Genomic DNA, 134,379 nt, shown 5'->3' with positions numbered 1-134,379 from the left:
CCCTGTCAACCTTTTTATTCCCTTGTTGACTTTCTCTAAATCTGTATTATTGATATTTTGCTTTGTTCTGTTTTTTTTTAATGAATTTCACAATCTCTTGAAGTTCTGTGTTTGGTCACTTAGCCCTACAGTTCACACATGTTTTAGCATGAACTTCTTGCATTACTTTTTCAAGCAACTACAAAGGAGAAGTTAATTTCAAGAAAGGTTATTTCACAATTATCATTCTCAAAAGAGGTGTTGTGTGGAAAAGTACAGATCATGACCTGCACTGGTGACAGCCCTGAGAAATGACTCATTTTAATTACTCAAGTAAGCTGCCTCTAGCATCTGCACGTAGCTAAAAGAAACATGTTTGGGGTAAACTGCTCTGTAGCTGGAGACTTGCAAGGTAAGGCTGGATTAGGCCCTGGGCGACCTGATCTAGCTGTAGTGTCCCTATTCATTGTAGGGGAATTGAACTAGATGGCCTTCAGAGGTACCTTCCAACTCTAAGGATTCTATGATTCTATGATTCTAAGTCTCCTTGTTTTCTGTGAATGACCTTGCTTATCCTGATACAAGATACTTTATTGACTTCCACTGCTATATATATACGGCCACTGTGCTAATGGGTGCAGCGGAAGTCTTGCTGGGCTGCCACCTCCAGTATCTGCTGGAGATACTTCCAGGGCAGACACTCTACTGGCCCACCACCACCTGTACCAAGGTCTTGACAGAGACTGTATCAGCTGGCCGCTCCCAGTAACATGACTACCTCTGTACTAAACTGATGTTAACTTGCCCCCATGTATGTACTTTCTGCAGAAGCTCTGCACTTTTGCATTATGGATGTTAATTAAATGTTAAGCTAAAAATGTTTCTTAATCTGCAATCGCACTAATGTACAGTTGTTTATACACGTGACATTTGTGTATTTTGAAGTGACACATGAAAAAAGGAGATATTCTGAAGAACAGAGAAAGCGTTCATTCAAAAACAAAATCAAACAACAGTAACAACAAAAAATGAAATGTGGACTTTCACCAATGCCAGAAGAAATTTGGCTCTGATTTTAATAAAAGAAGTAGAAATTTCTTTAACTTCACTAAGTCAGGAATTTTCAGAGGGCAAAAATAACTTATGTCTCAAAAATGAGGATTCTGGGATTGTTGAAGGTGGGAAAAAGAGTCAAATTCTCAAAATAACTTTCTGCAAAACAGTTTTGCACTCTATCTTCAGATGTCCAAAAACTTAAATACATCAGCAGTCAAAACACACATTTATGGCAGAATGCAGAATGGAGCTCTGTATTTCTACATACATATATAAAAGATGTAAATTGCTTTCTGTTTCATTGCAATTTCCTGTGATAATATGAAACCTCTGAAAAGACACACTTTTTCATGACAACCAGAAAAGCTTTTATAAACACATTTTGAGGACAGAAATGACATAGCTAAAGAACCTTATAGTGGCAATTACACTTTACAAGTAATTTAGACAGTGTAGAGAAAAAGCAACCAACCAGATAACTAAAAAGCCCAATGAGTGTTACAGATTACAGTGGATACGCATGGAATACCAGGGTGCAAAAAAATACCTGTTCAGGATTGGTACCTCCCCTAATTTTAGCAAAAGCGTAATATAAAAACACCGCAAAGTATCTCTAAAACCCCTAGTGAAAGTGGAAGTCTAGGACAAGCACAGAAAAGGGAAAAAGGAGCTCTGAATTGGAAAAATTGTTGCAAAAAGATTCAATTCATGTGGATATACACAGTCTTATATTCCGAAGAAAGAATAACTCTTTGTGAACTCCTATGCTCAGTTGTACAGATATTTTGAATGAACATGTACCATATTGTATCTTTACTCATTCATACTGTTTTCGTTACTGACAAAAAGTTGTGCTGATGTATTCAGGACAGTGTACGCCTCTCTGTCTGTGCTTCACATCAAAGCAATACATTCATTTTCCCGATTATTTGGAGAAGAGTGGTGTTCTGGTGTTCAAAATTGCCTAGAATTAAGTAACTTGAAACTAACTGTTCATAATTCAGGCATACATACAGTCCTAAATTCCTAGTCAAGGTACTTAATTCTTGGGCTTGTTTTTGTTCTTGTTTTGTGTTTTTTTAGCACTGAAAACTGTAGAGTCTCTGCTAAGTCAGAGTTTCTAATAGTAGAGGTGTTATTGGCAATGGCAGAACATTTTTTTTCTCAGTATACCTCTAGATATACCAAAGTTTCAATGTAATTGATAAATGATTTGAAATTAGACACAGTCAGATGTCCCAGGAAATTTTCATTCAGGTCAACAATTAGTATGAATCTGGAAAAGCTGTAGAATTTTGCTGAATTCCTTACATAGACCAATTACTAAAATGTTTCCCACTGACCTTTTCAGTTATTTCTAGTAATAGAAAAGTATATTTTTCCTGATCTACAGAGTATGTTCTAAATATTAAGTCCTATGTTTAAAAGCCAGGATTACTGTAGACATTACTTAGTCATAGAAAGGTTTGTAGTTCCCCTGAAAATTAATTTGTGAGGATATTTCCCTATCTCTCTAACACTGAATTTTATATTCTTCTACTGAAATGTTTCCTTCTTATCTATCAGAATATCGATTAGCGTATACATTTCTCAGGTTTCCACTATGATACATATTCTCCAGGTTTACACTCTCAGCCCATCCAGAGCTTTTGCATTTCCTCCAAGTCTTTTTTGATGGCATGTTCCCAGTCATGACAGTCCATTGCATGTGTAATCAGATCTGTAAGGAACTGAAAAGAACTTCACCTCAAGCAGCAGGAAGACATGCAAATCATTGGCACTTATGTTCAGTTGACAAAGATTTCATGCAGACCTGTTTATGTTCTGACTTTGTGCTGAAATGCAGGAATTCTTCTCTCAAATTTCCCAAGATTTTTTCAATCATACTTAACAGAATAACCTGTAAAATTGTCAGTGCTCAGTCTAGTTAGAGAGCTCTCATAGTTTCTTGTAGCGTCAGAATAGTTCTCCGAATAGTTCTCCAAACAGTTCTGCTTTATTGTGTTCAACATACATCTTATATTCCATTCACTTACAAGCCAAGAATTCATGTCCCTCTAATCAGTTAATTGGCCTAGCTTCTCCCAAAACACAGTGAAAAAGGATGAAAGGTTTCTTAAAAGTGATAAGGTTAACAATGCATACAAATAGAACCTCCTGTTTACCCTGAGACGCAAACAGATACCATTTGCTCTCTGTCTTACGCTCCAAACTCCCAAGGTTTCACAGTGATAGGGTCTATCAGGGAGTCTGATAAACTCTTTGCTGTCTTGCTCACAGTTACATCTTCCCCCACATAAAATAGAAAAAACACTGGCTTCCAGACTTAAGCAAGAGTAACTTGCTACACAAGCAGAGATGGGAGAACCATATCCTGTATAAGAAGTTTGCAGGAAAGGATCTATAAGATATGTAGCATCACAAACCTGGTACTACTTTGAAATGTGCTGGTATCACAGAGAAAAACAGTGTGGATCATAAAAACTGGAACATTAAATAACATATCCTTACTGTTCCCTAGACAACTAGGAAAAACTCAACTGAAATGTAGAATTTTTGTAACAGAAATCGCTGGAGAAAGTCCTGAAGAAGGAAAGGAAGGAAAGAATATAATTCTGGAGGATAAGAACTTGGGGAAGATTTTAAATTTGGGCTTGCTCAAATAAAGAGAGTAAGGAAAAAAACAATTAAAATTTTTGGTTACATATAAGGTAGCTGCATTTTAAAAAAAAGTGGGGAATAGTGATCTGATCTCCTGTTTGAGAGATTAGAAGGTAATGGGATACAAGTGTAGCAGTATATATTCAGAACAAACATAGAAACTACAGTGGAACAGAAGGTGGTACCTTGCATAAAATAGCTGAGACAGTCTGCCGAGCTTAAATCACCAGAGGACTCTCAAGAAAGTCAGGCCATATCAGGATGTTGTGGGTGGCAACCCTGCCCATGTTAGAGGGTTTGATCTAGATGATCTTTAAGATCCTTTCCAACACAAGCAATTTGGTGGTATTGCGATGTTAGGAGATAGCCCATTCTGCTTAGGCACAGCAACATAAAATAGTGAGTCCCTTGCACTCACAAATCTAACACTGAGCAAAATTCCACCCACAAAGTAAAATGCAGTGGTCTGCAGAAATCCTAGCTCAAAGCTCTTGAAAATAAAACTGCAAACACTTAGAAAACTAACACAAACTTGCTGGTGTTGTGCTGTGCCAGCATCAATGCAGTTTACATTCAGCCAGGCCACTTAGTTTCAGCACGGTGTTGCTATGTATGTCTAGATGGCTCCAACTAACAGGTCTAGGTATGTCACCAATGACAGAAGTGCATATGCATTGTGCTCCATTACGTAGTTCTATAGTTCCATATAGAACTATTCCATATTCCTCCAAGGTCAGATCTCTGAAAGAGAGTAATGTTAGATCGTCAGCTTTGCAAAGAACTGATCCTGGAGTTAGCAACATCACAAACGTTACTAACCAGGTATTGCATAGAGTTAGCCAAACAAGTTTCCAATCCATAAAAAACAACAACAACAACTCTTCTTAAAGTATAATCTTCCCCAAATTAACACTGACTAAAAAAATAAAATAAAGAAAAAGAAAAAAGAACAACCCAAGAATAAACAAACAAAAATCAAAAAGGCTGTTCTCATTTTTCATGTTTGTTAAAATTTCAAGCTATTTTCTGCTGTTTTCACTTGTTGCCATTTTCTAAATACATTTAATTCATTTGCATAGTAATTACAAGGTTTTACAAATAGCAGTAATGCCTGAAAGAAAGATGTGTACTACATTTCAACTACTTTGAAAACTGTTCAATCCAAATATGCCATGTAGTCTCCAAAAGCTCGGTAATACTTGTGTATTACAAAGGTAAAACCTCTTCCCTAGTCTACTGTGAAAGTTCTGCTCTTTAGCAACACCCAAAACCATATTCATAAATACTGATTAGGCACTATTTCACTGTAGAGTGCAGCATAACTAGCACAGCTCCATACCCAGGGCCAAACTGGAAATGTTAGTATAGTAAATCAGGCCAAATGCCCCTGCAATACTAAAGATTACTAACCAGGGATTCAGCTCATTTTGTTTTTATTTTGTAGTGTCAAATGCCAGAGACTGACTTAAGGCAAAAAAGCTATGAGCAAGGAAGGTGTAAAATGATTGTGCTACTTAAAGGAGAAAGAGATTGAAGTTTCAGATCATTTGCAGTGTGTTTGGCTGGCAAGACGTAAAGTAAGTGGATCTAAGAGATGCTTAATTCTGCAAAATGATGAAACACATGTTGTCTGCTACCTTCTCAAAAGTGCTGTACGTTAACCACTTTTAGTGCTTGTTATGAAAGTCTTTTGTACACCTGAAGAATTCTGTGGCCTTTGGACTAGTGCCTCATGGCACCCTCTTAAGCACAAAAACATATGAAATACGTTATAACTTTTGGTGTAATAGTAGAATAAAGAAAACACATAGAAATTGGAGAGCCCACTGACCATCAGTCATACTTTATTTGTGAAAGTTATGATCACTAAATATGTAATTAACAGTTCTCTCCTTTTTTTTTTTTTTTTTTTCCTTGTGAAATAGAGCACTTGATGAGGAAGAGACATATTTTATCCCAGGACTTTTGAGAACAATTGTAGTCTCAGAACTGTTTTGCTGCCTTTGTGATAGCCTTATCTTTAGGAAAGCATTGGCAGTCACTTTTGCTTAAAAGATGAAGAATTTTTGAATGTTTGCCCACAATAAAGATTATAGTATCCTTAGAGGCCACGTGAAGTTAAATGTCCTATCTCTACAACAGCTTTCCTTTTGATTGGAGCAGGTAAGACAATTATTGCACACTTTTCCTTTCTGATAAGCTTCTTCCAAAAACATACCACTTTCAAAAAGGTCATCAAAGGTGCTGATAAACAGCAATTTCCAGAAATGTCTGTTAGACCTACAGGAGACATGACAAATTGATTTTTTTTTTTCAGCTGGAGGTTTCTGTCACCTGACATAAAATCATCCATTTACCTCACCATTATTTGAGGAATTCACCCTAGATTTTGGTCTAGCATTAGGTGGGAAGGTTGGTGGCCCTGCATGTGGCAGGGGGGTTGGAGATTCATGATCCTTGAGGTCCCTTCCAACCCTGGCAATTCTGTGATTCTGTGATTCTGTGGTTTGCAGAGGGAAAATACTGCAAGACTCCAGACTGGCTATTTCACTCTTTGACTTCAGAAAAGCTATCTGCCATGTTTGGAAGCATTATCTCCAGTGAAGGATAATTAACAGTGTGAGTTCATGTTGACCGCTATGAGAGCACTCTCATTTGGCTGAAGGAATCTCTCTCATGGCAAGAGGTGAAGATTCCAGAGAAGATATTCTGCCTGTACATCACTATGTTCAAGTTCCCAGACTCTACTGTAGGCTTACAAATTGTCCTAACAGAAATTGGCAAAGTCAAACTGTCTTATTCTAGTGAGACTCATGCATGATCCTGAAAGAGTCTTTGGCTCTTGGAGTACTATGACGACTTGCTTCTCGTGTCAAGCTGCTTTAGTAACAATAATGGTCGTGATGGAGTGAAAATAACATAGAAGAGATTCTTGTCAAAGATTTGTTCTTAGAACGGTACATTGCTTTTGCAACTCATGGCGTCTCTGACATTCTGACAGGTCTCTTACTACAACTCTCTAGAGAAACAGAAGAACAAAGAAGCCTTCAAAAGAGTCAGGAAAACAGAGTGATGCAGTAAAGATGAGTAAATATAACCAATCACGACAGGTCATTCAGTTTCATGTGGGAGTTTCATAGCACTGTAATGTGCAGAGAATCAAATACATTGCATTTCACTGTGCCAGACTTCCAGTGCAGAATGATGAAATTTCCGCAATGTGGTAAGCGCAAGCATGTTGTCTTATATATAGAAAATACGTTTTCCTTTCAATCCTTCCTCACCTCAGGAGTCTCAGTCTAGCAGAATAAAACTGCTTTCGTAGAATCATAAAATAATTGAATCACAGAATCATAGAATCATAGAGTCACAGAATAATATATTTTTTTGTTTCCTTTCTAAATAATGGTGAAGCTGAAAGGACTTTTCAGCTCCATGTATGACAATTTTTGTGTAATCTTCTGAAAATCAGTGTTAATGCGAAAACAAAACAAACAAACAAAAAAAGAAACCTATCCATATGTAGCACGTTGACTGTGAAAAGAAAGACAGCTAATTTTTGGCAACCTGCAGTTGTTCATATGAACTCAGTGCAACTGTCTTAAATTTCTTCATGGGTCAAAATAGACTGTGGCAATGGTGAATGGAAAACTGTCATCATTGCTACCTTCTATCCAGTGTCCATATTAGAGTACATAACTCCATTTTTTTATTTGTACTCTTTCTCTTCAAGCAGAATTATCCTCCATATTCTACAGACAAAGATTTCACATAAATCAGGAAAGCAGACCATGGTGAGAAAGAGTATAAATACTGAATATTAAGAAAGCACTGAAATTCTTTGACTCTGTTTACCAGCATATAACTCAAAATATGTTGTTTATCACTGGAAGTGCTTTTTTCATCAATTTGAGAAATCTCAGCTAAGGGATAATCTAACTTAGTGATTCTGAGATGCTATTACTATGTTACAAAATAGATAAAAACCTCTGCAAAGCAGTATTCAGAGCACAAAAGGTATTGGACATAACCAAAGTTGACTAATTCCTGTCCCTTCATGAATTTGTATTGAAATCTCATTCTTTTTTCTACACATGGGGGAAGCAGTGACAAAATCGCTGATTAGTGCTTTTGGAACGGCTCCCAGCTGTGTGTCTGTTGTTCCTCACTTCCACTATCATCACCAGCTTAATGGAAGCTTCTGAAGTTTTTATGCCTGTGAAAACCACTTGAAAATCACAGGTTACGGATACACATAATGAGTGCACATATATCATGCACTCATACATGAGAGAGGAAATCACTAGCTGCTGCTACTGCTGCAGTAAGTTTTGTTACTGCTAATTATGTATACATAATAACTTAGAAAGTCTATAGAAGACAATCCAGCCTCCTACCATAGCTTATGTGAACAAATATATCTTCAGTGGAATTGAACTAGTGTTTGTTCTATTTTAGTAAAATGTTATTTTCCTCAATGTTACTTGCACTGCAACAAAATAAGCATTTACAAAAAAAAATATATTTTTAAGATAACTTTTTACCAGGCTTGATAATAAAAGATAAATTCTGTTATGTTTGATACTATTTCAAATTTCAAAGGACAAACAGTAACAGCCTTTGCATTGCTTTTGTTGGCATTTGGGTAAATTCATTGTATAATGAGTCCTTGGTTGTCCCTAACCTAAACCTTTTTGTATAGTTCATTTACAATGCTCAAACAAAATGACCTTCCAATCTGGCTTACAAGCCCCTTGATTGCTATAAATGTGACCTGACATTTCCTTATGGACAAAATATTAGATTGTAGCACGGAATACAATAACGTAATTTTATTTCAGACTCTAAGTGAAAGTGATGGTCAAACAGATTAAAATGTAAAATTACGTTATAAAATTAAGTTATGATCTGATGCAAACCCCTTGTTTTATCTGCCAGATAATGTGATTATTTTATATGAGGTAGTAGATGTATTCGCTGGTGATTCTGACAAAACTGAAATACTATCATTGCCAAGGGAGTGTCAAGGACTTCTGATGACAGTCTAAGCTTCAAAAGATTTAACTTCTACAGTCTAGACTTCTAAAGATTTATCTTTAAATAATAATTGTGGTTTTCTTTTTTCTTCTGCTTTTAAAATGTTATGTTAAGATAATTTCTTTTTCATGTTCAACACTATTCAGAATCCCCATGTTTCTGGTGGTCTTTTTACAATCTCACCTTTTAAAATGACTAAATGGTTTCTTATTTTCTTTATTTCACTAGAAGTGTCAGCTGTCTTCTAAGTGCTTGCAGTTTTGTGCATGCAGTTAACTGGATTTCCTGGAAAGCCCAGGTACAGTATTTAGACACCTAGGCAATTTGTAACTAACTCTCACTTGGTAATTAAATACCCAAGTGCTGTAATTTCTAGCAAATGAAACTGCAGGGTCAAAATTAGAAGTAGTCTTTAAAATTGGGTCCAAGGTATGTGATGCACTTTTGAAATTCTTGCTTATTTTCTGTATCTTGTAGGAGTATTACCATATTAAAATTTATAAGAAACTCTTTCAGCTGCTTGATTCTCCTGTAAATTTGGTCCAGCCAATGCTTGAGAAGTTTGCTGAGCTTAAAACAACTGTTTCCCCAAAGCAAATAATATTTATGATGAAATCTTTCCAGTTCTAACTTTTTAATTTATATTGTTTGTTTGTTCCACTTTTTCTTTGTGATGCGTGAGCAAAACTTTATAAGAAAGCAGAAGACAAGGAAGTTAATCACTTCAAAAATTGTGGTTTTGCAGAAACTCCAGAAACTTTATTCTGCCATTTCAATACTAACACTGAGAGAAGTCTGGAGACTTTTCTTCTACTAATGAAACCAATACACACAAATAACAAGAAAAACAAAACAGAACAAAACAAAGCAAACAAGAAGAAACCTCAAATCCTTACCACTAAGATTGGGTCATTTTTTGTCAGTTGCCCTTTTTTCACATTGTTTTAATGACGTGGACAAATATTTTCCAATATTAAATGCTGTAAAAAATAGAACAAAAGTCAGGCCAACATAATTGTTTATTTCAGCCAGGCACAGAAAATTCTCGCTTCTTCTCTAAACTGTTACCTCTGTGTTTGAGTAACTCTTCTGTCAAGACCCTGTAGGTCACCAAATATATTACCTGTCTCTTCTTAATGATTATACAAAAAAAAAAAAAAAAAAAAAAACCCTCTTGATTTCTAGCAGCGCAGTAGGTTTCATGTCCTCCTAAATAGGATTGCTTATATTACCACATCAGTCTTTGGTTCTGACAAATCCACTATTTTGCTAGGATTTTGCTTAATAAAATAACAAGAGTTGCAGGAGTCCTAATTAAGTTCTTATGAAGTTCTTATGAAAGGCTTCAATATTTGAAATTTGTTAGAATATGCTTCTATCTGTATCATGAAGAACTGATGATTTTCTTACTCTCAAATTCATATTTTGCAAATTCTACATGAAACATAAGATCGTGAAAGCTCTGTATTTTACAGGACGCTGCCAGAAAAGGTTGCCATAAGATACCAGAGATTCCCAAAGTCAGTTCTGAAGTATGCTGTTATAGGCAAAATATCACAGGGACCATCTGAGAAAGGGGAAATGCAATTCTATACCAGCATGACTCAGAACCTTAAGCATTTGATATGTGGTTGTTATTCTACCTGTACAAGTTGTAGGTTACCTGTGTACATAAACTGATTTGCAATACCACAGAGCTCTAAACATTTTTCTTCTCTTTTACTATGGTTGTAAAACACTGCCTTCAAAGTAGCTGCAGTGTCACATTGCTTGGAAAGGTGAAAGAACCAGCTAAACATTTTTTCCTTTACTTCTGAGAAAACAAAACAAAACAAAACAAAATGAAAAAACCATGCAAAAATATGCTGAAGTTCCTAGGACAAGAGTGACGTTGCCATTTCATGGTCAGTGAGCTGTGCATCTCAGGGGGCATATCTGACAAAATCGTCTGTCACCTTGGGTTCAAACTGAAATTCCCTGTGTTGATATCAGACCTCATTTCCTGTGTAGCAGCAACTTGACCTCAGTTTGTACTAATATGATTTTGGGAAGTACTTTAGGGATAATGTTAAGTATATACAAGTCATTCTGTTCATTAAAGGAATTTTTCATGTAAATCTCCATCATCTGTCCAAATACCAGCATTTAGCCATTTACATATTCAGATGGCTTCTTAATTACAATATTTCAGAACACAGATTCCCCTTTTGTATTGAAGGTATCAAGCTAAGAAAAAATTCCGTTGATGACTACAATAATTATAATAATTAAGAGAAAAAACCTCAGCCACAATTCTATTATTTTTCACTATGTTCTCCCCATGGCAAATATTTGGCCACCTGAAAAAAAAAAAGGGGACAAAGGAATATCTTTGGCTTCAATTTCAGTATTTTCAAGTTTAAATGAAGTTTCAGTCATTTTATTACAACTTAATTGCTTCATTATATTTTCAGAGAGCACATAAGTTAATTGAAAGCAACCTAATTAAAGCAGTGATATTTTACATTGAACAGAAATGAAATAAGTGCATCTCATGAAGTACATCTATCACATCACCCTATCTGCATTTCAACTGCACATTCAGAGAGAGGCCAGCAAATTATTACAGCTATTGAGTATCTGAGGGGGGCTGGCAGAACACATTCTGGATTAGATTTGCTTATCTTTCTGCTGCGATCATGCAACACTCCTCCCTCCCCACAGCAGAATGAGGGGCAGGGGGATAGGGAAAAAAAAAAAACTTGATTGAGATAAGAGAACTAAATTATTAAAAGGAATGTAGGAAAATAAGAATACTTAGGAACGATAAATCAAATAAGCCAAAAAGTGGGAGGACAGCGAGTCTAAGTTCTTATTGGCTGGCACATACACAATACCATTTGAAGATTGCTGTCACCATTAGAGAGAAAGTTAAACATGTTATGAATCAAATGTATAAACACTATAGAATCTACAGAATGGCTTAAGTTGGAGGGGACCTTAAAGATCTTCTAGATGAGTTAGGTTAATTCTGACTAAAAATGAATGTGAATGAGCAAAATATTCGTGCCATGCTTCATGAGCTGTTTAGCCATATCTACTATAAGAGCAATAGTTTGCAAAAGCAATCCCAGGCCCTGATCACTGCTACTGCCCCACTTGCCCAGCATCTGCAGGGCAAGATGGCAGGGATGAGAAACTGTTGCTCCAGAAAGCAAAGCTCCTGGTCTGTGCTGCTTCCAGCCCTCGGCTTTGCTTCTCTCTTTCCAACACCACCATTCTTCCTAAGGAAACATGTTTGTGTCCGCAACCTTGTAAAAATGGGAACCATGGAGATTTGGCGTGTCCATGTGTGGTCTCTCCTACACATGTAGATGAAAATATTTGTAATGTGAATGTATTATCTGTATTGGTTGGGGTCCTGCTGCAACAATTCAGTGCTTTAGCAGAAATTAATTTATGTCTTTGAGATGGAATACAGTGTAGGTAGACTTTGTGACTCAGCTTTCTATTTTCAAAACCATATTCTAAATATTTCTGTTTAAATCATTAGCAGAAACCTCTTCATTCTCAAAAATATTCAATTTCTATGATGTAGTGCATAAAACTTCAAAGATTTTTACATACAACTGTAATCAGTCTAAGTAATAACATTACACACAATTTTCCATTCTGATTGAAATTACCACAAGATAAAAATGGTGTTAGTATTAAGAGCATGGGTCAGCTTCCTGTTTTATTGTAGACTGTCATTTGTAATTGCTATGTAGTCATTAGCACAGTGACAGAGTAATAATTAAATTAGATTGCTTTTTAATGCTGTGACACAAAAAATAGCCATAGTATCAGTTTTATTTCCTCTCTTTGCATTAGTAAAGGCTATTCTCAACTTATTTTTTATTTTGTTTTGTTTTGTCTCTTAACAAAAGGCCAGCAGACTCAGAGATATAAAACAAGACCAGGACAGCTAATTAACATTTCCTAAATGAAGAAACGGTTATAATGAAAAACATGATTGGTAGTATTTTTTTTTTTTTTTTTGCAGAATTTGGACTTCAGTGTGTGTAATTCACATTAAGCAAATAAGAAGCTCTGTTGATAAAATAGAAATATAAGAATTTTAGAAACTATATTGGTAAACAACAAAAAAAGAAATTTTAAGTTTAAATGACAAGATTTTGTTCCAAACAGGAAGGAGACTTTAAAAAGAATTAAGAGTCAGTCTCTCAGATGCAGTATGAGAACATGCCTGGGGCAAATATTTGAGGCTGCACGTGGGTAGTTCAACTCATAAGTGAGATAATAAATACAGATTAAGAATAAATTCTATCAATACCTGAATGAAAAGTTCATATAAATTAGTAAGAACAGTTACTTTGTTATAAAAATGTGTTTGGCAAAATAGTGATGTTTTTAAAAGATAAGCTAAAAGATTGATGAATTATTTTTAGTACAAAAGAACTATTGTGTGAGTAAGTATAAACCTACAAGCTGGTGTCATATAGTTTTATATGCTTCTGAATATAAAATATATTCAATTCAAAATATAGTCAATTGCTTCTGAAATATTTCTTTTTATTAAAAGACCAAAATACCTTGACCAACATTATAAAAAATTTCAACAGAATATGATTAATATTTATAGGAAAGGAGTGTAATTTTTAAATAAATTACCACTCATGGAAACTTATTTATAGCTTTTGTCTAGTCCCATTCATTCATTCATTCATTCACTCTTCAGCTCTGACTGGGTGCCATTGCTTAGATGTCAGTACTAAAGATAAAAGAAGATTTACTTCTTTAAATAAATTTCTCCTGTTGTCTCCTTAACAACACTGATGTGTAGGTTTTCTCTAGCTCTATTTTTTTTAATACACTCATCCTATGGAAGTTTACTGGTGCTGGGATAAACTGAGATTGAAAATTTGTCTTCAGAAATAAAGTCACTGAGTCATTGCACATAACTACTATAATCCCTCTTCTTATTTAAGTCGGTTTTATGCCAGGAGAAGCTGAATTGAAACTTTATTGCAAAACAGTGAAAGAACACTCTTTAAATATTCTGCTAAATTCCTATGGCATCTTAAATGTTATGCTTCTTTCTTGTGATACATGTTACATACCTATCAAAAGCAAACTATTTTACTGTGACTGAAACTACTTTCAAGTTGATTGGCAGTGGCATTAGTATTGCAAGGAGGGAAAGGATGTAAAGTCAAACCGAGTCACTGCTGTAATAGATTTCTAAATGAAAAAAAAAAAGAAAAAAAAAAAAAGAAGAAAAAAAAAAAGAAAAAAATAAATGAATTGAAAAAAATTACAGCAACAAAAAAAAAAAAATGAGTATATTAAATAAGTATATATAGATATACAAATGCTCCCCTCCTAAAATAATCTATGTAGGAACATTAAGAAGAAAGTCATTTGTCTCTTTGGAATTGGCCAAGTTGTGTAATAAACAGGAAAAAATATTGTGTGAAGTCTGTTTAAGAATGTGAGTAAAACAAGTTGCATGTGAACAAAGCCTTCCTTAGGAAAACAGAGAAATGTAGATTGCAGTTACATAGGAGAGCTCATGAATTTGACTGAAGGTTCACACACATGACTCCTCCACCAGCCCAACTTTCACTTCTGCAAAGGCAACCTTTCCCAAGTCCAGTCCATTTACCAGTAGTTCCTTTTCAGGCATCCTTCCACCCCTTCTTACCACCCCCCCTTGCTGTTTGGTTGCTTTCACCGACTGCAGCGCAAGCTACACAGAATGCACTCTAGGCATTTTTTACACTCTTCCAATATGTTAGGTCATTAATAAAAGTCTTTGTGGACAAACAGTTTATAACAAGTGCTTAGGCAGCATATTTACAAGACAGTCACATTCATAGAGCCTTAACTGTCTCCTCTGCTCTCTCTTGCCTCAGAGGAACCATCAGTCACACAAGAGTTCATCTTTTGCATACAAATTATTGATGAGATGTAGGGGCATTAAGCAGGCTCTTCGCCAATAAATTATATATGTTACCTTAGAAATATGGGGAAAAAATAAAGCAAGATTTTCCAGATGGTACAAACTTTTTCTTTAGTCATTAAAATTAAAAGGCAAATGAAGAATATGTGTGCAAGTGATTTTAGTATATTAATTTAAATGACTAGAGAGCTGTAATTTGGCCAAGACATATGGACTTGTATTTCTGAGAAGAGATGTTTCTGAAGAGTCTCCTTTGGCAAAGACATTTGGAAAAACCTGTGACTAGACAATAGAAAGTCTGAGCACTCTCTGAAAACCAAACCACTTTTATGGCTTTCAAATCAGGTACATCATATATGGCAGAGAAAATCACTAGAGGTCTTGATCACAATTTTATTATGGTTTACTGAAGCTGTCTTTCCCTCTGAGTCTTCTGTGAAGTTGAGAAGGCAGGGGGTAGTTTTCCCATGTCTTAACTGAATTCTTAGCTTAATGGATGAACCTTGAAAGAATGGGAAGTTATGTTTAGATTAAGGTGCCATGTAGGCACTAAATACAGAGGCCAGATTTTCAAAAGCATTCACTTTTATTCTGTGTGTAGGGACTGTTTTTCTAGAGCAGTCATGGTGCCAGAACTGAATTTGCTTCCAACTGTTTAGTTCCTGCTGGGTGACAGAAACCCCATGCAGTGATAAAGGCCTATAGGAAAATGGCTGGAAGGCTGCCTGGCAGAAAATGATCTAGGAGTGTTGTCTGACAGATGGCTAAACATGAGCCAGTAGTGTAACCAGCCAAGAAGACCAGTGGTATCCTGGCCTACATCACAAATAGCATGCCCAGAAGGAGCAAGGAGGTGATTGTCCCCCTGTACACAGCTCTAGTGAGGCCACTCCAGAGTTCTGTGTTCAGTTTTAGGCTCCTTGATACAAGAAAGGCAATGAGTAGCTCAAATGCAGAACACAAAACTGGTCAAGAAAACAAGATTTCTGAGGAGTGGCTGAGAGAACTGGGGCAGTTTAATCTGAAACAAAAGGAGGCTGAAGGAGGACTCATAACCACCTGAAAGAAGGCTGCAGAGGAGAGGTATTGGTCCCTTTTCTCAGGTAACAAGTGACAGAGTGAAAGGAAATTCCCTCAAGTTGTGCTTAGGGAGGTTTAGGTTGGACATTAGGAAGAATTTCTTCACAGAGAAGCTGGTCATGCATTGGAACAGGCTGCCCATGGAGGTGGTAGGGTCCCCCCTTGCCAGGGGGTATGGAAGAGACATAAGTATATGGCACTTCATACATGTGGTGGTGAATGGAGTTAAATCCAGATGGCAACTGATGACGAATGGTGTTCCCCAGGGGTCAATATTGAGGCAAGTCCTAATTAATACTATCTTTACTGATAACCTGGATGAGGGTATTGAGTGCACCCTAAGTAAGTCCAGATGACACCGAGTTGGCAGAAAGTGTTGATCTGCCTGAGGATAGGAAGGCCCTACAGAGGAATCTGTGCATGCGTGATATCTGGGCTGAGGCCGGTGGGATGAAATTCAACAAGACCAAGTGCTGGGTCCTGCACTTTGGTCATAGCAATCCCAGGCAACACTATGGGCTTGTATCAGAGTGGCTGGAAAACTGTGTGGAAGAAAGGGACCTGGCGTTGTTGGTCGATACTCAGCTGAACATGAGCCAGCAGTGTGCCCAGGTGGCCAAAAAGGTCAGTGGCGTCCTGGCTTATATCAGAAATACTGCTGCCAGCAGGAACAGTGAGGTGATCATCCCCCTGTATCCAGCACTGGTGAGGTTGTATGTTTAGTACTGTATTCAGTTTTGGGCTCCTCACTGCAAGTAAAGCATTGAGGCTTTCAAGGGTGTTCTGAAAAGGGCAATGGTCTGGAGCACAAGTCTTATGAGGAGTGGCTGAGGGAAATGGTATTATTTAGTCTGGAGAAGAAGAGGCATGGGGAGGCCTTATTGCTCTCTACAGCTACTGTTCGGGAGACTGTGGAGGGATCGGCCTCTTCTCCCATTTAACTAGTGATAGGATGAGAGATAATGGCCTCAATTTGAGCAAGGGGAGATTCAGGCTGGAAGTTAGGAAAAACTTCTCTGAAAATGTGGTCAGGTGCTGGAATGGTCTACCCAGGGATGTGGTAAAGTCACTGTCCCTAGGTGTTCAAAAAATGTTTAGATGCTTTACTGAGGTATATGGTTTAGTGGGAAATACTAGTGATAAGCGGATGGTTGGACTGGATGAAAGGTCTTTTCCAACCTTTGTGATTCAATGATTCTGTGATTAGTGGCATGGTTTAGTGGTGGACTTGATAGTGTTAGGCTGAGATTTGGACCTGATGATCTTAAAAGTCTTTTCCAATCAAAATGATTCTATTTAACAATGGGAATACCTTAGAAGCAGATCCAAAGCAACCTTTCTTTCTACCTAGTGGAAGAAATCTTGAGTACTGTTAGCTTAAGTGTTTTCGTGGAAGGAGGAAGGCCCTGTGCCACAAGTGTGAGCAGATATTGCAGGCATACTGTCCGGAAACTGAGTCTGTTTCTTAAAGACAATATGCCCTGAATTGCCAGGTGTAACAAGCACAGTAAGATTCCTGCTGTCCCTAAAGAGACAAACGTAAACAAAAGCAAACCTTGTGTGAAATTGAGAGACTTTGTCTTTTTCCCTGCTAAGCAAAACCAGTGTTCTGCTCTGCATAAAGTATTCTGTGTATTTCATTTTCTAATCTCCAAATCTGTCATCACTGCAGTCACTGACTCTAGACATAAGCATTTGTTATGAAAAGTGTATTACTGCTGTTGTTTGTTTATTGGTGTTTAGAACTGCAAAATACAACAAAGGCCTTTCCAAATCCCCATTACAGCTTTTGCATCTGCAAGTACTGACGGAAGAGAATACTAATGGAAGAGAATACATTGTGAAGTTCCTGCCATAGAGTGTAGCCTGCATTAGCAACAGGAGTATTTTCAGTAAGTCTTCAGTGCTCATGGATCTGAAAACCTCTTGTAAGGATTTACACTAGTGATTCCTTTCAAAAATCCTGTTTGTGTAGATTAAAGTACTCTTAGGATTTATTTATTGTGACTAAATGAGGCAGAAACACCAAAATGTTTAGCAGGAGTCCACAATGTATTATATGCAGCATATTCAATAACTGAGATTACCAAGTCATAACTACAGAATCCAGGTTTTATCCTTGCTCTGCCATGATTTACTTTGAGATTCTTGGACAATCCTTTCAAATTCCCAAACTTCCGTTTCCTTCTTCATGTTGTAGTTATTAAGAATATAGTCTCTCCTAAGACATATGTGCTTTCTTCCTGTCTTTGTACAGCACTTAGAATAAGCAGCTATGAAATGAGACACACAAGTTTGGACTGCTTAACCTGCACTGATGCTGCAGTATACAAAAAGCAGTAACAGAAATATTTCTCTGCAATCTGTGCTGCAATAGTTCTCTGCAATCACAGGCAGCATTTCTTGGTTATTTTCTTAATGTTAACTATTGCTGAATGCAGTTAGAAGTGCAAGGAGGATATTTTTATACTTTCGCATTTGATGCAAAGCAGTTCTTTGTATCTGAGATGTGATTCCCCAGAGCAGATCATCCCAATTTAAATAACAATACCTCTATATCAACATCAGCTGAAGCTTCAACAAATGAAGGCCAATGAGCTTGCACTGACCTGCAGGTTGACTAGCTCAACTGTATCCACAGTACCATCCAGGTACTTCACTGTATTACTTATAATACATCAGTGTTTCCACTGAATGTTTTACTTTTGCTTTAAATATATTTTTTAAATTGAATTCATTATTTCAGGCTTTGATTGTTACAGAAAACTGATGTGCTTTAATGATGCTGACAGTTGCTGCACTACAGATGCTTTATACCACGAGAGATGTCCTTTACCTGCCTTAGCAAAAAGGAGAATAAAATATGAAGATATAAATCAGTTTTGAATAGCTATAAATACCCTTAGATTAAGGATTGAAGCTGTGACAACTTTATGGTTTTAGAAAATTTAATATATTTTTAAATCTGTAATAAAAACACCATATTCGGTGACTTTATTTTAGCTAAATCAAAAACTACAACCAAAACAAAACAACAACAAAAAGACAACAACAAAACAAACAAACAAACAAACAACCCTGACATTTTAAAGTAAGATTTACTGTTAAGATTTGCACTACTTATATTCAATGTATTTTTTACAAGATTGAAGATAAACTACAATAAAATTTCTCCAAAATACAAAGGTTTACTTGCTGGCCTAAAAAGTTCATTCCTCTTTTACCCTATTTTTAGAAAAGTAAGATGTAAAACAGAATAGTAATAAGTATCTTTTACTCTCCTGAAATATTTGAGAAATATACATAAATGAGAATATTGTCTGTAAGTCTGTGTTTCTTCCAGTACCTTTAGCTCATGGATCATCTTAGTTTTGTATGAATGCAAGAAGAATGATTATGATCAGGAATACATGAACTCAAAAGTCACATTCTTGGTGGTTTTCTCTTTGGCCTTAATGTCAATGACAGTGCATTGCAACCTCATATACATGGATACACACCTACTGTAGAGAACCTACTTTAGCAGGAGATTGGACTACATGATCTCCAGAGGCCATAGATCATAAAATCATAGAATCATCAAGGTTGGAAAAGCCCTTCAACATTATTTAGTCCCAATGTTCACTTAACAGTATTTCTTCACTAAATTATATCCTTTGTACAACACCTAAATTCTTCTTGAACACGTCCAGGGATGGTGACACCATCACCTCCCTGGGCAGCCTGTTTCAGTATGACTGCTCTTTTAGAGAAGAAATTTTTCCTAACATCAAACCTGAATCTGCCCATGAGACCAAAAAAAAAGAGGTCCCTTCCAACTCCAACAATTCTGTGATTCAGTGGCATTTGAGAAAACTGTGATTAGGTAAGTTTAAACCTATCATTTGGATTGAACAAGTGAAAGGGAATACCAGCCCTAATGCTTCTTATAACTCTTGCTGAGATCTTCTCTGGCAACCCATCAAAACCCTGTCCCTTGCCCTCATGTTGAATGGCTTGAATAAGCTGTACTGCAAAAAGCACAAGTTGATTAGCACATGGCAAAATCTCTCCAGCAATACTAAGGGTATACAAAAGCCCAAAGCTGAGGAAATCGGCACAGTATCAGTTTTCAGGCTCATACTCTACTTCCCCACATTCTGACCTTTGAATTCCCAGATAAACAGATTTCAGTCAGCCTGGGCAGCTCTCATCTACCTGCATCTCTGCAGGGCTAACTCACGTTACTCCAGCCTCTTTCAAGCATCTCTACATGCCTCATTAATGGTGATGGATAAAGCTTCTGATTGTGTCCCTGCATATCCTCCACTTTGCATGCCTGAGAGGCATGTGAACAGCAGCACCAAAGCTTCACACATCTAGGCTTCACCAGCTCTTCACTCCTGATTTTTTCCCATATTGGCCCTATCTAAAGCTTTGCTTAAATGCTAGTTCTTATATAATGTGCTGCCTCTGCTGCTGAACTGTGAAAGAAATGCAGGTTGCTGCACTTCATCTGGCACTGGCTGAGTCATTGACCCCAGTGCACTAGATGCACTAGGCTGGCATCTACCCTTGGCAAAGCCATTTGTGTCATTAGCCTCATACAAGGTTTTAAAATGTAAAAATAACTACAGCCGTGTGACTTAAAGGTTCTGCAATTTAAAAAGAAAGACATAAGGAAATATCAGGGCTTTGAACTTAAAATAGCTGTCTCACAGAACACAATATCAAACAGTGATATTGATGATCTTGTCATCAATCTTTATAAAGCAAATCAGGTTCAGAAATTCTTCTGTTTGTTGTTGTTTAGCACTGGAGGGGTAAAGAAGGAACAGATTTTATCAGGTATAAACTGTATGGATTTCTTCAGATTCCAGAAAGGAAATTTGAATTCTTCTTTTCTCTCATAAACTTTTGCACTCTGATTTACATTATTAAACAATAGTTTGATACTTTACCTCTATATACTATATAATAAAGATACATAATGTACCAGTTTTGACATTTTCCTTTCTTGGACCATTATTTTCAGAGAGTGTTCATCTAATATTGAATATAAATTACAGTTTTGTATTTATACCCAGTCTATGCTATTCAAGGGGAAAATTACATATCACAGCACATGGCAGAATCACAACATCACAGAATCATATGGGTTCCAGATAAATCTGTTTTGAATGTAACACAGACTGATGTCTGAGGCAGTGATTCCAGATCACTTATTTCCCCTGAAATCTTGGAATATTTAATGATTTCATAAGATCTAGAAATAGCGTGATCTGGGATACTAAAATTTTTTAAATAAAAGATACCATTGATTCCCTGTTAGCATGGAGAAGAACTCACAATAAAAGCCACTTTTATAAAAAATCCAATAGACAGATGAGAGAAAAAAATATGCCTCATGCCTTTTGAGTCTTATTTTTGTAGGTTCTGAATGCCCTAAATGACAGATCTGAAGAAATGTTGAGTGTGACTTTAAGTATAGGTCTCTTACATGTATGCAGTGCAGACAGAGGTTACTTTTCCTCTGTTTTCCACCCTTCTTATAAACATACAGAGCACAAAGAACATCTCCCTGCTGTCATCCTCAGCTTGGTTCTAATGCTGTGCTCCCTCAGGCCTGGAGAGATGCAAGCTGGAGATGACTCTGGGTGCTGCAGCTGATGTCTTTGAGAACTCCTGTGCACACTGACCATATTAGAGCTATACAGAGGCCAGCAGGTCCCCATGAAGGTGGTGCAGGAATAACATTCCGCTCTGCCCCAGGCAGACAGAGCCTCAGCATTGATGCTGTTGTTACTTGGGACAACTTTGGAGCAAAGGGTTCCAGTAATTTCAAAAGGACTTGTGCTGTGCCTAGATCAATAAGCAAATACTCTTCAATTCTAAGAATATTTCTGGATATCTAATTTTACCCTTAAAAACTTTAATATAACTGAAAGGTGGAAAATGTGTATATTCAACTCATTAAGTTTTCCTTTCTGGAAAATATTTACTAAAGTGTTTTATAGCTAAATTAAATATGGTGAATGGATCTATCCTGAGGGGATAGATTAAATTAAACCAGGAAGAAACCAAATCTAATTATATTGCATTCTGTATAATTAAGCAGCAGGAATTCTTTGTTCTGATTCAGTACTTCAGGTTTGGTAAGACTTACATTTAATCAATCAAATTACTTCATTTTTTCCCTTTAAATCAAAAAGGCAGGTACAAAGAACAATAGAATACAAAATATCTGTCATATATAAAAGATATGTGTCAATTTAACAAAATAGTCTGACATTTCTGACAGTAGATTATACCATGCTTTATACACATTCTGCATCTATCTTAGTAAATTATAGCAAAAAAATATATACAAACAAATTAACAACGTTACATTTTAGCTCCAACACTCTATTAAGCTTTAAAACCTGCCTCCATACCTGGATGGATAACACAGGATATATGGAGAGACAGAAAAAAACAGTGAACAAGAAAAGCTAAGCTCAACATCTTACTGGAAAAGTGTGTGATGTAACAAGGTTAACTATTAAAAGAAATGGACAGAAAAGGAAGAATCAAATTGCACCATTTGCAGATTAAAACTCGCACATCAAGTAGATCCTTAAAAATGTGAATGATTTTGATTCTTTTTTATCACTGTGGGTTTTTTTGGAGGGTTCACTGGAGTGATGTAAGACAGTCTGCACATTGGTCTGAGATGGTCAGAGCTCACCCTATTTCTACTACTCCGAACTACTGCAGGAGTGGGCAGTGTTACACCCCAATGGGTCCACACACCATCCTATCTGTGTCCTATCTTAAACATCAACATTCATTTCACCATCATAGATGGCAGGGTATAAAATTTCGGTGTTTGTGAATTCATCTATTTGTGCTTTCATTTCCCAGGGTATGTCCTTCTTCCTTGCTCTGAAAAAAAGACAAGACCATTTCATCCACTGAAAGGCTTTGTGAGGTTCCATAGCAGATGAAGGTAGTGTAGTTGTTTCCTCAACCATTTGTTACTGATATTGCCAACATTTCCAACATCCTCTGCTGGTGTATATCAGCAAAGGAAGGGTTATTTTTCATGACACTTTAAGCAGCAGGGACACTAAATTGAACAGTAACCAATAGTGGGAATTTATTAAACATAACAACAATCAAATATTCTCACGCTAGCATACTGACAGATAATGCCATTCCATAAATATCTGTCTCCATTGTTCTCCAGCTATGAACAAAACTCCACTTGAATAGATCTGGGCTTAGAAATTGTGCACAAAGATTGACAGAATATAAAACTTTCCAGGAAAATATCTAATATGTGATTGAACTTGAAGTACTCTTGAGAATGCACAGTGCATGAAGTCAAGCTAAATGAGACAGATTGGTGAGGAAAAAAACATGTAATAACACTAAAAAAAAAAATATTGTACACATTGCCAGAGCTCATAAGTATGAACAGGTCTATGGCTCCCAATTTTCTGGTTTACAAACTAGAAAACAGATGTTATTCTGGTTTCCCTTACAGATCCCCATTTATGTTTCTTTACAGGATGACCAGGATCAGCTTACAGGCAGCTAAAGAAATTGAACATGCTGTGGTCAGTGGGAGCAGTATTATGCCTGTGTCTCAGGCTTAGATCATTAATTGAAAGCATATAGAAAAGAGTGAGGTAAGTTTGTTTAATCGTGTGGACACTGGTAGTGGACTGCTTATATGTATTTGCAGAACATATGGATAATAGAAACCTTTGGTATCGCTTAAAAAGCATTTTGCCTAATGCTTTCATGGTATCAGTGTTAAATAATGTCCTTAATCTGATTAAACAGATAAATGAAATCACTGAAATACTTTCCAGTTGTAAAAGTACTTTGAGTATTAAGAGAGTGGGTAGGTGGTGGGTTTTGTTGTTTTTTTTTTTTTTTTTTTTTATTGGTAAACTAATGGTACCATCTGCTCAGAAGCAGGCTAAGAGAAGTAGCTCTAACACTGTACACAGATATTAAATCCTTACTACAGCATCTTCTATAAAGATCTGACACACCAGAATATTTGTTGAAGGACATCTCCCTCCTCTCATAACTGAGTAACCAAAGCTTCTGCTACTGTCTACAGTACCAAGATAATAGTATAGCATAATTATGTCACTGGCCACCTTCAGCTGCTTTGCCACAAGGAGTAGAGGAGCCACAAAGTCACTTATCAGATTGTTGCATTTTCCACAAGTATTTATTTCTCTGATTAAGATTTTCAGTACTGGAAACTGTACATAAGATTTGCATTTCATGGTAACACATAGTTCAAATTGTTAGCACTAGCAATACTGCACAGAATGCAGGGTATGTGTTTGGGCTCTAAACCCACGACAGACCCTAGTGTGGGAATGGAATGTTGTTTCTGCATTTGATATTAAAACGTAGCAATTGGTTTGAAGAAGTAGAACATAATGCATTTGTATTTTGTAACTTATCCTTAGAAATAGTTGATCTAAGAAGTAAAATACTGTATATGTTAGCGGCATGTTTTAGAAACATTATTACTGAATTATGTGATTAATTCTTTCTTGCAAAACTGTAATAGTTGTTAAATGTTCCAAACAATGCGAGTATAGTGTGCTAGGGATTAGAAAACATATTGTAGAGCTGTTCTCTTAGGGTAAGAAACTCTCAGCAAAAGAAAGACAGATTTAGCAAACATCAAAGAAGTTAGGGCCTCTACACAAAGCTGAAATGTCTCAGTCCGTGAGAAGGTTGGGGTGTGAAGGCAGACACCAGGATACTCCCCTGCCTCTCTCCCAAGCTTATCTTTGTAGAAAGAAGGACAAGCAGATATCTGCAAAATAATGATCAGATGTGGAATAAGTTAATTAACTACAGATTTACACTTATGCAGCAAAAAGTTATGCTTGTCCAGTGTTTCCATGTTTAGTGAAGCGTTGAGAAGATTGTGAACCTGAAGTACTCAGCCAATGAGGAACCAGGGGAGTAAGAGATAAGCGTCAGGGAATAGGGAATAAAAGATGTAACTCTGTTTTCTGTGTGCTCTCCTGCTTGCAGGAGGCCCGCCATTGCAATTGCGAATAAAATCTGCTTTATCAGAGATACCATCCTAGAAAATTATTTGGATATTTCCTACACTAGTGTGCAGCAGTGAGCCCTGGGGAAGGGGATGGACTATGGGATGTAGTTGGGGAATGGAGAGTTCTGAGTTGGTTCAATGTGGGGAATGAGAGACTTCAGTGCAGTCTACCTTGCAGAATGAAACAGAGAAGATGAAAACAGACCCTTCCTGAAGACAGGGAGACAGGAGGCCATAAGCACAAGTCTGAACACAGGAAATTCTGCTTTGGCATTAGAAAAAGTTTTTCATCATGACAGTGGATAAAAATTGGTGTGGAGCTGTAAGAGATTATTATTTTGCATCATCATCTCAAAGCTTGCTGAGGACACAGACGAACAAGTTGAGGCAAGTCCTGGTCAGGGGTTGAGAGATTTTGTCTGGAGAAGTTTGATGGACAAGTCTTGGGCAAGGATTGTGAAATCTTTTGTCCGAGGGTGACAGATGGACTGGGCCCGGGGGCAACGAGAGAGAGATAAGCTGCAGCTTAATAGCTGTGAAGTGGTCTTTTGTGTGGGCTTATCTCAAGGAAGATGGCCATCTCAGGAAGTACTCGCAGGACTCCTGCTCAAGCGCCCAGGGATGTCACATAGGCAGGAGAAGAAGTAGGATAAAAAGAGGAATCGAAAACCATGAAGAGGGGTTTCTGCCATCAGATTCCTCGCCACGGAATTCCTGCATGCTGACGGACTCTCCTGGGCCTGCTACCTGAATCCTGTTGCTTCTCCTCCTGGATTGGCTCTGCGACTTCTTCCTGCTACCTGTTGCTGCCCCAGGCCTTCCACGCTGCTGCTCCCCCCCCCTGCTGCTTCTGCCTCGGACCTTCGAAGCGGCGTGCAATGGGACCACCGCTGGATCCTGGTGGTGACTAGCCCTGCTTCACGGCATTCTTGCTTTTTCCTAGCTTTTCTATCACCCTCCTTCCCTTCCCCATCTCCCTAATTAGGACTTATAATAAACTGGTTGGACTAACATATGAACCGTTGTTTCTTAATCTCACACCAGGTATACAGATATTAAAAGAACCTCAGCTCCCTCCTATAAATTGGAGCGAGACAGGAGCTCAGAAAGGGCATGGGATCTCCATCCAAAATCCATAATGTTCATGTGTAGTAGGCGTGGCGAGGAGACGGTGTGTGATGGGGTCAGGTTCCCTATGCTCAGGGCTTGCCAGGTGCTGTCCTGCATAATAGGACAGCGTGTATGCAAGGGGTGTAGACAAAGCAGGACAAGAATATTTAAGTGCCTGCTACATTTTAATAAACGCCATTTTGCTTCACCTATACTTGGGGTCTGTGTGAGCATTTGGCCCCGACCTGGTTAGGGGTCGGTTTCGCTGGCAATGCAGCATCTTATGGGGTAGAAAACGAATGATGCAGAGAGAGCGGCAACAAGTGGTGACCCCGACGTGATCTACCCTGTGAGTAGTAGCTGCCCAGCGTGCCCGTAAGGCGGTGGAACCTGTGGGGTAGCGGCAGGTCGCCTACGGAAGACACACTGCGGTGGAACCTGTGGGGTGTTGGCAGGTCGCGTGTGTAACTATGGATCAAGTAATTAAGGTATTTTTACATTTCTGTAAAAGTTATTGCGGTAGGACCGTTCCTTCTAAGAAGGAGATCGCGGCCGTGTTATCGCGGCTAGAAAAGGAGGGTGAGCTGGACTCCCCTCAACAGGTGCTCGATTCAAATAAGTGGGACTCACTTACTTCGGCGCTGTGCCAGCGCGCCATGTCCGAACCAAAAAGCCTCAGAGCTTAAAACGTGGGGCTTGATACTTGGGGCTCTTAAAGCGGCAAAGGCAGAAGGAGGGTTCGGGGAGGATCGCAGCGTGACGGGGGCTGCCGGGAGCGGGTCTTTGCTTTCTCATAGATCCGACGAGGCCAAGATGGCGGCGACGGCAGAGAGCGGAGGCGGAGAGACGGAGAAGAAGGAGTCGCCGAGTCAGTCATGTGAGCCGACAGCTCCGCCCCCGCCTTACCCTGCCCCGTCTTTATGCCCTTCTTTGGACAAAACGTCTCAGCCAGAACCGCCCCTTGAAGAACGCGATAGGGCGGTGGGCGGAGCGGGGCGGGGGAGCCCGCGGCCGGGAGGGAGCCCGCGGCCGGGAGGGAGCCCGCGGCCGGGAGGGAGCCCGCGGCCGGGAGGGAGCCCGCGGCCGGGAGGGAGCCCGCGGCCGGGAGGGAGCCCGCGGCCGGGAGGGAGCCCGCGGCCGGGAGGGAGCCCGGTTACTGACTGGGCTAAAGTTAAAGAGGAAGCGAAAGAAAAGGGCCTAGCGAATCCAGCTGCGTTTATAGTTAGCCCTACAAACACGGGCGCTTTCTCTATCGCATCGGGTTATTGCGGAATCCGATTGGCCCTCTACATGGCCTACAGGGGCGGCACAGATGATAGCGGGAGTGGGAGGAACAACGCCCACCCGGAGGTCCGCCCAGATGGTTGAGATTATCGTAATCAGCAGGGATGGTTCCCTGGAAAGGCCTGTTCTGCTTACCCCGTTAGTGGCGCAGGTGCCGGGAACCCTCTTGGGGAGGGACTTTCTGCGGGGTGTGGCAGCACGCATAACAAATTTATAGTGGGGGCCACGATCTGTCAATTGTCAGCGCAGTATGCGATCCCACTGCGCTGGGGACAGGAAGTGCGACCTGTCTGGGTGGATCAGTGGTCCTTACCGACGGAAAAGCTTGTAGCGCTTCACGCATTAGTACAGCAAGAGCTTCGCTTAGGTCATATAGAACCCTCTCTTAGTCAATGGAACACTCCTGTATTTGTGATAAAGAAGCGGTCAGGATCCTATCGCTTGCTGCACGACTTGCGCACAGTTAACGCTCAGTTAGTGCCTTTTGGTGTAGTTCAGCAGGGTGCGCCCGTACTATCCGCCGTGCCTGCAGGCTGGGGGGTTGTTGTTATCGATTTGAAGGATTGCTTTTTCTCCATACCCCTGGCTGAGCAAGACAGGGAGGCTTTTGCCTTTACGGTTCCTGTCCGTAATAACCAAGGCCCGGCTCGTCGGTATCACTGGCGAGTGCTCCCACAAGGGATGGCGTGCTCTCCCACGATCTGTCAGATAGTGATTGACAGAGTTCTGAGTCCGGTCCGGCAGTCCCCTAGGCAGTTCCTCCTGCTGCACTATATGGATGATCTACTGCTATCATCCCCGACCCCATCGGGGCTCCAGTCATTAGAAGCCCAAGTGGTGACGCTCCTGACATCAGCCGGCTTCACTATTTCTGCTGAAAAGATCCAGAGAGGATCGGGGGTCCAGTTTTTAGGATATCGGCTGGGAGACAAAACTGTCCACCCAGTCGGGGTTGACATCAAACCCCGGATACGCACGCTATGGGATGTGCAGAAGCTAGTAGGAGCCCTACAATGGGTTCGAGGGGCACTGGGGATCCCTCCTCGCCTCATGCAGCCATTTTATGAGCAGCTTAAGGGCTCGGATCCGAACGAGGCGCGTTCCATCACGCCCGAAATGGCAGAGGCATGGAAGGAAATAACAGAATTCTGTTGTCATTCGGCTCTGTCTCGATATGATCCTGGAAGGGAGCTGGAAGTGGCTGCCTGTAAATGCGAGAGTGGGGCGGCTGCTGTTATAGGCCATGACTTGGGAGCCAAACCGCAACCATTGTGGTGGCATTTTTCCGTTCAGCCCACGCGTGCGTACTCCTCCTGGCTGGAAATATTGGCTAGGCTTCTTCGTAAGTGCCGTCATACGGCTGTCAGAGCCTTTGGACAAGAACCTTCCATTATCTATCTCCCTACATCATTTCGTGATTCTTTACTGCTCCCAGAGCCCATCTTGCTTGCTTTGGAAGGGACGTCAGCTTCCCTCACATTTGCGGACTCGCCCCCTATTTTCGAACTGGCGAGACCATTGCAGCTGTCGTTACGGTGCAGGGTGCAAGACTCGCCCGTGGAAGGGCCTACCCTGTTTACTGATGCATCATCATCAACGGGGCAAGGGGCAGTAGTGTGGGAAACAAATGGTCGCTGGGATTCCATAATCTTCACAGATCCGGGCGCCAGCGTTCAGATGCTCGAGTTCAGGGCTGTTGCGATGGCGATTGTTTATTGGCCCTCCCTTCCCTGCAACATAGTCACAGATTCTGCTTTTGCAGCTAAGCTCGCTTTGAAAATGGGCCAAGAAGGCATCCCTAGTACGGAAGCAGCGCTTATCTTAGAAGATGCTCTGTGCACCCGAATAGAGCCTATAGCAATTTTACATGTAAGAAGTCGTTCGGATGTACCAGGATTCTTTTCAGAGGGCAACGCAGCCGCAGATGCGGCTGCAGGGTCCCGTGTCCTGACGATCCGAAAGGCCAGAGACCTCCACTCCACGCTTCACATAGGCGCCCGGGCACTCGCTCGAGCCTGTGGTATTTCCATTACAGCTGCAAGGGATGTGGTGCAGGCCTGCCCTCACTGTAATTCAGCTCCTGCTATTGGGGCGGGGGTCAACCCCCGCGGCTTAGGGCCGCTGCAGATATGGCAGACGGACTTTACGTGGGAGCCGCGAATGCGAGGAGACGGTGTGTGATGGGGTCAGGTTCCCTATGCTCAGGGCTTGCCAGGTGCTGTCCCATAATAGGACAGCGTGTATGCAAGGGGTGTAGACAAAGCAGGACAAGAATATTTAAGTGCCTGCTACATTTTAATAAACGCCATTTTGCTTCACCTATACTTGGGGTCTGTGTGAGCATTTGGCCCCGACCTGGTTAGGGGTCGGTTTCGCTGGCAAAGCAGCATCTTATGGGGTAGAAAACGAATGATGCAGTAACTCTTCTGGACTAGATTTGTATTTTGGTACTTAGAAAATAAAAGAAAGCAGAATCCAATGAGCAGCACACTCGGTATGCGTGAGAAGATGGGTTTGATGCCTTGATTAATTTTTGGTCATCTGGCCTTTAAATTCTCAGCTGTGAATTTAAAACAACAGAATGCTTTTAGGAATGATGATATCCATCTTAGGTTTCTGCGAGAGATGGCTGATGTAGTTGCTGAGCCACTCTCCATCATATTTGAAAAATAGTGGATGTCCAGTGAAGTCCCTGGTGACTGGGAAAATGGAAACATTACTCCCATTTTTAAGAAAGGAGAAAGGATGACCCAGAGGACTACAGGCTGGTGAGCCTCACCTCTGTGCCTGGGAAGATCATGGAGCAAATCATACTAGAAGCTATGTTAAGGCACATAAAAGATAAAGAGGTGATTTGAGATAGCCAGCATGGCTTCACCAAGGGCAGATCTTGCCTGACCAATCTGGTGGCCTTCTATGAGAGAGTGATGGCATTGGTGGACAGGGGAAGGACGACGGATGTCATCTACCTGGACTTTTGCAAAGCCTTTGACATGGTCCCTCACCACATCCTTCTCTCTAAATTGGAGAGGTGTGGATTTGAAGGATTTGAAGGATGGACTGTTGGGTGGATTAGGAATTGGCTGGCTGGATGCAGTCAAAGGGTTGTGATCAATGGTTCTGTGTCAGGGTGAAGGCTGGTCACAAGCGGTGTCCCTCAGGGGTCAGTCTTGGGATTAGTGCTCTTCAACATCTTCATCAATGCCATAGATAATGACACTGAGTGCACCCTCAGAAAGTTTGCAGATGACACCACACTGAGCAGTATAGTCGATACTAGAAGGAAGGAAGGGAAGCCATCCAGATTGACTTGGACAGGCTGGAGAAGTGGTCCCATGGGAACCTAATGAGGTTCAATAAGGTCAAGTGCAGGGTGCTTAACTTAGGTTGGAGCTCTTCCAGGTATTTATAGAAACTAGTGGAAGATCTTGAGAGCAGCCCTATGGAGAAGGAACTGGGGGTCCTGGTGAATGAGAAGCTGGATATGAGCCAGCAGTGTGCGACTGCAGCCCAGAAGGCCAACTGTGTTCTGGGCTGCATTAAAAAAGGGGTGGCCAGCAGGGAGAAGGAGGTGATTGTCCCCCTCTACTCGACTCCTGTGGGGCCTCATCTGCAGTACTGTGTCCAGACCTGGGGCCCCCAGTACAGGAAGGACATGGAGATCTTGGAGTGAATCCAGAGTAGGGCACTAAGATGATCAGAGGGCTGGAGCATCTCTTCTGTGAGGAAAGGTTGAGGGAACTGGGCTTGTTTAGATTGGAGAAGGAAGGCTCTGGGCAGACCTCAGTGTAGCCTTTCAGCACTTTAAGGGTGCATATGAACAGGAGGGGGAACAGCTGTTTACATGGGCTGATAGTGATAGGACAAAGGGCAATGGTGTTAAACAGACCCGCAGGGGAGGTATAGATTAGATATTAGGAGGAGGTTTTTCACCCAGAGGGTGGTGACACACTGGAACAGGTTGCCCAAGGAGGTTATGGATGCCCCATCCCTGGAGGCATTCAAGGCCAGGCTGGATGTGGCTCTGGACTGCCTGGTCTGCTGGTTGCCGACTCTGCCCATTGCAGGGGATTTGAAACTAGGGAGGGATCTTTAAGATCCCTTTCAACACAGGCCATTCTGTGATTCTATCATACTGTGTCAATGGCCTTACTGAAGTTGAAATAGATGACATCAGTAGCTCTTCTCTTGTCCATTGATGCACTGACATCATCACAATAAGCAAACTAGCTTGCACAAGCAGGATTTGCCCATGGTGAAGCTACATCTCCTGTACCAGCTCCCTGCCTTCCATGTGCCTTTAGCATAACTTCCAGGAGAATGTTTCATGATGTTTGTCGGCATAGAGGTCAGACTGACAGGTTGATAATTCCCAGGATTATCTTTTTACCCTTCTTAAAAATGGGTCTGATGTTGTCATTTTCCCAGTCACCTTGAGCTTCACCCGATTGTCACTTTTCCAATCTCATAGAGAGAGGCTTGGCAACTACATCAGCCAGTTCCCTCAGGACTCATCGGAACCCATGGAGTTCAGGATGTTCAGGTTCTTCAGGTGGTCATGAATCTGATTGCTGCTTACAGTGGAAGGGATATTCCTTTCTCAAACCCCTCCTATCAAAACATACATTTGAAGGCTCTGTGATGAGCAGTAATCAGAGAAGACTGAGGTAAAAATGATGTTATGTACCCCAGCCTTCTCCTTGTCAGTTCTTAGCAGCTTCCCTGTGTCACACACTAGGGAGTCACAACCTCCTGGGCTTTCCTTTTCTGGTTCTCTCAGCCCAAGTTTCCCCATTCCTGCCTTGGAGCTCACAAGCCTGTGAGCAAAACAGCTGCTGAGGTGACAGCGAAACTTTGTCTTCCTCCTCTGCTCTGCTGCGGCCACCTCTGGCCTCACAGCAGAAACAGGAAAGCCTGGGCAGTCCAGCTGCTCTCAGGCCCACTTCCAAAGCTTTCTGGATAAGCAGGCGCACACATCCCCTCCCCCTGGGGAGTCTGGTCTACGCCATTGCAACCGGGGGCCCGGAACCAGCCCCGCCCGGGCGGGGCAGCGGGTCACAGTGGGGCCCTTTGTGACCCGTCCCTGTGACACCCAGGCATAGCCGGCACCGACACGGCGGCCCCGCAGTGTCCGGCAGGACAGCGAGGCGACAGGGCAGGAGTGTGCGGGTCTGGCGAGGAGCCCCCGAGCGCAGCCCACGTCGTTTCACTCTACCCTTGGCAGTCCCACGGCTGCCCCCTCCCCACCCTCAGCCCTCATCCCACAGGATGGTGTGGAGACTTCCTAGACGCCCCAGGGTGGCCTGGGCCAAGAGTGGAGCTCCCAAGGAGAGCAGACCTCCATCGGAGCCCTACGAATTGACTGAGGTGCAGTCATTCCATGGTGGTGAGTGAGGGTCCCCAGCGGGGTGGGCACGGCTGGGGCAACGAGTGCCCCCTTGTCCTGACAGGCACGGGCAGGCTGCGCCAGGGGAGCGGGCCCAGGGCTGGAGAGGGCAGAGCTCCTTCCTCTGCTCGCGCCTGCCTTTGGCCCCTCTACAGCACTGCTCACTCTCTTCCTTGGTTAGATGCTGACAGCCTGTCTCTCTCTGAAGAGCAGAATGAGGAGATAGGGGAGAATGAGAAGGAGGCCATGGAGAAAATAGAGTACTACCTCCAGAATACAAAAAAGGTAAACTCTCAGCTGTGCCTGCATCCCCTGATGGTCCCTCTGGCTGTGCCTTCAGGCTGCAGGAGGGATGCTGGCTGGACAGAACTGCTGCCCTCCAGGCGTCCCTCACTGCTCCAAACCCAGCGATGCTCTGGGCCTCCTGGACACGGCTCTCCCAGCTCACACTCCCTCCTTGTCTCTGTGGTCCCCAGAACAACGTGCTAAAGATGGTGTTCCTGGAGAGCATCTGCGCCATTTGCAAAGTCGACAATAACAAGGCTTTGTGTAAGAAACTGGCTGTTTTCTGCCGTGAAAATAAGTTGGCAAAGAAAGTCAAGGTGAGGGGATGATACAAGGGAGGTGTCAAAGCCACCCAGGGACTGGCACCCTGAGAGGCAGGGCTGGGCAGGGGGACTGTGGGTATCACTGAGATCTCAACAGCGGGACGCAGGGTGCCTCTGCGTTCTGGTGCTTGGTGGGGGGCACTGGGGCTCCTGTGGCCCTGCTGGCCAGCGTGAGGTCCTATCCCATTTCTGCTCTGCAGGAGCTGCTGGAGAATGAGTCAACGTACCAGCTGCGCACAGCAGTGCGGTACCAAGCCATGCTTGCGATTGCCGCCATGAGGTACCAGCCCCGCCCCTGGTTTTGCCACCACATCCCCAGGGCACGATCCTGGCAGCCCTGACCCGAGCCAGGAGGCATCCCCCATGTGGGCAGGGAGGCCCTCAGCTCTCCCCTGCCCTGCGCTTCCCCAGACGTTGGAGGAAGCCCTGAAGCTCCCTGCACAGTCTCAGCTCTTGCCCCAAAGCAGGAGGCGTCAGGACTGTCCTCCGGCCAGGGCCAGCCCCGTGGAGGAGGTGCCTCCCAGCAGGGCTCCACATTCCTCCCAGGAAGCCCTGCCCAGGGGAGGACCTGTTCCACCCCTGTCTCGGCATCCAGGCACTGCTCCCAACACACAGTCTCTCTGTTTGCAGCAGAGTGAAGGCGATTGCACAGGATGAAATAAGATCTCTTTTAAATGCGTGCTTCAAAGCCATCTTCTACCTTCCACCGAAACAGGCCTTGAACATTCACCTCTACAATCATGTATGTATACCCGGTGAACTACTGGAGATCCCACGCCTCTGGGATTATTCATATACAGAGATTACTAATGAACCTTGCAGCCAGCCTCTTGGCTCTACTCCCCCAGAACCTCCCACCCTCTCCCCCTTCCCTCTCACTCTTGCCATGGGCCTGGCAACACCCAATGCTCACAGCCCGGTCTGCTCACAGCAGCTTTGCGGCCACGGGGCCTCTCTCTCCCAGGCCTTTCTGTGTAGACAGAGAGGTTCACAGCACTTTCCTTGAGGTGACAGGGAGGTCTGAAAGACTTTCACAATCTGTTGTTCTCCTTGCAGACCATACATGCTATGGACAACATGCTGCAGATCTTGCTGGTCACCAATCGTACCTCCAGCAGTGAGGAGCTGCGGAATACCTTGGAGGTCTGTCTCTTGCACATCTCTGCCCCCAGAGTCCTCTTTGATAGAGTAACCGCCCCCTGCATAGGAACAACATGGGCAGTAGCAGAAGCCTGCAAGGGACCTCAGCGGCAGTAGTCCCAGGAATGGCTTGGCTTCAGCCCATGGGAAGCCTGGATGGATGCTATGATTCCAGGCAGGAGTTCAGCAATACTGCTTCTGCTGGAGTGGGCATCAGTAGTTTCTCTCTTCACAGCTGCTGCTACACTTTGCCAGTAGCCAAAACAAAACTATGCAGGCAAGGGCCATGGAACGACTCTGGAAGCTCAGCAGTTTCATCGCCAGCAATTCCTGGCAGGAGGTAAGGAGCCAGGAACTTTCCAGCCAGGCTGTCTCCCCTTCCCTCCGTCCCAGTGCAGCCTACGGCTCAGGAGTACCTGTAACACAAGCTTGGGCACAGCTGGGAGACGAGTCTTTGGCATGCATTTACCCTGAAGCAAGGGTCTTCATCTTTCCTTTTCCTCTGGTCCTCCCACTCCACACCCTGTTCTCTCACTCAGTTTGACACGTCTCCTCCTCCCCATTCCTTCCTTCTCGCCATAGCCATTCGCAAAATCCCTAGAGCCTTCTCAGAGGACAGACATCGTCTGCATGACCCTTGAGAGCATTGGAGAGTGCTGCACTGAGGACACAGAGTGGGCCAACTTGATGCTGAATGTGATTCTACAAGACCCTGCCACCTGGATGATGGATGTAAGGAGCCTCAGGCTGCATTGCTGTGCCCTGCCCTGCCCTCCACAGCTCTTGGGCATCCAAAGCCATTTTAAAGCAGCAAAGAGCTGTGGGAATGGCGGTAATAGTGGCAGGGGGACAAATGGCTGCAGTACAGCAGCAGCAGCAGCAGCATTCTCCTTATGCCCTCCCACCAGGTGCCAAAGATTCTGGAATTCATCCAGAGAAGCCTGGGAAGGAAGAGCGCATCCCTTCAGCAGACCCTCTTCTCAGTGCTGGATGTGCTGACCATCCAATTTCCCAGGGATGTGCTGAGGAGCATACTGACCGACCTTCCCCAGTGTGACAGGTACCAGCCCTGACAGCCCCGCATGTTTGTTCCCTGAGAAGAGCAGGGCTCAGAGACGCTCCTGCTGCCAGAGCCAAGGAGGGCTGCAGGACACCCCTGAGGAGCAGGCGCTCCATCCCACTGTGCTTTCCAGTGCTGGTGGGCCGCTCAGGGTGCAGCAGCCAACGCTGACCATGGCAGCCCAGAGCCCCCATCAAGCTCCTGCCCTGCCCCTCGGGGAAGGCCACCTCAACCCCTCCTGCTTGCCCAGGCTGGGTCCCCCGGCCTCCTCAAGCAAACGGAGCGGCAGACCAGGGCTGCAGCACAGCCTGGGGCCTGCCGGGCCTGCCTGAGCCATGGCGCTGTGGCTGAGTGTAATGTTCTAATGGGATGGAAAACACAGCAATGACAGTGGGTTACCAGAGTCCCAGATTGCAGCAAGTGAGCATAAGCTCATGTGCAGTAGCCATGGTTGCAGACACAAAGGAAAAAGGCTGCTTAGCTTTGGAAAACCTGAGCTTTACAGGGAGATACCCTTGCTTCCACTGCTAACCATTCACGGAGGTCTGGGAGAAGATGGATCCTGGCTCCACCCCCTCAGGTGACTCAGGTGCATTTCTTGCACCTGAGCTGCCCTGGGTTGGCCCTGCCTTCCACCAAATGCTCAGTCACCATTTCAGGCAATGACTTAGCATTTCTGCTACACTGAGGCAGCCCTGCTGACATAGCATTGCTCTTTCTTTGTAGCACCACCCTGGACATCTGGAAAAGAATGCTTTCCTTGACAGCAACTTCAGAGGGGATCTTGGAAGAACTGTGCAGCATTCTCCAAGACAGCGAGCTGTGTGGGACCTTTAACGTCGCCACATGGGTGTTGGGCCTCCTTCGCTTCACTGTGAGTTACCAGAGGTGGCACCGTGCTCTTCTTCAGGGCTCTCTTTGCCCAGATCCCTGCCTCGCCCTGCCTTGCTCCCAGACTGGAAAACTGGGGCAGGGCAGTAGCAAAGTTGGGGCCATGCCTGGGGTCAGCGACAGGCAGGGACTCCGCACAGGCTGAGCAGGCTGCAGGCCAGGGAGAGGAAGAGCTCATGGCCACCCACGTCTGGTGCCATTTTTGTGCCAGCTCCTGCTGGTCAGTCGCTCCTCAAAGGTGTGAGAGCAAGAAGGGGGTCAGAGGGCAGGAGGAGAAGGCCCAAAAGCCATCCTGTGTTGTGCTGGGTCTGTGGCAAAGAGGGACCGTGGGGCCCTCCAAAACCACTGCTGTCCCCAGACCAGCCAGCGCAGCCCCAGTGCCTTGCCCTGAGCTGCCAGAGGAGCCAGGGGCTGCAGGGTGCAGGGAGTCCTGCTGCCTTTGCCTGGCTCTCACTGCTGCCTTTGTTTCAGGTCATGCATCCCACTGAAGAGAACCTGCGAGAGCTGTGTAACCCAGTGCTGCTCCAGTGGCTTCTCAAGATTCAAAGCCTGCCGCTACTCTGGCTGGTGCTCAGAGGCCTTGTCCTGCTGTCCGAGAGACCTGAGACGGTGAGCAGGACCTAGTCAAATGAAGCCCTCCTGCTGGCAGCCTGGCGCTGGGGTGGTGGGCAACATTGTGCCTTGGCCTTGCCTGAGACTCAGGAGTTGGGGTGATGGCCGTGGTGGGGCCTGGTGCTGCCTGGGGAGCTTTCCAGGAGCTTTCCAGATGGGTTACCTGGGGGCCTGTTGGAAAAGGGGGTGGCTGAGCAGAGGAAACGGATTCCTTGCTCTCCTGCCCTCCGTTCAGTGGCAGCTGCCAGCAAGCAAGGCATGTGTGTGGTGCCCTGTTATCAGAGCCATTGCCCTCTTGATTCAAAAGAAACTATGTGTTTTGTACAGGCAAGAAGAATAAGGGACCTGCTGCCAGGTGTCATGAAGACCCTGCAGTTTGGCAACACGCCCATTGCTCTGAAGGTGCTGACTATCTTCAGAAATGTGATGACTCATCTGGGCAAGAGTGAGGCCACTGCCATTGCTGTAAATCTGGCTGAGAAGCTCCTGCCTCTTTTCAATCATGTAAGTCAGCTGCGAGAGGCTGAGCTCTGCGCATGCATGCTCAGCCTTCTGTCTTTGTTCCTCTGGACCCTTGTGGGATATCTGCCGGGGTCTGCAGCCCAGCCAGCCTTCTCCCTGTCAACTTGGTTGTTGGAAGTGGTTTGAGGCCCCTGTGCTGGGGCCCAGCCTAGCTCCTGTGCAAAGCATCTTCTGCCAAGGGTGACTTGGAGACTGCTGAGTGCTTCCTTTGCTACCAGTGCCATCCCCAGGTCCTGTAGCAGGGAGACGGAAACCAAACAGGCAGCGTGTGCCCCGGGGGCATTGCCGAGGGCCAGCCCTGAGTCCCCCTTGTCCTGGTGCCCAGGGAGCTCTGCTTTGAGCTGGTGGGGTGGCTGGGGGAGCGCTCTCAGGCACAGGCACCCTGTGCTGGAAACTTGTTGCACTGCTTTGTACAGCCACGAGGTGCCTTTGTGTAGTATGTGATTCCAAAGCTGCTCCCTACAGATCAGCCACACCTATGCTCATGGTCACCACAGGCAGTGAGAGTGTTGCTGAGGTCCTCCTTCTCCCTCAGGTGGCAAGTGAAGTGCGAGAAGGCTCCATCTGGTGCCCAGGGAGCTCTGCTTTGAGCTGGTGGGGTGGCTGGGGGAGCGCTCTCAGGCACAGGCACCCTGTGCTGGAAACTTGTTGCACTGCTTTGTACAGCCACGAGGTGCCTTTGTGTAGTATGTGATTCCAAAGCTGCTCCCTACAGATCAGCCACGCCTATGCTCATGGTCACCACAGGCAGTGAGAGTGTTGCTGAGGTCCTCCTTCTCCCTCAGGTGGCAAGTGAAGTGCGAGAAGGCTCCATCTGCCTCTTCAAAGATTTGATGGACACTGTAGAGTCGTGTCAAAAGAGAAAAATGAAGGAGACTGTGCGCAGCGCCCTGCTCCCTCTGGTCTTTCGGATGAGTGATGAGACCCCGAGCATTGCCAAGGTATGAATTTCAGACCTGACCAATATGCAGGCAAGGGTGTGCTGACAGTCCACGAGTGGCCTAGGAATTGAGGGCAAGTTTGGCAAGCATTCGAGCTCTTGGGATTTGTGTCTGTGGTACCATTTCCCAATGCCAATTGCTTTGTAGGCCTCTGGGGAAACCCTCGTAGCGTGTGCAAAGTTCCTGAAGTGGAAGAACCTCAAGCGCCTGGCCAAAAGAAAGAATAAAATGGAGATCAAGAAGTGTTTGGTAAGGACAGCCACATAGCCCCCATACCAGTGCTGCGGAAGGAGATGCTGGCAGAAGGAGCTGCACCAGCAGCTGCAGAGAGTCTGCAAGCCCTATGTTTGTTTGTGTTCTTCTCCAGCTGCAGCAGAACAGGCAGATGGCGGATAAATATCTTTGGCAGAATCTGTCATACCTGAAGGATTATTCTCAGGTGTCTTTGCGATATGAGGCTGTGGAATTCATTGGTGAGCCCAACCCTGGGTCCCTCTTTGGGCCCTGCCCTGACAGCCAGGTGCAGCCCTGCAGCCCCCAGATACACCTTGCCCACGCTAGTAGCCCCGATGGGGGCCTTGCTCAGGTCCGCTCTTGGGCACCGTCCCTGCCTGCGGGAAGGGAGGGGAAGAAGCAGGGCTGGCGGGGCTGCAGTCTGTGCTCCTGGCGGCGTGTTGGGGAGTGGGGGTCTGATGAGAGCTCTTTCCCTAGGGTTGGCTATGCAGCACTCCGGGGAACAAAGTCAGGAGAAACTGAATGCAATCTGCCGTGGTGAGTGAGGGCAGTGCTGCGTGTGCTGGGGCTGGGTGCAGGGGGCAGAGCCTGGGCAGCGTGCAGCTGTGCTTTGGCCAACTGCAAAGAAATGCTGCAGAGGCAGAGGAACATTCCTGGCGCAGGTGGGGCGCTCCTGAGCAGTGGCTTCCAGCTCAGTCTCAGGTGTTCCTCCTGGCCAGGAAAAACAGTGGTTGGGGCTGGCATGGTCTGGAGGGGATGCTGGTGGCCCTCTGCAGCTTGCGGGGTTTCATATCTGCTCTCTTCCGTTGCAGCCCTCTGGCCTGTTCTACATGACGCCCACCCGCCAGTCCGTTCTGTGGCAACTGAAATAATCCAGAGATGTCAAAGGCAGCAGGCAAAACCACGACGGAGCTGGCTCGCAGCACTGTGCTGCTGGCCCTGCTGAGCCATCTGTCCTTGTCAACATGACTCTGATTAAGACTCGGATTACAAAGCCATTCCCTTGCATGGGGATACAGATCCATTGGTTGACTGGACAGTCAGCAACAGCATGTAGTTCCACTGACGGCCATACCAGATCGTTAAGCATCGCTCCTAAGGACCATGGCTTTTCTTCAAGGTCTTTCCAGGCCACCACTCCATCTGTGTGCAAAACAAGACTGTACTTCATGGCGGACATGGAAGAGCAACAGGTAGGGCTGGCATGGTCTGGAGGGGATGCTGGCGGGTCTCTGCAGGTCGGTCGATTCCATCTCAGCTCTGTTTCCTTCTGCCGCAACCCTCTAGCCTTTGGAAGATGATGCCCACCTGGCAGTCCACTCTCTGGCAGCTGGGACAGTTCTGGTGCCGAGAATTCAAAGGCAGCAGTCAACATCACCATTGGACTAGCTTGCAGCCCTTTCTCTCTGCCCCTGCAAAGCCATCCATCGTCAGCAAGATGACTCGCATTAAAACTTGGATCCTTGCAAAACTTGGAGGCTTGCAAGCTGTCCTACAGACCAAGTCTTCACTTTCCTGCTCAAGCAGGAAGTAAGGAGAAGTACTTACAACCAGAGGATGAAGAGAAGAGAGTGTAGCAGAAAGCAATCCAGATGGCCAGGGGGCTGAGAAGGGATCCTTGTAATCATGGCAGCTACCAAATAAGAATCAATCAATCTATCAATAAATTTTAAAAAATTTCCTCCCCACAGCGAAGTCTTTGGATTTCATTTGCCCAGCAGTCCCAAACTGTCCTCGTCTTTCACACAGAAAGCAGCTACCGAGGTGAGAGGAGGATTTGTTGGCTCCTGGTAGCAAGTATGAGCGTACCTTGAGGCTGCGCTGTTCATGCTGATGTGTCAGCTGGTTTCACTGCCACGTCTTACAGGTGCCAGGTAATCACACTCCACTGCTCCAAAAGTGACGCCGCCTATGTATTTCCATGGAAACGACAGCCAATATCAGGAGCACAGTAACACTGTTTCACTGAGCAGTTCTCAGCTACAAAATGCTACTTTTCAACACAGCCACCACCATTAGCTCAGTATTTTTGCCTGCGATGAACAAGAGCCTGCATGCCGCTCCTGTAAATCTCTTCACCAGTGGAGTTGCCTCGCTGTCTCTCTTGCCACTGCTAAAACGCACCACCCACCACCTCACTGTGCTCTCACATATGGGCTGGTCTCCATAAGCGTTCCGCAAGCATCGATGACCGTCAGTGGGTGCCATTTTTCTGCACGGAGGAGTTCAGTTCCATACTTTTGCTTCATCCGCACTTCCATGTCAGATACCGTGCCGTCCGATTGCCCCTCTGCTGCCACGCGTCACACAGCAACAAAACATAATGGGGTATTGGTGGCAAGGTTCAACCTCTACTGCCACACCACCAACATCCGCCTCTGGTGTTGTGGGCCAACAGCATAAAATAGGAGGCATTACTTTCAGAGCAGCCCTCATTAAATACACAATAACATAAGGCATTTGAAGTAACAAATCTCACTTCAATTTTTAATGTGGTGTATTAAAACATATAAAAAAGAGAGAAACAAAACCACAAAACCAGTGGGATACGTGACCTTGTTTTTGGGAAACTAGCAGATCAGTCTGGTCTGATGGCAGTGGTTGCCATTCTCAGTGAGCTCTCAAGGTGTTTGTCACAGATTTGTGATGGAATTTTTCTCTTCCGGTGCTTCATCCTTGAAAACAGTAGTTCACAAACGTACTGCCAAAAAGAGGTGACACGAGCAAGGAGTGTCTGCGAAGTGAGGGATGTTTCTCTGGTAAGAGAGGACTTGTAAGAGTCTGGTAAAGAAGCACGGTCAGTCTTTTAATTACAACTCTAGATATTCCAGTTCCAAATTTGCAAGTAATGTATTTACATCAGTGGAATCATAGCACTGCAGAATGTCAGAATCACAACATCATAGAATGATCTGGGTTGAAAAGGACCACAGTGATCATCTAGTTTCAACCCCGCTGCTATATGCAGGGTCGCCAACCACCAGATCAGGCTGCCCAGAACCACATCCCGCCCTGAATGCCTCCAGGACTGGGGCATCCAAGCTCCTCTGGGCAATCTCTTCCAGTGCAGCACCACCCTCTGGGTGAAAAGCTTCCTCCTAGTATTTAGCCTAAATCTCCCCTTTAAAAAGTCTCAGTTTAAAACCACCCCTCTTTGTCCTATCACCATCCACCCATGTAAACAGTCCTTCCCCTTCCTGTTTATGCACACCCTTCAAATAGTGGAAGGCCACAGTGAAGTCTCTCCAGTGCTAAACAAGCCCAGTTCACTCCTTAAAGAGCTGCCAGCTCTATTCTGTCCCTAAGCCCTTATGGACAGTTACCCAGGAGATCCAATCCAGCAATTCCTTGACCTTGAGCTGGACTTTTGCTCTCCTGAAGTTCAGGGTCCTGGCTCTACTTTTTGCCTGCATTCTTCAAAATCACAAACTCCACCAGGGCTCGACCATTACAGCCCTGGCTGCCTCCAATCTTAACCTCTCTAATGCTCTCCTCTACGTTGGTGAGCACCAGGTCCAGTAAGGCTTCACTTTAGGTTGGTGTGTCTAGTGCCTGGACCAGGAAGTTATCCTCAGTCGCAGTATGGTTTGCGTGGTAAGGAACCTTTAAGATCACTTAGTTCCAACCCTTTGCAACAGGCAGGGACACCTCCCTCCAGACCAGGTTGCTCACAGCCCCATCCAGCCCGGCCTTGAATGCTTCCAGTGAGGGGGCATCCACAGCATTGCTGGGCAACCTGTTCCGGTGTCTCACCTCCCTCACAGTAAAGAATTGATTCCTAATATCTATTCTAAATCGCCTCTCTTTAACTTTAAGGCCATTTTTCCTCATCCCATCACTACCTGCTCTTCTAAACAGTCCCTCCCCGGCTTTCCTGTAGGTCTCCTTCTGGCACTGGGAGGAAAACGGGGGCACAAAGAAACCCAAATGTGGGATTTTTTCCACAATCCTGAAACCTATTCTCAGATTCCTTTGTCAAAACAGAAAGCACAGCTGTGTATTTTCTGCACTTTGCAGGACTGTGTTCAGCAGACCTTTCCAGATCCATAAGCAGATTTGCCATAAATCGAGCTGGCCCTACGCCGCACCCGCACAGAATCACAGAATCACAGAATCACTAAGGTTGGAAAAGACCTATAAGATCATCCAGTCCAACCATCCACCTATCACCAATGGTTCTCGCTAAACCATATCCCTCAACACAACATCCAAACGTTCCTTGAACACCTCCAGGGAAGGGGATTCCACCACCTCCCTGGGCAGCCCATTCCAGCGCCTGACCACCCTTTCAGAGAAGTAGTATTTCCTAATATCCAGCCTGAATCTTCCCTGGCGCAGCTTGAAACCATTCCCTCTAGTCCTATCACCGGTTATACGGGAGAAGAGGCCGACCCCCAGCTCGCTACAACCTCCCTTCAGGTAGTTATAGAGAGCAACAAGGTCTCCCCTGAGCCTCCTCTTCTCCAGACTGAACAATCCCAGCTCCCTCAGCCGCTCCTCATAAGGCCTGTGCTCCAGACCCCTCACCAGCTTTGTTGCCCTTCTTTGGACACGCTCCAGGGCCTCAACGTCTTTCTTGCAGCGAGGGGCCCAGAACTGGACACTGTACTCAAGGTGCGGCCTCACCAGAGCTGAGTACAGGGGAACAATTACTTCCCTACTCCTGCTGGTCACACTACTTCTGATACAAGCCAGGATGCCATTGGCCTTCTTGGCCACCCAGGCACACTGCTGGCTCATGCACGCCTTGCTTTCAGCCCACACTGCGTTAACAGCGGACCGACGTCGGGTCGGTACTGAGGGGCCAGGCCGGGCTGCCCCGCGCCGCTCAGCGGACAGGAGCCGCCGCCACGATGGCTTGGCGGCAGGGGGCGGGCTGTGCGCTGACGGCTGAGCGGCGAAGCGCGACGGAGGCCGCGGCACGCAGTGCTTTCTACAAGCGAGTTGTGTCACTACCACTGAAAAAAGAAACTGCAGCAGGAGAATTGTTACCTTCAGGAAACTTATCTTAAAGTGTCCCTGGGTTACTTGTGGGCTCGTTCAGCTTTTGCTCGTGCCTTTTTCTGATGTGCCTGAAGCCACAAGCTGGTCCTGCAGAAATTCCCAAAACACTGTAATGGTGTATAATTATTCTGAAATCTCAGCAAAACTCGGATAGCTCTGGGAGTGCTGATCGTTTGCCTCCAGGAACTACGAGCTTCTTTCAATGAAAGCCTTGCAAGCTGTCCTACAGACCAAGTCTTCGCTTTCCTGCTCAAGCGTAAGGAGAAGTACTTACAACCAGAGGATGAAAATGGTGTAGCAGAAAGCCATCCAGATGCCCGGGGGGCTGAGAAGGGATCCTTGTAGTCATGGCAGCTACCAAATAAGAATCAGTCAGTCCATCAGTAAGATTTGTGGGTTCCCAGTGGCAAATATGAGCGTACCTTGAGGCTGCATTAAGCATGAAAATAAAATTCATTTGCTGCTACTTTAAAAACATTTTCAACATAAAACTAACTTTATTTTCAAAATCACATGTCAATAGTCAGAGCATTAACACATGTCTGCATAGAAACTGAATTCTCATTCACATATTTTCAACTTAATATTCTATATTAAGACATATTTGTCACAAAGATGATTTTATGTAGAAGAAGACATTGGAACCCTAGGGTATTTATTAGGCATGCTATAGCCTTGTCCACTATATACTTTACCCAAATTTTCTCGACCAGTGTAAGCAATTTTATACTTTCTCCTTGATAAATAAAAGTATCGTTTTTCAATAATTTCAAGATAATTAACGCAGTTGTTTTGATTGCATGTGACTATCTGAAAGAAAACTGTATCCATTTTCACACACAACAAGCTATTACAGCACCCAGGTAAGTAAATATTTACTTTAATGTATTTGCTGTGTACCTGTCTTGCCAGTAATTTGAAACAAACTGATAAGGCTTTTTTTATCACTAAAGCATACAATTTTGTATCAGTGGGCTTCCTTCAAACGTCTGTAATATATTGGTAACTCTTCTGGATTAGATCTGTACTCCGGTACTTAGAAACTAAAACAAGACAGGATCCAATGAGCAGCACACTCAGTGTGCGTGAGAAGATGGGTTCGATGCCTTGACTACTTTTTGGTCATCTGGTCTTAGAATTCTCAACTTTGAGTTAGCACCAACAGAATGGTTTTAGGAAATGTAGATGGCTCTTTTTCTCCTCCTCGTCATCAATAGAGAGCAAACCTTGAGAATAGTCAGTTCTTGGGTATCACTTGAAACAATGACAATGGCCTTCTTCTCATGAAGCCTACCAGCACCTCAATGATATGTCAAACGCAGAAACCAGTTGATAAAAACTTGGTTATTATCCTAGTAAATTGAAAGGCTAGCAAAGCTTTCAGGAGATGGTAAGAGCAGACCACATAATTATCACAGTAGGAAAATGTTTGTGCCCGTGATTTCATAGAATCATTAAGATTGGAAAAGACCTCTGAGATGCCCCATCTCTCCACACACAGCACAGATATCTCCCTACACTTTGATCCAGACATTGAATCTTGGAGGCTCGTGCTGCCTCCTTGTTGGTGAAATATTGCTCAGATTGTGAGCACGTGACATAAAAGATCCCATAATAACTGCGGAGAAGCTGAATGCATCCTTCTGCCCATTAGTGCTGTACAGAAGCTTCTGTTTCCATTAGTGACAGCCCTGCACCTTGAATCAGCCTCCTGAAAGGTGTAGAATGCCCTTTATGATGAATCGGGCGTGATGGTCGGCATCCAGTTCACTGGAAAATTAATTAAAAAGGCAAGAGGGTTAAAATGAAGGTTGCGGATAAGTCTCAGTTTTTCTAAGTTTCTTTTGATGTAATGGGGCTAAGCAGTAGCTGTCACTGCAAGGGGAATTTTGTGCAACTGCAAAGGCAGTTGTGTAACTTCAGAGGAGGTATGGTATCTGCCTGGCATGTGATAAACCAGCAAGATGAGGCCTACAAAACAAAATAAATGTAGAGTTTGAGGCTTGTTGTGCTAAACAAGCAACCAGCACAGAGTCACTGCCTGTGTCAATACATAGCACCCTCAGGTGCTGAGGGAGCTGGTGGGGGTGACTGCTGAGCCGCTCTCGGCCATCTATCAGTGCTCTTGGTTAACTGGAAAGGTCCCAGACGATTGGAGGCTTGCTGATGTGACTCCCGTCTTCAAGAAGGGCAGTAAGGAGGATCCAGGGAACTATAGGCCTGTTGGCCTGACCTCGGTACCGGGGAAAGTAATGGAGCAAATCATCTTGGGTGAGATCACACGGCATGAGTGTGGTGTCCGCGGGATCAGGCACAGCCAGCACGGGTTCATGAAAGGCAGGTCGTGCTCGACCAACCTCATCTCCTTCTATGACTGGGTGACCAGACTGGTAGATGAAGGAAAGGCTGTTGATGTAGTCTAGCTAGACTTCAGCAAAGCCTTTGACACTGTCTCTCGCAGGCTTCTTCTGGGGAAACTAGCTGCCTGTGGCCTGGACAGGTACACTCTTCTTTGGGTAATAAACTGGCTAGGGGGCCATGCCCTTATGGGTAGTGGTGAATGGAGTTAAGTCAGCTGGCGACCTGTTTCAAGCGGTGTCCCCACTGGGGCCTATCTTGTTTAATATCTTTATTGATGACCTAGACGAGGGGATTGAGTGTACCCTCAGTAAGTTTGCAGATGACACCAAGCTGGGAGGTGGTGTGGATCTGCCTGAGGGTAGGGAGGCCCTTCAGAGGGACTTAGATAAGCTGGATTGCTGGGCTGAGGTGAACGGGATGAGGTTCAACAAGGCCAAGTGCCGGGTCCTGCGCTCTGGCCACAACAACCCCATGCAGAGCGTTACAGGCTTGGGGACGAGTGGCTGGACGGTTGTGAAGAGGAAAGGGACCTGGGAGTGTTGGTTGATGCTCGGCTGAACGTGAGCTGACTGTGTGCCCAGGTGGCCAAGAGGGCCAACGGCATCCTGGCCTGCATTAGAAGTAGTGTGGCCAGCAGGAGCAGGGAGGTGATCATCCCCCTGTACTCAGCACTGGTGAGGCCATACCTCGAGTACTGTGTTCAGTTTTGGGCCCCTCACTACAGGAAAGACATTGAGGCCCTGGAACGTGTCCAGAGAAGGGCAAGAAAACTGGTGAGGGGTCTGGAGCACAAATCTTATGAGGAGCTTTTTCTCTCAGAGAGTGGTCAGGCACTGGGATGGCCTGCCAAGGGAGGTGGTGGAGTCGCCATCCCTGGCAGTGTTCAAGAGGCGTCTGGATGAGGAGCTGCGAGATACGGGTTAGTGCTTGTGGTAGCAGTGGTAATGTGAAGACGTTGAACTAGGTGATCTTATAGGTCGTTTCCAACCTTGTGATTCTATGATTCTATGATAAATAGAGCATTTCAAAATAACATTTCAACATCGTCTTCTCTTAATAATGAGTCTACACATACAACACTGAGCTGAAAAGGTTCAGAGCCCCAGTTCCTCTCCAGTTCTTCCTATTAGCCAATGCATAAAACTACCATAAGCGTCAGTACCAGTAGCACTTTTTTTCAGTTCAGCAGCTTCTTTAATCAGGCTTTTTCCTAAGTCTCAGAGTGATTAGAAGCCACTCACTAGAACCTAAGGCTTTGCCAGCCTTGTGTTTTTGAGGATAAAGTTTTGTGGAGATATGACCCTGGTACCAGGAAGCTTTGCTAGTTGAGGCTGTGACTTGGTCTAGCTTAGGCCAGTGTAAGATAGGGAGAGTTGTAGATGGCAGTTACTGTTCAACAGAACAACCAGTTTTTGTTTAGAAGAACTGAAATGAATGGCATTCAGTCCACACAGACCACCAGGAGAAAGCAGCACGTGCTTTGCTCGAGCATCCTGGTTACTTATGGGAACACGGCACGTCGTCATGGGCTGAACCTCAGGGTAGGATGGCCTGCACTCCTGCCCCTGCTTCTGGTGTTGATTTACTGGGGGATCTTCATCAGTTAATTTTGCTCCGGATGATGAGCACTGTCAAGAGCTAGGGATCCGAGGGTATCAAACAGAATTGGATGGCTAGAACGTCACTGAGGATTTGGGGTCCATCTCTGCCTTTGTGGTGTTCCACCTGTAAAACAGAGATCACGTTTTTTGACGAGCGAAGACAGCGAGTCTTCATCTTCCTTCTCTGTCCTGCTGCAGCCATCTCTGGCCTCAGTAGAAACAGGAAAGCCTGGGCAGTCCAGCTGCTCTCAGGCCCACTTCCAAAGCTTTCTGGATAAGCAGGCGCACACATCCCCTCCCCCTGGGGAGTCTGGTCTACGCCATTGCAACCGGGGGCCCGGAACCAGCCCCGCCCGGGCGGGGCAGCGGGTCACAGTGGGGCCCTTTGTGACCCGTCCCTGTGACACCCAGGCATAGCCGGCACCGACACGGCGGCCCCGCAGTGTCCGGCAGGACAGCGAGGCGACAGGGCAGGAGTGTGCGGGTCTGGCGAGGAGCCCCCGAGCGCAGCCCACGTCGTTTCACTCTACCCTTGGCAGTCCCACGGCTGCCCCCTCCCCACCCTCAGCCCTCATCCCACAGGATGGTGCGGAGACTTCCTAGACGCCCCAGGGTGGCCTGGGCCAAGAGTGGAGCTCCCAAGGAGAGCAGACCTCCATCGGAGCCCTACGAATTGACTGAGGTGCAGTCATTCCATGGTGGTGAGTGAGGGTCCCCAGCGGGGTGGGCACGGCTGGGGCAACGAGTGCCCCCTTGTCCTGACAGGCACGGGCAGGCTGCGCCAGGGGAGCGGGCCCAGGGCTGGAGAGGGCAGAGCTCCTTCCCCTGCTCGCGCCTGCCTTTGGCCCCTCTACAGCACTGCTCACTCTCTTCCTTGGTTAGATGCTGACAGCCTGTCTCTCTCTGAAGAGCAGAATGAGGAGATAGGGGAGAATGAGAAGGAGGCCATGGAGAAAATAGAGTACTACCTCCAGAATACAAAAAAGGTAAACTCTCAGCTGTGCCTGCATCCCCTGATGGTCCCTCTGGCTGTGCCTTCAGGCTGCAGGAGGGATGCTGGCTGGACAGAACTGCTGCCCTCCAGGCGTCCCTCACTGCTCCAAACCCAGCGATGCTCTGGGCCTCCTGGACACGGCTCTCCCAGCTCACACTCCCTCCTTGTCTCTGTGGTCCCCAGAACAACGTGCTAAAGATGGTGTTCCTGGAGAGCATCTGCGCCATTTGCAAAGTCGACAATAACAAGGCTTTGTGTAAGAAACTGGCTGTTTTCTGCCGTGAAAATAAGTTGGCAAAGAAAGTCAAGGTGAGGGGATGATACAAGGGAGGTGTCAAAGCCACCCAGGGACTGGCACCCTGAGAGGCAGGGCTGGGCAGGGGGACTGTGGGTATCACTGAGATCTCAACAGCGGGACGCAGGGTGCCTCTGCGTTCTGGTGCTTGGTGGGGGGCACTGGGGCTCCTGTGGCCCTGCTGGCCAGCGTGAGGTCCTATCCCATTTCTGCTCTGCAGGAGCTGCTGGAGAATGAGTCAACGTACCAGCTGCGCACAGCAGTGCGGTACCAAGCCATGCTTGCGATTGCCGCCATGAGGTACCAGCCCCGCCCCTGGTTTTGCCACCACATCCCCAGGGCACGATCCTGGCAGCCCTGACCCGAGCCAGGAGGCATCCCCCATGTGGGCAGGGAGGCCCTCAGCTCTCCCCTGCCCTGCGCTTCCCCAGACGTTGGAGGAAGCCCTGAAGCTCCCTGCACAGTCTCAGCTCTTGCCCCAAAGCAGGAGGCGTCAGGACTGTCCTCCGGCCAGGGCCAGCCCCGTGGAGGAGGTGCCTCCCAGCAGGGCTCCACATTCCTCCCAGGAAGCCCTGCCCAGGGGAGGACCTGTTCCACCCCTGTCTCGGCATCCAGGCACTGCTCCCAACACACAGTCTCTCTGTTTGCAGCAGAGTGAAGGCGATTGCACAGGATGAAATAAGATCTCTTTTAAATGCGTGCTTCAAAGCCATCTTCTACCTTCCACCGAAACAGGCCTTGAACATTCACCTCTACAATCATGTATGTATACCCGGTGAACTACTGGAGATCCCACGCCTCTGGGATTATTCATATACAGAGATTACTAATGAACCTTGCAGCCAGCCTCTTGGCTCTACTCCCCCAGAACCTCCCACCCTCTCCCCCTTCCCTCTCACTCTTGCCATGGGCCTGGCAACACCCAATGCTCACAGCCCGGTCTGCTCACAGCAGCTTTGCGGCCACGGGGCCTCTCTCTCCCAGGCCTTTCTGTGTAGACAGAGAGGTTCACAGCACTTTCCTTGAGGTGACAGGGAGGTCTGAAAGACTTTCACAATCTGTTGTTCTCCTTGCAGACCATACATGCTATGGACAACATGCTGCAGATCTTGCTGGTCACCAATCGTACCTCCAGCAGTGAGGAGCTGCGGAATACCTTGGAGGTCTGTCTCTTGCACATCTCTGCCCCCAGAGTCCTCTTTGATAGAGTAACCGCCCCCTGCATAGGAACAACATGGGCAGTAGCAGAAGCCTGCAAGGGACCTCAGCGGCAGTAGTCCCAGGAATGGCTTGGCTTCAGCCCATGGGAAGCCTGGATGGATGCTATGATTCCAGGCAGGAGTTCAGCAATACTGCTTCTGCTGGAGTGGGCATCAGTAGTTTCTCTCTTCACAGCTGCTGCTACACTTTGCCAGTAGCCAAAACAAAACTATGCAGGCAAGGGCCATGGAACGACTCTGGAAGCTCAGCAGTTTCATCGCCAGCAATTCCTGGCAGGAGGTAAGGAGCCAGGAACTTTCCAGCCAGGCTGTCTCCCCTTCCCTCCGTCCCAGTGCAGCCTACGGCTCAGGAGTACCTGTAACACAAGCTTGGGCACAGCTGGGAGACGAGTCTTTGGCATGCATTTACCCTGAAGCAAGGGTCTTCATCTTTCCTTTTCCTCTGGTCCTCCCACTCCACACCCTGTTCTCTCACTCAGTTTGACACGTCTCCTCCTCCCCATTCCTTCCTTCTCGCCATAGCCATTCGCAAAATCCCTAGAGCCTTCTCAGAGGACAGACATCGTCTGCATGACCCTTGAGAGCATTGGAGAGTGCTGCACTGAGGACACAGAGTGGGCCAACTTGATGCTGAATGTGATTCTACAAGACCCTGCCACCTGGATGATGGATGTAAGGAGCCTCAGGCTGCATTGCTGTGCCCTGCCCTGCCCTCCACAGCTCTTGGGCATCCAAAGCCATTTTAAAGCAGCAAAGAGCTGTGGGAATGGCGGTAATAGTGGCAGGGGGACAAATGGCTGCAGTACAGCAGCAGCAGCAGCAGCATTCTCCTTATGCCCTCCCACCAGGTGCCAAAGATTCTGGAATTCATCCAGAGAAGCCTGGGAAGGAAGAGCGCATCCCTTCAGCAGACCCTCTTCTCAGTGCTGGATGTGCTGACCATCCAATTTCCCAGGGATGTGCTGAGGAGCATACTGACCGACCTTCCCCAGTGTGACAGGTACCAGCCCTGACAGCCCCGCATGTTTGTTCCCTGAGAAGAGCAGGGCTCAGAGACGCTCCTGCTGCCAGAGCCAAGGAGGGCTGCAGGACACCCCTGAGGAGCAGGCGCTCCATCCCACTGTGCTTTCCAGTGCTGGTGGGCCGCTCAGGGTGCAGCAGCCAACGCTGACCATGGCAGCCCAGAGCCCCCATCAAGCTCCTGCCCTGCCCCTCGGGGAAGGCCACCTCAACCCCTCCTGCTTGCCCAGGCTGGGTCCCCCGGCCTCCTCAAGCAAACGGAGCGGCAGACCAGGGCTGCAGCACAGCCTGGGGCCTGCCGGGCCTGCCTGAGCCATGGCGCTGTGGCTGAGTGTAATGTTCTAATGGGATGGAAAACACAGCAATGACAGTGGGTTACCAGAGTCCCAGATTGCAGCAAGTGAGCATAAGCTCATGTGCAGTAGCCATGGTTGCAGACACAAAGGAAAAAGGCTGCTTAGCTTTGGAAAACCTGAGCTTTACAGGGAGATACCCTTGCTTCCACTGCTAACCATTCACGGAGGTCTGGGAGAAGATGGATCCTGGCTCCACCCCCTCAGGTGACTCAGGTGCATTTCTTGCACCTGAGCTGCCCTGGGTTGGCCCTGCCTTCCACCAAATGCTCAGTCACCATTTCAGGCAATGACTTAGCATTTCTGCTACACTGAGGCAGCCCTGCTGACATAGCATTGCTCTTTCTTTGTAGCACCACCCTGGACATCTGGAAAAGAATGCTTTCCCTGACAGCAACTTCAGAGGGGATCTTGGAAGAACTGTGCAGCATTCTCCAAGACAGCGAGCTGTGTGGGACCTTTAACGTCGCCACATGGGTGTTGGGCCTCCTTCGCTTCACTGTGAGTTACCAGAGGTGGCACCGTGCTCTTCTTCAGGGCTCTCTTTGCCCAGATCCCTGCCTCGCCCTGCCTTGCTCCCAGACTGGAAAACTGGGGCAGGGCAGTAGCAAAGTTGGGGCCATGCCTGGGGTCAGCGACAGGCAGGGACTCCGCACAGGCTGAGCAGGCTGCAGGCCAGGGAGAGGAAGAGCTCATGGCCACCCACGTCTGGTGCCATTTTTGTGCCAGCTCCTGCTGGTCAGTCGCTCCTCAAAGGTGTGAGAGCAAGAAGGGGGTCAGAGGGCAGGAGGAGAAGGCCCAAAAGCCATCCTGTGTTGTGCTGGGTCTGTGGCAAAGAGGGACCGTGGGGCCCTCCAAAACCACTGCTGTCCCCAGACCAGCCAGCGCAGCCCCAGTGCCTTGCCCTGAGCTGCCAGAGGAGCCAGGGGCTGCAGGGTGCAGGGAGTCCTGCTGCCTTTGCCTGGCTCTCACTGCTGCCTTTGTTTCAGGTCATGCATCCCACTGAAGAGAACCTGCGAGAGCTGTGTAACCCAGTGCTGCTCCAGTGGCTTCTCAAGATTCAAAGCCTGCCGCTACTCTGGCTGGTGCTCAGAGGCCTTGTCCTGCTGTCCGAGAGACCTGAGACGGTGAGCAGGACCTAGTCAAATGAAGCCCTCCTGCTGGCAGCCTGGCGCTGGGGTGGTGGGCAACATTGTGCCTTGGCCTTGCCTGAGACTCAGGAGTTGGGGTGATGGCCGTGGTGGGGCCTGGTGCTGCCTGGGGAGCTTTCCAGGAGCTTTCCAGATGGGTTACCTGGGGGCCTGTTGGAAAAGGGGGTGGCTGAGCAGAGGAAACGGATTCCTTGCTCTCCTGCCCTCCGTTCAGTGGCAGCTGCCAGCAAGCAAGGCATGTGTGTGGTGCCCTGTTATCAGAGCCATTGCCCTCTTGATTCAAAAGAAACTATGTGTTTTGTACAGGCAAGAAGAATAAGGGACCTGCTGCCAGGTGTCATGAAGACCCTGCAGTTTGGCAACACGCCCATTGCTCTGAAGGTGCTGACTATCTTCAGAAATGTGATGACTCATCTGGGCAAGAGTGAGGCCACTGCCATTGCTGTAAATCTGGCTGAGAAGCTCCTGCCTCTTTTCAATCATGTAAGTCAGCTGCGAGAGGCTGAGCTCTGCGCATGCATGCTCAGCCTTCTGTCTTTGTTCCTCTGGACCCTTGTGGGATATCTGCCGGGGTCTGCAGCCCAGCCAGCCTTCTCCCTGTCAACTTGGTTGTTGGAAGTGGTTTGAGGCCCCTGTGCTGGGGCCCAGCCTAGCTCCTGTGCAAAGCATCTTCTGCCAAGGGTGACTTGGAGACTGCTGAGTGCTTCCTTTGCTACCAGTGCCATCCCCAGGTCCTGTAGCAGGGAGACGGAAACCAAACAGGCAGCGTGTGCCCCGGGGGCATTGCCGAGGGCCAGCCCTGAGTCCCCCTTGTCCTGGTGCCCAGGGAGCTCTGCTTTGAGCTGGTGGGGTGGCTGGGGGAGCGCTCTCAGGCACAGGCACCCTGTGCTGGAAACTTGTTGCACTGCTTTGTACAGCCACGAGGTGCCTTTGTGTAGTATGTGATTCCAAAGCTGCTCCCTACAGATCAGCCACACCTATGCTCATGGTCACCACAGGCAGTGAGAGTGTTGCTGAGGTCCTCCTTCTCCCTCAGGTGGCAAGTGAAGTGCGAGAAGGCTCCATCTGGTGCCCAGGGAGCTCTGCTTTGAGCTGGTGGGGTGGCTGGGGGAGCGCTCTCAGGCACAGGCACCCTGTGCTGGAAACTTGTTGCACTGCTTTGTACAGCCACGAGGTGCCTTTGTGTAGTATGTGATTCCAAAGCTGCTCCCTACAGATCAGCCACGCCTATGCTCATGGTCACCACAGGCAGTGAGAGTGTTGCTGAGGTCCTCCTTCTCCCTCAGGTGGCAAGTGAAGTGCGAGAAGGCTCCATCTGCCTCTTCAAAGATTTGATGGACACTGTAGAGTCGTGTCAAAAGAGAAAAATGAAGGAGACTGTGCGCAGCGCCCTGCTCCCTCTGGTCTTTCGGATGAGTGATGAGACCCCGAGCATTGCCAAGGTATGAATTTCAGACCTGACCAATATGCAGGCAAGGGTGTGCTGACAGTCCACGAGTGGCCTAGGAATTGAGGGCAAGTTTGGCAAGCATTCGAGCTCTTGGGATTTGTGTCTGTGGTACCATTTCCCAATGCCAATTGCTTTGTAGGCCTCTGGGGAAACCCTCGTAGCGTGTGCAAAGTTCCTGAAGTGGAAGAACCTCAAGCGCCTGGCCAAAAGAAAGAATAAAATGGAGATCAAGAAGTGTTTGGTAAGGACAGCCACATAGCCCCCATACCAGTGCTGCGGAAGGAGATGCTGGCAGAAGGAGCTGCACCAGCAGCTGCAGAGAGTCTGCAAGCCCTATGTTTGTTTGTGTTCTTCTCCAGCTGCAGCAGAACAGGCAGATGGCGGATAAATATCTTTGGCAGAATCTGTCATACCTGAAGGATTATTCTCAGGTGTCTTTGCGATATGAGGCTGTGGAATTCATTGGTGAGCCCAACCCTGGGTCCCTCTTTGGGCCCTGCCCTGACAGCCAGGTGCAGCCCTGCAGCCCCCAGATACACCTTGCCCACGCTAGTAGCCCCGATGGGGGCCTTGCTCAGGTCCGCTCTTGGGCACCGTCCCTGCCTGCGGGAAGGGAGGGGAAGAAGCAGGGCTGGCGGGGCTGCAGTCTGTGCTCCTGGCGGCGTGTTGGGGAGTGGGGGTCTGATGAGAGCTCTTTCCCTAGGGTTGGCTATGCAGCACTCCGGGGAACAAAGTCAGGAGAAACTGAATGCAATCTGCCGTGGTGAGTGAGGGCAGTGCTGCGTGTGCTGGGGCTGGGTGCAGGGGGCAGAGCCTGGGCAGCGTGCAGCTGTGCTTTGGCCAACTGCAAAGAAATGCTGCAGAGGCAGAGGAACATTCCTGGCGCAGGTGGGGCGCTCCTGAGCAGTGGCTTCCAGCTCAGTCTCAGGTGTTCCTCCTGGCCAGGAAAAACAGTGGTTGGGGCTGGCATGGTCTGGAGGGGATGCTGGTGGCCCTCTGCAGCTTGCGGGGTTTCATATCTGCTCTCTTCCGTTGCAGCCCTCTGGCCTGTTCTACATGACGCCCACCCGCCAGTCCGTTCTGTGGCAACTGAAATAATCCAGAGATGTCAAAGGCAGCAGGCAAAACCACGACGGAGCTGGCTCGCAGCACTGTGCTGCTGGCCCTGCTGAGCCATCTGTCCTTGTCAACATGACTCTGATTAAGACTCGGATTACAAAGCCATTCCCTTGCATGGGGATACAGATCCATTGGTTGACTGGACAGTCAGCAACAGCATGCAGTTCCACTGACGGCCATACCAGATCGTTAAGCATCGCTCCTAAGGACCATGGCTTTTCTTCAAGGTCTTTCCAGGCCACCACTCCATCTGTGTGCAAAACAAGACTGTACTTCATGGCGGACATGGAAGAGCAACAGGTAGGGCTGGCATGGTCTGGAGGGGATGCTGGCGGGTCTCTGCAGGTCGGTCGATTCCATCTCAGCTCTGTTTCCTTCTGCCGCAACCCTCTAGCCTTTGGAAGATGATGCCCACCTGGCAGTCCACTCTCTGGCAGCTGGGACAGTTCTGGTGCCGAGAATTCAAAGGCAGCAGTCAACATCACCATTGGACTAGCTTGCAGCCCTTTCTCTCTGCCCCTGCAAAGCCATCCATCGTCAGCAAGATGACTCGCATTAAAACTTGGATCCTTGCAAAACTTGGAGGCTTGCAAGCTGTCCTACAGACCAAGTCTTCACTTTCCTGCTCAAGCAGGAAGTAAGGAGAAGTACTTACAACCAGAGGATGAAGAGAAGAGAGTGTAGCAGAAAGCAATCCAGATGGCCAGGGGGCTGAGAAGGGATCCTTGTAATCATGGCAGCTACCAAATAAGAATCAATCAATCTATCAATAAATTTTAAAAAATTTCCTCCCCACAGCGAAGTCTTTGGATTTCATTTGCCCAGCAGTCCCAAACTGTCCTCGTCTTTCACACAGAAAGCAGCTACCGAGGTGAGAGGAGGATTTGTTGGCTCCTGGTAGCAAGTATGAGCGTACCTTGAGGCTGCGCTGTTCATGCTGATGTGTCAGCTGGTTTCACTGCCACGTCTTACAGGTGCCAGGTAATCACACTCCACTGCTCCAAAAGTGACGCCGCCTATGTATTTCCATGGAAACGACAGCCAATATCAGGAGCACAGTAACACTGTTTCACTGAGCAGTTCTCAGCTACAAAATGCTACTTTTCAACACAGCCACCACCATTAGCTCAGTATTTTTGCCTGCGATGAACAAGAGCCTGCATGCCGCTCCTGTAAATCTCTTCACCAGTGGAGTTGCCTCGCTGTCTCTCTTGCCACTGCTAAAACGCACCACCCACCACCTCACTGTGCTCTCACATATGGGCTGGTCTCCATAAGCGTTCCGCAAGCATCGATGACCGTCAGTGGGTGCCATTTTTCTGCACGGAGGAGTTCAGTTCCATACTTTTGCTTCATCCGCACTTCCATGTCAGATACCGTGCCGTCCGATTGCCCCTCTGCTGCCACGCGTCACACAGCAACAAAACATAATGGGGTATTGGTGGCAAGGTTCAACCTCTACTGCCACACCACCAACATCCGCCTCTGGTGTTGTGGGCCAACAGCATAAAATAGGAGGCATTACTTTCAGAGCAGCCCTCATTAAATACACAATAACATAAGGCATTTGAAGTAACAAATCTCACTTCAATTTTTAATGTGGTGTATTAAAACATATAAAAAAGAGAGAAACAAAACCACAAAACCAGTGGGATACGTGACCTTGTTTTTGGGAAACTAGCAGATCAGTCTGGTCTGATGGCAGTGGTTGCCATTCTCAGTGAGCTCTCAAGGTGTTTGTCACAGATTTGTGATGGAATTTTTCTCTTCCGGTGCTTCATCCTTGAAAACAGTAGTTCACAAACGTACTGCCAAAAAGAGGTGACACGAGCAAGGAGTGTCTGCGAAGTGAGGGATGTTTCTCTGGTAAGAGAGGACTTGTAAGAGTCTGGTAAAGAAGCACGGTCAGTCTTTTAATTACAACTCTAGATATTCCAGTTCCAAATTTGCAAGTAATGTATTTACATCAGTGGAATCATAGCACTGCAGAATGTCAGAATCACAACATCATAGAATGATCTGGGTTGAAAAGGACCACAGTGATCATCTAGTTTCAACCCCGCTGCTATATGCAGGGTCGCCAACCACCAGATCAGGCTGCCCAGAACCACATCCCGCCCTGAATGCCTCCAGGACTGGGGCATCCAAGCTCCTCTGGGCAATCTCTTCCAGTGCAGCACCACCCTCTGGGTGAAAAGCTTCCTCCTAGTATTTAGCCTAAATCTCCCCTTTAAAAAGTCTCAGTTTAAAACCACTCCTCTTTGTCCTATCACCATCCACCCATGTAAACAGTCCTTCCCCTTCCTGTTTATGCACACCCTTCAAATAGTGGAAGGCCACAGTGAAGTCTCTCCAGTGCTAAACAAGCCCAGTTCACTCCTTAAAGAGCTGCCAGCTCTATTCTGTCCCTAAGCCCTTATGGACAGTTACCCAGGAGATCCAATCCAGCAATTCCTTGACCTTGAGCTGGACTTTTGCTCTCCTGAAGTTCAGGGTCCTGGCTCTACTTTTTGCCTGCATTCTTCAAAATCACAAACTCCACCAGGGCTCGACCATTACAGCCCTGGCTGCCTCCAATCTTAACCTCTCTAATGCTCTCCTCTACGTTGGTGAGCACCAGGTCCAGTAAGGCTTCACTTTAGGTTGGTGTGTCTAGTGCCTGGACCAGGAAGTTATCCTCAGTCGCAGTATGGTTTGCGTGGTAAGGAACCTTTAAGATCACTTAGTTCCAACCCTTTGCAACAGGCAGGGACACCTCCCTCCAGACCAGGTTGCTCACAGCCCCATCCAGCCCGGCCTTGAATGCTTCCAGTGAGGGGGCATCCACAGCATTGCTGGGCAACCTGTTCCGGTGTCTCACCTCCCTCACAGTAAAGAATTGATTCCTAATATCTATTCTAAATCGCCTCTCTTTAACTTTAAGGCCATTTTTCCTCATCCCATCACTACCTGCTCTTCTAAACAGTCCCTCCCCGGCTTTCCTGTAGGTCTCCTTCTGGCACTGGGAGGAAAACGGGGGCACAAAGAAACCCAAATGTGGGATTTTTTCCACAATCCTGAAACCTATTCTCAGATTCCTTTGTCAAAACAGAAAGCACAGCTGTGTATTTTCTGCACTTTGCAGGACTGTGTTCAGCAGACCTTTCCAGATCCATAAGCAGATTTGCCATAAATCGAGCTGGCCCTACGCCGCACCCGCACAGAATCACAGAATCACAGAATCACTAAGGTTGGAAAAGACCTATAAGATCATCCAGTCCAACCATCCACCTATCACCAATGGTTCTCGCTAAACCATATCCCTCAACACAACATCCAAACGTTCCTTGAACACCTCCAGGGAAGGGGATTCCACCACCTCCCTGGGCAGCCCATTCCAGCGCCTGACCACCCTTTCAGAGAAGTAGTATTTCCTAATATCCAGCCTGAATCTTCCCTGGCGCAGCTTGAAACCATTCCCTCTAGTCCTATCACCGGTTATACGGGAGAAGAGGCCGACCCCCAGCTCGCTACAACCTCCCTTCAGGTAGTTATAGAGAGCAACAAGGTCTCCCCTGAGCCTCCTCTTCTCCAGACTGAACAATCCCAGCTCCCTCAGCCGCTCCTCATAAGGCCTGTGCTCCAGACCCCTCACCAGCTTTGTTGCCCTTCTTTGGACACGCTCCAGGGCCTCAACGTCTTTCTTGCAGCGAGGGGCCCAGAACTGGACACTGTACTCAAGGTGCGGCCTCACCAGAGCTGAGTACAGGGGAACAATTACTTCCCTACTCCTGCTGGTCACACTACTTCTGATACAAGCCAGGATGCCATTGGCCTTCTTGGCCACCCAGGCACACTGCTGGCTCATGCACGCCTTGCTTTCAGCCCACACTGCGTTAACAGCGGACCGACGTCGGGTCGGTACTGAGGGGCCAGGCCGGGCTGCCCCGCGCCGCTCAGCGGACAGGAGCCGCCGCCACGATGGCTTGGCGGCAGGGGGCGGGCTGTGCGCTGACGGCTGAGCGGCGAAGCGCGACGGAGGCCGCGGCACGCAGTGCTTTCTACAAGCGAGTTGTGTCACTACCACTGAAAAAAGAAACTGCAGCAGGAGAATTGTTACCTTCAGGAAACTTATCTTAAAGTGTCCCTGGGTTACTTGTGGGCTCGTTCAGCTTTTGCTCGTGCCTTTTTCTGATGTGCCTGAAGCCACAAGCTGGTCCTGCAGAAATTCCCAAAACACTGTAATGGTGTATAATTATTCTGAAATCTCAGCAAAACTCGGATAGCTCTGGGAGTGCTGATCGTTTGCCTCCAGGAACTACGAGCTTCTTTCAATGAAAGCCTTGCAAGCTGTCCTACAGACCAAGTCTTCGCTTTCCTGCTCAAGCGTAAGGAGAAGTACTTACAACCAGAGGATGAAAATGGTGTAGCAGAAAGCCATCCAGATGCCCGGGGGGCTGAGAAGGGATCCTTGTAGTCATGGCAGCTACCAAATAAGAATCAGTCAGTCCATCAGTAAGATTTGTGGGTTCCCAGTGGCAAATATGAGCGTACCTTGAGGCTGCATTAAGCATGAAAATAAAATTCATTTGCTGCTACTTTAAAAACATTTTCAACATAAAACTAACTTTATTTTCAAAATCGCATGTCAATAGTCAGAGTATTAACACATGTCTGCATAGAAACTGAATTCTCATTCACATATTTTCAACTTAATATTCTATATTAAGACATATTTGTCACAAAGATGATTTTATGTAGAAGAAGACATTGGAACCCTGGGGTATTTATTAGGCATGCTATAGCCTTGTCCACTATATACTTTACCCAAATTTTCTCGACCAGTGTAAGCAATTTTATACTTTCTCCTTGATAAATAAAAGTATCGTTTTTCATAATTTCAAGATAATTAACGCAGTTGTTTTGATTGCATGTGACTATCTGAAAGAAAACTGTATCCATTTTCACACACAACAAGCTATTACAGCACCCAGGTAAGTAAATATTTACTTTAATGTATTTGCTGTGTACCTGTCTTGCCAGTAATTTGAAACAAACTGATAAGGCTTTTTTTATCACTAAAGCATACAATTTTGTATCAGTGGGCTTCCTTCAAACGTCTGTAATATATTGGTAACTCTTCTGGATTAGATCTGTACTCCGGTACTTAGAAACTAAAACAAGACAGGATCCAATGAGCAGCACACTCAGTGTGCGTGAGAAGATGGGTTCGATGCCTTGACTACTTTTTGGTCATCTGGTCTTAGAATTCTCAACTTTGAGTTAGCACCAACAGAATGGTTTTAGGAAATGTAGATGGCTCTTTTTCTCCTCCTCGTCATCAATAGAGAGCAAACCTTGAGAATAGTCAGTTCTTGGGTATCACTTGAAACAATGACAATGGCCTTCTTCTCATGAAGCCTACCAGCACCTCAATGATATGTCAAACGCAGAAACCAGTTGATAAAAACTTGGTTATTATCCTAGTAAATTGAAAGGCTAGCAAAGCTTTCAGGAGATGGTAAGAGCAGACCACATAATTATCACAGTAGGAAAATGTTTGTGCCCGTGATTTCATAGAATCATTAAGATTGGAAAAGACCTCTGAGATGCCCCATCTCTCCACACACAGCACAGATATCTCCCTACACTTTGATCCAGACATTGAATCTTGGAGGCTCGTGCTGCCTCCTTGTTGGTGAAATATTGCTCAGATTGTGAGCACGTGACATAAAAGATCCCATAATAACTGCGGAGAAGCTGAATGCATCCTTCTGCCCATTAGTGCTGTACAGAAGCTTCTGTTTCCATTAGTGACAGCCCTGCACCTTGAATCAGCCTCCTGAAAGGTGTAGAATGCCCTTTATGATGAATCGGGCGTGATGGTCGGCATCCAGTTCACTGGAAAATTAATTAAAAAGGCAAGAGGGTTAAAATGAAGGTTGCGGATAAGTCTCAGTTTTTCTAAGTTTCTTTTGATGTAATGGGGCTAAGCAGTAGCTGTCACTGCAAGGGGAAGTTTGTGCAACTGCAAAGGCAGTTGTGTAACTTCAGAGGAGGTATGGTATCTGCCTGGCATGTGCGTTGCCGCTCTCTCTGCATCATTCGTTTTCCACCCCATAAGATGCTGCTTTGCCAGCGAAACCGACCCCTAACCAGGTCGGGGCCAAATGCTCACACAGACCCCAAGTATAGGTGAAGCAAAATGGTGTTTATTAAAATGTAGCAGGCACTTAAATATTCTCGTCCCGCTTTGTCTACACCCCTTGCATACACGCTGTCCTATTATGGGACAGCACCTGGCAAGCCCTGAGCATAGGGAACCTGACCCCGTCACACACCGTCTCCTCGCCACGCCTACTACATCTCCCCCTCCCTATGCTCAGTAATATCCCGTAACAGCGCGAACGCAAACGCTACAATTGCTCCCGATACCTGTGATACTCTATACTCTATGCATTGGTCCATAAGCTACTACATGATCCTTAGCAAGCAATTCTGAAAGCACATAATCACACACAGCAGAATAGCGGCAATACACACAATTACTAAGAGTGCTAATACTATGTCCTTAACGATCTTCGCGATCCAACTCCCGAAGTTGCCAAACGTCTTCTTGAACCAGTCTCCGATGGGGTCGTCGTCCACCTGGATCCTCTCCGTATGGTCTCGCAGGGCTTTCAGCGCTTTATGGATGGATACGCTGTGGTCGCTAAGATTGAAGCAACACATTCCTTCTAGGTCTTCACATTCATGCCCCTGTGCCAGGAGCAAGAAGCCAATGGCTGTTCTGTTTTGCAGCACCGCATGCCGAATGCTGTTTGTGTCTTCTAGCATCGCATTCAATACTAATGTTATTAAATTCGCCTGCTTAACTGACCAACATGCTAGGCGTTCTATCTGAGCCAAACTCTGTGCCGCAGCAACCCCAGAGTCGTTCAGAGATTTTATCAAACATGCCGTTTGGCTAGCTAGATCGGTGTTGTTACGGCAGCTGGAATGGTTTGTAGTGTACCTCGCAAAGGCTTCTAACGTGTATTGAGGGATGCCCATTAGGCAAGTGCAAAAGAGTGAGGTTGCCGATTGCAAGCTAAAGCAAAAGTCGTTTTGGCTCGTCTTATTTACCTAAGTAACCCATAAATTCCCTGACAGTGACAAAAGGTGAATTCCCTCGCTCCCTGTGATAAAGCAATAACCACCACACACACTAAACATAGCATTTGCCTGATAGAAACGCGTTTTCTCGTTGGCAGCAACGGTTGAGTTTCCTCCACACTTCTCCCGGCCTTCTTTCGGGGTTCCTGGGCTGTCTCCTTCTTCGGCGTTCACAGGAGCCATACCTGCAAAACTCAGAGTCCCTCGTTACTGTTCTCTTTCATCAGATCTGGTTTGACCTTTCTCGCCGGGATCCACATGACACTTCCCGTATTGACATGTTTTACAGCAGCATACCCTCTACCCCACACTAGAATCCTCCATCCTGGCTCCCATATTCCTGCCTCCGTTCTTATTTGACTAGAGGGCCTTCCTCTAGAATTCTGGGTCGCCAATGCTTTTCTACTGGTGCCCTGCTGGCATCCCCTCTTTCATAGTGATTTAAGGCAAACTGAGCTTTGGCCAGTATCTCTCCTTGTCTTGCTATTGGGATTCTGTCATTATATCCCTCCCCCTCCCCAAGAACATAGATCTTTTCTTTGAGGAGGCGGTTAGCCCTTTCAACAATGGCCTGTCCTTGTGAGTTTCCCGGAATACCCGTAGTATGCTGAATTCCCCAGGCCTCTAACCAATCCTTGGTGGACCGTGATGTAAAACACGAGCCGTTGTCCGTATTAATTTGCACTGGCAAGCCGAGGACCGCAATAGCCACAGCCCAGTGGGCCTGGGCCGAGGTAGAATTAGCTTTTCCGTGTTGGGTAGCCACGATCATCGTGGAGGCTGTGTCAACAGTAACTGCCAACCACGACCGAGGTGACATTCGCGGCTCCCACGTAAAGTCCGTCTGCCATATCTGCAGCGGCCCTAAGCCGCGGGGGTTGACCCCCGCCCCAATAGCAGGAGCTGAATTACAGTGAGGGCAGGCCTGCACCACATCCCTTGCAGCTGTAATGGAAATACCACAGGCTCGAGCGAGTGCCCGGGCGCCTATGTGAAGCGTGGAGTGGAGGTCTCTGGCCTTTCGGATCGTCAGGACACGGGACCCTGCAGCCGCATCTGCGGCTGCGTTGCCCTCTGAAAAGAATCCTGGTACATCCGAACGACTTCTTACATGTAAAATTGCTATAGGCTCTATTCGGGTGCACAGAGCATCTTCTAAGATAAGCGCTGCTTCCGTACTAGGGATGCCTTCTTGGCCCATTTTCAAAGCGAGCTTAGCTGCAAAAGCAGAATCTGTGACTATGTTGCAGGGAAGGGAGGGCCAATAAACAATCGCCATCGCAACAGCCCTGAACTCGAGCATCTGAACGCTGGCGCCCGGATCTGTGAAGATTATGGAATCCCAGCGACCATTTGTTTCCCACACTACTGCCCCTTGCCCCGTTGATGATGATGCATCAGTAAACAGGGTAGGCCCTTCCACGGGCGAGTCTTGCACCCTGCACCGTAACGACAGCTGCAATGGTCTCGCCAGTTCGAAAATAGGGGGCGAGTCCGCAAATGTGAGGGAAGCTGACGTCCCTTCCAAAGCAAGCAAGATGGGCTCTGGGAGCAGTAAAGAATCACGAAATGATGTAGGGAGATAGATAATGGAAGGTTCTTGTCCAAAGGCTCTGGCAGCCGTATGATGGCACTTACGAAGAAGCCTAGCCAATATTTCCAGCCAGGAGGAGTACGCACGCGTGGGCTGAACGGAAAAATGCCACCACAATGGTTGCGGTTTGGCTCCCAAGTCATGGCCTATAACAGCAGCCGCCCCACTCTCGCATTTACAGGCAGCCACTTCCAGCTCCCTTCCAGGATCATATCGAGACAGAGCCGAATGACAACAGAATTCTGTTATTTCCTTCCATGCCTCTGCCATTTCGGGCGTGATGGAACGCGCCTCGTTCGGATCCGAGCCCTTAAGCTGCTCATAAAATGGCTGCATGAGGCGAGGAGGGATCCCCAGTGCCCCTCGAACCCATTGTAGGGCTCCTACTAGCTTCTGCACATCCCATAGCGTGCGTATCCGGGGTTTGATGTCAACCCCGACTGGGTGGACAGTTTTGTCTCCCAGCCGATATCCTAAAAACTGGACCCCCGATCCTCTCTGGATCTTTTCAGCAGAAATAGTGAAGCCGGCTGATGTCAGGAGCGTCACCACTTGGGCTTCTAATGACTGGAGCCCCGATGGGGTCGGGGATGATAGCAGTAGATCATCCATATAGTGCAGCAGGAGGAACTGCCTAGGGGACTGCCGGACCGGACTCAGAACTCTGTCAATCACTATCTGACAGATCGTGGGAGAGCACGCCATCCCTTGTGGGAGCACTCGCCAGTGATACCGACGAGCCGGGCCTTGGTTATTACGGACAGGAACCGTAAAGGCAAAAGCCTCCCTGTCTTGCTCAGCCAGGGGTATGGAGAAAAAGCAATCCTTCAAATCGATAACAACAACCCCCCAGCCTGCAGGCACGGCGGATAGTACGGGCGCACCCTGCTGAACTACACCAAAAGGCACTAACTGAGCGTTAACTGTGCGCAAGTCGTGCAGCAAGCGATAGGATCCTGACCGCTTCTTTATCACAAATACAGGAGTGTTCCATTGACTAAGAGAGGGTTCTATATGACCTAAGCGAAGCTCTTGCTGTACTAATGCGTGAAGCGCTACAAGCTTTTCCGTCGGTAAGGACCACTGATCCACCCAGACAGGTCGCACTTCCTGTCCCCAGCGCAGTGGGATCGCATACTGCGCTGACAATTGACAGATCGTGGCCCCCACTATAAATTTGTTATGCGTGCTGCCACACCCCGCAGAAAGTCCCTCCCCAAGAGGGTTCCCGGCACCTGCGCCACTAACGGGGTAAGCAGAACAGGCCTTTCCAGGGAACCATCCCTGCTGATTACGATAATCTCAACCATCTGGGCGGACCTCCGGGTGGGCGTTGTTCCTCCCACTCCCGCTATCATCTGTGCCGCCCCTGTAGGCCATGTAGAGGGCCAATCGGATTCCGCAATAACCCGATGCGATAGAGAAAGCGCCCGTGTTTGTAGGGCTAACTATAAACGCAGCTGGATTCGCTAGGCCCTTTTCTTTCGCTTCCTCTTTAACTTTAGCCCAGTCAGTAACCGGGCTCCCTCCCGGCCGCGGGCTCCCTCCCGGCCGCGGGCTCCCTCCCGGCCGCGGGCTCCCTCCCGGCCGCGGGCTCCCTCCCGGCCGCGGGCTCCCTCCCGGCCGCGGGCTCCCTCCCGGCCGCGGGCTCCCTCCCGGCCGCGGGCTCCCTCCCGGCCGCGGGCTCCCCCGCCCCGCTCCGCCCACCGCCCTATCGCGTTCTTCAAGGGGCGGTTCTGGCTGAGACGTTTTGTCCAAAGAAGGGCATAAAGACGGGGCAGGGTAAGGCGGGGGCGGGGCTGTCGGCTCACATGACTGACTCGGCGACTCCTTCTTCTCCGTCTCTCCGCCTCCGCTCTCTGCCGTCGCCGCCATCTTGGCCTCGTCGGATCTATGAGAAAGCAAAGACCCGCTCCCGGCAGCCCCCGTCACGCTGCGATCCTCCCCGAACCCTCCTTCTGCCTTTGCCGCTTTAAGAGCCCCAAGTATCAAGCCCCACGTTTTAAGCTCTGAGGCTTTTTGGTTCGGACATGGCGCGCTGGCACAGCGCCGAAGTAAGTGAGTCCCACTTATTTGAATCGAGCACCTGTTGAGGGGAGTCCAGCTCACCCTCCTTTTCTAGCCGCGATAACACGGCCGCGATCTCCTTCTTAGAAGGAACGGTCCTACCGCAATAACTTTTACAGAAATGTAAAAATACCTTAATTACTTGATCCATAGTTACACACGCGACCTGCCAACACCCCACAGGTTCCACCGCAGTGTGTCTTCCGTAGGCGACCTGCCGCTACCCCACAGGTTCCACCGCCTTACGGGCACGCTGGGCAGCTACTACTCACAGGGTAGATCACGTCGGGGTCACCACTTGTTGCCGCTCTCTCTGCATCATTCGTTTTCTACCCCATAAGATGCTGCATTGCCAGCGAAACCGACCCCTAACCAGGTCGGGGCCAAATGCTCACACAGACCCCAAGTATAGGTGAAGCAAAATGGCGTTTATTAAAATGTAGCAGGCACTTAAATATTCTTGTCCTGCTTTGTCTACACCCCTTGCATACACGCTGTCCTATTATGGGACAGCACCTGGCAAGCCCTGAGCATAGGGAACCTGACCCCATCACACACCGTCTCCTCGCCACGCCTACTACACATGAACATTATGGATTTTGGATGGAGATCCCATGCCCTTTCTGAGCTCCTGTCTCACTCCAATTTATAGGAGGGAGCTGAGGTTCTTTTAATATCTGTATACCTGGTGTGAGATTAAGAAACAACGGTTCATATGTTAGTCCAACCAGTTTATTATAAGTCCTAATTAGGGAGATGGGGAAGGGAAGGAGGGTGATAGAAAAGCTAGGAAAAAGCAAGAATGCCGTGAAGCAGGGCTAGTCACCACCAGGATCCAGCGGTGGTCCCATTGCACGCCGCTTCGAAGGTCCGAGGCAGAAGCAGCAGGGGGGGGGAGAGCAGCAGCGTGGAAGGCCTGGGGCAGCAACAGGTAGCAGGAAGAAGTCGCAGAGCCAATCCAGGAGGAGAAGCAACAGGATTCAGGTAGCAGGCCCAGGAGAGTCCGTCAGCATGCAGGAATTCCGTGGCGAGGAATCTGATGGCAGAAACCCCTCTTCATGGTTTTCGATTCCTCTTTTTATCCTACTTCTTCTCCTGCCTATGTGACATCCCTGGGCGCTTGAGCAGGAGTCCTGCGAGTACTTCCTGAGATGGCCATCTTCCTTGAGATAAGCCCACACAAAAGACCACTTCACAGCTATTAAGCTGCAGCTTATCTCTCTCTCGTTGCCCCCGGGCCCAGTCCATCTGTCACCCTCGGACAAAAGATTTCACAATCCTTGCCCAAGACTTGTCCATCAAACTTCTCCAGACAAAATCTCTCAACCCCTGACCAGGACTTGCCTCAACTTGTTCGTCTGTGTCCTCAGCAAGCTTTGAGATGATGATGCAAAATAATAATCTCTTACAGCTCCACACCAATTTTTATCCACTGTCATGATGAAAAACTTTTTCTAATGCCAAAGCAGAATTTCCTGTGTTCAGACTTGTGCTTATGGCCTCCTGTCTCCCTGTCTTCAGGAAGGGTCTGTTTTCATCTTCTCTGTTTCATTCTGCAAGGTAGACTGCACTGAAGTCTCTCATTCCCCACATTGAACCAACTCAGAACTCTCCATTCCCCAACTACATCCCATAGTCCATCCCCTTCCCCAGGGCTCACTGCTGCACACTAGTGTAGGAAATATCCAAATAATTTTCTAGGATGGTATCTCTGATAAAGCAGATTTTATTCGCAATTGCAATGGCGGGCCTCCTGCAAGCAGGAGAGCACACAGAAAACAGAGTTACATCTTTTATTCCCTATTCCCTGACGCTTATCTCTTACTCCCCTGGTTCCTCATTGGCTGAGTACTTCAGGCCTTGCCTGAGACTCAGGAGTTGGGGTGATGGCCGTGGTGGGGCCTGGTGCTGCCTGGGGAGCTTTCCAGGAGCTTTCCAGATGGGTTACCTGGGGGCCTGTTGGAAAAGGGGGTGGCTGAGCAGAGGAAACGGATTCCTTGCTCTCCTGCCCTCCGTTCAGTGGCAGCTGCCAGCAAGCAAGGCATGTGTGTGGTGCCCTGTTATCAGAGCCATTGCCCTCTTGATTCAAAAGAAACTATGTGTTTTGTACAGGCAAGAAGAATAAGGGACCTGCTGCCAGGTGTCATGAAGACCCTGCAGTTTGGCAACACGCCCATTGCTCTGAAGGTGCTGACTATCTTCAGAAATGTGATGACTCATCTGGGCAAGAGTGAGGCCACTGCCATTGCTGTAAATCTGGCTGAGAAGCTCCTGCCTCTTTTCAATCATGTAAGTCAGCTGCGAGAGGCTGAGCTCTGCGCATGCATGCTCAGCCTTCTGTCTTTGTTCCTCTGGACCCTTGTGGGATATCTGCCGGGGTCTGCAGCCCAGCCAGCCTTCTCCCTGTCAACTTGGTTGTTGGAAGTGGTTTGAGGCCCCTGTGCTGGGGCCCAGCCTAGCTCCTGTGCAAAGCATCTTCTGCCAAGGGTGACTTGGAGACTGCTGAGTGCTTCCTTTGCTACCAGTGCCATCCCCAGGTCCTGTAGCAGGGAGATGGAAACCAAACAGGCAGCGTGTGCCCCGGGGGCATTGCCAAGGGCCAGCCCTGAGTCCCCCTTGTCCTGGTGCCCAGGGAGCTCTGCTTTGAGCTGGTGGGGTGGCTGGGGGAGCGCTCTCAGGCACAGGCACCCTGTGCTGGAAACTTGTTGCACTGCTTTGTACAGCCACGAGGTGCCTTTGTGTAGTATGTGATTCCAAAGCTGCTCCCTACAGATCAGCCACGCCTATGCTCATGGTCACCACAGGCAGTGAGAGTGTTGCTGAGGTCCTCCTTCTCCCTCAGGTGGCAAGTGAAGTGCGAGAAGGCTCCATCTGCCTCTTCAAAGATTTGATGGACACTGTAGAGTCGTGTCAAAAGAGAAAAATGAAGGAGACTGTGCGCAGCGCCCTGCTCCCTCTGGTCTTTCGGATGAGTGATGAGACCCCGAGCATTGCCAAGGTATGAATTTCAGACCTGACCAATATGCAGGCAAGGGTGTGCTGACAGTCCACGAGTGGCCTAGGAATTGAGGGCAAGTTTGGCAAGCATTCGAGCTCTTGGGATTTGTGTCTGTGGTACCATTTCCCAATGCCAATTGCTTTGTAGGCCTCTGGGGAAACCCTCGTAGCGTGTGCAAAGTTCCTGAAGTGGAAGAACCTCAAGCGCCTGGCCAAAAGAAAGAATAAAATGGAGATCAAGAAGTGTTTGGTAAGGACAGCCACATAGCCCCCATACCAGTGCTGCGGAAGGAGATGCTGGCAGAAGGAGCTGCACCAGCAGCTGCAGAGAGTCTGCAAGCCCTATGTTTGTTTGTGTTCTTCTCCAGCTGCAGCAGAACAGGCAGATGGCGGATAAATATCTTTGGCAGAATCTGTCATACCTGAAGGATTATTCTCAGGTGTCTTTGCGATATGAGGCTGTGGAATTCATTGGTGAGCCCAACCCTGGGTCCCTCTTTGGGCCCTGCCCTGACAGCCAGGTGCAGCCCTGCAGCCCCCAGATACACCTTGCCCACGCTAGTAGCCCCGATGGGGGCCTTGCTCAGGTCCGCTCTTGGGCACCGTCCCTGCCTGCGGGAAGGGAGGGGAAGAAGCAGGGCTGGCGGGGCTGCAGTCTGTGCTCCTGGCGGCGTGTTGGGGAGTGGGGGTCTGATTAGAGCTCTTTTCCTAGGGTTGGCTATGCAGCACTCCGGGGAACAAAGTCAGGAGAAACTGAATGCAATCTGCCGTGGTGAGTGAGGGCAGTGCTGCGTGTGCTGGGGCTGGGTGCAGGGGGCAGAGCCTGGGCAGCGTGCAGCTGTGCTTTGGCCAACTGCAAAGAAATGCTGCAGAGGCAGAGGAACATTCCTGGCGCAGGTGGGGCGCTCCTGAGCAGTGGCTTCCAGCTCAGTCTCAGGTGTTCCTCCTGGCCAGGAAAAACAGTGGTTGGGGCTGGCATGGTCTGGAGGGGATGCTGGTGGCCCTCTGCAGCTTGCGGGGTTTCATATCTGCTCTCTTCCGTTGCAGCCCTCTGGCCTGTTCTACATGACACCCACCCGCCAGTCCGTTCTGTGGCAACTGAAATAATCCAGAGATGTCAAAGGCAGCAGGCAAAACCACGACGGAGCTGGCTCGCAGCACTGTGCTGCTGGCCCTGCTGAGCCATCTGTCCTTGTCAACATGACTCTGATTAAGACTCGGATTACAAAGCCATTCCCTTGCATGGGGATACAGATCCATTGGTTGACTGGACAGTCAGCAACAGCATGCAGTTCCACTGACGGCCATACCAGATCGTTAAGCATCGCTCCTAAGGACCATGGCTTTTCTTCAAGGTCTTTCCAGGCCACCACTCCATCTGTGTGCAAAACAAGACTGTACTTCATGGCGGACATGGAAGAGCAACAGGTAGGGCTGGCATGGTCTGGAGGGGATGCTGGCGGGTCTCTGCAGGTCGGTCGATTCCATCTCAGCTCTGTTTCCTTCTGCCGCAACCCTCTAGCCTTTGGAAGATGATGCCCACCTGGCAGTCCACTCTCTGGCAGCTGGGACAGTTCTGGTGCCGAGAATTCAAAGGCAGCAGTCAACATCACCATTGGACTAGCTTGCAGCCCTTTCTCTCTGCCCCTGCAAAGCCATCCATCGTCAGCAAGATGACTCGCATTAAAACTTGGATCCTTGCAAAACTTGGAGGCTTGCAAGCTGTCCTACAGACCAAGTCTTCACTTTCCTGCTCAAGCAGGAAGTAAGGAGAAGTACTTACAACCAGAGGATGAAGAGAAGAGAGTGTAGCAGAAAGCAATCCAGATGGCCAGGGGGCTGAGAAGGGATCCTTGTAATCATGGCAGCTACCAAATAAGAATCAATCAATCTATCAATAAATTTTAAAAAATTTCCTCCCCACAGCGAAGTCTTTGGATTTCATTTGCCCAGCAGTCCCAAACTGTCCTCGTCTTTCACACAGAAAGCAGCTACCGAGGTGAGAGGAGGATTTGTTGGCTCCTGGTAGCAAGTATGAGCGTACCTTGAGGCTGCGCTGTTCATGCTGATGTGTCAGCTGGTTTCACTGCCACGTCTTACAGGTGCCAGGTAATCACACTCCACTGCTCCAAAAGTGACGCCGCCTATGTATTTCCATGGAAACGACAGCCAATATCAGGAGCACAGTAACACTGTTTCACTGAGCAGTTCTCAGCTACAAAATGCTACTTTTCAACACAGCCACCACCATTAGCTCAGTATTTTTGCCTGCGATGAACAAGAGCCTGCATGCCGCTCCTGTAAATCTCTTCACCAGTGGAGTTGCCTCGCTGTCTCTCTTGCCACTGCTAAAACGCACCACCCACCACCTCACTGTGCTCTCACATATGGGCTGGTCTCCATAAGCGTTCCGCAAGCATCGATGACCGTCAGTGGGTGCCATTTTTCTGCACGGAGGAGTTCAGTTCCATACTTTTGCTTCATCCGCACTTCCATGTCAGATACCGTGCCGTCCGATTGCCCCTCTGCTGCCACGCGTCACACAGCAACAAAACATAATGGGGTATTGGTGGCAAGGTTCAACCTCTACTGCCACACCACCAACATCCGCCTCTGGTGTTGTGGGCCAACAGCATAAAATAGGAGGCATTACTTTCAGAGCAGCCCTCATTAAATACACAATAACATAAGGCATTTGAAGTAACAAATCTCACTTCAATTTTTAATGTGGTGTATTAAAACATATAAAAAAGAGAGAAACAAAACCACAAAACCAGTGGGATACGTGACCTTGTTTTTGGGAAACTAGCAGATCAGTCTGGTCTGATGGCAGTGGTTGCCATTCTCAGTGAGCTCTCAAGGTGTTTGTCACAGATTTGTGATGGAATTTTTCTCTTCCGGTGCTTCATCCTTGAAAACAGTAGTTCACAAACGTACTGCCAAAAAGAGGTGACACGAGCAAGGAGTGTCTGCGAAGTGAGGGATGTTTCTCTGGTAAGAGAGGACTTGTAAGAGTCTGGTAAAGAAGCACGGTCAGTCTTTTAATTACAACTCTAGATATTCCAGTTCCAAATTTGCAAGTAATGTATTTACATCAGTGGAATCATAGCACTGCAGAATGTCAGAATCACAACATCATAGAATGATCTGGGTTGAAAAGGACCACAGTGATCATCTAGTTTCAACCCCGCTGCTATATGCAGGGTCGCCAACCACCAGATCAGGCTGCCCAGAACCACATCCCGCCCTGAATGCCTCCAGGACTGGGGCATCCAAGCTCCTCTGGGCAATCTCTTCCAGTGCAGCACCACCCTCTGGGTGAAAAGCTTCCTCCTAGTATTTAGCCTAAATCTCCCCTTTAAAAAGTCTCAGTTTAAAACCACCCCTCTTTGTCCTATCACCATCCACCCATGTAAACAGTCCTTCCCCTTCCTGTTTATGCACACCCTTCAAATAGTGGAAGGCCACAGTGAAGTCTCTCCAGTGCTAAACAAGCCCAGTTCACTCCTTAAAGAGCTGCCAGCTCTATTCTGTCCCTAAGCCCTTATGGACAGTTACCCAGGAGATCCAATCCAGCAATTCCTTGACCTTGAGCTGGACTTTTGCTCTCCTGAAGTTCAGGGTCCTGGCTCTACTTTTTGCCTGCATTCTTCAAAATCACAAACTCCACCAGGGCTCGACCATTACAGCCCTGGCTGCCTCCAATCTTAACCTCTCTAATGCTCTCCTCTACGTTGGTGAGCACCAGGTCCAGTAAGGCTTCACTTTAGGTTGGTGTGTCTAGTGCCTGGACCAGGAAGTTATCCTCAGTCGCAGTATGGTTTGCGTGGTAAGGAACCTTTAAGATCACTTAGTTCCAACCCTTTGCAACAGGCAGGGACACCTCCCTCCAGACCAGGTTGCTCACAGCCCCATCCAGCCCGGCCTTGAATGCTTCCAGTGAGGGGGCATCCACAGCATTGCTGGGCAACCTGTTCCGGTGTCTCACCTCCCTCACAGTAAAGAATTGATTCCTAATATCTATTCTAAATCGCCTCTCTTTAACTTTAAGGCCATTTTTCCTCATCCCATCACTACCTGCTCTTCTAAACAGTCCCTCCCCGGCTTTCCTGTAGGTCTCCTTCTGGCACTGGGAGGAAAACGGGGGCACAAAGAAACCCAAATGTGGGATTTTTTCCACAATCCTGAAACCTATTCTCAGATTCCTTTGTCAAAACAGAAAGCACAGCTGTGTATTTTCTGCACTTTGCAGGACTGTGTTCAGCAGACCTTTCCAGATCCATAAGCAGATTTGCCATAAATCGAGCTGGCCCTACGCCGCACCCGCACAGAATCACAGAATCACAGAATCACTAAGGTTGGAAAAGACCTATAAGATCATCCAGTCCAACCATCCACCTATCACCAATGGTTCTCGCTAAACCATATCCCTCAACACAACATCCAAACGTTCCTTGAACACCTCCAGGGAAGGGGATTCCACCACCTCCCTGGGCAGCCCATTCCAGCGCCTGACCACCCTTTCAGAGAAGTAGTATTTCCTAATATCCAGCCTGAATCTTCCCTGGCGCAGCTTGAAACCATTCCCTCTAGTCCTATCACCGGTTATACGGGAGAAGAGGCCGACCCCCAGCTCGCTACAACCTCCCTTCAGGTAGTTATAGAGAGCAACAAGGTCTCCCCTGAGCCTCCTCTTCTCCAGACTGAACAATCCCAGCTCCCTCAGCCGCTCCTCATAAGGCCTGTGCTCCAGACCCCTCACCAGCTTTGTTGCCCTTCTTTGGACACGCTCCAGGGCCTCAACGTCTTTCTTGCAGCGAGGGGCCCAGAACTGGACACTGTACTCAAGGTGCGGCCTCACCAGAGCTGAGTACAGGGGAACAATTACTTCCCTACTCCTGCTGGTCACACTACTTCTGATACAAGCCAGGATGCCATTGGCCTTCTTGGCCACCCAGGCACACTGCTGGCTCATGCACGCCTTGCTTTCAGCCCACACTGCGTTAACAGCGGACCGACGTCGGGTCGGTACTGAGGGGCCAGGCCGGGCTGCCCCGCGCCGCTCAGCGGACAGGAGCCGCCGCCACGATGGCTTGGCGGCAGGGGGCGGGCTGTGCGCTGACGGCTGAGCGGCGAAGCGCGACGGAGGCCGCGGCACGCAGTGCTTTCTACAAGCGAGTTGTGTCACTACCACTGAAAAAAGAAACTGCAGCAGGAGAATTGTTACCTTCAGGAAACTTATCTTAAAGTGTCCCTGGGTTACTTGTGGGCTCGTTCAGCTTTTGCTCGTGCCTTTTTCTGATGTGCCTGAAGCCACAAGCTGGTCCTGCAGAAATTCCCAAAACACTGTAATGGTGTATAATTATTCTGAAATCTCAGCAAAACTCGGATAGCTCTGGGAGTGCTGATCGTTTGCCTCCAGGAACTACGAGCTTCTTTCAATGAAAGCCTTGCAAGCTGTCCTACAGACCAAGTCTTCGCTTTCCTGCTCAAGCGTAAGGAGAAGTACTTACAACCAGAGGATGAAAATGGTGTAGCAGAAAGCCATCCAGATGCCCGGGGGGCTGAGAAGGGATCCTTGTAGTCATGGCAGCTACCAAATAAGAATCAGTCAGTCCATCAGTAAGATTTGTGGGTTCCCAGTGGCAAATATGAGCGTACCTTGAGGCTGCATTAAGCATGAAAATAAAATTCATTTGCTGCTACTTTAAAAACATTTTCAACATAAAACTAACTTTATTTTCAAAATCACATGTCAATAGTCAGAGCATTAACACATGTCTGCATAGAAACTGAATTCTCATTCACATATTTTCAACTTAATATTCTATATTAAGACATATTTGTCACAAAGATGATTTTATGTAGAAGAAGACATTGGAACCCTAGGGTATTTATTAGGCATGCTATAGCCTTGTCCACTATATACTTTACCCAAATTTTCTCGACCAGTGTAAGCAATTTTATACTTTCTCCTTGATAAATAAAAGTATCGTTTTTCAATAATTTCAAGATAATTAACGCAGTTGTTTTGATTGCATGTGACTATCTGAAAGAAAACTGTATCCATTTTCACACACAACAAGCTATTACAGCACCCAGGTAAGTAAATATTTACTTTAATGTATTTGCTGTGTACCTGTCTTGCCAGTAATTTGAAACAAACTGATAAGGCTTTTTTTATCACTAAAGCATACAATTTTGTATCAGTGGGCTTCCTTCAAACGTCTGTAATATATTGGTAACTCTTCTGGATTAGATCTGTACTCCGGTACTTAGAAACTAAAACAAGACAGGATCCAATGAGCAGCACACTCAGTGTGCGTGAGAAGATGGGTTCGATGCCTTGACTACTTTTTGGTCATCTGGTCTTAGAATTCTCAACTTTGAGTTAGCACCAACAGAATGGTTTTAGGAAATGTAGATGGCTCTTTTTCTCCTCCTCGTCATCAATAGAGAGCAAACCTTGAGAATAGTCAGTTCTTGGGTATCACTTGAAACAATGACAATGGCCTTCTTCTCATGAAGCCTACCAGCACCTCAATGATATGTCAAACGCAGAAACCAGTTGATAAAAACTTGGTTATTATCCTAGTAAATTGAAAGGCTAGCAAAGCTTTCAGGAGATGGTAAGAGCAGACCACATAATTATCACAGTAGGAAAATGTTTGTGCCCGTGATTTCATAGAATCATTAAGATTGGAAAAGACCTCTGAGATGCCCCATCTCTCCACACACAGCACAGATATCTCCCTACACTTTGATCCAGACATTGAATCTTGGAGGCTCGTGCTGCCTCCTTGTTGGTGAAATATTGCTCAGATTGTGAGCACGTGACATAAAAGATCCCATAATAACTGCGGAGAAGCTGAATGCATCCTTCTGCCCATTAGTGCTGTACAGAAGCTTCTGTTTCCATTAGTGACAGCCCTGCACCTTGAATCAGCCTCCTGAAAGGTGTAGAATGCCCTTTATGATGAATCGGGCGTGATGGTCGGCATCCAGTTCACTGGAAAATTAATTAAAAAGGCAAGAGGGTTAAAATGAAGGTTGCGGATAAGTCTCAGTTTTTCTAAGTTTCTTTTGATGTAATGGGGCTAAGCAGTAGCTGTCACTGCAAGGGGAATTTTGTGCAACTGCAAAGGCAGTTGTGTAACTTCAGAGGAGGTATGGTATCTGCCTGGCATGTGATAAACCAGCAAGATGAGGCCTACAAAACAAAATAAATGTAGAGTTTGAGGCTTGTTGTGCTAAACAAGCAACCAGCACAGAGTCACTGCCTGTGTCAATACATAGCACCCTCAGGTGCTGAGGGAGCTGGTGGGGGTGACTGCTGAGCCGCTCTCGGCCATCTATCAGTGCTCTTGGTTAACTGGAAAGGTCCCAGACGATTGGAGGCTTGCTGATGTGACTCCCGTCTTCAAGAAGGGCAGTAAGGAGGATCCAGGGAACTATAGGCCTGTTGGCCTGACCTCGGTACCGGGGAAAGTAATGGAGCAAATCATCTTGGGTGAGATCACACGGCATGAGTGTGGTGTCCGCGGGATCAGGCACAGCCAGCACGGGTTCATGAAAGGCAGGTCGTGCTCGACCAACCTCATCTCCTTCTATGACTGGGTGACCAGACTGGTAGATGAAGGAAAGGCTGTTGATGTAGTCTAGCTAGACTTCAGCAAAGCCTTTGACACTGTCTCTCGCAGGCTTCTTCTGGGGAAACTAGCTGCCTGTGGCCTGGACAGGTACACTCTTCTTTGGGTAATAAACTGGCTAGGGGGCCATGCCCTTATGGGTAGTGGTGAATGGAGTTAAGTCAGCTGGCGACCTGTTTCAAGCGGTGTCCCCACTGGGGCCTATCTTGTTTAATATCTTTATTGATGACCTAGACGAGGGGATTGAGTGTACCCTCAGTAAGTTTGCAGATGACACCAAGCTGGGAGGTGGTGTGGATCTGCCTGAGGGTAGGGAGGCCCTTCAGAGGGACTTAGATAAGCTGGATTGCTGGGCTGAGGTGAACGGGATGAGGTTCAACAAGGCCAAGTGCCGGGTCCTGCGCTCTGGCCACAACAACCCCATGCAGAGCGTTACAGGCTTGGGGACGAGTGGCTGGACGGTTGTGAAGAGGAAAGGGACCTGGGAGTGTTGGTTGATGCTCGGCTGAACGTGAGCTGACTGTGTGCCCAGGTGGCCAAGAGGGCCAACGGCATCCTGGCCTGCATTAGAAGTAGTGTGGCCAGCAGGAGCAGGGAGGTGATCATCCCCCTGTACTCAGCACTGGTGAGGCCATACCTCGAGTACTGTGTTCAGTTTTGGGCCCCTCACTACAGGAAAGACATTGAGGCCCTGGAACGTGTCCAGAGAAGGGCAAGAAAACTGGTGAGGGGTCTGGAGCACAAATCTTATGAGGAGCTTTTTCTCTCAGAGAGTGGTCAGGCACTGGGATGGCCTGCCAAGGGAGGTGGTGGAGTCGCCATCCCTGGCAGTGTTCAAGAGGCGTCTGGATGAGGAGCTGCGAGATACGGGTTAGTGCTTGTGGTAGCAGTGGTAATGTGAAGACGTTGAACTAGGTGATCTTATAGGTCGTTTCCAACCTTGTGATTCTATGATTCTATGATAAATAGAGCATTTCAAAATAACATTTCAACATCGTCTTCTCTTAATAATGAGTCTACACATACAACACTGAGCTGAAAAGGTTCAGAGCCCCAGTTCCTCTCCAGTTCTTCCTATTAGCCAATGCATAAAACTACCATAAGCGTCAGTACCAGTAGCACTTTTTTTCAGTTCAGCAGCTTCTTTAATCAGGCTTTTTCCTAAGTCTCAGAGTGATTAGAAGCCACTCACTAGAACCTAAGGCTTTGCCAGCCTTGTGTTTTTGAGGATAAAGTTTTGTGGAGATATGACCCTGGTACCAGGAAGCTTTGCTAGTTGAGGCTGTGACTTGGTCTAGCTTAGGCCAGTGTAAGATAGGGAGAGCTGTAGCTGGCAGTTACTGTTCAACAGAACATCCAAAGAACAACCAATTTTTGTTTAGAAGAACTGAAATTGTGCTGGCAGACAACCTAAAGTGTTGGTTTTTGTTGTTTGGGGTTTTTTTTTGTCCCAGAAACAGCTCTTCTGTTTTTGAAAAGTGGGCAGCAATTTTGAATGTGCAGAAAGAACTGTTACAAAAGGAAATGCCTGGATGTTAATTACTGAGAAGACAAAAAATGTGAAGAACATGTTCTGAGAAATAGAGGAAATCTCTGTTAGACTGTAAGATATCACAGTAAATCACCTGTGAGTCATGTTTGATGGATAACCTACTGCATTTATGCATCTGAGGGTATGCAGTGTATCTTCCCTGTACAATGAAGTTTCTGTTCCTTGCTTATTGGATAGCTCTTCTTGTTCTGTGCAGACCTGTGAAATTAGTTGGCAAACATAACTGTTAGGTGCTATCTGTGCTGCATCATGGATAACTTGGCAACCTGCTATGAAGGTCTTTTACTTTTACCATTATTGCATTACAAGATACTGCATTCCAGATTTTAGAAAATTCACCACGAGATCAGTTACTTCTGTGGAATTATGCAGAAATAGCTGTTTTTTCTTTAACTTTGCAGTTAGAGAATAACCACATTTTTGTAAGGCAGATGTAAAGTTTCATCTTATCTATCGTGTTTTCTGCATGAGGCTAAGTGGTCTAAAACTAATGTTCTATGAGAACAAATACAGCTTGAGGAGAAGAGTTAGTCCGTCGCAATATTTTGAGTATATTTTGAAAAGGTAAAAATTGTACAGGAATTCGCATTTTGTTAAGATTAGACTATCAAATTCAAGCAGCAAGAACACAGACATATTTTCATTTGTGTGAACAGAGGCTGTGTGGGCCCTCTGGTCTAAAATAGCAATTGAATGCTCAAAAGAAAAGAGATAAGAAACAGTCCTGTAATTACAAAAGCTTGAATCCTGCTCAACAGGTATCTGCTGATATTCAATGAGCTGCATATCTGATATTTAAAGGAGAATTACATTAACTTTTCTGACACGACATTATGTTTTCTTCGGTGAGATATTTACATCCTAAAGTAGAGTCTATTTAAAATAAATAAATAAATAAATGAATGAATAAACAAACAAACAAACAAACAAACAAATAAATAAATAAATATCATTTCCAGTAATGAATAGACCTTTTTAAAGTAACTGGAACTGGAAAGTCTCTGTTGCCAAATACTGACTCCACAATAGTAACTTACCATGTTTGAACAAGAGACACAGCACTTCTCTAACAATGCAGCTGCATGCTGTAGGAAAACCAAGGTGCTTGTTTTTGTTTGTCAACCAGTGAAATTACAGAACAGTTGCAAAATTTTGAATTTTGAAGCACAGCTTCAAATACAATTACATGCTACAATTGCTTCCACTATGCACTTTCAACTAACTTTTTGTATTTGATGACCCTTTTACTCACTTTTATCTACATTTTTTATCTCTCTTTTTGTGAAAAGTCCTTGTGAAAATCAGTCTTCTGTAGTGAGTATGAAGTAATTGGTTCCTTTTATGTCAACCTTTTAACAACAACAAAAAAAAAAGTATAAGGCACAGTAAAATTATCAATGTAACTGAACCTGCATATTCCACACAAAGAATTAGTATTGTTAGGTGAAGCTGTGAAGATAAAATCTCTAGCCTTGAAATTTTTTATTGTGAAATGGCTTTCTTATCAGTGAGGTTAGGACATAAACTGTTTGACCAAATCTGGGACTAGGAGTGAATTCACATGTATTGCTGTTTCTCTCTTACAAATGAAGTGCATTGTTCCATTTGTGACAATGGTAGATAAAGTGTATCGGTACAGAAGTTTGCCATAGCTATCCCCAAAACTTTCAGTTTAAGTGGTTGTAACAACTTACAGTGTAGAAGGAAATGCTGAGAATGCTATGCATGCACTCCCAAAGGTTTTACAAATTAATCTGACAGGCCACCAGGCAGTTTTCTACATAATCTCTATTATGAAAAATCTCCTTTATGTCCTTAGCTTTTATTTCCTTATGTTGTGCAGTTCAGTTATGATTTCACTGTGAGCTCATTGTATTTCTCACTAGAAATACAAAAGAGCACACTAATAGCAACCAGCAGTTTAACATAATATTGTCAGTCTGGTCTTGCTGAGTCTTATGCCAGTGAGTAGCTCATGGCAAACATTGTATGTCACTAAGGTTATCCTTTAGCCTGAATGTTATTATGCTGTATTATTACTCTGAATGTACGTTTCCATTTCTGTATTTCCAGCTGTACAAATAATAAGAACATTCCCCAGTTGCTGTGTTTCTACTTCTGATCTTCTTCATTCTCCATCACTCTCTTTTCTCTTTTCTCTTTGGAACAGACAGATAGCTAATGCTTCCTGTTTGCTTTTTTGTGGTAAATATGACTTTAAAAACCTTTACACTCTCTTTCCTGCACACAGAGAGGCACACAAAAACCCAACTGTGAATATGAGGTTTCGTTATTCCACCTTTGGAATTTGTTTCACATAACTAATTGTTTTTTGACTTTCTTTTCGTCTTTTCACAATCACTACACAATTTGAAATCCACACCAGAACTAACCTGATCTTAGAACTGAAAGCACTGCATATGATCATATGATGGTATTAGCATTCTGTTTTAATTAAATGCTACTAAAGATTTTCATATTATAGCCAATTTTGAATTGATGGTCACCTAAAAAAAATTACAGCTGTGTTTTGCTTGGATGTAAATTGTGTAACTTTTATCTGTATGGAATACTATTATTTTGCTGCCCCATCATTCAATAACAACTTTCCTCTGCAGCTCTTCGCAGTAAATTTCTTACCTGTCCAAACAGGACACCAAACAATATCAAAGCTAATCGGTAACTAAGTCGTGAACAAGGTGTACTCCTCCTGAAGTCAGAAAATTTGCATCACTTTGGAGTTGCCAGTCTTCCACTCAGCCAGTCTTCCACTCAGCAGGGAAAAAATTTCTTTAATAAATGAAATCCTTCCATCAGGTAGAAAAATTACTCCTCCAAGCAGGACAAAGTATGACAACCCTGCCTCACAAAAACTTCACAAGTATCTTCAACCTATGCAAGTCCATAGCATAGAAAAGATTCAGTATTTAAATGCCTGAATGACACAAGATTGATAAATGATATATGTTCTCTTTGGGACCAGAGTCCTTTCCAGGCCTGAAGAGCAGAAAAGAAGGCAACCCCCATAGACTATGAATGCCTGAGGTCCTAACTGTAATTCTAGTCATATGCAATGAAAGAAAAAAATCATCTTGCAAGAAATGCAAGAAAAATTCTGCCCTTGCAGCTGCATTAAGTACTGGAAACTAAAACAAAATGTACTGAAAAATAATGAAATTAAAACATTTTTACAGAAATTAAAGGCAGCTATTCTTTCATTGCTATCATTCTAAGTTGAGTGCCGCAATAAAAATGGACGGCAGTAGAAACTATCAGAATTATATAAAAGATACTTTGCAGAAAAATTAGAGTTGGGAATGTCCTAGAATGCAGTTGTTTTATTCTTTAACATTGTTTGAGTGCTTTATAAAAAATCTTGGAAGTTTTTTGTTCTGTTGGCATCATATATGCACTGTTGGTGTAATCTGTGGTAGAATTAGAATTCTGTGCCTTACAGTTTTATTTACATTACAGCAATACTTTGGCCTTCCATATTTTTCTTGGTTGAAAAGTAACAGTTAAAAGAGTAATAGCTTTTTTTTCATTTTAAATAAGTCTCCTTTATGATATGTACAGCCCAGGCTGTTTGTGGAGGTACTCCTTCTTGGTATCAACATGGACCTCAAAACTTGTGGACATGAGACAACATTCACAGAAATAGTTTAGTAGTAGTAACAAAATACAAGATAGTGACACCATCACTTTTATTCCACTCTTCTTCGCTATTTCAGTGAACTATTTAGACTAACGTGATGAAGAGAAACTATTGCCTTCACAAACTTTTCTTCTTAAACTTATGAACTGTGTTCAATGCTAAAGGACTTTGTCATGTTCATTTCAACTAGATGAATGGCTTTCTTGGAGATTTCCTTTTATCATGGTGAAGCAGAAACTTTCTCAAGTATTTGATAGCAGATTGAAAGAGGATAGGAAAAAAATTATTTGAAGTTTAAGTGGGATGATAGTTGTCAGAACCTTGGGAGGAATTTTGATTCATGTGCACAATATTAATAACAATAAATAAACATTTCTAGTTACAGCATTATGTGCTTAAGACTTTTTTTCCACAATAATTACAAAAATTGCATCTGAAGAAAAAATATAATGAATGATTAATCTGTAATGTTGGCATTATAAGCTAGTTGTTTCTTTCATTTGTTTTTTTCTTAGAGTAACCAAGTCATTTCATTTAATAATAATTTTTCAGAATGCTCAATATTTTTTATTTTTTTGCACCGGACAAGCTATTCAGGTAATGATCCTCCATCTGAAAAACTCCATAGCTCTATCCTGATATAACGTCAGTGGCACCTGATGTTCTCTGGCAGTTTCTGATATTTCAGAATAAACTGACGAAGTTGAGTGACTGTGTATTTTTAAAGGAAGAAAGACAATATATTAAGTATTCACATGATAGTCAAAAGAGTTACCTACTCACCAACGTGTCTTATAAATTCCTAGTCGTATGGATAACATATATACGGACATCCATAAATAGAAGGAATTCTTTGAGATAGCAACCATACTTTTATATTTCTTCCAATTTGAAAGATGGCAGGGTCCATTAAAGCCTGATATTCATCCACAGGGAGTTAATAATATCAATACTTTCTTGGAAATGTATAGCTAGAAATCATAGCGTTCAAATCACAGAACTGTTCAGAATGGAAGGGATGTCCACAGAATTCCTGTGAAACATCTTGGTCAATGAAGGAACAGCACTGCATTCAGATTAGGGAGCTTAGGACCTCTTCTAGCCAGGTCTCAAGGACAACCAGAGATAGATTCTGAGCAACTTGTTCTGTTGCTTAATTATTCTTCATTTTTTTGCTTTCTATTCATTAGAAACACCTTTCACTTCAGCATTTTAACTATCTTTGCTGTGGTCCCACGATGTGCGCCAATAAAAATGCATCCTTTTGGAACTGTCTTCACATGTATGGGAAGATTACTAGTAAGTTTTTCCATTACCACCTCCACGCTCCAAAGCCTTCTCTGCTCCTGGCTGATTAAATCCCAGCCCTTCATTCTTCCTTTACAGGGTTTGTGCTCCAGCTCTCAGCAATCTTAATGACTGCCACTGAGTGTGATCTGGCTGATCAGTGCTTCCATTAGACTCAGTACATTATTCTCAATGTGTTCTTCTTGAGTAATTGGGAATAATCCTCTCCCTTGGTTGCTGGCCATACTGTGCTGGGTACTGTTGTTCATCACTGCTCCCTGTCTGTATGCATAGCTCATGCACAGCTCACCACTTGACAGAGCCCAGCATCTTCTCTCCAGACCTCCTCCCAGCCCTGTTTACATCTCTGCTGGAGCTCTGCTTGCCAAGGAAAGAGCTGCTGTGTGCTTCTGCCTCAGCTGCAGAAGGAATTTTGTCAGTTTCTTCCTCTTATCTGTCGTACTCTCTCCATATAGCTGCCCTGTCCTCACAAGCATTGACTAGTCTCTTCTCACACGCTTTGTATCATTTGTTAGGTTGGTGGAAGTACCTCTTCCTTCAAGTTAATTGTATTAAACAGAGAGCATCCTGTGATCAGATGTGACTGAGAACTTCATCAAGCAAAATATGAATAGTTAACTACCATCCTTGAGCCTGACAAATCAGAAAGTTTTACACCCATCCAGTAATGATTTTAGAAATACTGTGGGAGATCATGTCAAGAATCTTGCCAAAGTCAAGGTAAGTGACATTCATTGTTCTGTGCATATCCATAGGTCTAATCATTTCATCACAACAGAAGTGAAGTAAATCAGGATGGTTCTATTGCCATTTCCAAACACACTCTTCTTCAAGTGCCTAGAAATGCTTCAAAGAGGCTTCAGTGCACCCTGATTTTCCTAGGAACTGAAACAAAGATAACTACTGTTAAGTTTTTCAATTATTTACCTTAACATTCTTGAAGATGATGTGGTACTTCAGTCATTTCTCCAGAAGTGCCTTTCAACAAGCTCTTTCAGCAACCAGATTGCAACTTGTCAGGTCTCATGAACTCTAAGGGTCAAGATTTCTCAAGATACCCTTGATTCAGTCCTTTTCTACTCTCAGTAATTCCTTTCCTTCTAAAAAACCTTTTAGGCACAGAGATCTGCGAGACTCTCAAGAAGACTCAGAGAATGAAAACATAGACAATCTCACCATTACTTATATTCACTGTAACTACATCACCTGCCTATTTAGCAAGGGACTCACACTGTTCTTTCTTCTTTCACTGCTAACTTATGGACAGAAGCTCTTCTAGCTACCTTTGATGACTGCTGCCAGTCGTGGTTCTAGCTGAGCTTTACCTCCTGTAACATCACTGCCACATACCCAGGTTCTAAATTCCATGCTGGCAGCTTGTCCTTTGTAGTTTTTTCCTCTTGGTTTTCTTTTCTTTTTTTTTTGTCTTTTTTTTGTCTTTTTTTTTTTTTTTTTCCTTCTTCTGTGCTACTTTAAGTATCATGTATCATACTCATTGGTAAGAAGTCATCCCCAATATCCTCTTCAAATTCCTAGAGTGTTGTGACACACTCTTCTAGGGGGTTATATGAGGCTCTAACCTTCACAGAAGATCCAGTCTTTAGCAAATAATGTACAGGAGTGTCATGGTTTTATAAATTTTTTATATTCCATGTCATAACATCATCTAAGGAACAGGTAATTAAAGAGTTCATATTCCAGTCCCATGGACTGACAAGTTTCCAGGCACCTGGTTCTCAGAAGAGAAGAACTACATATCCCAAGAGACTTCACCTTCAGAGAGGAAGATAAGTCACAGGAGGAAGTCACAGGACCTCGCTCGCTGCTTGGCAGTGTGTGTGGGTGCTCCCCAGCTGTGCACCTTCAATTCAAAGCAGGCCTTTCAGTTTTGGACACCCTCTTTCTCATTTATTTGATTTATTAACCTCAATTTCAATTATATTGTAATAAATTGTGTTATCTTGCATTCCAGTATCGTGTTTAGTAAAATTAAGACTTCCTCCTCAAATTGTTGCCACTGCTCTGTTTTTGGGGCAGCTCCCATCTCCCTACCCCTCCCTTTTTCCCTTCCCATTTTTGGGTTAGGGGGCCTATGGGCCTGCTGCCCCCGTCACAGGCACAAATTGATCAGATTGATCTAGATAACTCCATGACAAGGAAATTTAATCAATTTTCTCACCATAATTGCATTGTCACCCTTACCAATCTCTCATCTGGGCAACTGCTCTCATTGGCAAAGCCCTACATGCCTGAGTTTCAACTCAACATGAAGGACAGATATCTCTTTCCCTCTCTATATTCAGTCTGTATTCCTCCATCACAAGACAGCAGTCACATGAACAGTAGCATCATGTCTGTTACTCCAGCAGTGCCACAGAACTCTAAACCAATTCACACAACTCTGTCTCCAACTACTTGTCATCTGGGCAATGCAAATTTTTCAGCACTCAAAGTGGAATTTCTTTTCACCTGTCTTATCATTTCTGAGGGCTTTCTCATTTATCTTCCCATGTACTTAACACCCTGACCTCCACTTTCTCACCATGTTTGTTTAAAGCTCAATTCATCAGGCTGGCAAAACCCTGAGGTTTACCCCAAGCCTTGGGGTGATCAAAAGGGACTTCAGGGCTCTGGGAAGAGTACTGAAGGGATAAGGGGCGCAAGTAGTGTTCTCCTAGTTGGAGACTGGGATCCAGATAAAAGAAGGAGGATAGATAGGTTTAGTGAATGGACTCGAGGATGGTGTCACACTCGCATTTGGATGAAATGACCTGGGGCCTAGATTTGAGAAATGGGGAATGCTGACATCAGATGGGATGCAATTGACTAGAAAGGCCAAAGATATTCAAGGGAGCAAGAAGAGAAGGCGCCGGGGGAGCTCACTGTGGCCTTCCAATGCTTGGAGGGAGCATATAAACAGGAAATGGAACGGCTGTTTACGTGGACTGATCGGGATAGAAAAAGGGGCAATGGTATTAAACTGAAACAGGGGAGGTTCAGGTTATATATTAGGAGGAATTTTTTCATCCAGAGGGTGGTGAAGCACTGGAACAGGTTACCCTTTTTCCTATCTGTTTGAATTTATTTTATTCTTTCCCTTATTCTAGGAAGAAAAAGAAAAGGCAAACTATCATTGTTTATTGGACTAAGCAACAATGCAAAATAAGAGCAACGTTTTCTGTTCTCAGCACTGAATTCTTTCCATTTACGATCCATAACCAATGTCTTTTGCTAATGCCTTCTTTTGGTATTGCAAGTATTTTTCTACTTAAACATCTTGCATGCCTACCCCCGAAAGTCCTTATGGATCTCTTTATTCAATTGTCAAGTGATAAGTCAAAGTAACTTACTAAAAGATGTGAAGTAATCTTGCTGAAGGCAGGGCTTTTCTGAATATAGTACATTAAATCTGAACAATAGATTTAAGAATTAGTTTCATATCTTGGAAGAATAAACTGCCACAGAAGCTTTTGCAATCAGTACTCTTATCTTTCATGCGGTTTCCTCTGAATATTTGTTGTGCACCATTGCAGATACCTCAGATGATCTTCTCCGAAATGAAAGATAATGTGCAGCATCCCCATTTGGAAGATTGTGATCAAATAGTGAAGTCATTATTTGGTTTGGATTTTAGCTGTTTTGGGAGCCTATAATATTTAAGCACATAAGCACCATAGACGTCCAGTGTTTACTGTTTTGAAAATCTCATCCTTAAAATTGTCTTTAGCACTAGGTCTGAATCTGAGCTGGTTACTATTTCTAAATAACATTTGACTGGTATATTTCTGGGTATGCACTTCAATTACTGTACACAGATATGTTCTTTACTACCTCAAACTCTGTAATTTGCAAATCTTGATCAATAAAAATTTGGCTGCAGTGCAGTGTGGTCTAGGATACTACACAAACAGATTTTACAAAACTGTCACGCTGTGGCTCATGTATGTATTCTGCATTATATAGATGCCTTTTAGATACCTGTTTTTTTGTGGGGGGGGAGAGGGGGGAGGTTGTGTGGCAGGGGAAGAACATGGTAATCTTTGAGGCTTTGATCTTTGTCCATCCTTTGAGGACAAAAAGTCAAGGCAACTTCTTAACGCAACTTGTGCAGTGTCCAAGACAAATAGCAAATTAATCAGTCTCTGCATCCTTGTTTTTTGAAAACTTGTGCATTTTTAAAGAAGATGGAGTCACTGCTTAGTGACTTGGTGTGATTGATTTTCATTATGGATGGTGTTGACTGGGTCTGTGTCAGGTCACCTGGGAGAGAGAGCCTATGCATAGCTAAATAAAATGAGGAATGTACAACTTCTTTTTCCATAGCCACAAGGAAATCTCTGCTCCTTGAAGTAAATTTTGCACGACCTCCTTGTTAAAACAGTTCTTTCTTCTTAGCCAGTTGAATAAATGAGACAAATGCAGTGTTGCATAGGTACTAAAAACAGGTCTGGATTTAACAAGCCGGTGTTTTCTGGTCAAGAAAAGCTGATCAGAAGAAAAAGCTTAAGACAAAAAATAGTCTTATTTGCTAAATGTATGGAGCAATACTTGGAGTCTTCACTAAAATAAACCAGAATAGAAATACAAGTCTCAACCAAGAAGAAATGTACCTAGTTTAAACTGTGGAGAAATTTACAAGTTCTTATGGAGTTTTAGTAGTTATAAAATCATGTAGTATGCATATAATAACAAAATGTCCCAAGGTGGAAGGGACTCACGAAGGTCATCAAATACAACTCTGGGCTCCTCACATGAGCACTCAAAACCAAATTCCATGTCTGAGGGTATTGTCCAAATACTCCTGGAACTCCTGGAGCAGTTTGAAGTTATGACCACTGTCCTGAGGAGACTCCAGTGCCCAACCACTTTCCAGTGAAAAACCTTTTCCTGATCCTGGCACAGCTCTGTGACATACCTTCTGAGTGTAAGTTATAATAGAAATGTCATAGTATACTCATCATATTTAACCAAAATACAGATTTTAACCTGCCAACATCTTTTTGTTCTAAAATATCGACTGTTATTTAGAAGGTGTAGGAAATGACACAGAATTATTTCTAAATTATGATAAAATGCATGCTCATTCCACTCCAAAGAAATTATATTTGTTCACTTTCATTTCAAATTTTGCTTTCAAATGTTGTTTTTGTGTTTGTTTTTTTTAAAAAATTATTTTCATTTCCTTTTATTTATTTTTTCCTCTACTTTTTACTTTCTAATTCTAGCTTCTCCTTCTATCTCAGCTTTTGTTTATCTTCTCTGAGACAAAAAAAAAAGAAAAAAAAAAACCATTTTTATGCAGTTTTATTTTCCAACAGACTGTAAATTCCCAGAAAGGAAATATGAAATATCCCTATTCTAGAGAAAAGAAAAAAGAAAACAAGAACAATAACAACAAAATCAGTCCTTTATATAGAAAGAAGAAAAGTTGGAATTTTCAAAAACAAAAAATAAACACAAACCGATTTTTCTAAATTAAATCTTTCCCACCATAAGACTGCTTCTGTCCACATACACTTGACAATAACACGTTTTAAAACAGCAAGGTGAATCACTTCAGAGCAATAATGGCCAGATGTGATAAACTTAACTCAACCTGGGGACTCACACTGACATATGAGGAATAAAATAAACCTGGAAAAAAGATTTCAGATGTGCAATGAAATGCCTGTGAAACTTGCAGCCTGAGACATGTTCTTTCACATCCTGAGCTGGTTGAGCGAAGGGTGGAAGAGTAAAATTGACTTACACTGTGAAAGTACTTTTAGTTATCAACATGAAAAACAAACAGATGCAATAAATGCAATGGTAACACTGCTCAGATTATTTTTTTGTTACCATGTGAGATAACAGAACTTAAGTGAAAACATTACAAAATGTGATCAACAAATAAGATGGAAAGCTTATTGTGATACAAACTGTTAAGCAACAAAAAAGTTTTGCATAAAAATAACAATGAAAATTTATGTATACATGATTTGCTTTTCCTAACTACTGTTATGAAGCCAATAAAGTACACATTGTAATTGAGAAGGCAAGCAGGAAGTTCTTTAATTACTTTAAGCAAAGAATGCAAAATATTTTAAAGTGAAACTGATCAAGTGAAAAGTTATCTACTGAAACAGTGTCTTCAAATCTTATTTTTGAACTAAGATTAAATGATAATTTACAGTCAACTTTTCTTAAGTATGCCCCAAATGGATCCTACTCAAGCAAGACTATGTGTAAAATGTGTAACAGGATGTATGACATTTCTGAGAAAGCTGCTTTTTCATAAACTGCTAGCAGATTGACAACTTACAGAAATCATATTTTGATTTGATAGGAACAGTTTTGAAAAAATAATCCTCACCACTTCAACCTCATGTATTATGCTTAATTGTTATCTGCATTATTAGTTCACACCAGCTAACAGAAAGTGAACAATATTACTGAAAAAAAAAAATTAAAAATAATTAAAAAAAAAATCCTAGCAGGAGTTTTCTTTTATATCACATTCTTTAGGAAAGGAGCATCAGTGAGTATATTTGCAGTAGCTGATCATCAGTGAAGAAGTGGTAAAACCACTAATAAGCATTCACTAACAATAGAAGGTTCACAGTGAAGGAGAAACTACAGAAATGCAGAGATTAAGAATGAGACTAGGTAAGTTGTTCTGCCATATTTATTATTATTATTATTATTATTAGTAGTAGTAGTAGTAGTAGTAATTATTCATATTATTTATTGATTTTTTTAAAGGGTGTGATGTGTATGGAAAAACTATAGCTTTACTGCTTTGAAAGATGAAAAAAAAGCTTTTTCTGCTCTCCCTCTTCCTGTATGATAGTGATAGTCAGGAAACAGAGAAAATGCCACCTGATTCATTTAATGTGGCTGTGTCCAAAAAAATCAATACAAAGCTCTATCAGAAAATCAGCTTGGATTTTTTCTATATATCTGTATTTTGTCTAAAAAAAAAAAAAAAAACAAACAGAAAATTTGGTATCATGATCTGGACCACGTTTTGCTAATACAATGCAGTATGATGAAGAATTGCATAGCTACAGATGCTGTTCCATCAAAAGGGAAAAAAGTTCCCACTTTGGAATTTTGTTTTTGATATCTCTTGTCAACATCAAAGTTCTTCCTTTGTGTGATTATTAGGGAATTAATAACTCACTAATTCACATAATAAAAATGCCAAGAAACCATGGGCTATTCATGCATAGCTGGTGGATGCTTTCAGACCCAGAAGGAATATGGATTGCAGAAGAAGAATTGTGTTTGCAAGCATCTATTGCCTTGAGTATAATTGTGATTTAATACATAAACTGGTGTTTCTTTGGCAAAATGTACATATATATATATTATTGTTTTTTATGCTGAAGGAAAACATGACAGTTGTCAAAGGAGAACATAAAACAAGGAAAAAAGCCCACTTTCAAATCTTTGCTTTTATTCACATAATATTTCATTAATTGCCAGTTGGATTTTAACTTTGAAAACATTAAATAGACCTAAGGGTCTTATGTGACATCTCCTTATGTATTACTGGCATTTCACTATCTCGGTATGAACAAGTGGAAGCACAAATTGAAGCAGTAATTTCTGAAAACAGAAGTATCCCAGTGCATTCTATCTACAAAAAAAAAAAAAAAAAAACATGCTAAATAAGGGTGCACAGCAGCTGTTGTTTCATCAACTTGTCTCCTTTAAGTCATGCTTTATTGTGAGCATCAAATAGGGATTTTATGCACATTTTAAGTGATAACTCATTATTTATCCTACTGTCACAATGTTTATAAAGAATTTGCTTGATGAGATTCCAAAAACATTAGCATTAGCAGAAGTTTTACCTTGAGCAAAAAATTGGACTGGTTGTCATTCCTTTCACCAGTTTCTTTCCACAATTAAATAGTATCAGAAACATAATATAATTAAATGCCTGTGAAAGGGAAAAATGCTGCAAATGTTTAGAATAAATAATTCCCAGTAATACAATCCTTGAAATTAAATTCTTTCATTTTCATAAAGTCTATAGAGACTGAGATTTCCAAACATTTTCATTCTGTAGATTTATATAACTTTATAATGACAATTCTAATGACAAACTGTGCTTTTAACATTTCAACATCTATTTAATATTGCTTAAATATTAATTAATTAATATTGCTTCGTGAACATGATATTTTCCTGCACTGATATAACACATTTTTTTGTCTTTTGAAAAGTTAGGAAAAAATCTTAGGAACAATCTCTGGAGGTAAAAAAAAAAAAAGGAGGGCATCATAGAAAAAAAGGAAACAGTTGAGCAGAATTAGAGCATACCAAGGAGTTTTTAATACTTTTCCTTCAAGCCTACAAAGATCTTTTCTTAGGTGAAGTGTTGTAAATATGAAGATACTTATTTCTTCTTCTCACATTCTCACAGTAACTGTGTGTAAACATGACCTTGTTAAGCTACAAGGTACGTAACCATATTCTAGGTGAAACTCGTCCTGGCAAATACAGAATCTGAATTATCAAGAAATACACTGAGGGCATCAGACATGCTATACTAAAATACTTTTTGAGGGAGTACTCTTTAAGTAATCTTTAATGATCAGTTGTGCAAGGGAAACACAAATGCAGAAATAGTGCAGGTGAAATAAATTTAGTTCTTGCTTTGCAAGCATTGAGAAATATGTTCTGATGTACTTGTGTGTATACACGTCTGACTCCTGTTTTATTTTTTTAAGTATAGCATTGCCCTGGAGCCTGAACGTTTTTCTGGTGATTCAGAAGCTGTCCATCAGCTGTAGATAAAGAGACTTAATAAGTGCTGTGTACTAGAGTTATAGTTATCCAATACTGAAATAATTCTGATTGCTTAAAAGACATGTAGGCTCTTCAGTTCCACTGTGGAAATTAAATCGTATAATATCAGCTTGTTGATGGCACTCAGTTTTTTGAGAAAAAGGACAGGTGAGGCCATTTGCAAAGTAAGAGAATCTTTAACTTGTTTTAAGATTTCTCTTGATTGAATAGTGTTTGCACTAAAACAACAAGAATTAACTAAATTGTAGTCTGGGGATCGAGGCAAATATATGTTGGTAAAACTATGATTTGATCTATAATAGTAAACGTATATTCTAAGTACACCAGTAAGTTGTCAACACAGCAGGCAAGGACATTTGTACTAGTAAATGTCAGCCATCTGGCAGTCAGGTTTGCTGTTGCTGGTGCAAATTACAGGTGCAGAGTTCCAGTTCACTACAGCCCACAGTAACCTCTGTAATATTTGCCTTAATGTTATAATAGCTTTCAAGATATGCAGTGACTGATAAACCAACTGAAAACAGTGATATGTTACTAATTTAATACAACATTTTTGCTTCATTTGTTTCAGTGTGACTGTAACTCACATTCTGTAGTTACAGTCTTTGAGAGAGGAAAAAAAAGGAGCCTTGACAGAACCTTGAACTGTCTGCTAATTATCTTCCAAATGAACAGAATTTCATTTGGAGTTCCGCATCAGTAAGTAAGATTTATGTTAGAGATTAACTGTGTACACATTGCTACATCTGCAGTATTTTCTTTTTTTCTTTCTTCTTCTTTTTTTTCTTTTTTTTTTTTTAATAGGTTATGGTGCCTTTCTTTGACTGCCAAAGTGTGCATACATATCTAGTGCAGGACTAATAGTGCAAAACATGAACTGAAGAAGTTCTACCAAAAACTGAGACAGGTTTAAATTCATTTGGACAGAAATTGTAAATAAACAATTCTAGAATGTGTTTCTGTGCTTTACTCTAGGCATAATGATGAAATCTTTGCATGTTTCTCTTTACAATTCACAGAAATTAGAGCTGACAAAAGTTTCACTGTATCAAACTGCCTTTTTAAGGATGGTACTACTTCTTCAGGGATAATTCCACACTATCACTGACTAATGGAACTGCTCATGGCACAAGCAACTCATTTTCTTTTCATGACTCAATAGACAAATCTTATAGATATGCTGACACATACAGAGAATTGCCTGTATAAACAGATTTCAGAATTCTGGGCACATTGCTTTTAAAAATATATATATAATTATTGCATGACTCGAGGAACTTCCTTCATCTTTCCCCCTCCTTTCTTGTTCCTGTTCATGTATTGCTTTCCCTGTGATTGGAAGCAAAAGTAGACTTTCTGAGTGCTTAAACGTCTTTCTTGATCTTTGACTTCTGAATTAATACTGAGTGTTTGTTTCCACCAAGAAGATACAAATACTAGAACTAGGCTAATTCCATATATTTGTTATACACATGGGAAATTGGAAGTATATTCCCTTTACCTTATAGCATTCCTCTCTAATTTCAACACTGTGCTTTTATTTCTAATAGCAGCAGAAATAGCATCTGCTGCTGTAGTTCAATCTAGCCTTAAATATGAGGTAAAGGAAGGATACTAAATGACAACAGTTAGTTTTATTTTACTGTCATGCCCACCTGAGGGATGTTATAGTACTAACATTGAGCATGAGGATGGGTGACTGAAACTGATGTTTTTTTTCTCTTAATTTTTCCCTTCATTAAAAAGGAAAAAAAAAAAACCATACTGTTGCACAAGCTACCAAAGAATCTCAAGTATCTTTTTTTCATCCTGTCATTAATTTCAAAAAGCCCCAGTTGTAGCTTGTTTTCCACTGACTGGATCACATCTATTTTCAACATGTGAATGGTTCTCTTTATGCTTAAAGTTTTCTGGAGACTATGACAATTGAGAAGCTTTAGAAGTTATGGAATTTAAAATCTGGTTCTAAGCAATAATGAGCATGAAACATCTGAAGATCAGCAAATAGATTCCTCAAGGACTACAGTTTCAAATATGCACTAAAGAGGAGTAAACTTTGGTTATAACCATAAGTATACTTCATTTTCGTCTGCTTATAAATAGGATTTATAAGATTTAACATAACTGCTGTTATGAGTCATACTATGACACAGGAAATTTAAGAAGATGTGAGCAATTCAAACAAAAAATGACAACAGTTGTCATGGTTTTATGTTTTTTTGATTTTCAGTATCCCACATCAAAACATCATGTACTGGAATTAGTGTTAATTCTCTAATTCTACGTACCTATCCCTATACATTACGGAAGTCATGGGATCTGACCCTTCCGGGGGGGACGGTCTCTTACTGCCTGGCAGTGGGTGCTGGAGGGTGCTTTCCTAGTCGTTCCAAGCTTTTCAGGTTTGACTCGGTCTCAGGAAATCTCTCTCCTATCTTATTTGATTTATTAATCTCAATTTCAATTAGATTGTATTATATTGTGTTATTTTGCATTCCGATATCATAGTAAAATAAGTTTACCTCCATAGATTGTTGCCGCTGTTTTTTTTTTTCCTCCCTTCTTTCCTTCCCATTTTGTGGGGCCAGGCGGGGGGTGGGGAGGGCAGGGGCCTACTGCCCCCTGTCACGGGCATAAATTGATCTATTTAACTCTGTGATTGAAAAAAACTGTACTGTATCTAAGAGATCAACAGAGCAGATGACTGCAGTTTGAAATCCTGGTTGTATTAAGACAGGAATCACCAAGATGGATGAGGTATGCATAGTCAAATGATCTTCCTCTAGCAATGACATCTGTTCCTCACGTCAGCCAGCTATGAGGATCCTGACAAGGCCAGCTCTCAGAGACAGAAACCTCATTCAGCCTAATCTTTAACTTTGACTCCTACCAGGTCTACTGTTGCAAATGTACCCCAATATCAAAATACCCCAAAATGTACCCCAGTCATATTTGCTTTCTGGTGATTCTGACACTGTTGTCTGGCTGTTGGTCCATTTTCATAAATAAAACTGATGTGTATAAGCATTCATTTTGCATCTCTCTCACCTAGGAATGCTTGTGCATGCACATAATTAGCATTTGAAGACTAAATCCCAGCTTCATTTTATGGCTATAGGCAATCTCCAGAAATGCTTGTGTTTTTCCAAGGTGAAATATATATATAAAATACATATTTGTCTGCTCCAAAAGTAGTGTCTCCTATTTTATGTTGTTGGCCCATAGCATCTGAGGTGGATGTTGGTTGTATGGCAATAAAAGTTGAATCTTCGTTCCAGTATCCTATTACATTTTGTTATCAGACAGATGACAGCAGAGGGGCAGTCTGACAGAAGGGCATCTGATGTGGATGTGCAGGTGAAGCAAAGGTGTGGAACTGAATTCCTCCATGTGGAAAAAATGGCACCCATTGACATTCACTGACATTTGATGAACATTTATGGAGGCAGCACGATGAGGTGGTGGGTGGTGCATTTCAGCAGTGGCAGTGGCCATGTAAAAATAAAAGCCACTTTCTGAAGAGCCATGCAGATTTATGTGAGTGTGGCATGGAGGCTCTTATTCATTGCTGGCAAAAATGCAGAACTAATGGTGATGACTAGGTTGAAAAATAGTATTTTGTATGTTGAGGTTGAAGAGATTAAAATCCATTTGCTGTAGTATAATACAAATTCTAAGTAGAACTATAGTTTCTACTTTTGGTACACCTTGAAGAAGAACTATACAGTGAGTTGTGGAAAGTGTTTCACAGATTTTTTTTCTGAACAAAAAAAAAAAAAACAAAAAAAAACAAAAAAACTAAAACTTGTCCAGATCTCCCTTCTCTTACTGCAAAACCAAATTTTTTCACTCTTCAACTTAACCGTACTTTCTCAAGACATGGGCAAACAGAGAAAAGGACTGCAAATGTTTGGCAGTTCAAATTAATCTATTCCTGATGTTAGATTTTGAAATAATAGCAGTTACAGACCAGTATAGCCATTAATGATTGCATAAACATATGAGGGAATTGGCCGCTAAAAATAATAAAAAATAATGCATAAATCTCACTCCATCTTCCCAAAGACTGGACTTTCTCAGGTAGTTTTATGTCCTATAAATTGAGCCTGTGTATGCAGGTGTTCTTTCTGGCTGAAAACATTCCTTGAAAAGAAGAATTTGCTGAGTGAGTTTATCACATTGAAAGTTAACAGTATTACAGTGAACTGATGTGTGTTCAAATAGTTTAACTTGATAATCGACCAGGAAAATGTAAACTGTCAGCAATCAAAGTGACATTGCCAAGGTTACCTGGCTCTTTATATGTAAATTGGATACTGCAGTATACTAATAAGTAGAAACTCTTAGTGTTGAGATTATGCTTTATTATTAAAAAAAAAAAAAAAAAAAAAAAGTTTCACATTGTGTACATTCAATGATTTAACTGGGAAGTCTATTTCTGTAACTTTCATTTGTTTGTTAATAAGGAATTAACCTAAGATAAACTATGTTTCTCCTAACTATTTTGCATTCTTCCAAGTAGTTTGTACTTTAAAATGTCACTCTCCCATATGGAATGTGAATTTTATTACTTCATCAACAGGCAATGCCAAATGGCTGTACTCTTGAGGTTCAAAGAACAGCCAACATTATAAAAAGAAGGTACAAAATGCTCCATAAAGTCCCTTCTCCATTTTCAGTGTGCTTGTCATTATATTTTTGAAAATAGAAGATTAAATTCCAGATGAAATCTATACATACCACAAATTTCTGTGTCTGAACTGCAGTGAATTCCCAGCCTTCGTGTCATAAAGAAACTTTAAAAGAGGTAGTTAATTGACTCCTATTTGGGACTTCTATATCATAATCATAAAGAATTAATTTTTACCAGGAGAAATCTTTTCTCTACAGCACACTTCACATCACATTTCGGGAACACAAGACAAATTATGGTAAAATATATGACTGTGCCTTTGCCATTAACTTGAGTTGGAATAGGATTTTACTCTCTTTATGCACCACATTAAGCCTTGGTTGGTCTGAAGTCCTGTATTACAAGTTCAGTGAATATAGGAATCCTACTTATAAATTCTTGTCTTCCTTCACAGTCTTTTAAACCGTGCTTCTTGGTTCTCAAAAAGACTTGAGCCACCCAAGTCTAAGATTAATATATCTCATTAACAAAGAAAATATACCTTCACTCACATGAATACAGAAGTCCTACTGACTGATCTTACACCTACTCTCGTGGTATACCCCATGCCTGATTTGTTTTGAATGTGAACACCTGTAAGACATTTTAAGTTAATACTGTAGTTAACTATTATTAAAAGAATGTGCAATTGCACATTCACTGCATAAATTATTTATGCTCATCCACTTGTTTCATGTCATAATATGGAAATAAATAGCTACTTACTCAAATAGCTGTTACATGTAAAGTCTGTCACTTTGATTATCCTTCGCTTGTCTCAAAGTTCTTTTTAGAACAAACTAGGTTTCTGATTACAATTTCTGCTATCCTATAAGAAGGATAGCATAAATATCTTGCAAGAGAAGTGTTTAGGATCTCTGTCCTGAGCATGACATATCTCTAGGGTCCCTAATCCATTGTTAGGGCAAGTTAATCATCAATCAGAGGATCCCATCATGCTGAGTAACATTTTGTCATCCAAGAACTTCAGCCACAGCACAGTATCATTAGTTGATGCAGTGAAGAAAAAAAAAAAAGAAAAAAAAAAAAGAAAAAAAAAAAAAGAAGAAGGGGAGATATACAGAATTACAAACTTAAAAGAATTACAGACTTAAAGCCCATACTTTATGGTGCTTCTGGGGAAGGACATTGTATTGCTCATCAGACCCCAAAATGTGCTTTCAGGGAAATTCTTACAACACATTACTTACCATCTGATTTCTACAGGCAAGATTTTCTAACGTATGCTGGTCTTTCTGCACAAGACTAAAAACAAAGCAGTTAGCAAAGTACGGCTGAAAAACCCAACATGTGAAAATAACCGGACAGTTCATTTAGTCACAACCGTTTGGATTTGTATATTTGTTATTGTTCAATTTCATTTTCGGATTTGAAACAAAAAGAAAGGCAAATGAAAGCAAGCAGTTAACCCAACAGGACACTGCCATTTGTCCTTCCAGGATAGTAATATTTATGCATTTATAGAGAGTGAAAATCTCAGCAAGTTTTGATCATTGCGTTGTCAGCAAAAATCAAATGTATCAATAGAGAAGCCAGACTTTATGGGAAGACTGATGCAGTCAGCATTATGCAATGTAACCTAGGCATGAGTCAATACAGATTGCATATTGACAGAGGCACTGTAACTAAGCTAAGGCTGGAACAACTTACTGAAACCTTCAGGAAACATTGTAATTACAGTAATAAATGTCTTCTAATTCTGCCATCAGTCATGCTTTTCATTGTACAGTACTGGAATCTGAAGATGCATTTTCATGTGGAAAAGAAAAACAAAAGGAAAAAGGGAAAGGAAAAAGAAAGAGGGAAAGAGGAAAGAAAAAGGAAAAAGAAAAAGAAAACAAAAGGAAGAAAAGAAGAACAGGAAGGGAAAAAAAAAAAGAAAAAATAGTGATGGGGAGAGGAGAAGAAGAAAATTGATATTGGATTTAACAGTAGAACTAGGAGAGCTTTTTACTGAAATGATTCATACATCATGCATCACAAGGGAAGAGAGATCACGAGCAGAAAATTTCTTGAGATGGGAACACGCCTCTGTAGATCATGTGTGGAATGTCAGAGATGACCATTTAAGCAGTGATGAGCCTGGGAATGGGGATCACAAAGGAACAGTTATGTCATTGTCATTATCATATTTATATCATGACATTTATAAGCCATGATTTTAAATCTGAACTCCAACATGGTCCTTTCCAAACAATGCTTGAATATCACTGTCTTAAAGCTGTACTCCTGTAATTATTCCCAGTTAAATTTCCCTGGATTTGGTAAAAAAAAGAAAATTTTTACAAATGTCTAACAGCATTATAACTCTAACTATCTTCCTGTGCACAGGGAAACCTCCCACCAGCGTACCAATTCAGTCCATATGAGGAAATTCCTCAGGTGACTGTCTTCTTCACAAGAGTGAGCGTTGGGTCTTGCACCTGGGGAGGTGTCTCGCTCCGATTTATAGGAGGGAGAGGAGGTTCTTTTAATATCTATATCCCCGGCGTGAGATTAAGAAACAACGGTTCAAATGTTGGTCTGACCAGTTTGTTACAGATGTTAATTAGGGAGATGGTGAAGGGGAGGACGGACGCTATTATGAATTAGGATAATGGGGAAGGGAAGGAGGGCAATAGAAAAGGTAAGAAAGAAGAAGCAAGGAGTCTTTATAGGAAGCAAGAGGGACATAGTCACCACCATGGATCCAGCGAGGTTCGTAGTTCAGCCTTTGATCTTCAATAGTGGTGGGTCATCAGGTGTTGTTGTTCTGTTGACAACGACCATGGCTACGACCATGGTGATGATGGCCCCTTTTCAATGCTTTCAAAGTGGTCGAGTCAGCTGTCTTTGGAGTGACAGCTCAAATCCAAAGTGGTTGAGTCAGCTCTCGTTGGAGTGGCAGCTTCTGGCTCTGGGATCTTAGCGGAAACTCCTTTGTTCCTATCTTCCTGGCCTTGCCAGCAGATAAGAGGGAGCAGGGAGGTGCCAACTTGTATCTTGCCTTCACAGGATACAATGGCATCATCCCCCAGTTTCCCATAGCAAGCTGGAGTTATTTAGTCACAGGCCAGATCTTCTGCCAGTAAACACTCCTGAGCACTATCTTCTGGAGGCAAACAGCTAAAATTGTCCACACAGCAACACCCATCACTCATCTCCTAGACAAGTCAGTCTTATCACAATATCTCAGAAAGCAAGCTTTGAGCCAAAAAACAAGGAAGGATTCTCACAGGAGGGATTACCACATGCATCAGTACAGGTTAAGGGATGACCTGCTGGAGAGGAGCTCTATAGAGAAGGACCTGGGTGTTCTGGTGGACAACAGGTTGGCCATAGCCAGCAGTGAGCCCTGGTGGCCAAGAAGGCCAATGGTATCTTGGGGTGCATTAGAAAGAGTGTGGCCAGAAGCACATGGAGAGAGATCTTCGCCCTCTATTGTGCCACATTTAGATTAACAGTTCTGAGCTCCCCAGTTCAAAAAAGGCAAGCATCTCCTAGAATGGAGTCCAGCAGAGGGCCACAGAGATGTTAAAGGGCATGGAGCATTTCCTGTATGAGGAAAGACTGGTTCTGTTTAGCCTGGGGAAAATATGACGGGGGGAGCTGATAAATGTTTATAAATATCTAAGGGGAGGTAGGAGGCAAATGGAGGAGGCCAGGCTCCACCAGCACACCGCCAGGAGCACAGACTGCAGCCCCGCCAGCCCTGCTTCTTCCCCTCCCTTCCCGCAGGCAGGAACAGTGCCCAAGAGCAGACCTGAGCAAGGCCCCCATCGGGGCTACTAGCATGGGCAAGGTGTATCTGGGGGCTGCAGGGCTGCACCTGGCTGTCAGGGCAGGGCCCAAAGAGGGACCCAGGGTTGGGCTCACCAATGAATTCCACAGCCTCATATCGCAAAGAGGCCTGAGAATTTTCCAGGTATGGCAGATTCTGCCAAAGGTATTCATCCACTGTCTGCCTGTTCTGCTGCAGCTGGAGAAGAACACAAACAAACATAGGGCTTGCAGACTCTCTGCAGCTGCTGGTGCAGTTCCTTCTGCCAGCATCCCCTTTACCAGCAAAGGGGTGGGGGCTGTGTGGTTGTCCTTACCAAACACTCCTTGATCTCCATTTTTTTCTTCCACTTTGCCAGGCGCTTGAGCTCCTTCCACTTCAGGAACTTTGCACAAGCTATGAGGGTTTCTGCAGAGGCCTACCGAGAAACAGATGTTGGGAGATGGCACCACAGACACAAATCCCAAGAGCTAGTAATGCTTGCTGCCCTCGCACTCAATTCCCAGATCACTCTTGGACTATCAGTACGCCCTTGCCTGTATATTGGTCAGGTATGAAATTCATACCTCTGCAATGCTCGGGGTCTCATTACTCATCTGAAACAGAAGATGGAGCAGGCCCCTGTGAAGGGAGATGCATCAGAGTCACATTCTGCGCAAAAGTAGTTGCACAAAGCAATGCAACATGTTTCCAGCACGTGCCTCAGAGTGCTCCCCCAACCACCCCACCACATCACAGCAGAGCTCCCCTATCACCAGACCACAGATGAGACAGGGTTGGCCCTTGGCAATGCCCCTGGTTTCTCAGTGCAAGTGCTTTCATTCATGTTCCGTTCAATTTAATTTCCCAAATGTGAACAAGTGTTTTTGTTCTCAGTTCAGAGCACTTTGTTTCAGAGGCACAAACTGCATTTCTTTCAGGTTAAAAGTGAAGTAGGAGATACGATCTGTCATGTGTGTTTGCAGACTTCTGAAGAATCATATATTTGTGAAAGTGCAGTGTGTCTCAGGAGATTAAAAAATCTACTTGTTTGAAAAGAATCTTGGAACCTGTTGTATTTTCCCTTCAAATGAAGCATAGCCACCGCATTGGAAAATAGCCATTACTACTGAAAGTCTATGAATGTTAAAGAGTGAAAAATCCATGACGCAGGTTGAGCAATATCTAAAGACTTGGTTAATCTGGATAATTCATATTGTATGAGTACATAAGAGGGCTATACAAGGACAGCGCTGGAAATAATGGCTCCTATTTTGTTATGTTGTCCATCAACTTCAGAGGTGGGTGCTGGTGATATAGCAATAGAGATTGAACCTTCCCTTACATAGTAATGCTTTTAACTGTTTGGATAATACACATTTTAAAAGTACATTTCTTGCTCCTAATCAAAGGCAATTAACATTTTATGTTGCTAATTTTTAAAACAGACAGGTAATGATAATTCAGTGTGATTCTAACATTGGATACTATTCAGAGTCACAAAATGCTGGGTTGTCTTTTTGTTTGTTTGTGTTTTGTTTTGTTTTGTTGATTTACCATATAATTATTGAATAAAATTTTTGTTGAAATTCAAAATGTTATAAAAATACCAATGTTATGCAGCTCATAGCTTAAAATTCAATAAAAGGCTATGCAGCAGTATCCTCTTTATGTGAGTAGACTTTTTATCAGCCCTGCTATGGGTTGAAATAATTGTATGAAGATAGCTGGCCCAGACTGAATGACTCAATAGCTGAGTTTGGCTACAAGGTGTATCAGTGTATAATCAGGGAAACTGAAGCATGGATTCATAAGTCAAAATCTTCAAAGCTCTTTATGCTTTCGAGCACGCACAGAAAATAAAAGATGTCACAGTGGAGCAGAATTGTGACTGATATCCTTTAGTGGAAAATTACAGAGTGTTAAGGCAGATTTTGTTGATGTTGTTCACTGCTGTTGATTGTGTTCAATCAGTAGATTGAAAGGACAACTTCTGATTTTTTCCCATATCAAACATGAATCGAGCAGTACTGAAAATGTAAAGTAACATATGCTGTTATACTTAATTCAAGGACCACATGTGTCAGCTCCAGGAAAGTGAAGATAAAAGTTCCTTGAGGTAATTTGGAGTTTTGATGTCATCTTACAGAGAATAATTGATTTAGAATATGTACATGCTGTAGTTTCAGAATGAGTCAGGTTCTATTTGATTTTGATTTTGAAGGACATATCAAATGTCATCTTATAATATTCTCTCTGCCGGTAGAAATCACATTTTTATCTCATTAACTTCAGTGTTAATTTTAAATATACTTAGCACAAAGCATAAAAGAGATAGGTGGTAATAGCAGTGATGGGAAGAGTGAAGTTTTGAAGCTGTTTAGGAAAGCATTCAAGCTTTTGCATCCTTTTGTCAACTCCCAGAAGGCAGCAAATCAGTCTCTTTAGATCACATGATTTAAAACATATAGAAAAATCTATGAAAACAACAGATGAATTACAGCTAGACCATAGTGTGGTTACTGCATTATTTATTAGACTGCAGCAAATCACTCACATCAAATGCTCTCTGCTCGATAGATTTTATGCCTCTGGAATTACTGAACCAAACATTACAAACAGTTCCTTGACACCATTTGTAGATTTAAATTATGGGATTCTTTTTGTTTGTTTGTTTGTTTTGCTTTGCTTTGTTTTGTTTTTTAAACAAACCTGTCTTAAGCAGTTCAGTGTTTCCACAGCAGTCTTGTTTAAAGTTTAAAGTTTAGTTCACTCTACACACAGCACCATATGTGAAAAAAAACAAAACCAACCAACCAAACAAACAACAAAAAAAAAAAATACAAGAAAATACTTTCCATGTAAAAATGAAATCATTCTTAAAAGTTACAAGATAGGTCATTCAAGAAAACATTTTAAATTTTTACCTCCTCACTCCTATCCCTACCCATGTGGCAATCCCTCCATTGCTCCAAAGGTGGTAATGATGGATTATGTAGCACACCTTGATGCTTTCTTCTTCTCTTATCAAATCAAGTTCACTGATTCTGAACTAGTCTTATGTCATGGAACATATTGAAAGGCAATACTAGAGAAGGATGTTTGTACCCATAAACATCTATGTTTTTGCACATTTGCTATTTGAGAAAGAATGGACAACATTCTAGCAGGTGAGTGGGGCTAATACTCCTTTCCTTTAATGTAGACATTGAAGTCTTTATTCCACAAGAAGTGAAGAATATCAAGCAATTAAAAAACCCTAACAAGAGCAACAAACCTATAACAAAAACCCTACAACTTAATATGCAGGCAACATCTGCAGGAGATAATGGATGGACTGACTTTTTACATTTTTAATCACACGTAAAGGATGAATTATTTAAAAACCTTAAGTATATAATGTTTTCAAAGTGAGGAAATGGACCAAGTTTCTAAAGGTATTGACTTCCAAAGTACTATATGGAGAGGTAAAGTATTAAATTTTTAAATATTCTGATCTTAAGCTTTACTCTACAGACTATTATTGTATTGATTGGGCAGTGTGCTTTCTTTCTTCCAGAGAAGGCCTTTTGAAGATATCACTGCCATTCTAGGAAATACATTATTATATCTTCTTTATCTTCCCATATACTCAGAGGCTCTCTGAGTTCATTCTGTCAAAGTTTGTTTGTTGTTGTCTTAAAAAAATAATATGAGATCCTAATTTTCATGAAGAATAAACTTTTTGTTCCATTGTTAAAAAATATGTGGTGTCTGTTCAACTGTCCTTTTGGATTTTGCAATCATAGATACTGTTTCAGCTTTTTGCTTCACAACTTTGAAACTGAATTCAAAAGTTCATTAACTTGCAGGAGTGGAAAAATCAAGCTAAATTATTAAGTGATCCTATAAGTAAATGAAGTGAATAGGAAAAGGAGGGAAAGGAGTTCTCTAATTTAGACAGGCTTTAAGAATTCTAAGATTTCACAGATATTGTAAAAATGGAATATTAAAGTTCTGATAGAAATACTATATCAGTATAGATCTCAAACTGCCAATGAGAACTTACAAATTCCAGTTTTACAATTCAATTTCCAGTCATCTCCATTACCACCAGGTTATTTGAAAACACAACTGAGAGAATGTCAAGATTTCCATATACTCCATGTCCCTAGGCGGAAGCGTATAAAGCAAGAGTTCTGAAAAAGTTTTATTTCTTTCAGTTCATAATATCAAGGTAATATCGATAAAGGTATTTCACAGCCGTTACTGTGATAAAAGACAGTATAAAGAAATTTAGAACTCTGCTATGTTTTCAATACTTGACTGTAATTTGTGTTTGCTCCTATTTAAAAAGTGTTTCAACAATTGAAAGCTGTAGAGGGCTAAAAATGAGGAGAAAAAGAATTCCAGTGAGTGAAGCAATGGAATAGATTTTCCTGGAGTTTCCAACAATCAGGATCTTTAATAACAGTCTGAACTGCCCCATTCGGGAGTAATAAAGCTATTTTAATTAAAAATATAGATTAAATATTGTGATTAGCCATGTACCAGTTTGGGTATATGTGTGAAATCTTACCTCTGTTGAAATCAATGACAAAATTCCCACTGACTATATTAGAACCAGGATATAATTGCTTCTTAATAGATCTGTATTACATTTGGAACTGAATAAAGATTTTCTGACATTTCTGCCTAAAAGGAAAAATAATTTTTAAAAAGGAAGAAAGGTACAAATAAATATTTGAAAATGAAACACAGCTGAAGGAATTAACCTAAATTTTGTAATTTAGATTTTATAGGTTTTTCCTTAGAAAGAAACCACAAATATTGTAGTGTACAAAAAAAATAGCACATTCAACCAAACAAAGAAAAGCATAAAAGTGAAAATCCACAAAACCTATGCAGTATCTGTGACAGCTTCATCAGTGTGTCAAATAGATGTACAATAAATTCTGGGATCTCATGCAGGGGGAACAGCAAGTGCACAGTTTGAAGAAGGTGACAGCAAACTTCACAAGCAATGTTTTTTCACATTTCTAGTTTGGTTCTGCACAGCCATGCTGTGCTATAGGCTTGTTGCCTACACCTCTTTGTTCCCTATTGACTACTATACTAATAGGAGTGAAGCACACATCATACTGCCACAGTTTATTTTGTATTGCTATGAGATGGGTGGAATACCTAAACAAATTTTTCATTCTTGTTGTTTGCTTTTAGCCATGCAAGCCTGAAATATTATATATACCATTTCATTCTAATGCTGGCCTTCTACTTAATTTTTCTTTTCTCATCCAATATATGAAACTCATGTCATTTCAGTTCAGACTACAGAAACCAAATCAATGGATCAAAAAGCAAGATTTAGTTTTTTTAAACCTTTATGCTCTGCAGTGCAGGAACTATTCAAAATATTTTCCTGTTGACACCCATGAAAAAAAAAAAGAAAAAAAGAGAAAATATGGAAAAGGGTCATGAAAGCATTGATCTTTAAGGTCATTCGTATTATGTTGCTTCTTGTTAGTCCAGCTTCACATCTTCTATGTATAACTCAGGGATAAATACAATTATCAATGTAATGTATGCACAAAACACTTTATTTCATTTTATTCCTTAAACTTAAGAGAGAAGAAATCCATATGTTTATCTCATTTCTCGGGAGATTGTGTATATATAGTCATGAGGTGATAAAAAAGTAAATTAGTACTGACACTTAGGAATTATTGTAAGTTGCTAGTAGCAATTGTTGCTAGCGATAAGTGAAATACCAAGGCACAACTTCAAATCTGAATATTTCTAGTAGTCGTGGCTTGGATGTATACTTCCATTACATTTTCCTTTAACTAACTTAGCCTGCCCAAAAGGCTTTATGGAACCTTATTAGTAAAGACCCCCTTTGAAATAAGACCAAACTCTTTAATATAGTCAAAACCATTACAAACAAGTGTTAGAGTCAAACCTTACACATAGTTCATCTGGATGCACATCTTGTTGTATAGGTTTTAAAGAACACTCATAGGTAACAAAAAAAATAAGTTTGCATTGTTTTCTCAGTCTTCAGCAGTATTCATGTTTAATTTTATATCAGAATGTTGGAAATACAGATTAGGCTCTTACTTTAAGGATGTTTGTTTAAGAGATCTGTATCAATTTTTATTGAAATGGGAAACTCAGGATGCCATGAAAGTAATGTGAAGCCCGAATATGTCAATTTCAGGAAAAGGACAATCTTTACTTGATAAGTTAAATAATTAATTTTCCTGAAATATTATATTTGAGCATTCCTAATTTTTTGGAGGGAATATTATTTAGTATTTTATCTTTTGGAATATTGTTTTGCAGTCTGAATCAAGGCTAGAAAAAGTAAAATCCAACAAGGGGTGCCCATTTCTGCCCCAGAATTTATAAAAGCTTAATTCACAGAAATGTGAACCACTCAAAATAGTGTTGAGTGAGTCAGTATTACAAGCTGCCAAACTTCCCTTGTTCCATGAAAATGTCTCTACTTGTTTTTATCATTGTGATATAATAATCAATTCAAATCTCCCTGTGAGACCATCTTCATGTTATAAAAATGTCATCTCATTCTTGTAAGGAATGCACAAGTTCGAAATCCAAACAATTTGTGCATCTCACTTCTTTTCATTTTTAGTTCCTCTTAATGGCTGTTGCCATGTTTCAGCATGATGATGGGGGAACCAGCAAAGCTCTGTCTCCATCTTCCAGAAAAACAGCAGAAATCTCACTGCACTTATGTATTGTCCTAATTTCTAAATAGATTTGATCAGAGAGGAACTCAGGCAATCGTATTCTCATGAGGTGAGGCTTGTTCTGTGGTCAGTAGGGGTGACTTTTACAGGAATAACAGAAAAAAACCTCAGGCATCCTATATCTGTGGAGGTATCTCTTTGTGATAGCACTGCTTATAGGAGAATCTACACTGTCAAGGAAGTATATGTTTGCAAAGAGAAATTACTGGGGCTAAACATCATTAATTTCAATTCAAAGCAGTCTTGGACACTGCTGTGAATGCCAGGTGCTCTTTGTTGTCAAAGATCTCTTTTATACATTGCTATGAGTCCTTAAACACTCCAGACATTTTTATTCCAATAAAATAATCTAAATAATAAAATAACTAAACCATATCAAATCAAAATAGTTATTCAGTTTGACAGCAGTAGGCAACCTTGTAGTCATATAACTTTTTAGTGAAGATAACATTATCTAACCTTTAGAAATGGTACGGACTGAATGGAAATTTAGCTGCCTTATGTCATGAGCAGAAGCAAAACTTGGGCATAGGTGCCCAAAATGGTATTTCTGCTCATGCGGTCCTCTGGTACTCTGCAAATCATCCTGCAGCAGCATGAGGAAGACTGTGTTAATTCAGGTGCTGCTTACTACTGATAAGGATAGCAGTAAATAAATCTATCTAAGCAATGAAAAGTAAAAGATCTAGCATTTTTCAAGGACTTTTCCAAGAATGTGTTTTACCGGTTAGTGGAGATATTTTCCTCTTTTTTAGTGTTTTTTGTTGGTTGATTCGTTCGTTGTTTTGTTGTTTTTTGTTGTTGTTTTTGACCTATGTTAAGCATGAATTCAAACACATCTACCATTATGGTGTCTTCTGACCTGAAAACTTTTGGGTGATATAAAACTGCTTATCGAACATTTATGAATGTAGATGTGATATAAAGCTCATTCTGTACCACCATCACAAAGGCATAGGCTCACCCTGCTGTAAAGTTTCAAAAAATTATTTTCAAAATAATTTCATTAAGTTCATTAAAGTGCATTATTGGTACAAGTGGTACTACTGCTCTGTTTTTTTCTGCACTACTTTTTCAATAAGTGCTTTGACTTTAAATGGTTGCACATTTCCCCAAGAAATAATGATTTTGTAGAAGACTAGTACATTGAGATGTACCATACTCTTATTAACCTCAACCTTCTGAAAGACATGAATGTCTATTTTGAAATGTCAGTAAATCCTGGGCATGCCTTCACATCTGGGAAGAAAAAAAAAAAGAAAAAAAAAAGGTTTAACTGGTAAATGCAGCATTCTGAGTGGTGAGCACTGAAAAGTAAAAATGTGATCAGAACTAGAGGTTTCACATGTAGTAACTATGAGTGTACAAGTGATAAAGATGTGTTAAAGGTGTTAAATTTCTTTATAAAGTTAATTTGGAAAGTGAGAAAAACGTATTTCTTAATCTGGAATCCCAGTTTGAAGACTAAAGTTCTGAAGTGGATACCTGACTTTACATGCAGGTGGGGATAAGTGCTCTCCAAGAGACTGAACCAGTAATTCACCTCATCATCCTTACTCATTTCCCTTTCAGTGATCAGGATGAAAATTGCCCCCACCCCCAGTGGTAGGCTGAAGATGTAGTTGTCTTGGGAGAAAGGTGCAGTGCACCCCAGTGGATATTGCATAGGCCCTTCATAAGACTGGCAGATTCAGAAGGAGACAAAAATATCCCATAGATAAGTCCAATAATGGCAAACACTCAATAAAAAAACAGGTGCTTGCCAAGTGTTCTTTCACAGAGTCTTCTTTCTTCTATCATCACCTCCAGGGCACGGTATATGGAGTTGAGAAGCTGCTAATATTTTTGTTGTTGTTTTTCTGTTTTATACTAAAGATGAACCACTAGAGAAGAAGCATTAACCAACCACTGCCAGAAAACAAAGACAGAACCAGCCATAACTTGGAGAATTCAGAAAATCTGTGAACATACAGAATCATTTTCAGCATTCATCTGAATCTTCTGATGACAAAAGGAAACAAGGCAATGCTGAAATTTGCTGGAAGGAAATAACAGCAGAATGTCTGGTATCTTACCATAGTTTTACAATTGTCTGGATGCCAGGCACATCAGTCTCCTTCCTTCTGTTGTTTTACTGTCAGCAAGACAGTAAATGTGTGAATAATTCTGATTATCTGCAAAGAATCATCTAAAAGTACTATCTACAAAGAGTGTATGAGTCAACATAACTATATGAGTCTTTGAGTTTATTGCTAAGTGTCAGTAAATATATACTTACAGATGAATAGGTACATAGCAACGTGAATTTTATGCTTTACCTTGCAGTGCCCAACTCCAGAATATTCATTTCTGAACGAGACACAAATAAAGAATATCAGTTTGTAGGTTCAAAATGTGAAAATATTGTAATAAAATCTCTACACATATAAAACAACTTTCTTCCATTCTAAGAGAAAAATCATATATCTCATTTCTCATGGGCACAAATTGAATAAAAATGTTTCCATTCTCAGAAAAAAACTTTAAATCTTCCATTATTTACTATTTTAGTGAACTGCTAATGAGCCTAATGAGACTTGTGGTGTGGCATCTTCTCAGTCCTGATCCCCCTTGTGATGAGGGCTCTATGGAAAGACATCTCTGTGGGAACAAGCACTCACACAGATAGTCAGAACATAGGAACTTCATTACTTTATTGTCTCATAGCAGATGTGTTTCGAGTGCAAGGGGAAGCAAATGAAATTACAGAAATTACAGGAATTACAAAATATACTACGAAAATTATTGAAATTCTGGGAAATTTCAGCAAAAAAATATGTGTTTTTAAATAAAAGCAATAAATATGATAGAGTAATTAATGATATTGGAACTAATTAGTTCCAATTGTACTTAAAGAAATAAAATAGGGGTTCAATCTGAAGCATTCACTTTTTTTTATTATTTTCATAAACAACCAGCATCTACCCACTTACTTTCTTAGTGCATGTCATATTTTTCGGTTTCTTTAGATAGATCAACTGACTTAAGATGAAGAGAAGTGTCTTTACAATGTCTTCTATGTATTTAACAGAATTTATTCGTACTCTGCATTTTTCTTGTGTAATTAAAAGATTTTGGGTTTTTTTTTCATTCCAAAACAAAATGCAATCATATATAAATCGATTATTTGAGCATTTGATGGACACCTGAGGAAAGAAAAACACCTGATAGTTGCCAGGTGAATCACCTGCAAAAGGTGCTACTTTGAGAGTTCTATTTTACCATGCACCTCTTTGTTCTCTTCCAGAAATGAGTTGAGAACAGAGAGCAAGCTGCAAACTGTTAGCTCAAATAATATTCCTGGCTTTACTGTTTTGCTCCAATGTGCTAATGACAGAGAATAAAAATTGTCTTGAGGAAAATGAAACTAAATAAGAGAAGAAAAAGACCAAGAGAGTGGTACATATATTTATAACTAGACAACTAGGTGTACGGTATAACACATAACAGTTTCACAAATAATCAATACAAATTATTGGATACAAAATTACTTTTTGGTTACCACTGTGAAAATAAAAGCTTTTCAAGACATTCCTCACACCATTACAGATTTTAGTCTACTTTTTCTATTAAATTTTTAAAACATTTCATGTCAACTCTAATGTCTTCATTCTACAGTTAAATGCTGAGAAACGCATGAAGGATAAACGTAAGAAGTTGTAAGGGTGGAGAGTTCTAAATACTATTTTTTGTCCTTTAATTTCCATGCTCTTTTTACCACAGCTTGTTTAAGAATGAAATATTTTCATAATCAGGCTATGTATGAAAGCTACCAGACTTTCTCTAACCTTTTCATCCCTTTTGATTGTTTGTTTCAGGTTATTAGCCTTTACTACTCTGCAGCTGCTTTCTATCATGTGGTATTTTGCTTCCTGCTGGTTCCTATGGCAATGGTCAGGTCACCTGTCAAATGACAGAGCAATATTCTATTGTCCTCTCTCAGAGCTGATAAATGGGATCTTTTATTTTACATTTGTCAAGTTGTCAAACACCCAGCAATAAGCACCATACTTCTGCCCCTCTTCTTTTCCTGAGAGGTGGAATGGGAAACTTAAGGACCAAGATAAAGGTGAACCTAGGAATCTTTGCTGTTCTTTCACTTTTATTCCCTCCCTCCTTTCCCCCCCCCTCAAGGCAGTGAGCTTTGTTTGATGTACAGGTTTACCAGAGAGTTAGTGGAATTAGCTGGTTTGAATAAAAGCCATTGTGATGAGAGCAGTATTTACATCTTGTTACTTTGTCCATTATTTTCACTATGCTGCAATTTCTAGACTGATAAAGTTCTATTGTTCTCATTGAGGAATGTCTATATTTGGATTGTATGTATAACAGCATATCTATGAAAAAATATGTGCAGGACTTCAAGGGCCCTTCCAACACAACCTACTTTATGATTCTATGAGAACAAAGGAAATGACTCAATACTGTGCTAGCAAAATTTATGGCAAAAGACCGAAAAAGTCACCACCATTTAACTTCAGTCATGAGAAGAGCAAGGAAATTGTGCTACTCTACTCAGAAGATGTGCCTCAAAAATGAGAAGAATCGTCTGTTGCCTAATGACTGGGGAGTGTGGAACAAAAAGTAATAGCCTTACATTTCATCAGATGAATTTGGAGTAAGCTTTGTCATCTTGTGGGGGAGTTTAGTATAGCATTTGTCATAATCAGGGTTAATTGCACACCCCTTTCCTGGAAAGGCTGCATTCAGGCTTGATAGCATTCTGAAGTATTGTTAGGTGAAAGAATGAAATATCCAAGGTTTCTTGTGCTCTCTAGTTTTGTTAGTGAGCCACATGGGAGCTTATATGCTGTGAAGCTGGGGAGAGTAAAACACCACTGATTTTAGAATGCTGCTCCTCCAATCTGTCATTCATTATTTGATGTTTCTTATGTTAAGTAGAGACACTGAATTTTACTACTGTGGTACAGAATCTAAAGTATTTATTATTACTCTACTTCAGAGAAGCTTGCGCTAGATTTAATATAAGATAACCTTGCGGTCTGTGAAATGTAGCTGTCAATAATGCTTGCGTTTTTTTGTCATTTTTCTCGATGTTAAGTGGTATTTCCTAACTTTTTGTTTATTTCCTTGGCCACACTGAAAACAGACACCCATTATGGCTTCAGCAACTCTACTTACTGGTTGTTGTTTGTAGTGGCTTATAGTTTAGCAGGATCTTTATTCAGTTTATACACTGTCTGCCATTGTAAACTAAGAGTAGTATCTCATGAACTGAAATCTCACTCATTCACAATGTTTCTTATTAACTTAAGCAAATATAACAATGCAGAATTTTAAACTGTTTGACATTCCAGTATCTTTAATAGGTGAAACAGTAGCAATGAATAAAAGAGTATTTCTGAGAACATGAAAATAATTGTCAGAACGAATCTGGAATTGGAAGATTTTTTATTAAAATATTCAATAAATATTTAACAAACACCTAGTAAGCAGTGAGCCTTTGCCGCTTCCCTCTTCTTAAAAAAAAAAAAAAAAGTATTTTTCACCATTTGGTAATTTAATAATTCTAGCTGCTCCAATGTCTGACTAAAAATTGAGACAAGGAAAATTGTATTTTTCTCCTATGCTAGGAGTTTTGGACTATCATCTGTCATGTCAATGACTATCATCTGTCATTGAGGTGTTAACATTTTTTTTGTATGAACAGTTACAAGTTGTAATCAAAGGGAAGTGCTTTGTGTCGCATCCAGTTCAACATGAGTACTCTGTCACTTATCAGTTGTGTTGCCAGTTAGTGTCAAACTGCACGTGTCTGTAGGAGATGAAACCACAACAGACAAACGGATGAAGTCAGGATTCTAGAAAACTTCACCCTTAGAAAAAAAACACAGATTTTTGTTTTTCACATTTACAGGTGGTGGCACTGTGTTACTTGTATCTCCTGATTTGTTTTGTTTCTCCTATATTGCATACTAATATTCCAATGTTGAATGCTGGGGCTCCTACCTATATTCAATGAAATCTGCTAATAAATCTAAAATTTTCCTCAAGTAAGCAATCCTACTGCAGACTCAGCTCTCTCTCCCCAGACATTACTAAATACAAAATAAGATTTGTACTCTGACAGTGTAAGCATTTACTTTAACAGAAAGTATATTAGCATAGGCATGTCTCAGCATAACGTACACCAAATTTAGTTTACAACTGATTTGTTCTGCTGTCAAGTGAATGATAGAATGATTTAGGTACATGGATATTAAGCATCAAGCTCATTAGGAATTATATGTAGTGAATTGGGTCCTAAGTCTGAGAGCTCCCAGTGTATTAAATTACATTTAAGGAAAGATAAGGCTTTGTCTGAGTACTAAGAATGTTTACCAAAGGGTGGGAAGAGAAGATAGTGAGAAACTGGAATTCTGCAACAGTCACCCAAGTGCTCAGGGCTATAAACTACACCACTTTTGCAGTCTCTTTTCCTTTGTCTGTTCTCAACAAGGCATGCAGAGAAAGAAAAAGGGTTATTAAAGGATTGAACTAGGAAAGGAATAACATGCCTCGGAGGTTGTTTTGATTAAAGTGCTCAGGACTGTGTTCCATGTTTACTCTAAGGCTGTAGTGACTGTGCTATTGTTGAGTTTATGCTCCTGAGGGATATGAAACAGCCAAAGAGTAAAATTAGGATTCTAAATTTTAGTGAAACTAACTTCCAACTCTTCAGGGAGTTAGTCAACAAAGCACCCTAGGAAACTGTCCTCATGGGTAAGGGTGCAGAGCAGAGCTGGCAGATCTTTAAGGAAGCTTTTCTGAGGAGAAAAGAACTCTCCATTCCCCGGTGTAGCAAGTAAGAAAAGGAAGGAAAAAGACTGGCATGCCTGAACCAGGACCTGCTGGTCAAACTGAAGAGCAAGAAGAAAATGCACATGCAGGGAAGGCAGGGACAGGTATTCTGGGAGGAGTATGGGGATGCTGCTAGACTGAGTAGGGATGGGGTCAGGAAAGCCACGGTCCAGCTTCAATTACCTTGGCAAGGGGTGTTGAGAAGAAGAAAGGCTTCTACAGGTACCTCAACCAGAAAGGGAAAGTCCAGGAGGGCGTACTCCCTCTCCCCAGTGACTGATCCAGGCAAGCTGGTAACAACAGAAAAGGAGAAGGTTGAGGTATTTACCAACATTCTGCCTTGATCTTCTCTGATAACTTCTTGTCACACACCCCTCAAACGTTTGGCTTGGAAGGAGGAGACTGGGGAAGCAATGTCCCTCCCACTGTAAGCAAAGATCAGGTTCATGACCACCTGAGGAACCTGAACATCCACAAGTCTATAGGTCCCACTGAGATGCATGCCAGAGTCTTGAGGGAATTAGCTGGTATAGTCACCAAGCCACTCTCAGTCATATTTGAAAAGCCTTCAAAATTAGATGAGGTCCCTGGTAACTGGAAAAAAGATAACATCATACTCATTTTTAAGAAGGGTAAAAAGAATGACTCTGGGAACTGCTGACCTGTCAGTCTCACCTCTGTGCTGGGAAAGATCATGGAGCAGATCCTCCTAGAAGATGTGCTAAGGCACATGGAAGACAGAGAGTTGATACAGAAGAACCACCATGGGTTCATCAAAGGCAAATCTGCAGTGGTGAAACCTCAGAGTACTTCATCCAGATGTGGAATCCTCAGTATCAGAGAGATGTGTTGGAGGGCATACAGAGGAGGGACACAGAAATGGTACAAGGGGTGGAACACCTCTCCTATGAGGACAGAGCTGGAACTATTCAACCTGTAGAAGAAAAGGCTCCAAAGTGATCTGATAGCAGCCTGACAGTATCTAAAGAGGAGCTACAGGAAAGAAGGGAATAGATTCTTCAACAGGGTCTTTTGTGATAGGACAAGGAGAAATGGTTTCAAACTTAAATAGGGTAGATAGAGGATAGATATAAAAGTATCTTACAGTGAGGGTGGTGAGGCACTGAACAGGTTGTCCAGAGAGGCTTCATCCCTGGAGACTTCCAAGGTGAGGCTGGATCAGTCTTAGGGAAACCTGATCTAGCTGTGTATGTTCCTGTTCACTGCAGGGGAGTTGGACTAGATGACCCCCTTCCAGCTCTAAGGATTCTGTATTTCTATGGATCTATGATCTTTGTAAAGTGTACATTTCTATAAAACATAAGAAAAAAACAGTACATCTAAGCATATTATTTCAGACACATTTCTACACGTATCTATGTAGTGGTGATTATTGTGTCTTTTTTTGTCTGCGTTTTTAGTTACACTGTCAGGAGGTATAATTAAAAAATATGGAGAAAAGTAATTAGAATGATTTATGATAGAGGAATCTTGAACTAAAGGAGGAATTCTACAGTAAGTATTTAATAGATGCTCAGCTTTTGAAAGGTGAATGTGACAGAGATGCCAAAATGTAATGAAGACAAATATCAAATTTTTCCTTCCTATTTCTTATAATACTTGAAGTAGAGTATACAAAATGATGTTTTGAGGCATTATGTTTAAATTAAGCAGGAAAGAGAGTGTGTCAATTCATTATTAAATCATGGAGTTTGCCTTCATGTTTTGGGTAGCAGAGGTGCAAATTGGTTTGAAATTGTGGGCTAGACAAACAGATGAGTAGACTGTAGGAGCTTCAAAGACTTTTAAATATAATGATACAAGTACAACTTCCATGATCTCTAAAGGTTTGCTGGAATAGCATAATTTGCAATGTGTTAAATTCATCCTTGCCTTGGTCTTTAATGTTCCACCTCAAATTTCATCCAAAAGAAGAGCAACTTAATTCTTATGCACTGCTCTAGTTTGTGGTATCAAAGAATGAGAAAGCAGTAATTAGCTTATTTTGCTGTTAATGTTTGGACATGATGCTACCCTCATTTGTCTTTTACATTTCCCCTCTGCTACATTCTAGTTTAAAGAATTCTAAGATGAACAACATGTTGCCCCACAATGGACCAAAGCTGTCAGACACAGTAAATGTAATCTAAATGATATTTTCTCTTTGTTCTTTTTTAGAAAATAAAGAGATTTCACCTTGAAAGACAAGTTAATTAAAAGGTCTGAAGAGAGGTTAAGAATATTTGAAAAATGAGACATGACAAGTCCTGTCTACTGAGATAAATCAAGACTTTGATGGATATTTACCACAAGTACTGAGTACACTTGTGAAAGTTTAAAGTTGAGACAACAGAGAGAGAGTGTCAAGCACTGCTGTGTTGATAATGAGGATGTACAACAAGCTTAAAGGAAGAAGAGCATTGAATGTGTCTTATAAGCCTGTGTTTTTCCTGCTCTGTACCTAAATGTAAATCATGACAGTAGAAAAAATGAGAAGCCACTCTGAAAATTCTGGAAAAAAAAAAAAAAAAAAAAAAAAAGACAGCTTTCCTCCATCATCATCTGAATACATGCTACTTATAGTTCAGTCAGATCCACCCACTCGAACTACGCTCTTACCAAAGCAAAGTGATGTGACCTTTAAGGAAAGCACCTTAGATTTTAAATTCAAGAGCACAAGTTGAAAAAATGAAAGCATAAAGGACAAGAAATGACAGAATTGTGGAAGGTAATGTCATATCTAAAGTGATATTAAAGTACAATTTAACTGCTGTCTTTGATATATAAGAATACCTGCTTTAATGTTTTGATCACCTTTCCCCCGTGAATATATTTATACATCTGTTTAAAAGGATGCTATTCTTCAGCTTATCACACAGGTCAAACTTTCAGCTGTAGAAATAACATTTGGGGAACAGATGGAGGTGGTCATTTAGTGGTGATGCTGAGTGTGCATTAAACTTAACTGAAACTGGAATGCCTTTGATAAATAATGGAAATATAAATACAGATGTCCAACAAACTTATCACACTCAATCAACATAACACGTTCCAAAATGCTTATTACTGAACCTTCTACTAGCGAGATACAATTATGATACAATTATGTCTCCCTCCTAACCCATGCCAGCTTTGTTACTTTATTCTTTGTCTTTTTTATTCAGTCTTCTCTCAGACTGCTAAATTCATATTCCAAGGAAGTCTTAAAAAGCCCTGCTCACAGTGATTTTATTTTCTTCAGGCTCAGCAATGAAACTGTTTGAAATAAGAGTCTGACATCTGCCATGGCCAGACAGAAGACATACTGGAGTATGGAGCCAGGACCTCTGTAATGCTAGAGCGTATGCTTCTCATTTCAGCAGTGGTGAGACAATATGCTTTATTCACATTAGTTTTTCTTTTTTTATTCATGCATTTATTTGCCTACTCACCTATTTATTTTAATTTGCAAACAATTTCTAAAATTAATGCATTCTGAAACTTATTTTTTCCTCTCAGTTACCCAATGGGATCTTACTATAGTTAGCTAGGTATAAAGTTGAGCTACAGTTTCATTACAAGCACATATGAGAGAACTCAGTTAAGCACTTTTAACAGGATGTTAAACAAGAGTCAGGTGAGTATGTAAAAAACTAGGTCTGTAGATATTTTCAGATGTGCTTTAGGGTGAGGTACATGAACAATTAAAATCACAATGATTTTAGCTCAGATTTCAGCAATATTTCAGAAATATATTTCAGCAATATTTCAGAAATATCTTTTGCATTTGTATGTTTTTCCTAAAGTGGTGTTGGAATTGACATATAACTTTTATAGTTAAATTTTGAATTGTACATGAAAAGTATTGATCATGTTACTATTGTTATATAGTTATGTTACATTTATATATGTTAAATATATATATATATATATATATAATTTTTATATATATATAATTATAAATATATGTTATTATTAGAACTGTGTATTCCAGCAATACTTAGGAGCCCTTAGGATAGGCACTAATCAAGAACTTGTAGTTTAAATGAGACCAGAATAAGAAGCAAGAATAAAACCATAGACAATTGAAGTAAATTGTCTGTAATCGTTCAGAAGCTCAGTACCAAGAAAGGAAAGTAGGTAGACCTGGAAATCCTAGTTCCCAATCCAATGCTCACCTTCCTCTGGAAATTACACTGGCATTCTATGCCTTCTTTTGCCCAGGAAATACCTTCTTTACCCAAAGGAAAAAAGCATTTTACGTGGGACAGGAGAATTCTTTGTGAATGGATTATAATGACTTGGCACATTTTCACAAGCACTGCTCAAGTATACATTGAATAATCCCCTCCAGTGTTCTTCTAGAGAGATGTCTCAGGCCCAAAACGTAAATACATGTTGACAGCATTCTAGTGACTGTAGATCCTGTTCACTGTGGGCAGCAGTAGCATCCTTCTGTTCCTTAAGCTGAATCTCCTTTAAGCAGTTTTTCTTGTACATGCATTACATTGTTCATCTTCTCTGTTAATTCTCCCTGAACCAAAACTGTAATTGAAACTGATCTAAGTAAAAATAGAACAAGGAAAATCCACCAGGACTTTCCTGAGGAAAATGCATACAGTCTCCCCTGCCACTACTGTCAACAGATGCAAAGTCTACCAGAGCAGCCCTTTTTCATCCCCATGTGGTGACAAGGCATAAGGCTGTTTGGCACTTTTTCTTACTTTTCCCACAAAGCTTGTTTGTTACTCATTTATTACTATGGGAAAGAAAAATTCTTTGTGCTTCAGCATTGTTGTTTTGTTATGGCACTCATTAAAAAATAGAATGGAGTGTATCTGTTGATCCATCTCAGATCTAGCCATCTCACAGTTAATGAGTATATTATTGCAGATTTCTATTAGGCGCTTTCAGCATTTAGTATTTCCCCCTATGTTATTATATCAAATGCTTTAAGGCTTTTCATAGAGGGCAATTTACCAGTAAGTCTGCAAATCAGACCCAATAAAATGTTGGCAGCAAATACAGATCTTTTACTTCCTAAGTACTAAGGCAGGTAGACTAACAAAGCTGAATTGCTGTTATAGAGCCAGGAAACAGAAAAAGAGACAGAGAAAGGAAGGGGAGGAAGGAAGAAAAGAAAAAAAGGCAATTAAGCTAATGCAAGTTGGGTGTCACAAGGTTACAGATATTTCAAGAGCTGAGCAATTTACCGTCTGGAAAGGGAGAGGAGCTCTTGCATAAAATGTCCCTCGGTTCAGATTTATTATGCTTTTACTTGCGTTATATGTGATACAATTAGCAGGGGGTGCCAATAAGGCATTCTCTCAAGGACGTGGTCATTCCATACCATCTGTTATTAATTGCATTGTCCTTTCTGCAGATAGCTAGAGGGGAAAAAGTTCTCTGAGAACCACCTGCAAATTCTAACCGTACGATGACTGGAATTTAAAAATATCTAACCAGAGAAAGCACAAAACTGCTTCTCAGAAATCCAAGGAAAACATATATAAGACCCTAGTGTAATGTAGCTACAAGTTGTATTGATTTCTTTTTAATTTTCAACCACCCTGATATCTGCTCTGTAAAAAAATATATTGTAGGGATGAAACAGGAACAGTTAAAGCTTGCCACTGGAAATACAGTTGTAGTGTATGCGGTTTGTTGAAGAGGTGGATGTTTTAATGGATTTTCATTTGCATTTCCATGATGCCGCTCATAAATCAGGACCCGGAGATAATAAAGATTGAATTTTTTTTTTTTTTTTTTTTAAGAGAGAGAAAGGGAGGAAATAAAGGACAAATGTAAATGGGACTCTGTTAAAAAAAAACATCATTTCTATCAGGCTGGTGAAAATACACTGTGGAATTTTGCCAAGAGTATATGTTTTATATCGTTTTGGTTACTGTGATATACACAGTATGAAGTGATTAGGCTGCTTAAAAAGAAATGCCTACTAAACTCTCTTCTGGAAGAAAAATTCTATATCCCATCACATATCACAGTAAAGATCTGTTAAAAAGGAAGAAATCTGAATATATGTTTATTTGCCCATAATACCACTTAGTTTTGACTATGAATCATCTTGGAAAGATTTCATTGCTTTTTTCAGCCTAGATACAGAAATAGACTAAGAGAAACAAAGCAACCTGCTGCTATTATTTCCTTAGGTGTTTCAACGAGACAGAAGGAAACCTTACCATACTATTCTGATATCCCCAAAACAGCCCACAAAAGCTTTGTGTGTACGGCACAGGTACATGATTTTGTCATGCAGAAGTACATTCTAACAGAGGCATCAAGAATTACTGGAGCTGAGAAAACAAGGGAAATCAGAATGCTTATGATGACATCTTAGTTTCAGCAGGCTGCATGGCATGTTCCACAGAAGACTAAAACAAATGCTTGATACTGGGTCTTCTTACTGGAAACATAGCTCACATTCTTCAAAGCATAGTATCATAAAATCATAGAATTACTCAGGTTGGAAAAGATCTTACAGATCATCAAGTCCAACCACAGCTTAACTGTATGTACTACCCTAATCACTGCTGCATCTGCATTGTGGATATTAAAATACAATAAAGTATTGCAATAAAATTCTTTCCTCAGATATACTGTCATGTAAATGGAGTATAAGATTTAGACCTTTCCATTTCAGTATACAGTTTCACTGTAAAATGTATGACACTAAATATGAAAAAATTGCAAGAGGAATCAGCAAGCTTTAGATAAAGCAGCAAAAAATTTTCGTGATTTGGATTATTTTTTCCAAGTGCTGAATCATTTTCAAAGTCAGTAGTTTCAGTGGAAACAGGAGATACGGCTCTTTACCAGAATTATGAGCACAGAGCAGATCATCAAAGTTGGGAATAAAGAAATGAATAGAAACAAGAGAAAAGGAGAGAGCTGAGACCTATACAAATTGTAGGAGTCTGTATATTCTTACTTGGTTTTTGGCACATAACAAGCAAATAACTATAAAATAGAGATTTGAATTGAACTGCTGATCAAAAGTCTTGTGATGTGAAGAGTAATTTGAGGGAGCAGGCTGAAACTGATTTACCTACCAGAAAAAATACTATTTTTCATGTGTGCAAGACAGTATGAAAGAAGATATGAATATTAAAGATGGTGGTCAAAGTGCTTAATTATATAGTCTATCTTGTGCGCCTGAGGACAGAAATATGAAAGAATGAGAAGCCAAGGAGTATAATACTGCCAGAATACAAAACAAATGTGAAACTGGTCTTGCTTCTGATGCTGAAGCATATTTCCAGCGATCCATATTTCTATGATTCTATGACTCATGATTCCAAAGCAATATTAGGTTGTTGTAAGAGATTATTCTTTTACACCATTGTCTCAAAGCTTGCTGAGGACACAGATGAAGAAGTCCAGGTAAGCCCTGGGCAGAGGCAGAGAAATCCTTTGTCTGGAGAACTTTGATGGACAAGTCCTGGGCAAGGTTGTGAAATCCTTTGTCTGAGGGGCACAGATGGACAAGGCCAGAGGCAATGAGAGATAAGCTGCAGCTTAATGGCCGTGAAGCGGTCTTTTGTGTGGGCTTATCTCGAGGAAGACGGCCATCTCAGGGGGTACTCACATGACTCTTGCTCAAGCACCCAGGGATGTCACGTAGGCAGAGAGAGAAGGATAAAATGGGGACCTACAATCATGAAGAACAGAGGTTTTCTGGCAACAGATTCCTCATGAAGAAAACGTGAGGTTTTCTGGCAACAGATTCCTGATGAAGAAGAGGTTTCTGCCATGAAGAAGCCTCACGACCTGCCTCTCTTCCTCCCGGACTCGCTCTGCGCTCTACTCTGCGCTCTGCTCTCAGCTCACGATGCTGAAGAAGAACAAAGGTGTCTGCCATCAGATTCCTCACTACGGGATGCCTGCATGCTGCCGGACTCTCCTGGGCCCGCCACCCGAGTCCTGCCGCTTCCCCCGCCTTGGCTCTGCGACTGCCTCCTGCTGCCTGCTTGCTGCCCAAGGCCGGCCACGCTGCTTCTCTCCCCCGCTGCTTCTGCCTCGGACCTTCGAAGCGGCGTGCAACGGGACCGCTGCTGGATCCTGGTGGTGACTAGCCCCGCTTTACGCGATTCTTGCTTCTTTCCTACCTTTTCTATCGCCCTCCTTTCTTCCCCGTCTACCTGATTAGGACTGGTTGGACTAACATACGAACCGTTGTTTCTTAATCTCACGCCGGGTATACGGATATCAAAAGAACCTCATCTCCCTCCTATAAATTGGAGCGAGACAGGTGTCCAGTTTCCAAAGGCTGTGGAAGAAAGTTTGTATTCTGTGCTGCACGGTAAATACCCCTTTTTTTTTTTTCTCAATCCATGTTGCCTAGTCACTAATCTCCATGATTTTGACTCATTTTAATCCCTGAATTTAAATGTTAGCACAGTTAACCTTTTTCTTCAGTAAAAGTTTATGCTTTTCAAGTAACGTTTTAAAAGACTAATCAAGTATTTTTTATACTGAATACAGTGGTGCTTAAATTAATTATGTTGCTCATCTGTACACATCTTAAATTTTAAAAAATGTACTTAAGTTTGCATCTGCAATCAGATAAGTCAAATAAGTAATATATGTCCATTGCCTGCTTTCTGTGTGAACTGGTTGCTGTTTCTGGTGAGGACTCAAAATGCCACAGAAAGATGTGAATCAAATTTCGTGTCATTGTAGTATTTGCCTTTATGGAAAGGAATGCTTCTTTAGTTTTGTTGTATCTTTTTAAATAGCAACAAAAGAAAACAACTTTACCCTCCTTCAAACCCAACAGAAGTGGCTTTCAGGAGTAAATCCCTTTTTCTTTATAGCTGCCCCTAGACTCAGAGTATTTCTTCACATTCAGCAGGAAGCCTTTTGAATCTAAGTAGATTTCCATTTTTGTTACTTATTTATCCAACCAGGAACAGCCTTCTTCCCTTTGCATCCATATAAATGCCATTACATTCTAAATTAACCTTTATGAAATTGTTAAAGGAAGCAAAGTCCGTGCTAGAGGTGCACATCAACTCCTGTGAATCTTGATTCCTGCTGGGAATTAAATTCCATCAATTGACTGTAAATTCTGATACTAGAAAGACCATGGAAGTCTGCATTTTTTTATATTAAAGATGAGATGCATGCTTGTAGAGAGCACAAATTTTGTAATTACAGAAAAAAGGCCCAAAGAGTTTTGGTCAACAGAGTTAAACCCAGTTGGTTGCCGGTCACAAGCGGTGTCCCCAGGGGCTCGGTACTGGGGCTGCTTCTATTTAATATCTTTATTAACGATCTTGATGAGGGGATTGAATGCACCCTCAGTAAGTTTGCAGACAACACCAAGTTGGGAGGAAGTGTTGATCTGCCTGAGAGAAGAAGGGCACTACAGATGGACCTGAATAGACTCGATTGATGGGCCAAGGTATGAGTTTCAATAGAGCCAAGTGTCAGGTCCTGCATTTTGGTCACAACAACCCCAGACAACCCTACACGCTTGGGAAAGAGTGGCTGGAAAGCTGCCTGATGGAAAGGGACCTTGGTGTACTGATGGACAGTCGGCTGAATGTGAGCCAGCAGTGTGCCCAGGTGGCTAAGAAGGCCAATGGAATCCTGGCTTGTATCAGGAATGGAGTTGTGAGCAGGACTCGGGAAGTCATCCTGCCCCTGTACTCGGCACTGGTGAGGCCTCACTTTGAGTACTGTGTTCAGTTTTGGGCACCTCAGCACAGAAAGGACATTGAGGTGCTGGAGCGGGTGCAAAGAAGGGCAACAAGGCTGGTGAAGGGCTTGGAGAATATGCCCTATGAAAGTGACTGAAGGAACTGGTGCTGTTCAGACTGGGGAAAAGGAGGCTGAGTGGATACCTTATTGCTCTCTTCCAATATCTCAAAGGTGCTTGCAGCGAGAGCAGAGTTGGTCTCTTCTCACTGGTGACAGAACGAGGGGAAATGGCCTCAAGTTTAGGTTGGATACTAGGAAACACTTCTTTACAGAAAGGGTTGTTAACACTGCAATAGGCTTCCCTGGGAGGTGTTTGAGTCACCATCCCTGAATGTGTTTAAAAACCATTTGGATGTGATGCTCAGGAACATGATTTAGCAGAGGGTTGTTAGTCAGCGTAGTATGGTTAGCTCATGGTTGGACTCGATGATCTTTAAAATCTTTTCCAACCTGAGTGATTCTATGATTCTATGATTCTATCTCATTACCCTGCCACTGGTAGGAAGCTCTTTTGAAAATGAAGCTGTGATCTCACCGTCCCAGGTAGAAATAAATGGGGTGACAAAACTTTTGCTCCAGCTATTGGTACAGATAGTTTTCTGGTTTTCCAGTTTTATCAAAACCTACCTCTTTTCCCTTATGTATACTGACGTGTCAAAAAAACCTGTGGACTGGTAATGGTGAGAGGAAAAGAGGAAGCTGTGCTGCAGTTGGAAGCTGCAAACTGAGCCATATTTTCTTTCTCTTAGAAATCTTAATTTATACATAGCCTTCTTTCCTTACTTAAGTAACCATAATTCTGTTGAATTACAACTGTGAGGTGAATGAACTTGTAAGTGGTTGACAAGCTTTCTCAAATGCAAGGACCTTACAAATTCACCACTGTAGTTTAAGACTGTGCTACTAAGTTACAAATTGTTACATCTCATTGCATAATTCTGATCTCCAAATATACTTAATAAATAGATATTTTTTAGACCTTATCCTACGTGTTGGATTTTAATGCAACAAAATGAAGTGGGAGATAAAACCAAGTATCTCTAGCTATCTGTGTCTGATGTCAAGACATACCAAGGCCATTCTTTGTTCATTACTCTCCAGTGCAACTGCACATGTTCTCCTGGAAAGCCAACACTTCTATAGAAAGAATTCTCTTACACAAAAAAACTGATTTTGAAAGCACATCCAAAGATGAATCTCTGTCTGTAGATTCCAGTAGATTATAACCTATCAGTGAAACACTTAACTAATGTAGTTTTATAACTTGCAGATGAAGTTACAAACAAACAGATCTGTCCTTGTCTTACATTACACCCAGAAAGATGTGTCTATTTTTTCAGTATGCACAAGTTCCCTGGTTGTGTCTGCACTGTTGAAATATACATGCAAGAATTCTTTGGAGAGTGCTGTAATCTTCTCTGAATGCATCAAATGTACTGCTTCTGACATGGATAAACTACTAAAGAGTACAATAGGAAGAATATTTAATGTAAAATCTTCCCCATTGTGATAGAGAATCAGAAACACAGACAGCTGAGAAAGTTGTATTACAACGCATCTGTAGTTGCATTTAATGTTTATCAAATGTACTGGAACAACAGCTCTAGAGAGTGATGTTTCTTATTTAGCCACACCAGAGGAATAGTCCACATGCTTTTTTTCCTGTTCCTTTGAACAGTCAGCAGCAGATGGGCATTTCTATTTGTTTAAGAAATAGTAGAAAGATCATACACAAAGGAAATTCAGCTGTAGGACTTGATACCACACTAAATAAACAGCAGAAATAAAATGTGCTAGAAATCCTATAGGTGTAGTCAGAAAGAATGAGTCAACAAGTGACAACATGTCTTAATTACCTAACTGTATGACCAGTCCTCATCCATATGCACTCTGCAACAGAATGTTATCTTCAGGTAGGTTGAAGTCTACTCACTGTTTTAAAGGTGGTGAGCCCAGGTTTTGTCTGTGTATCATAGAATCATAGAATGGCCTGGGTTGAATGATCATCTAGTTTCAACCCCCCTGTTATGTGCAGGGTCGCCAGCCACCAGACCAGGCTGCCCAGAGCCACATCCAGCCTGGCCTTGAATGCCTGCAGGGATGGGGCATCCACAGCCTCCTTGGGCAACCTGTTCCAGTGCGTCACCACCCTCAGGGTGAAAAAGTTCCTCCTAATATCTAATCTAAATCTCCCGTCTCAGTTTAAAATGATTCCCCCCTTGTACTATCACTATCCACCATTGTAAAGTCACTCCCCCTCCTGTTTATATGCTCCCTTCAAGTATTGGAAGGCCATAATGAGGTCTCCTTGGAGCCTTCTCTTTTCCACACTAAACAAGCTCAGTTCCCTCAACCTTTCCTCATCAGACAGACTCCAGCCCTCTGATCACCTTAGGTTAGTGAAGGTTGGTTACGCAACAGACCTCTTTATTTGCTTCTTTTTTGGTGTGTGAGATCTTACATAACACAGAGTGCTTGCTCACTGAGGCTTTGTGTTGCAAATGACATGATTCATAAGCATAACCAGCAAGTTGAGAAATGAGATCCTTCCTCTCTATTCTGTTGCTGTGAGGCCTCATCTGGAGTACCACATTCAGTTCTGGGGCCCTCAGGAGAAGAAAGACATGGACCTGTCAGGGCTGGTCCAGAGGAAGGTCATAAAGATGATAAGATTGAAGCAGCTCTCTACGAAAAAGAAAGGGCTGGTTAAGTCTAGAGAAGTCTAGAGAAGAGAAGATTCCAGCAAGACCTCATCTAAGCCTTTAAGTACTTAAAGGGGGCCTACAGGAAAGCTGGAAGGGGATAATTTTTTATCAGGGATTGTACTGGCAAAATAATAGCTGAAAACTAAAAGAGGGCAAATTCAGATTAGATGTTAAGAAGAAATTCTTTACAGTGAGAGTGATGAGGCATAGGGGTGAGTTGCCCAGAGAATCTGTGGATTCCCCATCCCTGTAGATATTGAAGGCCAGGTTGGGGGGGTTTTGAGCTACCTGATGTACTGGAAGTGTTTTTGCTCATCACAGCGGGGTTGGAGTAGATGACCAGGTCGAGCCATTCTATAGTTCTATGAGACTATGATTCTATACACAGAAGGAGCAAAATATGCAAATTAAGTATAGAATATCCAAAACGAGCAGACCTGATGCAGAAGAATAAGAAGGCTGTATCCTCTCTGAACAGAAATCAACACAGTGATATTCAGAACCATTTATTTAACTTTATATGATGATATTATAGAATATATTAAGAATTTTTCTCTTTATTAGTGATAGGAAGAAAGGATGCAAGGTACTTAGTTCACTTTTTTGGTCTGGTCAGCATTTGGCATGCTTTGCCAATCATTTGGCACCACCAATCATTTCTGCTGAGGCAGGTCAGTGCATAAATCTCCACTTATATCTTGATCCAGGTGAAGGCAAATTATACCTGTATTGTGGGGACTTTTAGGGTTTTTCTTAGAATACTTTTCTACTGATACAGATTATCATCATCCAAAATCAATTTCATAATCTTGATGTCTCTCTTCTAGACATACTGAATGCCTTTGTAATCACAAAAGATCCTATTCTTCACCCTTCTCCTATAGAGAAGGCGGGGTGAATAACTCTTGTTGGCACAATACCAGACGTGTAGAGACTAGAAGAAGATCTCACTGAGAACTTGGAAGGTTCTAGTTGATGAAAAGATGGATGTGAGCTGACAGTATGCCCTTGCAGCCCAGCAGGCCAGTGGTATCTTGGGCTGCATCAACAGAGAGGTGGTGAGCAGGCAGAAGGTGACTGCTCTACTCTCATGAGGCCTCATCTGGAGTACTGCATCCAGGTCTGGAGCCCCTAGTACAAGGAGGATATGGAAAAGTTGGAGTGGATTCAGAGGAGAGCCACAAGAATGATCAGAGGGCTGGAGCACGTATCCTTTGAAGAAAAGGCTGATATACCTGGGCTTGTTCAGTCTGGAGAAGGCTCACAGCAGCCTTCCAGTACTTGAAGGGTGCTTGTAACAGGCAGGAGGGGGACAGACTTGATGGGATAAGAGAGAACAGGGAGATTTGGGTTAGATGTTTGGCAGAAATTCTTTACTCAGAGGGTGGTGAGGCACTGGTACAGGCTGACCAGAGAAGCTGTGGATGCCCTGGAGGCATTCAAGGCCAGGTTGGACTGGACCCTGGGCAGCCAGATGCAATGGGTGGCAACTAGCTCATGGCAGGGATTTTAGAACTGGTTGATTGTTAACATCCCTTCCATCCTAGCCAGTTTATGATTCTATCACTCTATCATTCTAGCAATCTACCATTCTGTCAGTCATTCTATGATATAGAGTTTGGCCAAGAAACAACAATCTCTATCTGTCCATCTGTATTTTTCTATGTAAGTATGTCTGCTTGAATGACTGCTGTAAAACCATAGCAGTAATAGAATTCTGGTGCATTTTTCTAGGTCTCAGCCTACAAATGCTTTCCAGACTTCTAAAGTAAACTTTTATACTCAGAAAAATTCATTTTTGAGTACTAAAATGTTGAGTATTTAACGTTTTCTATGGAGACTATTCAAAGGCCTGAGGCCAGAAAGAAGGAGAAATAGTCTTTATATATAGCCTTCCTCCTGCACGTCATTGCTCTTAGATGCTTTCTATACACCATGACATTCTTCCCTTTTCTGTTTCAGTCTTCAGGAAACTATGTCTTCTTTTCATCCATCCATGAAAGCCTAACTGATTGCTCTTGTTCTCTTCTGCTGTCTTTGACTATCTGTAGTTTATTAGGTGTGAGAAGTGGCATTTTCTTTGCCTTCTACATCCTTCTCTTCCTCTTGTCAGCATGAGCTGTTTTCCTAAGACAATCAGCAGTATCGTTTTCCTTTCACTAATCCGCTCGTCCTCCTCTTGCAGGAATACAGTATGAACTAAGAGCTAAACAAGTCAAAAACACAATATGTCACAGTAGTCTTCTGCTTTGTCTAAAAATCTCTAATTATAGAATCATCATAGAATCATCACAGGATCATCAAATCATAGAATGATAGAATGGTTTGGGTTGGAAGGGACCTTTAAGATCACTTAGTTCCAACCCCCCTTCTATAGGCAGGGACACCTCCCTCTAGACCAGGCTGCTCACAGCCCCATCCAGCCTGGCCTTGAACACTTCCAGTGAGGGGGCATCCACAGCCTCTGTGGGAAACCTGTTTCAGTGACTTATCATCCTCACAGTAAATAATTTCTTTCTAAGATTTAGTCTAAATTGACCCTCCCCCTGTTTAAAGCTATTTCTACTTGTCCTGTCACTACATAACCTTATCAAAGGCCCTCCCCAGCTTTTCTGTAGGTTTCCTTCAGGTACTGGAATAAATGAGCTGAAATGAATATTAATAAGCTGGAATGAAATATTTATTATGCAAATGATATTTAATGTGACAGTTGATTGCAAACTATTTTTTTCTGTTTTCTGGCATATCATACTCAAGCTTGAAAATTTATCCACAAAAATAATGTAATCTGATTTAAAAATAGGAGGTTGATTACTTCTTCTTTAGCAGTTGGCACTGTCCATTGCTCAGTTTTCTGTGAAAACTTAACATAGGAGCACTAAAGCAAGTAGCGTGGCAAGGAATAGCTCACGAGCAGTTTTCAAAGTCATCCTTGGAACTAGCTACTAAAGTGATCTTGGATGAATTTAAATTGCTTTCCACAAATGAATGCTAATGTTTGAACAAGTTTTTACTACTTATTTACAAAAACAGGACTTTGTGCCATTGGACCTGCTGTTTTCCTACTGTCACATCTGTTTGATGAGGTCTTTAAGAATTTTAGTGAGAATATCTCAGCTGAAGGAAATGGAAAACCCTTGGCTGTCATAAAGAACCTTGCAACTGCACAGAGTAGAGAGATGCTTTGTCTCCTTTCAATAACATGCTTACCTGGTGCTGCAAAGTGTGGCCCTTTCTGGACTGAATGGAAATTGGTGCTCCCTACAAGCGCTGGGACATGGCAATATTATCAGAAGCAAAGGAATACCTTTGAAAGATTGTTTTAAAAATTGCCAGCTATTATGCTCTCAGGAAAAGCAAGGGACAACTTACAGGACAAAAGGTTGACCACTGCAATTTTGAATTATTTTCCAAACAGTCAGTACTCCAAAAGTCCACCTTTCTTTCCTCAACTAGAAATTCTCCCAAATGTGAATTAATTACTTATACCACTGTACCAGTGGTGACTTTCAGATCAGACTTCCTTAGGCTTTATTTTTTACAAAAGAACAGAGTTCATTTTTGATCTTCCAGAATGTTGGGAAATACTTTGATCCTATAATATATAGGAAGGCTGAATGAGAAATTTGACACAGACTCAAATAAAACTCATTTTTGAGTTTTATCTTCTGCAGCCCACTATAACTGCTAAGCAGGAAAAGAAAACAACAGTCCAAGTTCCCTGCTAGTTCATTTTTGCCTTTCCTATTTTCAGTGCTCAAAAACAATGTAGTCATGTGGTGTTACATATTTAAAGATGTATACATCTTCAAAAAACTCCATAAAGTGTAAGTCAATACAGGGTCAGGCCAATCAGCACTTTTGTTGAGATCAAAGGAATATTGCTCATATTTTATTTTTAATGTTTGCATTAAAATTTATCTTCAACTTATGCTCAACTACATAAACAGCAGATTTAACAGGATTTTCAGGCCCTCTGGTTATGAATAGAACTTATAAATGCTAAATTAACCATTACGATAACTGGCAATAAATATGTCTATAAAAACCAAATACTGTTTTTGATTAATAGATTAAAGTGAAGCTAAATTGACTTTTTTTCTTAATTTGTTTTCTTCCATTTAATCTTATTAAAAATACCTCTGAATTTAATTAACAGTTTATGCAGAAATTGTGTTTAGTAATTGACTTAATTTTTTTTTTTTATTAATTGGTTGCATACTAAATAGTCATTTTACTAGAATATTGCTCATTACTAAAGAATAATAATTCTAGTGAAGAAAATACTCGCCTTTTTAATGGTGATTTTTTTTTTTAAGTTAACAAGGCAATTTTATTTTTTTTAATTATATCTAAGTGAGGATTATTATCATCAGCACAGTTCTCTTACTCCTTACCAGAATGTTATTATTCATTGAAAAGCAATGGAGAAACCAGTAACAAGATTCTATTGTTAGAAAAGCAATTTGTCTTTAAATTGCAATAATTACCATCCATAAATGCCTGTATAGTTAGTTGCATGATAATATTTATTTGAAAAAAATATACATATTGACTTACTTTTCAAATAAGAGAGTTTATGACCAGCACCCATAGGGTTTTTTGCGTGTGTATGTGTGTGTGCGTTTTTTCATTGTTTATTTTATTTTTGGCTTTTGAGTGTGGGTTGTTTTGGGTTTTTTTGTTTGTTTGTTTTTGTTTTTGTTTTTGTTTTTGTTTTACATAATACTGATTTCATTAGACCATAATGTTTATTCTTTTGTCAAATGCTCACAAACAAAGCTGTGAGCAACAAAAATTTGTTAGAGATGCTGAAAATCCTTTGCTGTAAAATACATTTTCAGCAGCACAGGGTAAAAAAAAAAAACTTTTTTTTTTTTTCCCAGCTTGTAAGAATAACAAAAAAATTCTTTTTGTGTTTAATATATGAAATTTCAGTCCTGCAGAGTTCATATCTACCATGCAATATGTAGCATGAAGTAGCTAAGTTCTTAAATGAGTGAAAAGAGCAGTTAAATCCATGCAGAACATTTAGGTTAGAGCATGCCATGTAGTTGTAGAAACTGAATGGAAATGCTAGGTAAATTTTCATGCTTTCTTTTACTATAAAGAACAAAAGAAATATGTGCCAGACAGATACAACCAATGAGTAGGATTAGAAATCACAAGTGACCTTTATTCTCATAACATGAAAGGTATGTATATACTACCTTCTGTGGCATTTCTCTTGTTAACATAAAGGTGATTATTTCAAGATTGGTTATATATATATCCTGTCTGACTTACCTCTTTTAACATGACTTTTATGAGCATGATAATCTGAATTTCAGTGCATGATCAAATTTTGAATGACCCAATTCTTTACTTCTCCATTTATTCTTTTTTTTTTTGACTCAAGCAATACAGGAGATCACTAAATGTTTGCTCCTTAGAAGAGTAAAATCTCAGCAAGAGTGTTTCTGGATATACAGACAAAGCTAAACTCTTGGTACCTTCTTTTTGACACTTTCTTGAAAATCAGTATCCTGACCATCCTCACTGCCTTTCTGCAAAGTGTAATCTGAGTGCTACATCTGGGATGTTGGTAGAAGCCTGTGGCCCAGCTGGCCTTCACACTACAACGTTGTTAGAAGAGTCCTGAAACTGCCAAGAGAAATGTTGCAGTTGCTGTCACCAAGCATCGTTGTCGTTCTCTCTCCTTTTCTCCTTTATGTGAGAGTGATGAGATGCATGGCTCAGGAGAGCAAAATCTGGTCAATGGCTACCATTGGCCTTCTTGGCTACCTGGGCACACTGCTGGCTCATGTTCAGCCGAGTGTTGATAAATACCCCTAGGTCCATTTCTTCCACAGTCTTCTAGCCTGTGGCATTGCCTGGGGTTTTTGTAGTCAAAATGCAGGACAGTACACTTGTTCTGATTGAACTTCATCCCATTCGCCTCAGCACAGTGATCCAGCCTGTCCAGATCCCTTTGAAGGGCCTTCCTACCCTCAGGCAGACTGACACGTCATCCCAGCTTAGTGATATCTGCAAACTTTACTCGGAATGCAATCAATCCACTCATCCAGATAATCAGTAAAGATACTAAGCAGTACAGGCCCCGACACTGACCCCTGCAGATCACCACTCATGACTGCTCTCCAGTTGGATTTATCTTCATTCAGCACCACAATTTGGGCCCAGCCCTCCAGCCAGTTCTTTACCCAGCAAAGAGTGTACCTCTCCAAGACACGGGCTGCCAGCTTCCCCAGGAGAATACTGTGGGAGACAGTGTCAAAGGCTTTGCAGAAGTCTAGGTCTACTATGTCAACAGCCTTTCCCTCATCCACCACGTGAGTCACTTGACTGTAGAAGCAGATGAAGTTGGTCAAGGACCTGCCTTTTGTAAAGCCTGGCTGGACCCGACTGATCCCCTGGTTGTCCCGCACATGCCATGTGATCTCACTCAAGATGATCTGTTCCATAACCTTTCCTGGCACTAAGTCCATGAACAACAACTGCTCACATTTCCAGTACCCAATTTCATTTGTGTATGTGCCAAAAAAGACAGCTTCTCCTTTGGAAGCTGCAACTTAAGTACATTTCTCATTGTTTAGCACATTCTATTCTTTTCTGCTTTAACAGTAAACAGGGGGCAGTTTACAAGAATTAGCTCAGAGAGAAAAGTGGAACCATCGTGGATTACTTTGTATATCAGGTATTTTCTGTTCTTCTGATGTAGTGGTGTCTGAAATGGAAGCGTGGATGAAGCAAAGGTATGGAATTTAATTCCTCCATGTGGAAAAAATGGCACGCAGTAACATTCTCCAGTGCTTTCTGAACATTTATGGAGACCAGACAGTAGATATGAGGCAGTGGGTGGTGCATTTCAGCAGAGGTGACTATGACAGTGGGTCACATCCACTGGTGCATGGTACAGATTGTTTCGATATGAGCATGGTGTTATGGACTCTTGTTCATTGCTGAAGAAAATGCACAGCTAATGGGGGTAACTATGTTGAAAGTTGTGATTTGTAGCTGAGAATTTGCTCTATAAAATAGTGTTATAATGGTCTTTTTATGGCGCAGTTTCCATGGAAATAAATAGAAAATATAATTTTTCAAGTAACCTGAGTACTTTTTATTTTATATCTGATCTTCAGAAAAAAAAACAATTTCACTGAAGAACTATTTACAAAAACATAGAGTAGATGACTTAAGTTATAATTAAAAATATCCACAACAGAAACCTGACCTAATGGGTTCCACGTGCTCTGTCAGAGAACACAAACAATGCACATAAGGAAAATGCAATCAAAACTAACACAAAGCAAATGCCAGATTCACCTGAAATCAACAGCCTCTCCTCCAAGAAAAGTACAATCTTATACCATTGTATCTGTTATTCAAATTTTAAATACAAGAATTCTGGCCATTCATGTTTCTCCTGAGGAATTCCAATGACAGATTATAATTCTTAAAAATATTCTCTTTGTGTGATTTTTTTTTAATTCTGCGAAACAGGAGGCAGATGTAATTTTATTATTTGCAGAATTATTTTCCTATACCTTGTCTGAACAAGGATTTATTTGCATTTGTTGAAATCTACCTTGCTGCTGGACAGTACAAGATACCTCTTACGAAGGACATTCATTTATCTCACAGCTTGCAGAAGTCTTTAGCTAGCTAATGGCATACCAGGTCAGTCTCAAAGAAGGAATTTTGTATTCAGACGTGGAGGAACACCCTTGGCACGTGTCCAGCATGAAAGTGCAGTAAGGTCAATTTAGAATTATCAGATAGTCTAATATGAACTGGATTTAAAAGCACTCATGCAAGTCTGAGGACCATTGCTTTTAGTGTGACATAGTTGACTTACGTATATATCTCTCCTCTGGACAGAAAACCAGACTGTTTTTTTATGAGCATTGATAAAAATGATAGATCTATGGTTGAAACAGCCCTGATCCCGCTGGACTGTGATTCAGGAGGTTGAAACCCTGTTTTTCTAGTGTTCTATAGGCACCAGATGGCAGGAAGCTAATA

At 43.0% G+C, this 134,379-nt stretch overlaps 3 protein-coding genes and 1 long non-coding RNA gene across 7 annotated transcripts; 3 read left to right on the top strand and 1 right to left on the bottom strand.

Annotated features, from left to right (window-relative positions):
• Positions 1 to 32,456: 32,456 nt before the first annotated feature.
• Positions 32,457 to 39,649, top strand: LOC149912887 (uncharacterized). Its single transcript, XM_090130951.1, has 17 exons — positions 32,457 to 32,595; positions 32,777 to 32,880; positions 33,072 to 33,197; positions 33,404 to 33,483; positions 33,834 to 33,945; positions 34,260 to 34,346; positions 34,579 to 34,683; positions 34,926 to 35,075; positions 35,252 to 35,403; positions 36,130 to 36,277; positions 36,766 to 36,903; positions 37,234 to 37,410; positions 38,214 to 38,369; positions 38,517 to 38,618; positions 38,737 to 38,842; positions 39,081 to 39,140; positions 39,416 to 39,649. Exons 1-17 carry the CDS (start codon positions 32,478 to 32,480, stop codon positions 39,547 to 39,549), a joined length of 2,055 nt encoding a protein of 684 aa, XP_089987077.1. The 5' UTR covers positions 32,457 to 32,477; the 3' UTR covers positions 39,550 to 39,649.
• Positions 39,650 to 44,132: 4,483 nt separating this feature from the next.
• LOC149912886 (uncharacterized) lies at positions 44,133 to 59,981 on the top strand. Of its 4 annotated transcripts, XM_090130949.1 has the most exons (18): positions 44,133 to 48,270; positions 48,452 to 48,555; positions 48,747 to 48,872; positions 49,079 to 49,158; positions 49,509 to 49,620; positions 49,935 to 50,021; positions 50,254 to 50,358; positions 50,601 to 50,750; positions 50,927 to 51,078; positions 51,805 to 51,952; positions 52,441 to 52,578; positions 52,909 to 53,085; positions 53,889 to 54,044; positions 54,192 to 54,293; positions 54,412 to 54,517; positions 54,756 to 54,815; positions 55,091 to 55,471; positions 55,566 to 59,981. In XM_090130949.1, exons 1-17 carry the CDS (start codon positions 48,153 to 48,155, stop codon positions 55,222 to 55,224), a joined length of 2,055 nt encoding a protein of 684 aa, XP_089987075.1. In that variant the 5' UTR covers positions 44,133 to 48,152; the 3' UTR covers positions 55,225 to 55,471; positions 55,566 to 59,981. The 4 variants fall into 4 exon arrangements, with proteins under 4 accessions (XP_089987075.1, XP_089987073.1, XP_089987074.1 ...); XM_090130947.1 differs by having other exon boundaries at positions 48,153 to 48,555; XM_090130948.1 differs by having other exon boundaries at positions 48,153 to 48,555; positions 55,091 to 59,981.
• A 7,881-nt stretch (positions 59,982 to 67,862) lies between these two features.
• On the top strand, positions 67,863 to 78,024 carry LOC149912885 (maestro heat-like repeat-containing protein family member 7). The gene is made up of 6 exons (XM_090131904.1): positions 67,863 to 68,255; positions 68,809 to 68,964; positions 69,112 to 69,213; positions 69,332 to 69,437; positions 69,676 to 69,735; positions 70,011 to 78,024. The coding sequence occupies exons 1-6, from the start codon at positions 68,010 to 68,012 to the stop codon at positions 70,142 to 70,144; spliced, it is 804 nt and encodes a 267-aa protein (XP_089988030.1). The 5' UTR covers positions 67,863 to 68,009; the 3' UTR covers positions 70,145 to 78,024.
• A 19,658-nt stretch (positions 78,025 to 97,682) lies between these two features.
• LOC149912884 (uncharacterized) lies at positions 97,683 to 99,417 on the bottom strand. The gene is made up of 3 exons (XR_016461406.1): positions 99,299 to 99,417; positions 98,589 to 98,701; positions 97,683 to 97,864 (listed from the first exon to the last, which is right to left on the bottom strand). It is a non-coding gene; the product is annotated as an uncharacterized LOC149912884 (long non-coding RNA).
• Between the last annotated feature and the right edge of the window lie 34,962 nt (positions 99,418 to 134,379).

The sequence above is a fragment of the Phasianus colchicus genome, chromosome Z (assembly GCF_987193195.1).
Source record: "Phasianus colchicus chromosome Z, bPhaCol1.hap1.1, whole genome shotgun sequence".
NCBI lineage: Eukaryota > Metazoa > Chordata > Aves > Galliformes > Phasianidae > Phasianus > Phasianus colchicus.
This window is presented reverse-complemented; position numbering and strand designations above follow the sequence as displayed.

Bases quoted from the DNA above. Each gene is read 5' to 3' on its own strand.
- LOC149912886 (XM_090130947.1), top strand. From the start codon at position 48,265: ATGGTGGTGAGTGAGGGTCCCCAGCGGGGTGGGCACGGCTGGGGCAAC. The intron at 51,079-51,804 runs GTACCAGCCCTG...CTTTCTTTGTAG, and splicing joins GACCTTCCCCAGTGTGACAG to CACCACCCTGGACATCTGGA. The intron at 54,816-55,090 runs GTGAGTGAGGGC...CTTCCGTTGCAG, and splicing joins ACTGAATGCAATCTGCCGTG to CCCTCTGGCCTGTTCTACAT.
- LOC149912885 (XM_090131904.1), top strand. From the start codon at position 68,010: ATGTGTGTGGTGCCCTGTTATCAGAGCCATTGCCCTCTTGATTCAAAA. The intron at 69,214-69,331 runs GTAAGGACAGCC...GTTCTTCTCCAG, and splicing joins TGGAGATCAAGAAGTGTTTG to CTGCAGCAGAACAGGCAGAT. The intron at 69,438-69,675 runs GTGAGCCCAACC...CTCTTTTCCTAG, and splicing joins TGAGGCTGTGGAATTCATTG to GGTTGGCTATGCAGCACTCC.
- LOC149912887 (XM_090130951.1), top strand. From the start codon at position 32,478: ATGGTGTGGAGACTTCCTAGACGCCCCAGGGTGGCCTGGGCCAAGAGT. The intron at 35,076-35,251 runs GTAAGGAGCCTC...CCCTCCCACCAG, and splicing joins CTGCCACCTGGATGATGGAT to GTGCCAAAGATTCTGGAATT. The intron at 38,619-38,736 runs GTAAGGACAGCC...GTTCTTCTCCAG, and splicing joins TGGAGATCAAGAAGTGTTTG to CTGCAGCAGAACAGGCAGAT.